The sequence below is a fragment of the Anolis sagrei genome, chromosome 4 (genome assembly GCF_037176765.1).
Source record: "Anolis sagrei isolate rAnoSag1 chromosome 4, rAnoSag1.mat, whole genome shotgun sequence".
In the NCBI taxonomy this organism is placed as follows: Eukaryota; Metazoa; Chordata; class Lepidosauria; order Squamata; family Dactyloidae; genus Anolis; species Anolis sagrei.
The window spans coordinates 177,337,006-177,481,184 of NC_090024.1; the positions used below are offsets into that span (position 1 = coordinate 177,337,006).

At 40.1% G+C, this 144,179-nt stretch overlaps 4 protein-coding genes across 4 annotated transcripts in view; 3 read left to right on the forward strand and 1 right to left on the reverse strand.

Moving 5' to 3' along the window:
• Positions 1-9,779: 9,779 nt before the first annotated feature.
• On the reverse strand, positions 9,780-24,253 carry CMPK1 (cytidine/uridine monophosphate kinase 1). The gene is made up of 6 exons (XM_060773463.2): positions 23,899-24,253; positions 16,823-16,969; positions 15,792-15,944; positions 14,443-14,519; positions 14,257-14,353; positions 9,780-13,408 (listed from the first exon to the last, which is right to left on the reverse strand). The coding sequence occupies exons 1-6, from the start codon at positions 24,058-24,060 to the stop codon at positions 13,367-13,369; spliced, it is 678 nt and encodes a 225-aa protein (XP_060629446.2). The 5' UTR covers positions 24,061-24,253; the 3' UTR covers positions 9,780-13,366.
• A 367-nt stretch (positions 24,254-24,620) lies between these two features.
• STIL (STIL centriolar assembly protein) lies at positions 24,621-49,834 on the forward strand. The gene is made up of 17 exons (XM_060773461.2): positions 24,621-25,712; positions 28,070-28,137; positions 29,499-29,606; positions 30,226-30,341; positions 31,599-31,783; positions 31,970-32,217; positions 33,055-33,138; positions 33,356-33,442; positions 34,470-34,617; positions 35,658-35,767; positions 37,079-37,190; positions 37,931-38,983; positions 39,497-39,659; positions 40,340-40,562; positions 42,447-42,636; positions 43,341-43,588; positions 46,859-49,834. The coding sequence occupies exons 2-17, from the start codon at positions 28,103-28,105 to the stop codon at positions 47,688-47,690; spliced, it is 3,942 nt and encodes a 1,313-aa protein (XP_060629444.2). The 5' UTR covers positions 24,621-25,712; positions 28,070-28,102; the 3' UTR covers positions 47,691-49,834.
• Positions 49,835-69,197: 19,363 nt separating this feature from the next.
• TAL1 (TAL bHLH transcription factor 1, erythroid differentiation factor) lies at positions 69,198-92,573 on the forward strand. The gene is made up of 3 exons (XM_060772644.2): positions 69,198-70,020; positions 73,145-73,233; positions 86,346-92,573. Exons 1-3 carry the CDS (start codon positions 69,350-69,352, stop codon positions 86,762-86,764), a joined length of 1,179 nt encoding a protein of 392 aa, XP_060628627.2. The 5' UTR covers positions 69,198-69,349; the 3' UTR covers positions 86,765-92,573.
• Positions 92,574-130,073: 37,500 nt separating this feature from the next.
• Positions 130,074-144,179, forward strand: part of PDZK1IP1 (PDZK1 interacting protein 1) — a 15,198-nt gene continuing 1,092 nt past the window's right edge. The window contains exons 1-4 of the mRNA XM_060771557.2: positions 130,074-130,329; positions 138,547-138,655; positions 142,726-142,824; positions 143,814-144,179. The exon at positions 143,814-144,179 is cut by the window's right edge and continues 1,092 nt beyond it. Of these exons, the coding sequence (XP_060627540.2) occupies positions 130,263-130,329; positions 138,547-138,655; positions 142,726-142,824; positions 143,814-143,922 (384 nt within the window). The 5' untranslated portion in view covers positions 130,074-130,262 and the 3' untranslated portion in view covers positions 143,923-144,179. The remainder of the gene's footprint in view (positions 130,330-138,546; positions 138,656-142,725; positions 142,825-143,813) is intronic.

The window sequence follows — 144,179 nt, forward strand, 5'->3', positions numbered from 1 at the left end:
CATTCCAAATGCATTTCCTCCTCCATTTCAGAGTACTGAATAATGCAACCTGGGGGTGTCATGTTGAACTACACTAAACATTTACATGTTAACACAAGGGACTGAGAGCCATTTCCATATTATATAAATAACCTCATCCAATCTCCTTATATTCTCAGGATGGCTGAGTTTTCTCTTTCACAGAAAGGAAGAGAGTTATAGCCCAAGACTGATTAAAATGGTAATAAGAAGAAAAAAGACTTGAGTCTTCAAGTCTATCACTAATATAGCTGGGTAGCATATACGTAAATTATGTAGTCATATGGTAAGATACATTGGCCAAGATCATATAGAGGTGTAGGAATCTGACCAAAGTCCAGACACCAGTTTTCTACTTTGGGACCTTGCAGGGGCCATGCAGTTCATCAAAAATGCCAAAATCTAAAAAAAAGAAAAAAAGAAAAAGAAAAAGCATTCAGAAGTCCACTTCTGGTTTTACAAAACAGGGTAAGTGTAAATGTGGAAATAACATATATTATAAAACTTGTTCAAGGGGCAGCTGCCATTTCTTTATAAGGGAAATTGCTACTTCTAGAAGCTTTCAGGTTCAAGGACTCTTCTCCTCCTCTTCTTCTTCCTCTTCTTCTTCCTCCGCCACCAGAATGCAAAATACAGCAATTACAAGAAGAAAGACTGAAACAACCAGCCCAGCCACAGCAGAAAGACCCACCTCCATGGCAGAGCTTCACTCAAATACTGTCTGCCAGCTATTGAACTGCCCATCAAATGTCACATGTAAGGAGCGTTTGGATGCCTCCCAATACAATGTTGTAAAAGGTAAATCTAATTTGTCTAATGCCAGTGTGAAGAAGATTCTAGCTAATTTTTCAATTATAATAATTCTAAATTGGCACATGTAAATTAATTTAGGCAGATTTTCTTCAAATCTACATGATCTTTTGCTCCTGTTTTTGGGAACATGGTTCTTCTTTTTGAGGACCTGTAAGTTGCCACCCAGCATAACATACCTAAGCTCCTCCATTTCCTTTCTCTCACCTCTGCTCCCCTAACAAGCAGCCACAGTTAACCTGACATTGTTCAGGGCATAGCTTACTCTCAGAAGACGAAAGATATCTATCTATCTATCTATCTGTCTATCCGTCTATCCGTCTATCCGTCTATCCGTCTATCCGTCTATCCGTCTATCCGTCTATCCGTCTATCCGTCTATCCATCTATCCATCTATCCATCTATCCATCTATCCATCTATCCATCTATCCATCTATCCATCTATCCATCTATCCATCTATCCATCTATCCATCTATCTATCTATCTATCTATCTATCTCCCCCCATCTCCTGAGAGGACTCAGGGCGGTTATAACAAAGAGGAGTAGGTAGCATTACAATATAGTGTTACTTCTACCTTCTTTTGTAAACAGCATATATATATAGAGAGAGAGAGAGAGAGATGCATGGTATTTGGTGTCATAATGTAAATGTGAATGCAAAGCTGGGATGCTAAGAGACCAGGGGTCAAATCCCCACTCAACCATGGAAACCCAGTGGGTGGTCTTGGGCAAGTCACACTCTCTCAGCCTCAAAGAAGGGCAATGCCAAACTCTTCTTTGAAGAAATCCTGCAAATAAAATCATTCATTGGTGTCATCATAATTGACTTAAATTGATATAATACAACAAATGGTATTTGGGCACCACTTCTATATACTTATTTTTTTTAACGATTCAGCTTAAATTAACACAGTAACATCAAATCCATTTTAAAAATAAAAAAAACAAAAAACAAATCATAGGAAAGTAAAAGAAACAAGCAAACAAAACAGCATGGCAGCAAAAATTATCTAAAGGCAGTGTCCCTTTTAAGGATAGAGAGAAAAGGATACTTCAGTGCCTTATCCAGCAACCGTATATTGCCACATGTTGGGATTAACTTTTCTGTTTTATTCTGTTCCTGTCCAAATAAGCTTCTCATCAGAAACGTTGTTTGACAGAATCACTATAAGTAGAAGTTCAGGGGAGAGAGTAAAACTGCCTGCCATAAAAGAGAAGGATGACCTAATACACAACATCTCTCCCTCCCACCTCCCTCTTTATTAAGCAAGAGAGACGACAAGTATTGAGGCAGACTTAAAAGATTCTAGGATGTGATGACAGGTCTTATTCTGGAAAAGAAAAGACTGAGGTGATGGGATTTGGTCCCAGACTAAATCTTTATGGCAGGTAAGTCTTCAATATGTAAAGGTCAGAAGTATAGAGCAGTTCATTTTAGAATAATAAAAAGCTTTCAACTTTATTAGGCTTTTACGGCCTCTTTCTTCTTCCCAGAGACACAACTAGAGGGCTTTGATTTCTTTCTTTTCAATTTTAATGGAATTTGGCTTGCAGAAACTTGCGGTCCCATAGTTGAGATGAACCCGTTTTGCACTAGGGCCAGGCTTTCAGTTCTGGGGCAGATATTTGGCCTCATCTGAAATGTACACACGTGCTTTAAAAGACGGAGATCCACACAATGCAGTAGTCTCAGAGGTGCTGTTGGGGCTTTTATACCAAAGCAACTTTCATATAAGTATTTTATACAGTATTTATTTCCATCAAAAAGAAAACTAGGGGTCAAACCACATGCCAAATACAAAGTTCTTTAGTTTTAAAATCAATTGGCACTGCAGAAGTCACATTTTGGATCAGGGTCATTACTGTTACACACACACACACACACACATACATACACACACACCCAATTTGAACTCTCCTTCCAGAAGTTGTGATTTGTTCAACATAAGAACCTAAATATGGGTATGTGCTTTCATTATTAATTCTTTTTTTAAAAATAAATAAAGTAGGACATAACCAAGGAATTTTATCCACTATGATACTAATACTAATGTTACAGCTGAAATACAAGAAACAGAAGCCCAAACAAAACTTGGCATGTATCACCATTAAATCCTCTAGCCACTGAAGCTTCAGTTTCTATGCTTTTCATAAAGCACTTTATATGTAATGCTTTACAGTAATCTGGATGTTACTAATATAGCAATGGACAATTTATGGCTGTTCCAGAATTGCTACAATAGATGCCAATAACAATATTTATCATCATCATCATTGTCTTTATTTGTACCCCACCACCATCTTCCCAAATGGACTCAGGGTGGCTCACAGAAGCACTCCAAGTGCCACAAGCTGACAACAATACATAAGTATAAATACAATGACATAAGTATAATCAACAGCATATAAAAATCTCATTAATAAAATTATAAAAAATTGAAAATTATAAAATTTCTAAAATGCAGAGGAACCTGCCAGCCGGCTATCTGTCATAAATCAATAAGTGCTGGCCAGTACTATCAATGATCCATCACATTGGCCATGGATTACTTAGGATTAAAGACCTGTCTGAAGAGCCATGTTTTTAGACTCAGACAGAAGGTCTGAAGAGAGAGGGCTAATCTAATTTCTTTAGGGAAGGTATATCCAGAGCCTGAGAGCCACCACTGAGAAGGCCCTCTCTCTCATTCCTCTCATCCCGGTAGTGGAACCGAAAGGGCCTCCCCAGCAGATCTTAATGCCCATACCGGTTTGTAGGAGTTGCAGTCTCAAAGATAGGTTGGACCCGAAGCATATAGGGCTTTATAGGTAATCACCTGCACTTTGAATTGGGCCTGGAAACTTCTTGGGAGCCAGTGGAGCTGCTTTTAAAAGGGGGGGGGGGTTGGTATGTTCCCTAAAGCTCGTCCCAGTTGATAATCTGACTGCCGCTCTTTGCACTAGCTGCAGTTTTTTATTTACAGCCCCACGTAGAATGCATTACAATTTTGGATGTAACTAAGGCATGATAACTAATATTATCTACAAGCAAGGATAATTACATTTTTAATAAACAGATTTAATATATAAGAAGGTACAACCCATCCAGAATATAGTATGATCCCTTTATATTTGGGGGATACATTTCCAGACTTTACATGGATGTTTGAAACTGCAGGTAATAGGGAACCCCGTTGTAATAAAGCTCTTCCAGTCCAAGAATATAGTAAGTCGCTCTGAAGGACTTAGATAATGCCTAGGGAGTGCACCATTTGTCAGCCATGAATAAATGAAATGAGAGATATCAGTTCTATGAATATGGTGGCCATACTGTAGTAGGCTAAACTGTATTTCCATGGTTAACTATATTACCTACTACCACTACCCTAGGTGTGCTGAAATTAGGGTTTATTTTCTTAGTCCCCATTCAGTCTATTCCTAGATCCAGCTATTTTTTTCATTCAACCCAGATAACATTATATCTGGGTTACATGAAAAAGAGAAATGGGTGTTATTAATATCTGAATACCTTCCTCCCCAGACAACAACATCCTTGAGTTTCATGTAAAACAGTACTCTTTTTCAAATTATCTATTACGGGACATGTAGCCTTATTACATATGACAACAGCAGACTTATCAGTTTTTTCTAAAAGTTAAGATATACTGTTAAGCAGGCCCGTAGCCAGGATTTTGATTCAGGGGGAGCAGAGTTTGATTAAGGGGGGAGGGAGGGGACTGAGTCTGTGTAAAAGAGGGTCTACCCTGGCAAACCTTTTGTATCGTTACCCCAATACCCCCATGCATATGGGATATATTGAGCATGATGATCAGATCATGATATGAATAAACATAACAGTTTAAATAATGTACCAGTAAGGCCTTCTCGCGGACCACCATGCCTGCTGTTAAGTTATTCCAGTAAGATTAACTGGGGGTGAAATTCTAAAATGTCTCCACTCCGTATGTAAAGTTATCCATTTGATGTTGAAAGCTGGTCACTGTCTCCAACTGAATATTGTGTTACTGTACTTGGAATTTAGGTGTAGTTTTATGCATTCAAGTGCTATAATATACCTAAAGAATGGCTAGATTTCCTACATAAATGATTTTTCATATAGGCTCAATAACTTGTATATAAAACCATAAGATGCAGCTTCCAGAAAATGCAATCTTACAGTTGCAGTGAGTGTGTCTTAAAAGTATAAGTTTTGTCATTACATAAGTTATAAAACCAATCTTGTGATAATTTTGAGTTCCCTATTATTACAGAAAAGGTACCAGCCAAGATTTATTAAACACACAAATGGTATGATAACTGCTCCTGTTAATAGTCTCTTTGGCACCTGTGGTTAAAGACATAATTATTACCAGAGAAGAAAATTTAACCTAGCATGAAAACTAAAGGTCTGAAATTTACACATACTAAATATTGTGTTTAAAGATCTCTGAAAGAAGGTCAAATACTCCCCTGCAGTGAGTCATTTCAATCACATATTGAAGACACAGCACAAGTGACCTTAATAAAATGTGCGAGGTCACCTGGGTTGTGCCACTTTAATTAAGGATGCCCTTTCACTACCTTTTAACAAGCATGCCATCCAAACTGCAAATCATCAGACCATTTATTTCCATGCAAAACTGAGTAAAGTTCTGTGCTAGCAAATGTCTTTTCCACCAGCACCCCCAGTGCAAGGCCTTTCTCCAGAAAGAAATAGAGATGTGCCACCAGTAACAAAGGTGTTATTGTCTTTACAGTGACACTGACAGTTCAAGTACAGAAAAAGAGAAATCTATTCTCAAAAAGGAATACTTGCTATTATTATGCTATGGTGGTATGAGTATAGTTGTACAAGTGGTTGAGCGTAAATTGTTTTTTCCACAAACACAAAGACAAACCCCTCTCACTTTTGACAGAGTGAGTTGTGGGTTCGTAACAGACTATTGCTCAACAGAGGAATAGAAGGCCATTGCATGGTTTGGGAACATAGCTGTAAGATTCACTGTAACCATAATGGTTTACATTTATGCTATGCTACAACTTTATTGGATAATTGTTGGAGAAACAAAACAAGTCTTGGGTTATTGTAGGTTTTTCGGGCTGTCAAAATAAGTCTTCCTGCAAATTTGTAACAGTTAATATGGCTAGTGTCTGTCTTCTTTTGTTATGCTGCTTGCTAATGACCTTAAATGAGAGTTGCTGTTTCATGAAGTGGCAGCTACTTCAAAGTTCTGCTACTCTATCAGATTTCTAATAAGGGGGTGGCTGATTATCTGATATTCTTGTTCTATTTTTCCTTCTAACTTCTACGCAGTTAGGAATTGGCACAACTCTTCTAAAACATATTAATTTTAAAATATTAATGTACATTAGATTTGGATAAAGCCAAACTGGGTCTCTTTGAATGCGTTCAGTATATAAACTGCTTTCTCCCACTCCAAAACAAAACTAAACAAAACACAAGGTGAAGGGAGGGGATGTGAATTGCCACACTACAACTGAGGATCCTAGTTCCCTCCTGCATAAAGTAACGCAGTACAAGAAGTAAATATGGAATATGTGCAATCGACATTTGGAATGGCCATGTCTACATGTTTGGATCATGTAATTTTAATGTTTTTATTAGGGGTTTTCATTCTTATATTCATGTTTCAAATGTCATTTTATCTTATCTTATGGTGTATTGTCCTGTTGATTTTATGCTTAGTTATATGGTGTTGATTTGTGATTTTGTTTACGTGTGTACGGCATTGAATTTTGCCATTATTTCTGTGTCAATCGCTTTGAGTCCTCCCAGGAGTGAGAAAAGCGGTATATGAATACTGTAAATAATTAATCAATAATAGTTCTATTCATCCTCCTTACACTTGCAGGTTTCTTCATTTGAGCCCTCTCTATGCTATATATTATATTTAGAACAAGGATCCAAAAGGAACATAAAGAGATAGGCATGTCCTGTTTTGGATAGCCTAACACTCATAACCCTAACACATATATAAACACATACAATCCTTCTGCTACTGAAATACTTTAACCTTGACTTGATCATAACTGACAAGTATAGCCTTACTCATTTCTTCCAATCTTGCACAGAAAATTTAAGTTACTGTTTCACTTTTGCATATTTAAACTTCCATATAAAACTCAAGTAGTACAAAGTTGCCTACATGTTTAGAATCTGATGACTGTGATATCCTTGCAGTGGGGATTTGAACCCTGGACTGCTAGTATCCTAGGGCCCTTCCACACAACCAGAATATCATGGCAGAAAATCCCACAATATCAGCTTTGAACTGGGTCCACCCTGCCATGATATTCCAGTTCAAAGCACAAAATGTGAGATTTTATTCAGCTATGTGGAATGGTCCCTAGTTCAACCCTCAAAGCAGTACACCAAACCAGCTCTCTTTCATATAATTACCAAATCTTATTTAATGTACTCCATATAATTATTCCATGAACAATAACCTGGAAATGGGTTCTGTAATGTCAAAGAAAGAAACAAGGGGAGGGGTGTATTGATATCACCTTCCATAGTCATTGAAGAATAAATAAATCATTACTTTCATTTTCTAAGCAAGTGCAAATACATTACTCTTACTTAAAATTATGTGTATCTACCATTGCAACAGTTTATATTTGATTATGTTGCCAAAGTTTGTATTTTACTAAGCATTTTAAAGATGAGGATATCCTCATATTCTAAGGGTGATATATTCCTTCCACCTTCCAACCTGCAAGCACAGGATTCCACTCTGGGTTAACTTTTCCTTTTGAATATTAATTAAATTAATTCGTGGCCAGTCTCTAGACACATCTCATATCGATTATTAGCCTATCAAGACAACCCAAGGACTAGTTAACCCAAGCCACACTCCTTAAGATTCTTCCAGTTTGGAAATGTAGGTCAGCGGTTCAAATCTGGGGAGCGGGGTGAGCTCCAGTTTCCCTTGCGGGGACATGGGAGAAGCCTCCCACAGGATGGTAAAATGTCCAGGCATCCCCTGGGCAACATCATTGAAGATGGCCAATTCTCCTGCACCAGAAATGACTTGCAGTTTCTCAAGTACCTCCTGACAAGAAAAAAAACCTTCAAAATAATCACATAATTTGGAAATGCAATCCTGGCTCTGGGAAGGCACTAATTTTAAATATATTAGTTCAGAAAGGCTAAACTCCAGTAATTCTATACAAAGCAAGCACTCCTCCTTGTGGCAAGGTGAAGAAGCACCGAAAGAGAGTGCAACCACTTTTAGAGCATCACACTTCAGAAGAACCATCTTTGAAAATGCAAAGATCAAGCACTCTTCTTATATCTATAGTCAATTGCAAAGATTCTCTAGTTCTTTAAAAAAAAAAGAACACAATTTTTTTCATGATGAAAAGGCTAAAAGAAATGCTCAATGACAGTGTCATTACAGTATAAAGAAAATGCTAAAGAAAAAGGAACGGGAACCAGACTGCTTGCTAACACTCTAGCTTTAGCATTTCATTAGTCCTGGGGGAAGAATGGTGAATTGTCAGCACTGAAAATCTTCTTCAAATTCTTTTTACGGAGAAAAGGAAGGGAGATACAGCACTCTTTCACACTACATAACTATAGTACTATAATGTTACTTTAATTGCCACTATTAGAGCAAAGGGAAAATTGTAATTTTTAGTTTGTTGAGATGCCAGAGGTCTCTAGCTGAGAATATTAACAACTGTGCTCTAAAAGACAAATCCCAGGATTCCTCTTCAGAATGTGCTTTATACCGACATGAAAACCATGGCAGTTTAATGGAATTATACTAGTATATAGTATAGCTGTATAGTGTGAAAAAGCCCTTTCCTTCTACAGCCTTTTTATCTAACTTTATTCTATTGGCGTCCTATAGATCCTAAACATGTTCCTATCCAGTTTAATAGTTCCTTATGCTTATTTGAATGAGTTTGTATGACTGTTTCAGTGCTTTTGTTCAGCAGAATTTTTTGTTAACAGTGCACTTCCTTTTTCTTTCATTCTTTTTTTAAACTTTTGGTTTATGTCTTTGTTTCTTTGCACATGAGTAATAGAAAATATACGAAATGCAAATTTAAACTGTGGATCCTTACCCTTTAGCTCAATGTTGGGGTTGTGAAAAATTTGGCAACAGTAAAAGGTTTCTGATGGCCAAGTAGTGATTGTTTTAGATATTTATGTGAACCTGTTAGCAACAAATTCCACTGCTTACAGTGTACTCTGCAGAAAATGCTTTAGTTATACTCCACAAAAAGAAAAATCAGTCTGTTTAACAAGCCTTGCAAATGAATTCATCTATGCCAAAAGGAAGCTTTGAAACTTTAAACTCTGGTACTAGGGGTCTGCAATATGGCAGGATTTATCTGATTGTCAAACTCTCACATTTATGTATAGGATATGGCTAGTCAATGTCTCAACAGAAGACATTGGGATTTTGATTAGGTCTTGATGATTTCCAAAACATTCCAAACTGGGAATGGGGGTTGCACAACCATATTGTATACTGAATATTAAAAATGAATTATGTTGTCCTTCACTTCATACTAAAGACTTCAGGGTGAAATGCAACTAATACATATTCATCAGTGGAAAGCTTCTGTCGGAAGAATGAAGATGAGCAGCTTTCAGCTCTATCATACACTTCTGTGGAAACCTCATGAGGAAATGCTATAATTGATGATGGACACACTAGATGGATTCCATCCAAATTTTGATTGGCGAGTCTTTGATGCTAGATGGTTAATATTCCATTGTCTTAACTGTGGACCCCTTGTACCTCTCCAGCTCCTTCAGGCTTCAGATGAACACCCCCCCCCCCACACACACACACAATTTGGTTTTAGGTGGGCAAAACCAAGATCCCTATCTATGTCTAGTACTCTATGATTCACATCAAAATTGTGATTCCAAACTAAGTGTGGTAACACATGAACCCTTGCAGCTATAAAAAAGAAATGAATCCAAGACAGTAAAATTAAGTAAGTTTATTAAAGCAGAGATAAAACTGGGTAAGCAAAGAAAGCAAGTATACACAACAAAACATGACAAATCCTGTACTAGCAACACCAATCTGCTTAAACTCTACACCAAGTAATCTAGGAGAACATTTAAGCCCCTTGCTAGCATTCCGCAGACCATCTCATCTAGACCAAAAGGAACAAACCCAAAAAGGCATTTACAAGGTTTTATACTTGATATGAGCAGCACCAAAACTGATGACAGGCTACGTTGCAGAAAATGCCTCAAAGAAAAGCAAGCAGCTCCAGCCATTACCCTGATTCACATATGCAATGGGCAGATAGATTGGAAAATACAGCATGGTTTACATCAAATTGAGGCCATATTACCAGTCTCTTCATGTTATGGTCCACTTTTTAGAGGACCATAACACCCACCCATTGGCACTTAACTGCATGCTGGCAAAAATAATATACCAGTTAGGACTACTAGACTTGTATGTTCATAGCCATGATCCTCCTAACTTCATTATATCTGGTGGAAACTGCATGGCAGTGATTCACGAGGAAGTTAGTTTGGAACTAAACATATTCGCAAATATGTCAGAAGGCTTTATTTAAAAATAGTTTTCTGCTCTGTGGAATACATTAGTGTATCCATTATCAAAAATGAAGAAATAAGAGACTGACAGAATTAATCCACTCCAATCAGACAGTATTGCTAACCTAAAATTCAATATTAATAACATTTTAAATTGAATGGTTCCTTCCATTTCTAAAACAGAGAGGCAACTAAATGGCAAGAGAAGGTGTACATATATTTCTGTTAATATTCTTAAAACCTAAACACTGCTATACTAATACATCAATACAAAAAAAAACTTTTTTGCTAATGTCTATCATTATGAAAGATTACATTGGTGATGCTTTCAGTCAGTACTATACTGACACATTGAGCAATAGCGAGATAGGCTGAGTAATGCTCACAGCATGTTTTAATTGAGGTTTCATGCATAGAGAAGTAGCCTGATGTGCAGTAAAAGCCAGAATACAAGAAAGGGATCATGTGTGGTGTTCATTGCATAAACGGGAGAATTGTCAGGCTTTGTCACCATGCATTTGCAGAAATACTTGTTTGTACATGTCTTCAAGTCCTTCTGATTTAGGCCTGAATTTTGTTTCCGTTAAATTAATTTTCTTTTTCTTGCTGTAATAGACATCTGCTTCAACTGGATTACACCTCCTTCTTGGAAGACACAGGCTCAAATCAGATTTCATGAAATTTTGGCCCCACATTTCTTTTGGCCCCACTAGGCTAAAATAAATGTTATACACAAAGGTATGCAATTAAAGCCTAATAGATGGTCTGTAAAATATAAGAAAAAATATACTCTGTAGTGGGAAATCCAAAGTAGAAGAGGCAAAGGCCTATATCAAGCATTGCACTGGTGCTTGATTGCTAGTTAGCATGACAGGGCCTTCTTCCATTCTCCCATATAACCCTCTGCACCATGAAAACCCTGCTCTGATAGGTTTCACAGACCACTCAAAGTTCTACTGACTGATGAAATTGTCACAGAATCAGCCAACTGGATACACAGAGAGAAAAGGGGGTGTTTGGTGCTTTCTAGTTCCTACCCTTTTCAGTCACATCCATGAAATTTGTTCTTGGTATGGCATCATAGATATTTGCCCTTGAAAAGGCAAATACATTTTGGAAGATCACCAAAGGGAAAAATCACACAACACAAAGACCCAGTTTTTCAAAGTCAATTGAAGTGCCTTAGTTACGTTTTATTAGAAGACAAAATAATATAACTAAATGGTATTTCTGTGTGTGAGATATACATAAAACAGGAAGAATTATTCATAATTGTTAATACAGTCAGTTCAAATGGCCGTTTGATATGCACAAAGAAAAATGTTACTGAACAATCTTAAGATGTTAAGTGAAAAAGAATGATGTTTTGGGTCTAAATCATATTGCTAGTCCCAGGCATAGAAGAATCACTTAATATGGGATGAATTCGTTAAGTAATACTTCTATAACTTCAATTGATTCTATATGCCTACTTTCGATAAGGCTAACAATTTGATTTAGGCTTTAGATTTTGAAGATCTGAACAAATTAAGAGCAAAAAAAGTTATAATTATGAATAGATCCTAAGTGACCAACCCTTCTGGTTTTTCCTTGTATAGTTTTAAAACTTAAACATGCCATCAGAACAGCTGTGCAAACATTCTAGCAGGGTTTTGCTAATTATTAATTTCACTAAACTAAGTCTTCCACCAGCACTGCACTAAATCCAAACCATAAAGATCTAATATTTTTACTTTAAAAATTAAAAAAATGATTTCTTTTACATTCGTCAAAGTATACAAAAAGTATGACTGCATGAAAATGTTGCTCAAATTACACAATTTTTCCTGGGGGGAAATAATCATAAAAATATTATCTTCCACCATATCTCAAACAAATACACTTCAAGTCAATGAATAAATAAGCAATTTTGTTACAAAGCTTTTCATAAAAGAATTGTATCACGCAGCTAGAGATATGTGACAAAGGAAAGTCGATGTAATAGCTGCTCTCAAACATGTGATTTCTCAAACTATCTGAACCATTTGAGCATCACACATATCCAATGCCCTGGTTACTTGTAAATATACAAAAAAGTAAGAACAAATGATGCCCACATAACCTGAAAATAAATCCTAAATACACTGATTTGAGTCCAACCTATAGCATTTAGATCCTAATAAAATGAATGGGAGTTTAGTAATAATTAACTTTTTACATTGATTTCAATGAGATGCATGTCCACTGGGCCTTACATTGGACCTAATTCCCAGTCATAAATCATAATCCCTGTAATCCTCAGATACTGCAGTATTTTCTTTAAAAAATGAACCACCCACTCCCCTAATGGGGTTTTCCCATTTTGTATGCTGAATCTTTTCCTTCTCTGAGACTTCAAGTGTACACAAAATAGGGATGGTTGCAAAATGTGGAAAAATGGGTTACTTTCAGGCAGCTTCACTAATACCAGCATGCCTCATAAGTGACCGCTTTAACAGCAACCAGATAAGTAATAAATCCAGGATCAAAAAGGTATATATTGTATTCAGCTGCAAATGCTTGTCATTCAATACAGAAAATGCCACAAGATTTTTTAAAGTAAAAAAATCCACACAATTTGTTATTTTTGGTCCAAAATGGGGGAAGAAAGAAAAACCAATGGGCCCTTTCACATATACTTACAATCTCAATGTGTAGGGTCCCAAAAGTCAAAAAAGAAAAAGAAAACTACTGGTTATGATAATAAGGGGGAAGGGCGGAAGAGAGTAGAGCCAGAGCTCTCTGGAAAAAGCTATGTTAAGCACTTGATTACTAGCTTTGCTTTGCAGTTCTCACTAACTTCAAGTCAGTTGCAATGTCATACCGTATTTCCAAATAATTAACAATTTAACAATTTAAAAACTGTTTTTAACACATAAGTATTTAAAAAGGCATTTATGTCACCATTATAAAATGGTCTACAGTAGCAGCTCTTAAAGCAAGATTCAAGCATGTTTGGAAACAGCATCCACGTAGCAAACTAGCCTTCTTTATCAAAGATGTTCACAACTTTGTCAAAAACCTGAAAGAGAAGAGACATTATAGAAAAGCTTTTTTACATGGATTCAATAATATAAAAAGCCCTGAGAGAATGAGAAGAAAATTAGAGGCACGACTGCTTCTTTCCTCTACTTGCTATGTCCACGAGGCCCAGTCTGGGAACAGATTTTCTTAAGAATCTGACTGTGATTTGCAATACCAAATCAGAATCTATAAAAGGGTGGGTAATTTTGCTAGAACAGAATCTCTTGAAACTCTTAGGCTGAAACACTGCTGCCAAATTTGCTGCTGTTGATGCAGCAACTCTGGTGGCTTTCTATGAGTTGCTAGAAAGTTCTCCTGAACTATGGAGCTCTACAAAGCTAGAATATTTCTCACCTTGCCCTCTCCTAATTTTTAATAAGGATTTAAAACAGATCCCAGTCTTAGAAGTCACGTTTGTACATGGGCTTTATCCTGTACTACGGGATAAATTGCAAGTAGACGTTTCTGCCACATCAACTCCTACATCATTTCTATACACACCTGCATGGCACACTCTACATCTCCATTTTACTCTGGCAGAGTAGACACAATTATCTCTCACAGGGGAGATAATGGGTCATTTGGGATTGGTATTAGAAGCTTCAATTATCAACTTTTATGTTGAGCAGAACAGCCGAATTGAATTGCTTCATATCAATGGCTTGATAACAATATTAACTGCACCATTGTCAAATTATTTCTGTTTAATCATGGAGAAAGAATAAAGTGTACCCCTCTTTATACTCAGTTTCAATCCCAAAAGCCTTCAGAGTTCTTGAAGCTCATTTGTGTTTAATGGATCTTGACAAAAAATGTAAAACCAAACTTGCCTCCTTTTCAACTTACTTCATCAACAGATTTGGAAGCATCCACTTTCCTAACTTTGCCCATTTTCTCATAGAGGTCTATTATGGGCTTCGTAGATTCAAGATATGTGTGAATTCTAGAGGAAGGAGAAAATAAAAGAATGAATTACACACATTTGAAAAGCACCAGAAAGCCAAATAGTGAAAGCCTGTATATGCAGAGTACCTCTTCTCCAAGCTCTCTCTGTTGTCATCAGTTCTGCCACTGCTCTTCCCTCTTTCAAGGCAGCGGTTAATACAGATCTTCAAACAAAGATGGAAAAGGTTAGCAAAACATAAAATCACAAGCAGTAACAGAGGGAGGGAGACAGAGGAGAAATTATGTAAACACGTGTTACTAAGGTAAATGTTTTGAATGTTTGTATAATTTTGTGTAGCACCATTCACAATAATTTAGAAAATAAAAAGTCAAAAAAGGATAAATAAACAGCAAGCAACTGAAAGCAAAAAAAGCATTAACAGATCTTGTTGTTTTACCATACATCAGAAACCATTGTAGCCTGCATTGTATTTGTAGACTGGTTATTTTAGCCCCTCATAATATAATCCCCCGAAAGTAACAAATTTTGGCAACCAAGTGCTAACTGCAAACTTCTATTGATTTTTTTGTGGAAATATTTTATTAGCACATATTACCATAGCTAGGATTTTTATTGCAAACTTTCCCAGGGATTTTCTTCTAGGATTTTCTTCCTACAACGTCATTTGCTTCCTCGGCAACTGCCTTACTAGTGGCCTCCAGATCTCTGTGGTCTTGGAACACAGACTCTTCCAAAGACCACAGATTTGTGTTATTGCTGGCATTGGATATATTTCTGCTGTGACTGCCCCTGTTTCTACCACAGTAATACTAGCTTTTTATCCATTTCATTCACTTTCAATTATTATTCTAATTTGTTTCCAATCTACTGTAAGCACCCCAGAATTCCTAGGATTCTAATTCAGTATAGTGTGATATAAGAAATTATCACTGTACCAGCCAGACATAACTCATACACAGAACAATATCAAAACTGTATCAAATAGGAGAATGTGAACATGAACTTACAAGGTATACTTTACAATTTCTTTCTAATTAAAAAGACAAAATGCTTTCTTAAATGATAGAAGTAGAGTGCAGAATAAAATACTGTAGGAGATTGCTAAGATCATTAATGTCACTTACACATCACCAAATGAGAAATTTTGCATGGACTTCTTGGCTACAGCTCAATGCAACAACAAAATAATATACAGATTACCTCCTAGCTTTTACAACTCTTTGTTTTCTGGTAACCAGCACTTAATGGGAAAAATTAAGAGGGGTATTTTTGTTCTTATTTGTAAGATAGCTGTAAATAGCAAATGTATCAGATACAAAACAGACCAGCTCCCTATGTAAGAGAAATATTTGATGAACTTGATTATCATTTAAATGATATCCAATATGCAGTAAAGAAGAGAGAAAGTCAGCAATGAAACATTGTTCATTGTCACTTTTCACAATACTCAGAAAGTTGTAAATATTCTAATTACCTCATTCTCACAATCAAAAAACAGAACAAAAGACACATCTGCTTTTCCATCCATTGTTTTGTTCCAACCTTGAAGATTGTCTTCATTTCTGGGAAATCCATCTATTAAGAATTTATTTTTCCGTGCATTGGCAGCCATAGTTTCATCCATAGCCTGGTGGGAAATGGACAACACAGATTAAAACTCAATTGTTTGTAATTACAAGTACACACTCCGTGTAAAGAGATGAAAACAACCAATCCACCAATAAATACAGTCTAGAGCAGTAGTTCTCAACCTGTGGGTCCCCAGGTGTTTTGCCCCACAACTCCCAGAAATCCCAGCCAGTTTACCAGCTTTTAGGATTTCTGGGAGTTGAAGGTCAAAACATCTGGGGACCTACAGGTTGAGAACCACTGGTCTAGAGGGTCCTCATGTAAGACATTTTATGACAGATACAGATGTTAGATAAGCTATAATGAATGATTAATCTGTGTTGAAAGGTTGTTTGTTTTTTGTGGTCTTCTCCTAAATTCTGCTGTGCCCAAAGTCACAGAAACTGTCAAGATGACTGCACAGCTTCCAAATATTGTTGCGATGTTCCTCCCAAAGCACTGTTAACTGAACAATTTTCCTCAGGCAGGAAATTGAACTGTTTCTATTTAACTCACTGTTTTCTTTTGGTGGCATTTTCCTTAAACAGAGAGCATATGGGAGGTACTAAAATTTACCAACTGGGAAAATAGGTTACTGGGCCTAAGGTTTGCTTGCTTTCATTTGAATCAGAATTGCCTTGGTTCAGGAGATATGAATATCTCTGTAGTTGGTCTTATAAGCCTTGTTTAGAATGCATACACACATACCCCTTTGAAAAAAATGATCCTCACATTGGGGTTGACTCTCCTGGATTGGGACAATCATAAAGAAAAGGTAATATTTCATAAAAAAATGAAACCCTTTCATTGTGTAGTAACTAATAAACGGGAAATGAAATTTAATCAAGCTATTGCAGTCTTTTGCTTTAGCTTTACAAGGAAAATTGAACATCTCACCCTCTTTAACAAGCTGATTGTTATCTCAACAGGAACAATCTTGCCATCTTTAATATAATTTTCAATAAGCTCTCCATATTGTGACCCTGGTCTCTTTCTCTCATCTCGAAGAAGGTCTCCTGCAGAGAGGTGGGTGTAACCATATTTCTGGAGAAAAATAGACACATTTGGCATATTTAATTACATTTGGTCAACACTGTTTATGAAATTGATATGTATTAACACATGCCAAAAACATATTGTAAAGCACACAAAACATCCACCATAGTAAAAACACTTGAAATAAAAAAAGTTTTGTCTGGGTGTCAAGGCAGATTTGAAGGTGTATAATTTTGTTTCTGGCACATTACTTCTGTCAAAATCTTTTGTTGGGACAAGAAAAACTGGCATGAGTTACATAAGTATGAAAAAACATTCACAAACAGCACAAAAACCATAAAGAGCAAGTACGATAGATTCAAGCTGTTATGTAAATGATACACTATAGAACACCACATAATATCCCTAAACTTTAGAAGAAATAAACTTTGTTTTTTTTAAACTAACCTTTCCAGGATGCAGCAATATCGACAAAACAAAATAGCATTTTGATGCACATATATAAATTCCACTAAGTTCAATAAAATGGCATAGGATTAAAACAGTATTATTCTAGTTATTGCATAATTATCCTCCTCTGCTATCTCTCCCCCCCCCCCCTCTAAATTTAGTGCTTTAGTATTTTAAGGGCATAAGTAGCTATTACATTAACAGAGACAAAAATGTGAACTATAGTAATTTCTATTTCTGTCCCATCCTATTATATTTATTAATGTGAGAGCAATCTTTCATGTTATTTTAATTCCTTGTCTTATTCTTTGAGGGGGGAAATGTACAGTATGTGGAATAATGTTTCCAAACTATACTTTCTTTTTGATGTAGAAGGAAATGACACAAATATTTATATATTTTGGCATTTTGTATCTGTAAAGCCACACAAACAGAACCTGTAGTACACCAGAATTGGTGGGATAAACACACCTCCAGATTTTGGGTCACAGTTCCTATCCGTTCTAACCAGCATAGTCAATGAAAAGATATTGTGGAAATTGCAGACCAACAAAATCTCTAAAGCCACATACTCCCTATCATTATTATACATTACATGTTTTTATTATTAGCACGATAGTTGTACGAGTTTCTAAAGATTGTGGGGAAAAGTATCTGGTAAATCCTGACTGAGCAAATGTACAAAATATTTGCAACCATAGAGCATTATGTAACTCATCAAATAGATTTGTTTGGTGCTGATAGAGATATTTGTTGTTGTTTATTTGTTCAGTCACTTCCAAATCTTCATGACCTCATGGACCAGCCCACACCAGAGCTCCCTGTCGGCCATGGCCACCCCCCCACCCCCCTTCAAAGCTCCTTCAAAGTCAAGCCAGTCACCTCAAGGATACCATCGATCCATCTTGCCCTTGGTCCACCCTCTTCCTTTTTCCTTCCATTTTCCCCAGCATATTTGTTTTCTCCAAGCTTTCCTGACTTCTCATTATGTGGCAAAGTACTTCATCTTTGCCTCTAATATCCTTCCCTCCAGTGAGCAGTTGGGCTTCATTTCCTGGAGGATGGACTGGTTTGATCTTCTTGCGGTCCAAGGCACTCTCAGAATTTTCCTCCAGCACCATAGTTCAAAAGCGTCTATCTTCCTTCGCTCAGCCTTCCTTATGGTCCAGCTCTCGCATCCATAGGTTACTACGGGGAATACCATTGCTTTAACTATGCGAATCTTCATTGCCAGTATGATATCTCTACTCTTCACTATTCTATCGAGATTGACCATTGCTCTCCTCCCAAGAAGTAAACGTCTTCTGATTTCTTGGCTGCAGTCTGCGTCTGCAGTAATCTTTGTGCCTAAAATTACAAACTCTATCACAGCCTCCACATTTTTCCCTCTATTTGCCAGTTATCAATCGGTCTGGTTGCCATAATCTTGGGGTTTTTTAATGTTTAATTGCAATCCAGCTTTTGCATTTTCTTCTTTCACCTTGGTTATAAGGCTCCTCAGATCCTCCACCCTTTCAGCCATCAAAGTGGTATCATCTGTAAATCTCAGATTGTTAATGTTTCTTCCAGCAATTTTAACTCCAGCTTTGGATTTGTCAAGTCCTGCATGTTGCATGATGTGTTCTGCATACAAGTTAAATAGGTCGGGTGAGAGTATACAGCCTTGCCGTACACCTTTCCCGATCTTGAACCAGTCTGTTATTTCATGGTCTGTTCTTACTGTTGCTACTTGGTCATTATACAGATTCCTCAGGAGATGGACAAGGTGGCTTGGTATGCTAGAGATATAGTTTACAGAAATGTTGAGACCATGACTCCTCCATAACAATTTTCTGGAAAAATGCAAAAGGTTACTTCACTAGTTTAGGAACATAAAACACATTGGTTGAGATTCTGAATCATCAGATATAATTATAATAACTACACCAGTAGAGTTATATCAATTTGATTTTGTAGTTTGGGGGCGGGGGGGGGGACCTCAACTTGTTAACAAAGCGAAAACAAAATCTTAGAACTAAGATTAGTCAGAAAAAATCCTTGCAATGTGCACAAAAGCTTAAAATGTTTTGAATGAATGTTGCTTTTAGATAAATGTATCGTTCTAAAAAAAATCCTACCAAGTTACAATTTAAATCAGTGCTTTTCATAAGAAGCTTTACCCATGCAATATTTCTGTCTGCAACGGGAAGATTATGTTGGTATGTAGAACAAACCAAGGGAAAAAGCAACAACAAATCTCTCTAAGACTTAGGCTGGATATACATTGTCATATAAAATCCAGATTATCTGTTTTGAATTGGATTATCCGACAGTATAGACACATATAATCCAGTTCAAATAAAATAATGTGGATTATTTGCTTTGATAATCTGGATTATATAACAGTGCAGATCCAGCCATATCTGGCACTCTTTTACAGAACATAATGACTACAAATGGAGTGCCTGACCCACAGCAGGATATTATACCTTTAAATGCATTTAAGGTGCAAATTTGTGCACATTTGCTTGAACCAGTTGTTCTATAAGTGATGAGCTTTCACCACCTTTATAACTGATTTTATTCAGAGAAGGAAAGACAGAGATATTGATAACAAAGATTGGCAAATGTATGGCTATTTCCACAGGGAAACTGACTTCCACGCCTGCTAAAAGCTTCTAGCACGATCTTCCTTGCACATTATTTGTTATCAGTTGGATATGGCACTCCAAGTGGCCAGCTTCTGGTCAAAGAACATTTAGCATAATGCCAAGTTTTTTAAAAACTTTGTCTGTGTTTTTACATGCATGTTATCTGTACCCCCAACTTGCTTCTGACACGATATATAAATAAATAGTTGGATGACAGGAGCAAATACACAAGTTCAAGGTCCATTACTATTACAAAAGCTATTAAGACTGCTAAATTTCATTCCAGATATAAATGTTTGAGTGCCATGTGAAAAAGAAAGAGGGAATTTAATGTAAAGCAAGACTCCCATTATATGTTATCATCAAACAGAGTGGCTCTTGATGAGATTAAATGAGACAAACTTCTGGATAACGATCAAGAGAGAGCTATATGTGTAGCTAGAACTATGATATGAAACATGACAAAGTGACACAAACAGTACCTTGATATCCTTGCCTCATTTATTTCAAAATATATGAAAATCAATTAATTTTCCTGCCAAAGCAGGGAACAAATTTGGCATTAATATTCCTGAGTTGAGGCTCCTTCCACACAGCTTGTCAAAATCCCTATTAAACTGGATTATATGGCAGTGTGGAGTCAGATAACCCAGTTCAAAGCAGATATTGTGGATTATCTGGCTTGATATTCTCGGTTAAATGGCTGTGTGGAAGGGCCCCGAGTATAAATGAATGCTCCACCATTTGTACTGGATGGCTAATCTTTCCTCCACATGCAGACATGAACACCTTGCTCCTCATAGCATTTGGTCAGTACAAACAATGCATTCTAGTGAATATGTATTATAAAGCTTAAAGTCACGCCAATACTGTACAGTGAATAACAAAGGCCATCTGAGTCATCCTTTATTCTCTACCTAGAGATTCTAAGTAAATACAGGTTTTTTAAAAAGACATTTTAAAAGTTATCTTATGTTAATACCTATTTTTAAAAAGGTAATCTTGCAAAATGATCCCTTCCTGTCTGAAACAACAGGCTTGACTAGATTGCTCTCCAGTAAGGTTTCTATGATAAAAGCAATAGCTATCCTTCCTCCAATACCTTTCAACATGCATTTGTACTTTGACAGTTGGCAATGCTAATGCTGCTTATATAAAAGCCTGGAGCAGGAGTGGCACCAGACTACAATCCCTAGCATTGCTCACTACTGACTGCCTGGCTAATTTGCTTGGTGTATGTAACCCAAAAATATCTGAAAGACCACAATATTCTATCCCTAATGTAGAGAAAAAAGTATTACAACATATTGAAACAAGTTCAAAACTAACAGCTATAGGAGCTACTGAAGTACGGAAGCATGTAACTAGTTTTACACAAATGCTAAAAATTATTTTTCAATTGTTTTCACAACTTTCATAGCATTACAGATCATGACGTTTGTAGCTGGGGAGTTGTAACATTGAACAGACATAAAACCATCCAGATGTAGCATAATCATAACTCTAATTAATTCATTACAATGTAGTGATTTGAACTGCCCCTTGAAGGCAAGCCTAAGGCTGGTGGGACCCTTGGTGAAAAGGAGTTGGACTCATGGCCCTTCTACACTGCCAGATAATCCCGTTCAAAGCAGATAATCTGGATTTTATACAGCTGTGTAGAAGGGGTATTAGAGGATTTCACTCCTATAACCTGATGCATTTTGTGGAACATCTCAGCAAGTGAGAGTCCAAAAGTGGCAGGCTAAACCCCGTAACCTCAATCAATGGCTGATAACAGATGAGAGACTCCCCCCTGAGCAAACAGAAGACTTGGAAGGCGCTGAACAGACTGTGCTCTGGCACCATGAGATGCAAAGCTAACTTTAAGAAATGGGGCTACAAAGTGGAGTCCATGACATGTGAGTGTGGAGAAGAGCAAACCACAGACTATTTACTGCAATGCAGCCTGAGCCCTGCCACATGCACAATGGAGGACCTTAACACCAGAGGCACTCCAAGTGGCCAGCTTCTGGTCAAAGGATTTTTAGTATAATGCCAAACTTTTAACTTTGTTTGTGGTTTTTTATACATTATAACTGTATTCTCAATTTCCTTTTGATACGATAAATATGCATTTTGTAATTTTCCCAACTTATGGTCCTCTAGATGCTTTGGACTTCAACTCCCTGAATTTCTGATGGTTGGCTAATCTGGCTGGGGCTTCTAGGAGCTGAAGTACAAAAGCTCCAGAGTTGGGAACCATTTTCCTAGACCCAAAAGCCTTGCTTCTCATAAAACTCATTCAGTTATAAACATATCAATCAAAGGTTTTATTGTAAAGGACACCGCTCATCAAGCCTTCTCTAGCAATCCGTTTGTCTATGATCTTGTTGCTTACTGTTTCCTATATGTATGTTCAGGTGTGCAGCTTCCTTTACTCTGTGGTTTCTGAGAAGTTATAAAAGGGGCTGCAGACCTCTCTCTCTCTCCTTTTGACTATGTGACCTGTTGATAGCTGTTTTGTTACAAGAGAGATGTCCATGCTGGCTGGCACAGGGTCATTCCACACAGCCCTATATCCCAGAATATCAAGGCAGAAAATCCCACAATATCTGCTTTGAACTGGGTTACCTGTGTCAACACTGCCATATATTCCAGTTCAAAGCGGAAAATGTGAGATTTTATTCAGCTGTGTGGAAGGGGCCACTGAGAACCACCTCAAAGATATTTGAAACTGGACTAATAAGATTTTGCACCTGTGTATGCTGAACAAGTGAAAGTTGTGAGTAAACGAAATAAATATTTCCATCAAAGTCTACTCCATCTTTGTCTCTTGAGTGCATGATATGAAACAAGTTGTTTTAGGGGAGATACTCCAGGAGATAATGCCAGATTTTTACAATGCCAACACTGGCAACAAAGATCCACATAGTTAAAGCAATGGTATTCCTTGTAGTAACCTATGTATGTGAGAGCTGGGCCATAAGGAAGGCTGAGCAAAGGAAGATGGATGCTTTTGAATTGTGGTGTTGGAGGAAAGTTCTGAGAGTGCCTTGGACCGCAAGAAGATCCCACCAGTCCATACTTCAGGAAACAAAGCCTGACTGCTCATTGGAGGGAAGGATAGTAGAGGCCAAGATGAAGTACTTTGGCCACATCATGAGAAGAAAGGAAAGCTTAGAGAAGACAATGATGCTGGGGGAAATGGAAGAAAGAGGGGCTGACCAAGGACAAGATGGATGGATGATATCCTTGAAGTGACTGGCCTGACCTTGAAGGTGCTGGGGTTGGCAAAGGCCAACAGGGAGCTCTGGCTGGGCTGGTCCATGAGGTCACAGAGTCACAACAATTTTTTGGGCAAAAAAAAAAAAACACTTCTAAAGCTCTGCTGTTTTATGCACTAGCAAATATGTTTTCTGACAGATCGGCGATTGCAGGTTATTCAGTCTAACAACGGAACCCATTGCCTAGCATAATTATATGTGGTTGTCTACTACAAGAGGAGATTCCGCTCTAAAGAGTTTTTTTGGCTCTCTAATAGCCTTTGCTACAGGGACCCTGATCTCTAAGGTGAAGCCTCAGTTCATGCGGGGCGATGCCGATGGGATGCATACTTTTCCCTGAGACATCGGCATTCCCCTTAAGAGCATGCTGTGCGACGATTCGCTACCACTTTTGGTATATAGACCTCCTCCTAGTGTTTGAAAGCGAAAGCCTCTTCGACCCCAGCACCACCAATCTCAAGTTGACGTCCCCTCCCCCCCGCTCCCCTCGGGTCACGCCAAGTTGAACTGATCAAGCGCGACAGATCCCGCCGCCGGCCGAGCAGGTTCTCTGCGCGGCGGCGCCCGTTGGGAATGAATGGGAGGCCATGATCCGGAGGGGCTTCGCAGGAAGGCTCCTTGGGCGCCTTACCTCCACGACGCGGGCGCACTGCGTCCCCTTCCCGGCCCCAGGTCCGCCGAGCACGAAGACGACCACGGGCTTCATGAGGAGGAGCCGCAGGCGAGAAGGGGAAGAAGACGCGGAGAGCGGAGCGCCGAACCGAAGAGCCGAGAGGAAGCAGCGACAGAACATGCGCCGGAGGCCGAGGAGGAAGGGCCCGCCCTCGCCGCCGCCGCCACGGAGGCCACCTCACTGCTTGGGCCGGCTGAGCTGGCGGCTGGAACGTCACCAGGAAGGGAAAGCGCTTCCGGGTGCCCTGCCCCCCCTTCTCTTCCTTCTCCTCCCCCCGGATTGGAGGAAGAAAGAGCGAGATGGCGCGCGAGGCCCGGTGCCGAAGGGGCGTGGCCAGAAGGAAAAGGGCGGGGCACGTACACAAAAGATATGGATGTTCATGTGGGCCGTCCAACCACTTCTGACTTCTGGCAACCCTATGGAAAACCCATCACAGGTAAAATCTCTTTGCCTTCCTCTGATGCTGAGAGAGTATAACTTGACCAAGTTCATTACATGGCCAAGAAGAAATTCAAACTGTAATTCCTGTTGTGAACTACAGACAAACATCTTGACAGTCTCTGTAGACATATTCCCAAAGAAAATCCCAAAATGGACAGATTTTGAAGTGACTGGACTGACCTTGAAGGAGCTGGGGGTGGTGACGGCCGACAGGGAGCTCTGGCGTGGGCTGGTCCATGAGGTCACGAAGAGTCGGAGACGACTGAACAAATGAACAACAACAACAAATTGTCTGTGGTTATTTTGTTTTCATAACAGTCAACTGCAGATCTCCTCTCCCACTTTCCTACTTGACATTTTTCAGCAATTGTTCCTCACCATTGCTATTTTCTGCTAGTGTCATTTGTGTATCTTAAATGGTTGACGTCCCTTCAAGTGCCATACTGACCTCTGAATCTAATCCTGCTTTCTGCTTGATATTTTTTGACATACAAGTTAAACAGATCCACTTCAGGTGTTTCTTATTATTCAGGTGGCTGAGACAATTGGAAATCATTTTGTTTATTCTATCCTAACAATAGCTTCTTCTCTTAAGTATCAGAACAATCAAATGTTGTGGCATACCTGTTTCTGTTAAAATAATCCATAGTGATTTCCTATGAATGAGATACTGATTTTCTTGTGATATTTTTGGATGCGTACTTACCTGAGAGTGGAGCTTTTAACTGAGTAGAGTTGTGTCACAGATGCCAGGCCCATCTCCTGGCCTTTAGTGGCATTTGTGAGCAAATATGCGTAGGCTTGGCCTGTGATTTACAGTCCTGTCTCAAACGTACTATTTACTGTACAGTAGGACGCGTTTCTGACATGTCACCATAGCAACGAAACAAAACAAACCACGCCTCTTCGGTTCTTTCCTTCAGCTTGCCGGCCTCTGCGCATGCGCAATAGCACCGCAACCGTTTGAAACGAGGCCGCGTTTTTAAATATCCCTCCCACGAGCTGGCCGCGCGCAGGTTTTCTCCAGGAGGCCACACGATTGGATATAGAGACACACGTCACTCTTGAGTCACCAGAGGCGACGTGATTGGTTACAAGGACATAGATTGACGCGACGCGAACGAATTAAAGAGGGCGGCGGGCGGAGAGCAATGTTTAGGCCGAGCTTTGATTGGCTAGTTAGGCTTGAGGACTTAGAAGCGGCTGATTGGCTGGCCGTGCCGCCATTGAAGGCGCCACAAGAGGGCGGGGTGGAAAGGCAGTTACAATAGTTGGAAACAGCCGAACGCGAGAGCGTCCCTGAGGTGGATGGCAAAGGAGAGAGTCGGGAGGTGAGCCAGGCTCCACTATTTTCGTCCCGTTTATTTTAGATTTGTGTCATTACAAGAGGTGTTCTGTTCCCTTGGGGGGAAGGGGCGATGGCGGGGCTTCATTTTCTCTCTGTGCCATTGACGCTCTCTTGTGTCGCTTGTGTGGAGTGACTGTAAAGCGGAGTTTGAGTGTGAAGTTACACTATAGAATTAAGACACCTTGACACCGCTTTAACTGCCATTGCTCAGTGGTAGGGAATTCCTGGAGTTGTAGTTCTACAATTTATTTATTTACGACATTTATATGTCGCCCTTCTCACCCCGAAGGGGACTCAGAGCGGCTTACAAGATATATATACATACAATATATTATATTATTAGCATAGTACAATATCAGCATTATATATTACTACTAGCTGTCCCCTGCTACGCCTTGCTGTGGCCCAGTCTGTTGATCTGCAAAATAAAGTAATGAGAAAGTGTTGGTTTCTAATATATGTAATTTTGTTCTGCTTGTGGATAAACAGTATTTCTTGCTGTTTCTTTGTCTGTGTTGATGTGGAGAGTGTCTGGTTTGCCCACCCTGGAACATGCAACATGTCATTGTCCTTCTTTAGGGGTCCCTTTCAAATCTATGATACTATATCTCTGTTTGTGTGAATCATATCTGTCTGTATCTATCTATCTATCTTTCCCACGTTTGTGAATGCCTATGTTGATGTCAAGTGGAAAGTGAACCACAGAAAGTGACATGACTTCATATTTCATGTTTGAAGCTGTTATATTAAAGATGTTAAAAGTGCGGTTGATCATGAATGCTGAGTTTCCCCTCCTTTGCAAAGACCTCAGAGAAAAGACATACATTTGTGTATGTTTCTTATGTGGTCAGAGGTTGTCTTTTTTGCAGTGTCTTGAAGCACTTGGGGCACTCCTTCCCACACTCTGTCATGATGGAGTGCTTGAAAGGAAGCCTGAACAAAATAGTAGTAAGGAGCACTGGCAGAAAGACCAAAAGTAGCAAATGCAGGACTACTTTGGCTGCCTGGCCCCATTGTATGTGGCTCTACAGCAGTGGTTCTCAACCTGTGGGTCCCCATATGTATTGGCCTAGAACTCCCAGAAATCCCGGCCAATTATCAGCTGTTAGGATTTCTAGGAGTTGAAGGCCAAAACATCTGGGGACCCACAGGTTGAGAATCATTGCTCTACAGTCAGTTCTCCACATTTGCTGCACTTAGGGGCATGGGACCCACACAAACTTGGAAAAATTGTGAATTGGGGAAAAATAACCCAAGAGCATGTCTCTTAAGTCCTTCATTGCATTTCTACAGTTAGCTTCTAATGGAGGACCTTGAGAGACCATAGTAATCAAATCCACAAATTATCCCACCCACAAAAGTTAACTCACAAATGGGGGGCTGGGGTTCTGTATTTGGCTGTATATGATGAATGAAGCAAGCTCATCCCGTCCAAAGCATACTAGGGAGCAGAGAAATAGGAAACAATGGCACCAGGTATTTGACCAGGGATGATTTTGCCAGAATGTAGATACTGGTCAGTTCTAAAAGTTTTTGGCAGTTGCTTTATTAAGTTGTCTTTCCACCTTTTAAAGCATAGCTATAGGCCAGGATATCACTCTCATATGAACCTATTTCACCACTGATGCAAAAATGAAATGCTATTTTGTGCATCTGTGAAAGGGTAGGACACATTAGCATTAATTTAATGTGGGATTGGAAATGTTCTCTTTCTTCCATTAATGCTTTATGGTGAACAGAATGCCCCTGCCAAAAAGTATTACTATTCCTTACTCAAGGATAGATGGGTTTTAATGATTTCTAGGGATTTATATTTGTTAAACTAATATTTTTGAGTCCAGGTGCAGGTCTTAGCTTGGGTGTGACAGACTTGGCAAATTCAAACCTCAGGTGTTTACAAAGTGAATGTAATCAGCCTTCCACATTGACTGCAGTAAGGGATCTCTATAAAAGTGAAAAACCACAAATAAAGAAATAGTTGGCTTCTTTACTTGAGAAAACATCACTGTAAGAGGTTCTAGTCTTCCAGCACTGTATGATCATCTTCTGGATGCTGAACATAGAACCACACTGGGGGACCTACAGATGCCTAGAGAGGTGTTTCCACTATAATTATCATGGTCCCCCAGTGTGACCAGAGGAAGATCACCATAGAGTCACATTGGTTTGTTTTAAAGAATCCTTGAGGGATCATTTTTAATTAAATCTGCAGAAGTCAAAACTTCAAATGTTGTGGACAACTGTAATTAGCAGTTTCTTTACTGTATTACTATGCTAAAATTTTAATAGTTGGCATATGTTAATCATATTTATCTGATTCTATTCTTTTCCTTTTTTTAGGGTGAAGTGTTCAAATTTGATACCTTCAGCATTATGGATTTAATTTCTCCTGTACCTCAGAATCAAAGGTGGTATTGTGATAGGCTTGTTCACTATAAATACTAAAATTAACAGTCAATTATATTAGACCTGGTATTTATATTCTACTGAAATTAATAAGTTTAGGCATTCATGCATATGCTTTACATGTCATACTTTACCAAGTTTAACATTTTGTTACAGCGTATTAAACTTATTATTCAGTTAGTCATGAACTTAGCAGGATGTTTGTACTGAGGGTCTTTAACACTTGATGTTCCTTTTAAAATGTTGATGTAGTGATAGGGAAGATCTGTAGCCATAAGGTGTTTAAATTTGGAAGACATTTTGTTTCTAATCAATGCAGTCCTAAATAAATTACTGAAACAATGTTCTATTGATTACTGAAAATTTCAAGTATGTGTAACTATGGGAGTGATAGTAAAACATATGAATGAGAGGTTGGTGTGTTCAGGACAGAATAGTAGATTTTACATAATGGTAGACTCCACACACATTTAAGAGGCAGAAAAGTTTACTTTAATGGAGTCTTTGAACATGATCATAATGGAACTTGAAGTTCAAAAACAAATATTAAGAAAATCGTTTGCTCTGTCCACTATGTTTTTGAGGTAATAAGGAAGAGAGATGCATTGCCAGGCTTCTATAAACTGGCATACCAGTGCCCTTAGATTTTTAAAAACGTCCCCTATTTATCGCATCAGGAGAAATACACGTTCTCCTTCCCCAATTCTAGAGAGAGGAGAAATTGGTTCTTATATCACTTTGATATGCATAAACAAATTTTGGTGAATGAAAAATCTGTGATGACAACAAATTTGCAACTACTTTGTAAGCCAAGCCATGATTTGTGGCATCATTTATATGGAGCCTCTCCTTTCAGATTGAAGTACTGAATTAAACTCCTGCTCTAGGACCTGTTGCTAGTGCCTGAAACATAGTAATTGATGCCTGAATCAAGGGCTTTCAAACAATATTTAGTAATTGTGTAGAATAAAGATCTGCATTCAAACATCATAGGCATAGTTTTTTTAAAACAAGAGAGTATGTTTCATATATGGTATATTTTGTTATACAGTATGTGCATATGTGTGTATATATATTCTGTGTGTGTGTGTTTATATACACACAGAGAAGGAATATATAGTGCTGTCTATTCTGTTCATTTGTTACTGTCTAGAAATTGAATGGAAATAGTTCCAAAATGTCAAAACAACTAATTCTTTAGCAGTCATACATTCAAAGGTGATGAGAAGAGACTGCCAGTTTCAGGTAAAATCGGAGAGTAAGCATGACTCATTCCTTTTTCACGTTAATAGAACATTTCTCTGTTGCTATTTTAAAATATATTGTCTTCTAGACTCCAACTAACTTCTCTTACTTTTTTCAGAGGAGTTCTTGCAAAAATGGTGCCCTTTAGTTTTCCTCCATCAAAATATGCACTTTGGGATCCATCTCCAACTGGAGAAAGTTCAGTCTCTCACCTGACTTACTATAGGTATGACTTCAGGTTTAAAAGCACTACATTTTTTCTGTCCTCTCCTCCCCACTTATTTGCAAATACATTTTTCTGCTGGTCTTCCAGTCATTGATTTAACAATGAAATCATACATTGTCTTAAAAGGATATTATGGAATAAAATGTATTCATGAGGACTGGAATGAAGAAAATATGTTATTAAAATTGTTGTGTCCAAGATGGTAACTTTTTCTTTCTGCAGTGTAGTATAGTTACAAGTACCAGATTTACTGTCTGACATTGGGCAAGGTGCATTCATGGAAGTATTGTGGGTCTTTCCTCACTTAATGATTTGAAGAACTAGCTCACCTTTTTCTGTTACGGCTTTAAAAAGATGGCTAGAAATGATTTCAAGTCATTATGATTAATGTTGTATAAAATACATATAAATGAATAATTTCAAATCCAAAAAACATTTCCTAAGTTCATCGCTCATTTTTTCCATTTCTATGTGGAACTTTTTCAATTCACATGTTGTTTTCTGTTGTGTGTTTTGTTCAATAATGGGGGGGGGGGGGGGGTTTCTAGAAGACACTTGAAGGTCCTAAGATAATTCATTTAAGACATAGCTAATTCTGCTATTGAAATTGTCTCTTCAGAAACCTTAAGTTAAACATGACTGAGAAAACACTGCGACTTGCCCATCGCCATGCAAAACAAAGTCGAAGAAACCCCTTCACCTGTTTTCTAGTTGGAACTCTTGAGGTAGATGAAGGTAATTCAATTGCTAAAGGCCACTTGAAAGCCATTGTATTTCTGATTGAATCAGTAAACATTACATCTTTATTATAAGATATTCTTTATTTTTATCTTTCAGCTTCTACCAAAAATGAAACTGCCTTATTGTTTCTAATCCCAGAGTAGTCAGCTGTAACCCTTTGTTCTTTGACTACAGCTCCTATGATCTTTATAATAGACTGTGCTACGTAGCTAGTGTTTATAGAAGTTGCAGTCAAATAGCATCTGGAGAATCATGCTGCCAACTCCTGATTTGTCCAGTTTTCTGCTGGATTCTGTGTTTGAATCGGGAAACTGGTGTGTTCAAATAATGTTTTATACTGCTAAATGGACTGCTGTATCATGACTGTGCACATATATAACTTCTATAGAAATCTAGAGTTTGTAGGTGAGGCTTGTGAATAAGGTTTCTATACAACGTAAAGCTATGCTTTATTTTGGACCTCCAAGATTCTTCAGTTGTTTTGATGAAAAGACTGATTGAAGATTTCTCACAGTTACAAATATCACGATATCAGCCTTTTCTAAGGTCTCTCAGCCTTATTGCTGAAATGGTATAAAAAAACAGCTTCTGGGAGCAGATATTGGAGGATAGCTTATGCATGGTTGCATAAAAGGAAGGGTATAGCACTGATTGAAATTACTTTAACCTCTTAAAGAAAGCATTGCTCAAGTAAATAATTATGCATTCAAATGCACAGCTGTACAAAGTATGTTCAGAACGAACTGAGTATTTAATATGAGTTGTCTGCATTTATGAGTGAGCAGGTAGAACTTTGCTCCCTACTTGCAGCACTAGTATAAACATCTAAATTGCTGGCCAGGTCTCAAATCCAGTAATGGTTGGTTAATTTGCTGCACTGCACGTAATAGTTTTGTATTATTTTGAGCACGTTTGAACCTGGCTTACAATATCACACCATTGATCCATGTAGTCAACTAGCAGTACTACTCATATTTTCAGATGGAATTTTTTTTCTATCCTGCTAACTAATATCCCTTTTAAATAGAGAAGTCAGCAACATGCTGCATAGAATGCACATGACTGTGTCAGTGAGCTGTGGCACTTCCCCAAATTACAGCCTTTTACTTTGGGTAATACTTGTCTGGATCTCAAAGCTGACACATGAAAAAATGGGGAACCATGGCCCTGGATGAAGAAAAGTGAATCTTTGAATTTTATGAACATAAAATTGGCATATTGTGTGTTTTGATTTAAATTCTTTTGACACAGATGGTGAAGGCGTATTGTTAACAGTAGACCGTTTTGATCCGGGTCGTCCAGTTAATGGTGGCTTGGAGAAAATACCGACAGCCCTTCTTCCTGGAGATTTTTTGATTCCATGTACAATTTATTTAGGATCATCTTTGGGTGATGTCCCAGTGCACAACTCTCAAGATTTCAACTTGACTTTTAAGGTACGAAACTTCAAAGCATGCTTCTCGGTTCTGTGCCTCTTCTGTACTGTAGTTCTGTTATCTTCCCTTGTTAACATCTAGCTGCTGTTTCAAAGTCTTTCCCAGAATAATAGTGCCTGAACAGCATCATAACCTCTTCCTCCAATGTCACACCCTGCTAATGACACATTTTTTTTTCTGCTGTAGGTAATTCATCAAAATCTAAGCAGTCAAGATGGTTTGGATCCTTCCAAATTGGTGACATTGAAAGTTCATATGTCGTCAATAGAGAATATGGACAACCTAAATTTTGAGTTTCATTGGGCAGCTGTAACAGTGGCTAATGCCTTGAAATGTACTCCGGTGAAGTCTGTTCCAATAATTCCAACAGCTCTTGCTAGAAATTTAAGCAGCCACATGAATATTGCACAAGTTCAGGGAACTTGCAAGTGTGGGTGAGTGATTCAATGAGGAAATTTAAATTATTCATGTGTAACTTTGGTTAATTTGGTTTAGGAATCACATAATTACTGTGCAGTCAGTTAAACTTTTACATACTGGAAGTCATCTCTCCTGCATGTTCCATGGCAATCTACTCACAACCAATTGAAATATTGTTATGGCTCTTCTCATCAATTTCAACTCAGTTGTTTTGGTACATTATATGCCTGTCCCCTTGGGTTGCTTTATTGATCATTTACAACTGCTAGCTTTTGCTTATGTAACTTTTATGTTCATGTTGCAACTGCAGGAAATAGTTCAATGCAATAGCCTGGAGTAAGATCTATAGCATGCAAAAGCTGCTCATTTCCCCTATGCTTGGAAGAATTTGCATATAAATATTACATACATACCATTCTGAAGAACTGTCACATCAGAATTGACTTATAAATAAATATTAACAGAAATTAATTTTTGACCCTGCATCACAGAGTACAGTACCTAATTTGATGATGATGTTATATTACTGACATTATCATGTTGCAACACTTGTTCTAAACTGCATGGTTTTATGTTGGTTTACAATTTGCCCTGAAAGATGCTAGCTTGCATTTGGGTTCCCAGTCTGTTATTGAAAATTGGTGTCTTCATTCCATGTCTGCAAAGTGTTTTACAGTGTTGTGTGCAATAAGGAATTTATTAAAATACTTCACATATTTCCTGTTCTGGATGTGGGTAGTTGAAATGTTATTCTCATTAAACATTTAAGATATTTAGTTTAGCTTACAGTTGATTTATATAAGTACTAATAGGTTTAAAATATCCTGAGAAAATTACTTTCTCTCTTCTAGGTATCTTACAATGGACCAGACAAGGAAATTACTTCTAGTTCTAGAATCTGACCCCAAAGCCTATACTTTGCCATTAGTAGGCATGTAAGTATTGAAATGTGATTTCTTTTTCCAGTATCATTTTTGGGAATGGTTTGGCATTACAAGTGAAAATGAGATATCGTGGCTAATGTATTTTCAAAACAAACTCAAATGAATGAAACATATTTCAATAAAATACCAGAGCTACAGGAGTGTGTAATTGCTGTGACATCATTGTCTAGTTGAGCACTCACTCATTTTATTTTTCTTTCCTTTTTAGTTGGTTGAGTGGAATATCTCATATCTATAGTCCACATGTCTGGGCCTTCTGTCTGCGCTATTTATTTAGCTCTTCAATTCAAGAGAGGTGACTATAGTTAAATATATTTTCTTAATAGACAATTTTGCCTGTTAGAGGAAAGCCTTCTATTTGTAAACATTCCGTTGTCAGCATTTTTGATTTATCAGAATGTATTCCATCTTTATGTTTTGGAATTAAAGCAACCACCAAAAACACAACAATTGCTGTTTTAATGTTTTATTGTAATATGAATTATGATGTTTTATTGACTGTATGTGATTTTATGGTTGGAAACCGGTCTGACTCCCTCAAGAGAGGTGAGAAGGTCGGTATACAAAACTTTTAAATAAATAAAATAAATAAACAAAACTGTAAAGCATGGGAGGTAACTGTCTTGAGACATAGCAGAAGGGATACAATATTATTAATCATCCAGGGCAAGAGGTTGATCTTCCAACTGTTTGGGACTTCAGTTCCAAGACCATTGATCATATTTTACGGTTTCAAAACTATGAAAAAATATCAAATCACTTTGGTACAGGGCTTTGAAAATTGTGTTTTATACCAAAAGAATGCATATCCTTGGCATGTTATTTTTAATTCCTGTAGAATTTGTTCAGATGGACCAGTACCTTTTGGAAACAAGCTCCACAGTTATTTGGTTTCTATTCTGTTAATGGGGGGTAGATAGTCTTTGGGCCCTTACACACAGTTATATAACCCAGAATATCAAGGCTGAAAACTTTTATATATGGCATGATTTGTGGATTTGATTACTTTGGTCTCTCAAGGTTCTCCATTGGAAGTTGACTGCAGAAATGCAACAAATGACTTAGAGACATACTCTCTCAGGACACTTCCACACAGCTGAATAAAATCCCACATTTTCTTCTTTGAACTGGAATATATGGCAGCGTATACTCAGATAACCCAGTTCAGAACGATGTTGTGGGATTTTCTGTCTTGATATTCTGGGATATAGGGCTGTGTAGAAGAGACTTTAGTCATGCTCACTAGATAACTGGTCTAGCAATGTGATGCCCTGATTATGGCCCATCTTTTGTTTCTATTATCTAATGAGTGTTCTCTTTAGGGTACCTTCAGAATCGGGCAGCTTTCTTGTTGTGCTTTATTCCCTGAAGTGTAATGGTCCAGAATTCTATGAATGCTTTCTTTGTGGTGGAAATACTGAACTAGATTTCCAGCTACTTACAAGTAAAGAAGCACTGCATTTGTTCAAAGTAAGTTATTTGAATGTTGGAAATACAAATGACCACAGCAGCAATCAATTCCTAGAAATGTTTAAGGGACAAGCATGCCTAAAAATAGGATTTTCTGAAATAATCCCTTTTGTGGTTCTGCATATGGAATAGTCTTGTAGTTGTGCTGTTGGTGGACTCTATTTACTTTTCTTCCAAAGCTAGTAGTTACTTTTAAAAATCTATATTCAAACATTCTATTTATTAGTAAATTTCACTGGACGACTTTTGGCTGATAATACTTTTGCATAAGGTTAAAGCAGGTATGGGCAGGAACTTACAGAACTGATTTTGATTTAAGTGGCTTTTCTGAAAGACTGTTTAAGTCACAGGTTAAATCACAAGTAAAAAAGAGCGTTTCTAAACCACTTTTTAAAATAAGGACATTATTTTTATAAAGCTATAGTGTATGTCAGTGATGCAGGTTTCATTAGAAGTTACATACACCAATAAATTCTGAACTGTTTTCAGATGAATTTCCAATACATCAAAAGTGGGTTCCCATACATTTATACTTAATTTTTTAATCCTAATTTACATTTTCAAGTCTATTTTTTGTTATTTTAAACCATAGTACTCTCCATCTTTTGATTATTATTGTTCCTGGAGAAAAAAGATTTGCTTTGTGTCATACTTGCTGTCAGCAAAAGGAATACAAACCCTTTGCATTTATACTGCTTGGAGAGCGACTAATCTGTGCCCCGCTTTGTAGGATAAAAATGGATCAAAAGAGATTTTCAGTTTCTCTGTAATTATGCCTCATTGAGCAGCATGCTCCTGTTACTCCTCTCCATATATGCCTTCATATTAGAGATTTGCAGTGCCTTTTGATTCCCCAGCCTTTATCTTGGCTAGTATGTGATCTTACCCATCATTACTCTTCCCGCGAAAGCATTCCTAGGAAGTAGAAGGTAGTCCTAATATTTTTGTTTGTTGAGAATTCTTAGATCTCAGGACGAATGTGGAGGCAATTTTATGATTGGTATTGAATGAACGTAGTTATTGCATTTGTTTCATTTCAGAATGTAGAACCTTCAGGGAAATGTCCTATCCAGTTTGAACTGAGCTCAAAGAATGAAAATGCAGAAATGGAATTCTTCAGCAAAATTTTGAAAACTGTTTCCATTAATGGGTGAGTTATTTTTCAGGTGTTTAGGCATACTGTACAAATACATTTTTCTACTAATATTCAGTTATGTACTTGAAGATTTTCTTCCCATGCAGTAAATATATTCTGAACAGAATAGTTAATAGTAGTTATGATACATTCAATCTGTTATGAATAGCATGTCTAATATGTTTCATATAGTCATACAAAATAGCCATAGGCAATCAAATAGAACCTACCAAGTTTTTTAGCTACAAAGTGAGTTGTTCCTGATGTGTGTGTGAGAGAGTTAATGTTATAGAACAGGGGTCCTCAAACTTTTTAAACAGAGGGCCAGGTCACAGTCCCTCAAACTGTTGGAGGGCCGGATTATAATTTGAAAAAAAAACATGAATGAATTCCTTTGCACACTGCACATATCTTATTTGTCATGTAAAAACACTTAAAAACAATACAATAATTAAAATGAAGAAAAAAATTAACAAATATAAACTTATTAGTATTTTAGTGGAAAGTGTGGGCCTGCTTTTGGCTGATGAGATAGGATTTTTGTAGTTGTTGTGTGCTTTTCAGACTTAGGTTGACCCTGAGCGAGGGCCAGGTAAATGACCTTGGAGGGCCGAGTCTGGCCCCCGGGCCTTAGTTTGAGGACCCCTGTTCTAGAAGCTTTTCTCAGATCATTTGTCTTCATAATTGCAAAACTTAGTTAATTGTTACTGATTTGCTAGATGAAAGACTGCAGACCCTTTCCCCTTTTGACTAGTGGAACTGCAACAATAGCCCAAAGGAATCCACAAATAAAATGGCTACTTAAAAGTTAATTCTGTTAGAAAGGTGATAAAGGATTTTATGTGGCATGTGTAGCTTCTCTGCCAGCAGCTTAGATTAGAATAGGGTTTATTAAACTTTTCCACTTGGGATCCCTCTTGGTTGAGAAATTTTTACATTATATGTAGCAAGCCTGGCAAATACTAATTTGTTATAAACATTTGATTTCTATATATATATATATAGAGAGAGAGAGAGAAATCAAATGTTTATTTATAACAAATTAGTATTTGCCAGGCTTGCTAAACAGGCTTGTTTTCCTTTTATGAAGTACAACTGAAGCAACTCCTGCAGAGTCCACTGTAAACATTGCATAACCAATTAATGTAAATGTCTGAAACAGCCACTTGGTGATACGTTTTTCAGGACCTCAACTTTTAGAAACCCTGCTTTAGAATACTGTCCTATGTCCTGTGTAGGCCACATTTCATTGGTCGGAGTATCAAACTGATATTTCAATCTTTGTAGTAAATTATGTTTTTACAACATAACCTTAACTCTTTTTAGCCTGTCTCAAAGTATGCCTTCCAACAAACTATCTGTTAGTGATCATGACTCTGGTGTGGAAGATGATACATCCCCAAGACTATTTCCTAGTCCTCATCCAGTGAGTCAACAGGTAATTTTTGGCTTTATTTGAAGTGTTCTACCAGCTTCCACTGGTATCCAATATCAGAATGGTGCAATGCCATCATTTTGCCACTAGGTTGTACTATAGTGCTATTAACCCTTTATTACTACAATATATCACCCAGATTAATTTAAGGAAAGATTTTACAAGAGGAGACATATTCTGCTGTATAAACATGCCAAGCATTAAACCAGCTCAACCATAGCCTAATTATTTGATTTAATTTAGTAGGGATGTTCTAGCAGCATATCAACACAAAAGAGAAGGAGCAGAAACAGTGGTTAAGCTATACAGATATGCTTATTAAGAACTTAAATGGCTGCTAATTGAGATGGTATTGATTATCCTATATTAAAAAACTGAATACAAAACTAAAGAGTCAGTGCTTGTTCCTTATGTAACGAAGTTGCTTGTATTTTGTATGCTGGTACACACTGGATACAGGTTTATTTTAAAGTAGAATATTCTGCCATACATGTGATAGTATTATAAGAATTTATGCTGAATCTCTTATTGTAGGACTTAAAACGATGTCATACTCAAGTCCTCCTGTTTCATTATGAATGTATTGTGATTTGCATGCTTTTTATTTGTATTGATTTTATATCTGTAATGTAGGATATATCCTGAAAAGAAAAGAAAAATACTCAGATTAAATTTGTAATATAAGTGCACAGATCAGTCACAATGGTCAAAATGTTTTTAAATATAAGTTACCTGGTTTCCAGATAACAGAGATCCAGCCTTCAGTACCAGAACTTTCACTTGTATTTGATGGCACTTCTGCAGAAACAGTTTCAACACCAAAACATGTCATGTTTGTGGATAAAAAAAACAAACCTCCATGTGAATATCAACCTGATAAGATGGCATGCCCAGAAAAGCACTCATCCTGCCATTATCAGAATTCTGATACTGGCAAACCAATACTTGGTGGTTTTACCAGAGAATCTCTTCCAAGACCAATAAAACAAAGAATTCCAATTTTAAAGCCTTGTAAAGGAATGCAACCTTCAGTACAAAAGCAGCTGGATACAGTTGGGTCTCAAGCAAAGAAGAGTTTTCAGTCTTCTTCACCCCCTTCTTCTTCAGAACTTTGTGGTGAACCGTCTCCCAACACATCTTCTCATCGACTTGGAAAACCTACTGAAACATACTTAGGAGATCAGGATATTACACAAAGAAATGGAGAACTTTCTGTTAATGGACCCTTTGAATCTAAATCTAAGCAGTCTCCTGTACATTCACAGCCTGTGTGTCATAGCTGTGGGCTGTCACCTCCACATTTGAAAAGCCCATTGGAGCTTCAGATTCCACTTCAGCATCCGCATTGCTGCCCTCCTTTTGTCTGCAGTTGTCAGTTACACAGCCATATGCAATACACTCCGACAAATGCATGGCAAGGGGTGTATAGAGTGACTTCTGATCACACACCTGAAATCCGGACAAGTAGCACCCAAGAGGCTACACAGTCAATCCTCCATCAAAACATGGAATGTACAGATCCTGGCTGCAATCTAGTATGTGCCACCAGTAGTCCTAGGAGCCTAGGCCATTATGGAGTAACAGGGCATTGTTCTCAGAATGATCATTTGGTAGCAACACTGAGTACTTCTTCTCCCAAAGATCCTTGCCATGCACAGCCTCATGCAGTATGTTCACTTTGTATGCACCCTCCTGCACCAAAAATGAGATCAGATAATGAAATGATGGGATTATCTTCAGATGTTTACAGAATTCTTACTGAACAAGACAAGCAGATCAAGCTGCTACAAGCTCAGGTTTGTTGGATTCCTTTTGTGATTTCTTAATATAATTAGAATGTATTTAATTACTGAAGCATAAGATTCCCACAATAGGTGCAATTTCAGACAAATATGCTTATATATTCTCCTTCTTTTATTCTATCTTCTAAGGTGAATATAAACTTTAGTATAATGGATTAGTGATACATTTAAACTATTTTATGTGTCATATGGTGACAAGGGTTATTCACGTTGGTAATTTTAAAGGCTAATTTTAAATCAACTTGCTTAGATTTAGGAATGATGCAGAGCAAAAGCCAGCTAGATTGTAATAATGAGACTTCCAATTTTGATGGTATTAATAATTGATCTACAAAATTCTGTATGCTAGATATACTTTCATTTGCTACCTTGCATACTTTGAGGAAACAGCAGTATTTTCTCCATAAAAGTCAAGTCATTGAAAGTGATATTTGTTACACTAATTGCTTTCCCCATTTTTATTATTATCTTGGCAGTTCAAATAACACTGATCTTACATGGTTACAGATCCAGCGGCTTTTAGAAGCACAGACTCTTCACTCTTGTTCCACTAAGACTATATCAAGCAGTAGTTTACAGTCGGAGAAGCAGCTAGAATTTGTTGCCATGGAAACCCAATCCTCCCCAGTGTTACACATGAAAAAAAGTGTCAGCATTGCAGTGAGCACAGGTAATGAATGGCTTGTACACTTTCATAGCATTGACATTAACAAGTCAGCAATGGGAAACAGGAGCCATTTTGATTTCGCTCTTTAGAACCTGTTATGCTATCTTCTAATTGTCCCAGTGGAACACTGCAACCAAATGTGGGTCCTCTAACCAAACTTGAACACTGTGTTGATTTCCCTTCAGTGCTACTATCTTACTGTTTACTGAGGGCTGAATTATCATCTTCATTGTGTATGAATTGGTTTGCTCAGGTGAATATGAAATACACTTTCAATATTAAGCAACGTTTTAGAGCTATATGACATCTCACCTTAGTGCGGTAACTCTCATCTTGCTAAGAAATGTCTAATAAGATCAGAGGTATCTCAAATCACATTTCAATAAGAGATTACTGGGGTTTTTTTTTGGGGGGGGGGGGTGGCTCCTTCAAGAACCTGAAATCACAAGATGCACTAACCATGATAGGAAACTGCCCCTGAATGGCATATTGTTTGCAATTTCTTCTTGATAAACTTTGTATGTACAACACTGACTAACTGGTAGTTGCATCATCTGGTACCAAGATTATCTGTTGAGCTTGAAAATGATGTACATATATTACTGAAGGGGCCCATGAATATAGGATGTTGTGCCCCTAATTTTGCTAAAGTCAACCAAATGTCCTTGTTTGGTTCTGTTTAGGTGCTAGTTTGTACTTGAATGCCCCTTTGGAGAGAAACAAAGATTCTGTGGCACAGGATGATGTTGAAATTTCCAATGAAGATCTCAACATTTCTATGAACTCTGAAAAAGACAGAAGTCAGACAAGCATTGCCTCTTCATTAAAAGTTGTTGATATACCCAGCTTTGTAGATAGTGTACATGTAGTCGAAGAAGGACCTGGTCAACATTCTGCTGGACTTGGGTAAAGTTTCTGTTTTAAGTGTCTTTCCGACTTGTTTTAATAGATTTTGCATACTTCTCTCACACAGGGGTGTTGGGTTTGTTTTTTTTTTTACATTCTTATTCAATTTAACTTTGTTGCAAAGGCAAATGCATTTTTTAAAAAATCTACAGCTATTTTTCTGCACTCAACTTCAGAATAAAATATTGTTAGAGACAGAAGGCATGTCAATATTTTTCATCTGTTGAAAAACTACTCTTTTAATTCTAGAAAAAAAAAGTACTTCATCTATTTTTTTTTCTTGAAAAGATATAAAAGCTGTGAATCCAGTTTACATTTTCATTTTAGGAACTCTAAAATAAAGGAGGAAGCAATATGCACAACAGTTTTTAGATCCCCAGGGGTCTTCCAACTCCTTTCCAAAACAGATATTTTAAAGCCTTTGTTTTTGCTCCTTCACCAGGCTATCTTAAGCGACCAGAGGCCATTTTCAACCATGAAGCAAACTATACATTGAATGAGAAAAAATGAAATTGAACAGGACTTTGATTAGGGAACAGAAAGTAAAGCAAGCATTGTTTTTCAACTAGAGAGTAAATTCATAGATCAGGTTGTGTGTGTTGATGGTAAGAGTACAGAAAATTTTAAAAAAATTAGAAGGTTAGGGGTGCATTGGAAGATCCTATGGACCTCATGTTTCACCATCCCAAACCCTGATAGTTACCTGCTCCTATTTATATTTAAAGGCAATTAAAGCTACATGGAAAGATGTAGCATCCAACAAAGTTAGAAGGCATAGCTTACCCTTAAAAAGTACAACAGAAGTCAGTTTTCTCTCATCGGTTGGCTAGTTGGTACAGACAGCTGATTATGGAAGTAGTTGAAGTCACTTGCCAATAGATTTTATGTACAAACATAACACAGATTCAACCCCAAATTTGTTTTGCATAACTATTTTCCCTTCTTGCAGCTGTAAGAAGCCTCGTGAATTGTGATTTGTGTCTCATTTCATTAATTTACATGCATGTTCACTACTGTTTGGAGCTCATATTCTAGAAACAGTTTGTGGGCTTGCATATCTTTAACTATTCAGGCAAGCATTTACATTATACTACCAAAGTTAGCAGTTGTCAAGGTGACTTTTTGAAATATTTAGCTTGCATAATCTTACTGAGGAGGATAAAAATATCACCTCTAGCAGCAATTGATAACCTGTATTGACTAACTGGCACAGTAGGTGATCTATATCTTATCTCTTTCAATGTATACAATTGATTGCTTTGAGCTCTGGCACTTTCTTTAGTACCTACATTGTTCTAGGGGTCAGTGTATGATCTAGGTGGCATTTATTATCCCAGTTTCAGTCCTGCTATTTAACAGTATGTTGTTGTTTTTTTTGGGGGGGGGGGTTGTCTGAAAATGTGTTACACATTTTATTTGATTAGGGAATTGTTTGCCCTAGGACTGGCCAAATACTGTACAATCCTCAAGGTGCAGAGATGGCAGTTCTCTGTGTTCTAGCAGGATGCAGGTTCCTCAACTCTCTAAAACTGAAAAGTGAATACGAAAGTCAGCTGGCAATGTAATATATCCTGCTTAAATTTTGTCAGCCTCTGCTGTAGAAACATATTTTGATTTTAAGTGAGAATGCCTGTCTTTCCTGTCAGTATTAACACAATACATGTGACACTTGTATTAAATGAGGCAAGAAGATGGAGCAAAAATATTTTTGATCTTTAAAATCTTCAGACTTGGAAGTGGCTGATCTATCTTACAAAACTAAGAGTTGCACAATATCTAACTTAAGATAGTTCTGTCTTTTCTGTTCCAAAGCTGGCCAGATACTGACCATTTCATTTACTCATTTGAATTAGCTCTTGAATTGTTTATGTCTGCTTCTTTCAGTGGGCCAGCTCCTTCAGGGATAGCCCAAACCTCTCTACTGAATGAAAGTGTTAGTATGTGCATGCAGCCCAGATCATCAGAGGGAACTGTCAATCATTTGGTAACAATTAATGAACAAAACACTGAAAAAGTTGTCACTCACCTGCCAACTGTCCCACCAGATGATCAAAAATTTTACCAGGATATCTTAGTAAGTTTTCATATCATATCCATTCATAGCCTTTCAGTTTAATGTTCTTACCTAACTGAAGTTTGCTAACAGCATTGTCACAGAAATTAGTTTTTAAAATGACAGTGGCTTTCTCAGCATCAAAAATGTACATTATTATTTGTGTCTTCACATTTCCTCTAAAATCTTGAATATTCCATGATAGATATTCTTTCCATGCATTCTTCTGATTATAGTATGTGACATAATAAGTAAAGGATTTGTATTTGTTCTAAAAAATGAAATTTGATTATTCTGATACGAAGAAATTATTGTATTTGATGGAAACATATAAAAATATAGATACAAAACGTTCTAGAGGGTTGGCTAATTTGATCACTTTTTGTAAAAGTTCAGGGAAAGCTGTGTTTGTTTATAGATGTTTCTCTTGAAAGTAAATAGTTGAAGGGACATTTGAAAGTAGTGCAGATGAAACTCCAGGGTAGGAAATCTTCATCTACAAACTAGTTAATTTATTTGTTAAACTGTAGTTGCTGTAATGAAGAGATGCTTATGTTCCTCAAACATTGTGTCATAATCACTTCATTATCAACTTTCTGTCATTTTCAGCTATATGAAAATAGCTGTAACCTTGACGATATTGACAGTAAACTATGAGCTATTCTGTTATGTGCTGTTTCTCTAATTATGGTAGCTTTTTAAAAAACTGTTATGTTTTTCTTTAGGGCCAAGTTAACCATTTCTTGAAGGCATCTTCTGAAGCAAACAGTTCCTCTGGAAAAGAAGATGTAATAAGCAATGAATGTAGCACTTCTTCAAAATCGAGTAAAGCGAAAAGAGATTCAGCACCTGAACCTGTCCCAAAAGATCAAGATAATGTTTTGAATGCAACCTTGAAGCAGTTAAAAAAACTTGGAGTGAATTTTGACTCTCCTCATAAGATGAACAGTGCTCACAAAGTTGAGAATGCCAGGTAACTAAGGGAAATGTGTTGCTCCAGTAGTTTTGGATGGTGGGTTTGCTGCTCTCCTGATATTGTCAGAGTACAAGTCCCAGGAGTCCTGGTTTTCATAGCCAATTGTGTGGGATAATATAAGTTTCAGTTCAATCCAAAATTGTTGTGCTGAAGGATTCCAATTATTTCAATCAATATTTATCACTAGTGAGAAAGATTTAATTATCTAATGACAGTATTAAGACTCATTTTTTGTTTCGTCGTGACATTTTGTAGATTTCAATCTATTTCCCCATAATAACCATAATACATACTGTGATGTCTCGGCCTAGTATTATTTCTTTGTTGCCTGTTGGATTGTTCCATTTTACCAAGTTTAGGGGAGAGCTTAGGTTCCCCCTAGAGGCCGAGTTCGGTTGGTGCAGCCCATTCTGACTCAGAGCCAGAATGGGCTGGTTATAGAACTTCGTTTCCCATTCTTTGTTGGTCATAGCTAATAGACAGTTGCCAGATAGTGTCTGGTCTGGCCTAGCAATTTGAACAGGCCATCCTAATCACGTACTTGCCCTATAGACAGAGAGTTCATAGATTGTTTGTATTTGCCTCATAGATAGTTTATAGATTTTATATATTTCATAGATAATACACATATGCCAAAGTTTAGATTACAGATAGATAGTTTATAGTTATACAAACCCAGAGTTCATAGTTGTACATGCTATAGTCTATAGTTATACATTCCCCTATAGTTAATAGTTTTATTTGCTTTATAGATTATAGATCAGAATATACTCGCCATAGTTATATTTACCTCACAGAAATAGTAATTTGTTACCTCAGAGTTATATTATTATAATCAATCTTCACCTTTGTACATTGTTGTAATTTACCTTGATTATTTAGTAAACTATTGGTTAACTTAATCTTGTCTATAGAGTTTTATTTTGGGGGAATTATAGTAATTAGGGCATACCGTTGGTCACTGGGGAAATAGCCAGACACATTTAGGTTTCTCATTAGATCTTCCTGGTGTGCCATCACACATACTTAGATATACTGTTTTCATTAGAAAAAGATACAGGCTTGGGAAATTTTGTGAATTGTGTTCAAATTATTTTTCAGTACATAAAAAATTGATTCTTTGCTTTTATATCCAAATATTCTCTCCTTGTTCAGACCTATTCTCTTTCTCAGGTTCTCTTTTCATTGACTTTGCCGTGAAAGAGTTTGTGTGTGCACAATATCCCATGGGATGTAATTAGAAGTTTCATAATTAGTTTTTTAAAATCTTTTTAAAAATCTTTGACCTGGTTTCTTTTAAATTAATTGTTTTAATAACATTTGCAAATCTTAATGGGACGCATGTCTTGCACCCTTCATCTAAAGAGAGAAAATCTGGACAAAGGGTCATAGAAAACTTGATTCTTCCAAAGGGGTAGGTTGTCACTTGTGAGCACTGTATGCTTCTGATTCTCCTCATTCTCATCCTGGAGCTGAAGATTTAAAGAGGTGTAACTAAATGAAACAGTTGGTTATGGTCTGTGGAGAGATGAGCGGGGAGGGATAAACAAAAGGAAAGTGTTAATAAAACAAAATAGCATGTGGTGTAGAGCTAATAGGGGTGGCTGGAGGGAAAGATCACTATTCCCCAACCAGTCTTTCAAATTCTGAAATTTTGTTTGAATTGCTAACTTAAGTATCTTAAATCCAAGATGCTTAGGTTAGCAATTCAAACAAAATTTCAGAATGCTTCCAGTTAACCCAGTTTTCAAAGTGCTGTCAGACTACATCAGTGTTGTCTGAATAGTGGAGCATACATAGTGGTAGCTGCTGTATCTGAATGACAGAACCTGAAGTTGAAGCCTTAACCAGATGTATACATCCTAAATATTATCCTGAGCCTCTTGGACAGTAAGAACACAAATGTTGCAAATATATTACCTATTGCTGCCTTCGATGTTTCCTTTCATGTAACACTAGCCATTATATTCAAATGGACTTTTTTTTAATCCAGATATAAATTCTCTTCTCCATCGAACCCTATTAAAAGGTTTGCTGTTGCAGAAAGCACTTAAGGTCAAGCCTCCAATTCCTTTTGCAAAATCTCATTCTTTACATAGCCCAATCAGATGTTGTTGCTTGTAATACTAGAGAATGCTAGTTGTCAAGCTTTGCTAAAGATAAATATCTACCCAATAGTTCATCCTTGCGAGACCAGTATCTTTAGAACTTAATATGTTGTAGAAGAATAGTAAAATGTCAATGATACATATGTTTTGTGTCCTCATCAGGAAAACCCTGTCTAATAATAAATGCCAGGCATCGAGAACCTGTAGCCTTCCATTTTTGGATTATAGCTATAGTCTATAACTATAGTCTAGCCCAGCATGCTCAGCAGCTCTTTAGATGTTGTGCTGCATATTCCTCATTTGTGATCTAATCGTTTTAGAAAATATGAACGACTATGTTTTTCTTCCCAAGTTTCAAAAATAATTCTTACTCTGCCTTGCAAGTTTCTCCAAGCACCATTTCTGGAATGCATCCTTTTAACTGCTTTGTAAACCTAGACATGAATTCGCATTTAGTGTTAAGAGGATGAGCATCATGCTATCACATTATCCTTCTTTCCATAGTTATAAAGACTTTAGAAGCTTTTTATTTACATTTTCTAATTGATGAATATTTTCATGTCACATTTCTGGTCTCACTGTCCATTTTGGGGAAAAGAGATGCCTTTAAAAAGCAGTAAGTGGTTAAGAAGTAATATCTGGTCACTTCCTATTGTTACAAAGCTCTCTCCCGAGCCAATGATGGCCTGGGAAACAAAAAGTTAGGAAAAATGCCCCTCAAACCCCCAGAGGGTATTTGGATGACATGTACAGCTCTTTTTGAAGTTGGAAGATGTGACCTCACAAAGTCTCCTTGGAGGGTGTGACATGGTCCCATGGCCTCGCCTGCGCTTTTCTGAAAGAAATGTGTTGAGTTAGAACAAAAATCACTGTAGTCTACAGTTTACAGAAGTCAGTTGGTGCATATATGTCACAATGTGTAAATGGATTATATTTTCTGTGAGATGCTATCCACAGGAAAGGTTGGATGGCACTGCAGGGGCACCAAAGCAGCTGGCAGCAACATGTCTCTTGCAGTATTTTAACAATTCATTGTAATTGGCTTAGCCTTCCTGATTATTGTGTTTTTGCGAGCTGGTATCTATAGAAAGGTGGAATAAGTTTTATATTTGTTTATATTTTAATTGATTTAGATTATCTTGTTTTCTTTCTCTTTTAGTATAATGGCCTGTATTCATCCTGAAGCTGTAATCCCAGGGCTAAATTACATCTCGTTTGCTAATGTTGGCATGAGTGGCTTAACTCCCAATGGTGTGGATCTGAGTATGGAGGCAAATGCTATTGCTCTCAAATACTTAAGTGAAAATCAACTGTCTCAACTTTCTCTGAGTCGCTCAAGTCAAAGAGATTCTATGGCTTCATCTTTACAGACTCTCCTGCACACCAATGCAGACAAGACCTTGGTGGGTTTTGGCCTAATTTCCCCAAGCAATATGTCTTTTGCAACCAGAAAGTACATGAGGAAGTATGGGCTCTTGCAAAGCTGTGATAGTAGTGATGATGATGATGGTGAACAAGTGACTAATGACTACAGAAGAGAAGAACATTCAAAACCTGTCCTACAGCTAGATTTCAACCCTGCTATAGACGGTTTAGCCAGCTCAAAGGACCCTTTTGAAAGAACTGGCAGTAAAGAAGTTCCTTTTAACCGCACACACTGTGGCACTGAACAGTCGAGTGATCATATATTAAACTCGGAAGGCCCCGTGATCAGAAATGTTACCAATGCAGTCTTCCCAGTCAGAATCCTGCATCCGTCAAATGGAGGTTCAGACACTTCCGTTTTAAGAGACTTAAAGCCAAAAAGCAAACGTCTACCTGGAAAAGCAGAGTTTACACAGCACCCTGACAAAGAGCATCTGAGTGCTCAAATGGTATCCGAAACTCCACAAACTCCTGTTGTCAGTCACTTAAACCATGCGGGCAACATGAACTCAGTGGGTACTTTTCTTGATGTACAGCAGCTCAGACAGTTGCCGAAATTATTGTGACCTTTGGTGTATTGCTGCATCTTTGCCGGACTTTTCAATATTGGCTTTATCATGGTTCAGCAGAATCCAAAAAAATCTGTTGGTTACAGATCTCTTTGAGAGATGCTTCCATTTCATTTTGGTCAATCTGATTGCCTTATGTTATTTGCTTAGCTGTTACATGAGAGGCGTGTTTACACATTTGTGACACATTTCCAAGTGCCTTTACGTATTGTGAGAGTGGATTACTGTGTTGTGTGATGTATGGCTTTTTAACAGAATTTGACTTGTGAGTTTACTAGAAGGGGACAAGGTGCAACAATTGGTGTTGGAGCAGACAGTGTGTTGTTACTCACTTGGTCTTTTTGGGTTCATCTAAGCATTAGAATACTGCATTTCATTTTATAGCATTAATTCTTTGAAATTTGAAATAAATGTGAAAGTGACTATATCAAATGGGATCATGAAGAAAACCAACTCAGTAACTGTTTCTCATATCTTGTGTTTTGTTTTTGTATCATAAATATAAGGGACAAATGTTTCATGAATTCCTGATTGGTTCAACTGGACTGTCCAAATAAAATGTACCATTTCTTTTAATTTATAAACTTGTTAAAATCCATGTTTTTTCTTTGCCTAAACCGGCAGAGATCAGTTATCAGAATAATTTTGAATCATCTGCAAAGATAACTCATTTGGGAGCCTCCAGTGTGTACCAGAGGTCTGGCCCAAAGGTCCATAAACAGTGTCACAACACTTGTATCCCCATTGGGGCTCTTCAGCTGCACTGTTGGTATACTTGAGCTTGGCTAGAGGAAGAAAGAACTGTGTGTCAGATGACTGAAATCTCTGTGTCTCGGGTGACTGGATATGCAAATGCATTTCTGTACAATTGAAACTTGAGCTTCCAGTCTCAGGGTTGAATCCAGGAGTACACCCAATCTACAAGCCTGCATTTCTTGGAAAGTGCCCTTATTCCCTGATCGGCTTTTGCTTAACTATAATGTACCAGCTAACTCAACTTCAGAAAAAGCACCTCTCTTGCTTAGTTATTCTTTAGTTTCCCATGCCTCCCTCATGCTCATTGTCAATGACAAAACAGCTCATTTGGATTTAGGTGGAAAAGAAGAAAAATGAAATGGGTATCACCATATACTACATCCTATAGGAATATAACTGTTCGGGGATTCAACTGAAGCATAACTAAACAAGAGGTGCTCTTTCTGAACTTGAGTTGGCTGGTACATAATAAGCAATAAAGAGCTGATCAAGTAAGAAGAAATGCAGGTTTGTCGCTTGGGTGTACTCATGGATTTAGCCCCGAGTCTGGAAGCCCAATTTTCATTGGTAACCAGTGCACATTTGCACATTTAAGCCTTGTGCTCCAACTATATCTATTTCTTGAGACCAGATCCATTAATGATGGTGTGCATTCGATACAACATATTGGAGCATCTTTAATGCTCACTATGTGAGACTGCCTTTGAAAAGTGCTCAGAGATGTCATCTGGTTCCAAGAGCTACAGCCGTGCTGTTGGGTGGGCTTATTACAAGATACATACAGCTCAGTTAGAATAATTCTGCAAGGCTCTTGCCTGGCGCAATTCTACTTCTGGCCTATAACACCCTCTCTAGCATGTGTGCGGATCATCTGAAGAACAGGTTCTTTTTGGTTCATCTACACTAAAATGAATGCAGTTTGGCACCAACTTAACTATCATGGCTCAATGCAATGAAAGCCTGGAAGTTGTAGTTTTACAAGATCTTTAGCCTTCTCTGAATGATTGCTGGTGCCTCATCAAATTCTAAATCTCAGTATTCCAAAGTATTGAATCACGGCAGTTAAGCTTTATTAATTCTGGAGTGCAATTGCAGCCCATGCATCAGTTTGCACAGGGAGGTCTTTCTCTCAGTCCTGCCACTCTGGTAGGAAAATCAGAGGGCCTTCTGAGTGGTTGTTCCTAGCACTGGAAGTCCAGACTGGGTCCCTCCTTCCTATCTTGTTAGCAAGTGAGGACTTCATTATTCTGACAGCCTTTGGGTAACTTCTTAAGAAAAATGTGGGGTTTTTTTCCTGGTATTATACTGTTTGTATTTGCCTTTTTGGTTATATATTTTAATTCTATAAATTAATTACATTTTAATAAAGCTTTTCTATATTTTTACCTGTGTGTTTGATCTGTATCTGTTTCAAATTTTTGAAAAGGCAGTTCTGAGGAAAAGACAGGAAAGATTGAGTAATGAGTAATGTCAATATCAAATATCAGGGTTTCTGAGATGTGTTTAGATAAGACTATGTTGCTAAAGTGCTTGATTGTGGTAGACAGTTCTAATTTGAGTATTAATTTGAAGGATTACTTCATTGCAATCCTATACTTATCAGCAAATAAACCATTGAAAGCAAAAGGATGTATTGTTGTGTATGTAGGTATGTGCAAGATCCCTCCATTTAGGTAATAGGGAGTAAGGCTTTATGAGAACAGATGCTGAACTCACATTTAATTCTTTTCTTTAAAGAAGCAGATGCACATAATGTGCAATGAAAGGTAGATAAGATAATCAGTAGTCCAATGTAAGATTCAGCTATTGATGTTGATGATACTAAGCTTGCATAGCTTTAGATCAGGGTGCATAAATACTACCACATCATTTGGAAGAGGGTGCAGTGGGTTAAATCCTTGTACCAGCAGGACTGAAGACCAACAGGTCAGGGGTTCGAATCCGGGAAGAGTGGGTTGAGCTCCCTCTGTCAGCTCCAGCTCCCCGTGTGGAGACTTGAGAGAAGCCTCCCACAAGGATGGTAAAACATCAAAACATCCGGGCGCCCCCTGGGCAATGTCCTTGCAGGCAGCCAATTCTCTCACACCAGAAGTGGCTTGCAGTTTCTCAAGTTGCTCCTGACATGAAAAAAATTTCATCAGTTTATCTTTTCCTGCTTCAGTCTGGTCTGTTCTGACACAATACAGTTATCCGTATACATTTGCTGGGGTTAGGCACAAGAATCCTAGGAAAGTGGGGGAGGGGAGGAACCCATAACACACTTTATTTGAGAAAACACCTCTAGGAATCTAGCCCCCCCCCCCCCCCCAGTACAATTCTTTGGACAAGTTCTGCCAGTTCTTAACCAGAAAATTGCACTGGAAAACCAACTAACACTTAGGTTCTGTAGGAATCTAGGTCCTCCAGTGCAACCCTTTGGTCAAGCTCCGGCAGAATTTGATCACAATTGAGAATCTAAAGATTCTTAGAACATACTAATCAAATCCATGACTAACCAACCCACAAAAGTGACATCTGCAAATGTGGACAGCTGACTTGCAATCTCAGCTTTTGTTGATTTCCAGACTTAATTGAATCACTTAATGCAAGGTTGAGAATCATAAATGTCCAAATGTCAGACTGGAGCTCATAGTAAATATCGCCACTGACTCTGCTGGCAAGGACTGCTGGAACTTGCAGTCCAGTACATGGAAAACCAAGCCAGTGGTGATCGGCACACTGGGAGCAGTGCCTAAAGACCTTGGCCTGCTGCACTTAAACAGAATCTACACTGAAAAAATTAGCTGCCAAAGGCCACCCTACTGGGATCTGCACGCATTATTCGCTAATACATCACACAGTTCTAGACACTGTGATGTATTGGGTTGTTGTAGGTTTTTTCGGACTGTATGGCCATGTTCTAGAGGCATTCTCTCCTGACGTTTCGCCTGCATCTATGGCAAGCATCCTCAGAGGTAGTGAGGTCTTGGAACTAGGAAAAAGGGTTTAATATCTGTGGAATGACCAGGGTGAGACAAAGGACTCTTGTCTGCTGGAGCTAGGTGTGACTGTTTCAACTAACCACCTTGATTAGCAATGTCCGACCTGTGATCCAATACAACAGCCTTGTTTGCTGTGTAATAACAACAATAACAACAATAATAATAATTCCAGTGTTAAACAAGAGTTGAGCCCCTAACTAGCCTGAACACAGTTCTGTTTAAATGAGCGTCCAGTTAAGGAGCAGGAAAGACCCCCTTCCTCCCCCTCCCCTCTGGCTCTGACTTTCCGGTTTGGCTTCTCTTCTGGCCAAGGGAAGTGGAGCTCGTGTTTCCTGAATACATAGGATATCATTGGAGGCCCGGCGGACAGTCGTGACTGACTTAGAGAAGCGACATTTCCAGCTTCGTGAGATGCTTCTTTGGGGGCAAAGCGCACCCACGCCTCCTTCCCCAGATCGTGATGCTACCAGCAGAAAGCAAGGAGACCAAGAAGCCACGTCTGTTTAAAACGGAAATGACCCAGAGAAGCTCTCAGTTTCATCAAAAGAGAAAAAGATTGTCTATCATCTGCTTATCTGGCCATAATTACCAACCCTCAGTTTTGGAACGAATCAGGAAACCACGAATATCTGTCTGGTGGTTCCTTTTCCCTTTTGGGGTGCTTTGAATGTGATTTTCCTGCTTCTTGGCAGAGGGTTGGACTGGATAGCTCATGAGGTCTTTCTCTTCTGAGTCTATGATTCTATGGTTCTATGTCGAATATTGCAGATTGATACACCTTGAACTGTTATGTCTCAAGGCAATGGAATAATGGGAGTTGTAATTTAGCCTTTTCTTCCATAGGACTGGTGCCTCACCAAACTACAAATCCCATGATTTCATAGGATTGAGCTAGGGCAGTTAAAGCTAATAGTAAATATAATGTAATGTAATGTAATATATTGTATATACATATAATGTAATATAATATAATACTACTAATAATATGACATTATAATTATATATTTTATATTACATGTAATATTACTAATAATATTACAATATAATGGTATAGTACAATTTAGTAATATATAATACTGATATTGTACTATGCCAAATATATAATATATTGTATGTATATATATCTTGTAAGCAGCTCTGAGTACCCTTCAGGGTGAGAAGGGCGGCATATAAATGTAGTAAAAAATATATATAAAAAATAAAGCTGTGTCAAGCTGCATTAATTCTACCATGGCCTGAATAACTATAATAATAGTCGTAGTACTAATAATAGGTTTCTTACCCGTCTCTCCTCAAGGCTCGAAGCATGGCCCAGCATAATTAAGATACACAGAGAACAAAGGATGCAGCCAAGCCTTGAAGCTGCAAGGCTATTCAATGCTAATCAAGGTGACCAGTTGCGACATTCACACTGGCCTCAAGCAGAGAAGAGTTCTTTCTCCCACCCTGGACATTCAACAGATATATAAACCTCATTTGCCTAGTTTCCAACAGACCTCACAACCTCCTCTGAGGATGCCTGCCATAAATGCAGGCGAAACGTCAGGAGAGAATGCTTCTGGAACATGGCCGTATAGGCCAGAAAACACACAACAACCCAGTGATTCCGGTCATGAAAGCCTTCGACAATACAATTAAATAATTCAAACCAGGAAATGCCTCTATCTTCATCAGCCCATGCTGAGACCTAAAGGTAGAGAGTTTCAAAATGAATTATTTAACAACGTAGATCCATCCCAAATTTCATAATGTGACCCCATGTTACGATTTGGAGTTTGATTCTTATTCTAATCCAAGAATCCAGGGGAAATGAAGCATGGTAGTTGGTAGGACAATATATATCATTATATATATTATATATCACATTATTGGGTTGTATGTTCCAGAAGCATGCTCTCCTGACGTTTCGCCCACATCTATGGCAGGCAGCCTCAGAGGTTTCCAACAGACCTCACGACCTCAGAGGATGCCTGCCATAGATGTGGGCGAAACGTCAGGAGAGAATGCTTCTGAACATGACCATACAGCCTGTTAGGAGTTGTTAGGAGTTGTTGATGGACGGATGGCATCCTTGAAGTGACTGGATTGACCTTGAAGGAGCTGGGGGTGGTGACGGCCGACAGGGAGCTCTGGCGTGGGCTGGTCCTTGAGGTCACGAAGAGTCGGAAACGACTGAACGAATGAACAACAAGGAGGAGTTGTTGCTATTATTATTATTATTATTATTATTATTATTATTAGATACACAACAAGATTAGTATACAGCAAACAAGATCACTATGCTGGCTTTCGTATTTGATCACATGTTGGACAGATCCGAGTAGGGTGGCCTTTTGCAGCTGACAGATGGTAATTTTGTCAGCGCAGATTGTTTTTAAGTGCAGGTCAAGGTCTTTAAGCACTGCACCCAGTGTGCCGATCACCACTGAGACCACCCTTACTGGCTAGTGCCAGAGTCTTTGCAGTTCGATCTTTAAATTCTCATGTCTGTCAGTTTTTCCAGCTGCTTCTCGTCAATTCTGCTGTCGCGGTTGTGAGGTCTGGAGTATTGAGCTCCAAATTATTGTTGTTATTGTTGTTATTATTATTATTATTATTATTATTATTATTATTACCTAATGAGTTTTCCCCTTCCTCCCCAAAACAGCCCTCTCTCCGCCCTCTTTTTCTTTCCATCAGAGACCAAAGGCAACCAACCCATCTCACTGGCTTTTGCCTAAGCACCCTTCCACAAAGCCCTTTATCCCAGAATATCAAGGCAGAAAATCCCACATTATCTAGATATTGTGGGATTTTATGCCTTGATATTCTGGGATATAGGGCTGTGTGGAAGGGCCCTGAATGTGGATTCAGTTAATGCAGATATTGTGGAATTGTATACTTGGATATTCTGGGATATAGGGCTGTGTGGAAGGGCTCTGAGTGTGGACACAGTTAATCCAGTTCAATGCAGATATTTTGGGATTTTACACTTCGATATTCTGGTTTATATGGCTGTGTGGAAGGGCTCTGAGTGTGGACACAGTTAATCCAGTTCAATGCAGATATTTTGGGATTTTATACTTGGATATTCTGGGATATAGGGCTGTGTGGAAGGGCTCTGAGTGTGGACACAGTTAATCCAGTTCAATGCAGATATTTTGGGATTTTATACTTGGATATTCTGGGATATAGGGCTGTGTGGAAGGGCTCTGAGTGTGGACACAGTTAATCCAGTTCAATGCAGATATTTTGGGATTTTACACTTCGATATTCTGGTTTATATGGCTGTGTGGAAGGGCTCTGAGTGTGGACACAGTTAATCCAGTTCAATGCAGATATTTTGGGATTTTATACTTGGATATTCTGGGATATAGGGCTGTGTGGAAGGGCTCTGAGTGTGGACACAGTTAATCCAGTTCAATGCAGATATTTTGGGATTTTACACTTCGATATTCTGGTTTATATGGCTGTGTGGAAGGGCTCTGAGTGTGGACACAGTTAATCCAGTTCAATGCAGATATTTTGGGATTTTATACTTGGATATTCTGGGATATAGGGCTGTGTGGAAGGGCTCTGAGTGTGGACACAGTTAATCCAGTTCAATGCAGATATTTTGGGATTTTATACTTGGATATTCTGGGATATAGGGCTGTGTGGAAGGGCTCTGAGTGTGGACACAGTTAATCCAGTTCAATGCAGATATTTTGGGATTTTACACTTCGATATTCTGGTTTATATGGCTGTGTGGAAGGGCTCTGAGTGTGGACACAGTTAATCCAGTTCAATGCAGATATTTTGGGATTTTATACTTGGATATTCTGGGATATAGGGCTGTGTGGAAGGGCTCTGAGTGTGGACACAGTTAATCCAGTTCAATGCAGATATTTTGGGATTTTACACTTCGATATTCTGGTTTATATGGCTGTGTGGAAGGGCTCTGAGTGTGGACACAGTTAATCCAGTTCAATGCAGATATTTTGGGATTTTATACTTGGATATTCTGGGATATAGGGCTGTGTGGAAGGGCTCTGAGTGTGGACACAGTTAATCTAGTTCAATGCAGATATTTTGGGATTTTATACTTGGATATTCTGGGATATAGGGCTGTGTGGAAGGGCTCTGAGTGTGGACACAGTTAATCCAGTTCAATGCAGATATTTTGGGATTTTACACTTCGATATTCTGGTTTATATGGCTGTGTGGAAGGGCTCTGAGTGTGGACACAGTTAATCCAGTTCAATGCAGATATTTTGGGATTTTATACTTGGATATTCTGGGATATAGGGCTGTGTGGAAGGGCTCTGAGTGTGGACACAGTTAATCCAGTTCAATGCAGATATTTTGGGATTTTATACTTGGATATTCTGGGATATAGGGCTGTGTGGAAGGGCTCTGAGTGTGGACACAGTTAATCCAGTTCAATGCAGATATTTTGGGATTTTACACTTCGATATTCTGGTTTATATGGCTGTGTGGAAGGGCTCTGAGTGTGGACACAGTTAATCCAGTTCAATGCAGATATTTTGGGATTTTATACTTGGATATTCTGGGATATAGGGCTGTGTGGAAGGGCTCTGAGTGTGGACACAGTTAATCCAGTTCAATGCAGATATTTTGGGATTTTATACTTGGATATTCTGGGATATAGGGCTGTGTGGAAGGGCTCTGAGTGTGGACACAGTTAATCCAGTTCAATGCAGATATTTTGGGATTTTACACTTCGATATTCTGGTTTATATGGCTGTGTGGAAGGGCTCTGAGTGTGGACACAGTTAATCCAGTTCAATGCAGATATTTTGGGATTTTATACTTGGATATTCTGGGATATAGGGCTGTGTGGAAGGGCTCTGAGTGCGGACTCGGATATCCAAGTTCAAAGCAGATATTGTGGGATTTTACGCCTTGATATTGTGGGTTATATGACTGTGTGGAAGGGTCCTGAGTGTGGACTCATATATCCCAGTTCAAAGCAGATATTGTGCGATTTCCTGCCTTGATATTCTGGGATATAGGGCTGTGTGGAAGAGCCCTAAGAGGAACAATGTTGTTTGGCTGGAGGAGCTTCTCCATATCCATTTCCTTTGTCTCCTAAACCGTACCAAACAGGCACCCCCCCCCCTTCTTGTCCCTGCTTCTCCACACATTTCCTTCTCCTCCTCCCCTTATCTGGTCCCATTTTATTTCGGCTCATTAAATTAAATTAAGAGCCAGGGCGGTATTCCAGATTTAATGGCGGGGGGAAGAGGGGTGGGGTTGGGATTGAGAGAGAGCCACGCGTCGGGGACGGATAATGACCTCCAAAGCAAGCCTCGGCGAGCCCAGTGTGGGCAGTCCTGGTGCCTCTCTTGGCTTCCTCCCTTTCTCTCTCCCTTTCTGACAAATGCGCCTCGGAGAGCGCAAACACACACTTGTCTTTAAAGCCCCCCCCCCTTCTGCCCGCCCACCCCCCGAGAAGGCGTGCATTCCGGAGCCCCCTTCTCTGCATATCCCTGCAATAATTTTCCGCTTCCCTTCGATAAAATTGCCCAATAATAATGAATCATTTCATAAATAATGGGTTTAGGGGCTTATCAGGGCAGGCGGGCCACGGCGAGCGCCTTATCTCGCTTGGCCACATTGCTCCAGCTTCCTCCTCTCCATACTAAATAGGAAACTGGACGTGACCGGGAAGGGAGCCTGCCTGGCACCGCCAAGAAAACCACCCAGCTCTCCCTCCCTCCCTCTCTTTATTTCTCTCTCTCCTCTTTACAGTAAGGAATGGGTGTTTTTTTAAAGCCAAACACACACCGATCCGCCACGAATAGGCCCCCAAATGGCTCCCGTCATTTCCACCCATGAAAAGCAAATGGTGAGTAAAAGAGAGAGGAGATTTTTTTCCCCTTTTCCCATATTCTTTTTTTCACACGATTCTCCCTCCCTCCTTCGCTTCCTCTGGGTTTTGCTTTGGATGGGAGAAATAACAACAATAAAGGAGAGCTTCCTCATACAATCTGCGTCTTCTCTTCCTCTTCAAATCAAATCTCCTTCTCCCTTCACCCCAATATAAGCGACTTCAGATCGAAATATTAAAGAGACGGGGAGACGTGCCCCCCAAATATCCGTATTTTAAAGATAATTGGCTTATTTGGTGCCAAGACACCCTGAACGATTTCCAACCGAAGGAGCGGAACAATAGCTCAAGAGGGAAGGAGGCTTTGAATCCACATTGGTGATTTTCTGAGGCCCTTTCCACACACAGCTGAAGAAAATCCCACATTATCTGCTTTGAACTGGGATATATGGCAGTGTGGACTCAGATAACCTAGGGCCCTTTCATACAGCCCTATATCCTAGAATATCAAGGCAGAAAATTCCACATTATCTGAATGTGGACTCAGATAACCCAGTTCAAAGCAGATATTGTGGGATTTTTTTTTGCCTTGATATTCTGGGATATAGGATTGTGTGGAAGGGCCCTAGGAAGAGGGAAGCTTTGTTTTTTCAGGCCTTTTAAATTCAGTCGAGCAGGAGCAACCGCAGAATCAAGTCTGGGGCTGGATCTACACTGCCATAGAATGTAGTTCATACTATAAGGTGGGGATCTTATAATACAGTTCAATGTAGTGTAGGCCCCGCTTTGGAAATGCGAATGGGGTGGGTTTCTAATACAGGTAGCCTCCAAGTTATGAACAAGATAGGTTCTGGGTTGCAGTGAGTTTTTCGGGCTGTATGGCCATGTTCCAGAAGCATTATCTCCTGACCTTTCGTCCACATCTATGGCAGGCATATCCTATCTCCCCAAATGAGCCTGTCCTTGTTTTGAGACCTTCCAGGGGAGGTCCTTCTCTCCTCCGCACATGGGTTTATCTGATGGGAACTGAAACAGGGCAGTTTCAGTTGCAATTGATCAACTTGATTAGTATCCAATAGCCTTGCAGCTTCAAAACTTAGTTGCTTCCTGCCTGGGGGAGTCCTTTGTTGTGAGGTCTGGTTCTGTAGGTTGGCTTTTGGGGTCCCTTCAATGCAGCCTTATATCCCAGAATATCATGGCAGAAAACCCCATAATATCTGCTTTGATCTGGGTTATCTGAGTCCACACTGCCATATCTTCCAGGTTAAAGCAGATAATGTGGGATTTTATTCAGCTGTGTGGAAAGGGTCTGAATTTGTTTGAAAGTCGCAACAGGTATATTTTAACAATTTTACACCAGCCATATATCTATTTATAATCTATATCTATATCTAGGAGTAGATTTCTCTCACTTCCTGTTGTCTCAGCCCCATTATTAACTAGGGTTCCTTCCAGGGCCCTTCCACACAGCCCTATATCCCAGAATATCAAGGCAGAAAACCCCACCATATCTGCTTTGAACTTGGGTTATCTGAGTCCACACTCTGATAATGTGGGATTTTCTGCCTTGATATTCTGGGATATAAGGCTGTGTGGAAGGGTCCTCTGATAACCCAGTTCAAAGCAGATATTTTGGGATGTTCTTCCTTGATATCCTGGGTTATAGGGCTGTGTGGAAGGGCCCTGGGAGTCGCTTGTGGATTACCTGTGAGGATATGCTTCCAGGATTCCCGAAGAGAGGTGTGAGGATATGTGAAAACAAAACATATCTCTTTGTAAAGGGAAAATACACAAAAGCCGAGCATCCTGTGGCGTGAATTGAAGACCTCCAGATTGCAAATCTCTCCAAGATCAGGCAATTTGCAGGGAAGGGGAATTAATGAGGGTTTCGAGGGGGAAATGCGAGCGGGAAGTGGAAACCCAAAGGGCAGGAATCGATGGACAAAAACAATAAGCGGGATTGGAAAACCTAACAGGCCCGCCTTCGGTTGAAACATAAATGGCCTGCATTTCCGAAGAATGTGAGTCGTGATATGCCTATATACACCCAGGAAGATGCAGATACCCACCGTCTGTGTCTGCGTGAATAGAGTTAGATAGCGAAAGAAAGCTATTTTTGTTCAAACTGAAGCAAAACAACTCTGATGCAGTGCAGCACACGCTTGCAGTTGAAGCTGCATTGATCTGCATTATATTATATTAATTAGATTACATTAATTATATTGATTATATTAATTATATTATAGTATATGATTACAATATGCAGAAGTTGGAGCTGCATTGATCTGCATTATATTATATTAATTATACATTATATTATATTATATTAATCTGTATTATATTATACTAGCCGTCCCCTGCCACGCGTTGCTGTGTATATGTGTTGTGTGTGTGTGTATGTGTGTATATATGTGTGTTTGTGTATATATGTGTGTATTTCTGTGTTTATATGTGTATATGCATATTGTGTATATGTGTGTGCTTGTGTATATGCATATATGTGTGTTTGTATGTGTAAATGTATATGTGTGTTGGCGTATAAGTATGTGTGTATACGTGTATATTTGTGTGTGCTTGCGTGTAGATATGTGTGTGTCTGTATGTATGTATGTATGTGTGCATGTGTATATGTATATGAATGTATGTGTATATATGATTTATTTGGGGGGGGGTTTAAAAGTTCGTTCTTCTGTTTGTGTGTGTGTGTGTTTTAGGGGTGATGGACACTCGTTGAACTATTACGTGTATTGTGTCAAAATTTCATGTCAATTCATCCAGTGGTTTCTGAGTTATGTTTCTCCCACAAACGAACATTACATTTTTATAGATATAGATATTATTATATTATTTATATTATATTATATTGATCTGCATTATATTATCTTGATCTGCATTATATTATATTATATGCATTATACTGACCGTTTTGGCAGTATAGATCAGGCAAGGGCAAACTTGGGCCCTCCAAGTATTTTGGACCTCAACTCCCACCATTCCTGGCCTCAGGCTCCTTCCTTTTCCTCCTCAGCCATTTAAGCATGGGCAAACTTGGGCCCTCCAGATGTTTTGGACTTCAACTCCCACCATTTCTGGCCTCAGGCTCCTTCCTTTCCGCTTAAGCGGCTAAGGGGGGAAAGGAAGGGGCTTGAGGCTGTTCGAAATGGTGTAAGTTGGAGTCCAAAACACCTGGAGGGAGGGCCAAAGTTTGCCCATGCCTGGTGTAGCTCCATCTTGGGCAAGTTGCTTTCAGAGCAGTACCAATCACCCATTTAAATCTGGTCTTTTCCTCCTAAATATAGCTTACCCACAATACAAGGCTGGGCTGGAGAAACGGGCCTCCTTGATGCCAAAATATTGGATATAATGTTTGGAGTGGAAATGCCTTCTCTTCCCCTTTTGTTCCACCCTTTGTCTTTTCAAGACTCCGATTCTGGATCCAATGGCTTTCCCTTTTCCCCTTTCTTTTCATGCTCATGCCTCCTTCTCCCTCCTCCACTCCTTCCTCCTCATTTCCGCAGAGGGATCGAGGAGCCCAGAATAGTCGAGGAAGCTTCTATTTACTCTTTACTTCCTGGTGGGATGAACTTACTTTCTAAAGACAGTTTCCTCTAGTCGGCATGTTGGATTTTTAATTTTGTGGGGAAAATGAAACGGATCAATCCCGTCTTCTGAGATAGATACAATCAGGAAGAGCTGAGCAATTGGTCCCGAATAAAGCGAATCTATTAAAGCACTGTAAACTCTATGAATATAGGGAAATCCACCGAATCAATTGTGATTAGGATTCAAACCTGCCAGTTATGTTCCTAAAGAGTAAGGATTCCGGTCTTTAAATATTGTGTATATAGGTGCATTCAAGTCTCAAATCCATGAATGTTATGGGGTTACCTTGGCCTGCGTAAATAGAAGTCTAGTGTCTAGATCAGTGTTTCTCAATCTTCCTAATACCCCTTAATACAATTCCTATTGTTGTGGTGATCCTCAACCATAACATTATTTTCGTTGCTACTTCATAATTTTGCTACTGTTATTAATCATAATTTAAATATCTCATATGCAGGAGCAGGATGTATTGTCATTCACGGGTCGAAATTTGGCGTGACTGGATACGCCCACATTTGAATATTGGTGGGATTGATTTTGTCATTTGGGAGTTGTAGTTGCTGGGATTTATAGTTTACCTACAATCAAAGAGCATTGTGAACTACACCAGCGATGGGATTGAACTACCATGACCAACAGAAAATACTGGAAGTTTGGTGGAAATCGACCTTGAGTTTTGGAGTTGTAGTTCACCTACACCCAGAGAGCACTGAGGACTTAAACAATGATGGATCTGGACCAAACTTGGCACGAATACTCAATATACCCAAATGTGAACACCCGTCGAGTTTGAGGAAAATAGACCTTGACATTTGGGAGCTGCAGTTGCTGGGATCTGTAGTTCACCTACAACCAAGGAGCATTCTGAACCCTACCAATGATAGAATTGGGCCAAACTTTCCGCACAGAACCCCCATATGACCAACATAAAATACTGTAGGTTCTTGTGGGTTTTTTCGGGCTATAGGGCCATGTTCTAGAGGCATTTCTCCTGACGTTTCGCCTGCATCTATGGCAAGCATCCTCAGAGGTAGTGAGGATACTGTGTTGTCTGATGGACTTCGGTGACCCCTCTGACATCCCTTCGTGACCCCCCAGGGATCCCGGCTCCCAGGTTGAGAAACACTGATCTAGATCCAGGGAAGTCATACTACCCGTCTATTCTGCCTTGGTCAGATCTCACCTGGAATTCTGTGTCCAATTCTGGGCACCGCAGTTTGAGGGAGATGTTAACAAGCTGGAATGTGTCCAGAGGAGGGCGGCTAAAATGATCAAGGGTCTGGAGAACAAGCCCCTTGAAGAGTGGCTTAAAGAGCTGGGCAAGTTTAGCCTGCAGAAGAGAAGGCTGAGAGGAGACATGATAACCATGTATAAAATATGGGAGGGGAAGTCATAGGGAGGAGGGAGCAAGCTTGTTCTCTGCTGCCCTGGAGACTAGGATGTAGAACAATGGCTTCAAACTGTAAGAAAGGAGATTCCACCTGAACATTAGGAAGAACTTTCTATCTGCGAGAGGTGTTCAGCAGTGGAACTCTCTGTCCCAGAGTGTGGCGGAGACTCTTTCTTTGGAGGCTTTTAAGCAGAGGCTGGATAGTCATCTCTCAGGGGTGTTTTGAATTCCTTTTTGGCAGGGGGTTGGACTGGATGGCCCATGAGGACTTTTCCAACTCTATGATTCTATCCACTTCATCACACTAGAGAAGAAATCTACTTAAAATCCGGTTTCTGCCTCCTGCAGAATTCTGGGGTTTGTAGTTTAATGAGGCTGTTAAAGGCTCCTCCCTAAACTACAAACCCCAGAATTCTGCAGGAGGAAAAAACTGGATTTTAAGTTGATTTTTTTCTGTAGCGTGATGAGGCTAATAATACCCAGAGGTGGTTTTGCTAGCACTATGTATCTGGAATAGACGATTCCAGGGATGAATAATACCCCCCTCTTTGCGATTGATGGCAAATCCTGTTGAAAAACTGGAGAGTCACCCCAAGCCCAACCTGTCGTTTCTGATTGGGTCCAAGAAGGTGTGTGATTGCGCGCGCATTAAAAATTAATCCTCTAATTGATGAATGTGCTGGAATTAATTTTCTAATTGATGAATGTGCTGACATTTCCAATTTAAATGGCGCTTTAGGAGAGAATGGTTGGATTCTATCTTCAGGAGAGCGATTCTAAGACGAGAAATAAAGCCAGACAGAGACATCAGGCGAGAGAGCGATGCTTATCTTGGCAGGCCGGGTAGGATTCCTACATCCCTTGTTAATACTGGGTTTGAATGTGGCTGCCTACCCCAGTGAACGTATTTACCTCGATTTTAGCCACCTTTTATCAGACTAGAGAAAAAAAATCCACTTATAATCCGGTTTCTGCCTCCTGCAGAATTCTGGGGTTTGTAGTTTAGGGAGGAGACTTTACCAGCCTCACTAAAGTACAAACCCCAGAATTCTGCAGGAGGCAGAAACCGGATTTTAAGTGGATTTTTTTCTCTAGTCACTCGGCTTCCGGAAGCCCCCAAACGCAGCCACGTTCCTCCAAAGCTTCCACTCAGGGTTTTGTTTGATGTGTGAATCGCCAACACACTTTGCAATACTCGCGCCCTAATCTCCAAAGATTGGAGATTTCTTGCTAAATTTAGGACCCTACACATCCCAGACTCCACCCATAAACCACAAAAAGGGAGCAACAGCAGAGGGGAAGGACAAAGAGACAAGGAGAAAGGCCGCAAAAATGGGTGTTTAGACAAAGAGGGGAATAGTGAAAAACTACTCTAACACCATTGGAAAAGACACATAACGATCCCCTCTTCTGCAGGACTTTTTCAGCTCCGACACCGAGATGCGAAGTTGGGATATTTGAGCGATACTGGACTCATTTGCCTTGTGGCCCCTTTGTAAATGGCCTCAGAGATCATATTTTCCCCATAAGGCCCTTGGGGACAAGGGGGCATCATCCAAACGACCTGCTTTACTTACAATTGACTGTTGGAAATGCTTTCCAGGATTGCAATGTTCAGGAACGGTAAACAAACAAGGCATTGGGTTGCTGTGAGCTTTCTGTGCTGTATGGCCATGTTCCAGAAGCATTCCCTCCTGACGTTTCACCCACATCTATGGCAGGCATCCTCAGAGGTTGTGAGGTCTGTTGGAAACTAGGCAAGTGGGGTTTATATATCTGGGGAATGTCCAGGGTGGGAGAAAGAACTCTTGTCTGCTTGAGACAAGTGTGAATGTTGCAATTGATCACCTTGATTTGTATTGAATAGCCTTGCAGTTTCAAAGCTTGGCTGCTTCCTATGATGTCAGACTATACAGAGAAGCCATTGAAATCCACAAGCACGTGGACAATTTCAACAGAAAGGAGGAAACCATGAAAATGAACAAGATCTGGCTACTAGTATTATAAAAACTCTGAAATCAGGACAGTAAATAAAAGAACAACACTGAGAAAACGGGGGAATTCCAGACAAGAAACAATCAGGGCCAGCTAATCACCTCCCAACAAAGGATTTCCCCCAGGCAGCAACCAGCCAAACTTTGAAGCTGCAAGGCTAATCAAGATGATCAATTGTAATTGAAAAGACCCTGTTCATTTCCCATTGAGATGTACCCATATGGGGAGGAGAGGCAGGGAATGACCTCCCCTAGAAAGTCTCAAAACAAGGACAGGCTCATTTGGAGAGATAGGATCTGTCAGATTATCATCACCTAAACCACATTGGGGTTTTTTTTTAAATAGGTGATAACAGCACTTTGAAATGTGGCCAAAAGCCTAGCCAACAAGTGGGATTGTTGCAACATGGTAAGGTTTAGGCAGGGCTTGCTGTAGCTGGGAAACCCCTGACTTTGAAGTGTGTTCTGGGTTTCGAATCAAGTATTTCAGGGATCAAAATCACATCCACATCTAGATTGTGGTAGACCAACCCACTGTTTTTATATTATCTCTAAGAGATAGAAATTTCCCCTTAAAAACAAAGAGCCTAAGCATGCTTTAAAACCTTTTAAATGGACACATTTTAACATTTTTTTTTATTGAAAATGAATGATAAGTGTGCATAAGATGGCAATCTTTGCACAATCCTTGAAGCTTGAGGGACTTCCACACAGCCCTATATCCTATAATATCAAGGCAAAAAAATCCCACTTTATCTGGGTGTGGACTCAGATAACCCAGTTCAGAGCACACGTTGTGGGATTTTCTGCTTTGATATTTTGGGATATAGGGCTGTGTAGAGGGGCCCTGAGATAGTCATTTTAACCTTTGAAGACTTGGCCACTCCTGGTTAGAGCAGACCTACTGGCTGAAGTGAGCCAGCATATGAATAAATCCCATTGATTCAGTAAGAGTAATTAGTTGAGCCAACCACAGAGAAAGGGTTTTTTTTTTTTTAACTTGAGTTGTCTGTCTCTGAGGGCCCTTTCTCGGAGAATGACCACGTGGCCAAGAAGCCAGGGCAATAAAATACCTTTAAAGAGGAAGTTACCTACTGATATAGATAGATAGATAGATAGATAGATAGTTGGTCCTCTGTATCCATGGATTCTCCCTACATGGATTTAATGGTACTTTGGAGGGAATTATAAGGCTGATATGGCCCTTGATGAAGATGAGTCTGACGCCCCTGTAGTAGAGGATTCTGTAGCTAAGAGTTGCAAATAGCCTTTCCCTAAATTGCAGTTTCCAGAACCATGGCAGCTCAAATGGAATCACAGTGCTCTGTCAGTGTCATGTGACTTGTGTGGTTCTCCCTGCTCCCAAGGTGTTCACTCTTGATGGGCATCTTTTTATGGAGCTTCCAAAGGTATCTGTCTTCTCTCAAATTCGTGCTTCTTTGCTGTAACATTATGAAACCCATTGGGTGACTTTGGGCAAGTCACACTCTCTGGTTCTCAGGGAAAAGCAATGGCAAGCCAATGTCTTCTGAACTAATCTTGCTAAGAAAACCCTGTGATATGTTTGCCTTCGGTCAGAAACGATTGCAAGGCGCACAAAAAACAACATTGTGTGATAGATGGGGCACCTTAGGCACTGACCTCTGTCTTTTTGAAGTCTCAAGTTTGCAGATGAATAGAAAAGACAGCAATGTTGTAGGAAGCCCAAAGTCAGGCCCATTCAGTTCAACAGAGCTTAGGCCCCTTCTACACTGCTATATAAAATCCAGATCATCTGCTTTGAACTGAATTATATGGAAGCGTAGACTCATATAATCCAGTTCAAAGCAGATAATGTGGATTTCTGCTTTGATAAGTAAATCTCATCTACATTGTAGAATGAATGCACTTGACCTGCCCTGGCTCAATGCTTTGGAACCCTGGGATTTATAGTTTGGGGATTTTGTGTGTGTGTCTGGAGCGACTTGAGAAACTGAAAGTCGCTTCTGGTGTGAGAGAATTGACCGTCTGCAAGGGCGCCTGGATGTTTTTGATGTTTTACCATCCTTGTGGGAGGGTTCTCTCATGTCCCCCCATGGGGAGCTGGAGCTGACAGAGAGAGCTCATCTGCACTCTCCCCAGATTCGAACCTGCGACCTGTCAGTCTTCAGTCCTGCCCGCACAAGGGTTTAACCCACTGCGCCACCGGGGACTCCAGAGCTCTCTGGCAGAGGTGAAAAGGCTAATGCCCTTGCAAAAGGACCATTCAAGTGATATCAAACTGCGTTTTTCTACAGTGTAGATGCAGATTGACTCTCAAGGAGTCGCCCCGGGTCATTTCGCTTCTTCCGGAAAGGCCCCAAGGCGATGGTCCCGGGATTTCTGAGTTCAGTCCTCCAGTATCTTTCTCCCTTTCTGTATTTTCTCTCTCTCTTCCCTTTTTCTCCACGGCGGAGCGAAGCGCTGTCTGGATTTAGAAGCGAGGCGTGAAATTAACAACCCGCAGCTCAGCGGAGAAAAACCCCACGGAAATAATTACGTTGCACTGAAGCGATTTGCAGTGAGGGTTTCTTTCGGCCTCTTCGCCAATCCGGCTCAGTGTAAATTGCTTCCAAAGGCGCCTCTTTCTGGAGGGTTTATATGGCAGGGTTTTAAAATGGGAACGTTTCTCCACAGGGCCGCCGAAAGCTGCAATCCGAAACACACTTGGAAGGGGAGACTCCATCTCTCATTGACCTGCCATGGGATGGGAGCAAACCAATTTCCTCCCGACGGGGTGGCGCATCCCAGGAGCAAAACCCTGAGCTAAACTGGCGAATTCCCATCGATTCCCTTCTTCCTCGAACACAATTCCTTGGAAGAAAAAAGGGAAAAGAGGGTGGGGGTGGATGGGGTAATCTTGGATCAAAAGGGAGCCACTGATTTCCGATTCGTCTGCGCGATTGATTCTCCTGTCATCTAGACCTCGAAACTCCAGATCGAGCCTAGAAAATGATGTCTTAACATTTCGAGATACTCTATGTGTGACGGCAGGAGTTGTGTACATTTAGAAAACGAATAGCTTAAGAATGGCGAGCTGGAGTGTTTGCGCTTCAACGCTTTTGGTTGTTCTGACTGCTATATTATTTCTCGCTCGAGAAAGCATTATCATTCTAGCTCAAGCCTGGGCCAACTTGGGCCCTCCCTCCAGGTGTTTTGGACTCCAACTCCCACTATTCCTAACAGCCTCAGGCCCCTTTAAGCGGCTGAGGGGGGAAAGGAAAGGGCCTGAGGCTGTTAATGGTGGGAGTTGGAATCCAAAACACCTGGGGGGAGGGCCCGAGTTGGCCCAGGCCTGCTATGGAGCCTGGAAGAAGGGGCTCCAATCCCTCCCTCGGAGTAAAAGCAGGCCAAGTTCGACTACCGAGACTCCTATGCATCTGCCCCTCTGATGATTGTGTGGTCATTCATTTGGTATTATATTCATAGCACCCCCATTGTTACCAACTTCGGTCAGATGAGAACACGATGATAGTTTTATACAATGTATTTGGAATTTTTTAAATTTTGTAATATATACATACACAAGAGGCTGCTAATGTCAAGAACTGGGAAGCTCTGGCCCTTAAGCGCTCCAGCTGGAGGTCAGGTGTGACCAGCAGTGCTGTAGAATTTGAAGAGGCACGAATGGAAGGCGAAAGAGAGACACTTGCCAAGACGGCCTTCCACCTGGAAGCCAATGCCCTCACTGTGGGAGAACATGCAGATCAAGAATAGGGCTCCACAGTCACCTACGGACCCACCACCAGTACACTGATCTTAGAAGACAATCCTACTCGGACAACGAGGGATCGCCTAAGTAAGTAATGTCAAGGCCTCTCCCACATCTTAAGGATAATTCCGAGCGTCCCTGGTGATCTCTAACACCGACGTTGGTTGGAAAGACTGTAGGAGTGGCAGCTGTCAATCTTCCTCCTCGTCCTCCTCTTTCCCCCCAAAGATGGACTCTGGGGATGCTTTATTTTCTTCTGCCGCCACAAAACACCCAGAGCCACATCAGCATCGCCCACCCGCTTCTGGCCCAGGAAAGATACAGAAATATTAGAAATGAATGAATGCCCCAATTAAATCAATAGGTTCATCCAATTTGGAAGGCTTGGGATGTACTCCAAAGAAAACCCAACCAGGCGGTGTGATGGCTGTCCATTCTTCCAGGCTGTAGTGGAGGATGTCTGAGGGCCCTTCTGCAGAGACCTATATCCCAAAATATCAAGGCAGGAAATCCCACAATATCTGCTTTGAAGTGGGTTATCTGAGGGCCCTTCCACACTGCTCTATATCCCAGAATATCAAGGCAGGAAAACCCACTTTATCGGATAGCCCAGTTCAAAGCAGTTATTGTGGGATTTTTAGCCTTGATATTCTGGGCTTTAGGGCTGTGTGGAAGGGCCCCGAGTGAAAGGAGTGCTAGGGGGGAGACGGAGGGGAAGAAGCCAAGGGCTCGTCCCTCCACGCAAACCCCAGGCCTCTTCTTTCACGCACAAGGCTTTCTTTCCGGGCCAGGCCGGGATGGCTTCCTCCCACTCGGCTCTCAGTCCGGCTGCCCTTCCTGCGCTCTCCGCCTCGAGGGCCTTCTCCTCCCCTCCCCGCCTTAAGCCCCCGGCCCAAAGAAGTGCATCCCTTTGGCTTTAACTTTGTCCCCGTCCCCTCTACACTGACCATTGACTGCAGTTTCAAACCGGCGTGGAAGAACGTGGTTTCGGTGTGCGGAAATCCTGAACCAGTTTGAGACCCGGATGACGATGGCACCAACCACGGAGCACGGAGGCGTCCTTTGTGGGAGATTCCCGTCCCTCCCAGTTTGAAGCGCTGACTGGTCTTGTGTTCCTCCTCCTCCTCCCCTGCTTCTTCTGCGCGTCTCCCCTTTGGCTTTAACTTTCCCTCTCCTCCTCTTGCGGCTGCTTCCTTCTCCCCCCTCCCTCCCTCCCGGCCCCCCTTCCTTCCTTCCTTCCTTCCTTCCGTGAGGTTTCCTCCTCCTGGCTCCTCTCCCTCTCCCTCCGCCTCTTTTCCATCCTCCCTTCTTCCTCCCTCCGTCTCCCTGCGCCTTCTTCCTCCTCTGCCGGCCTCCCGCTCTACTCTGCGCCTCTGTCTGTCTCCCCAGGATGCTGATGGAGAGGCCCCCCAGTGACCCGCCGCGGGATGCAGCGCCCCACGGAGCCGGCGCTGGAGCCGAGGGCCTGGGCGAGCCGGACGTGGGCTTGGGCTCCGGCAGCAGCAGCAGCGGCGGCGGCGGCGGCGGCGGCGGGGGCGGCGTGGGGGGCGTCAAGGGCGGGGGCGGGGGGATGTCCTCCCTCCTCCTCCTCCTCCCCCCCTCGGGGGAGCCGGCGCCGCTGAATGGGGTTGCCAAGGAGACGGGCCGGCCGCCCCCCTCCCCCGCCGCCGGCCCCCCCGCCGCCCCGGTGCCCGTGATCGAGCTGGTGCGCGGAGGGCGAGCCATAAAAGCCGCCCGGGGCCCGGCCGGAGGCGCCATTCTCGCCCGGACCGCAGCAGACCCGGACCGCCCCCACACCGCGCCCGCCTTGGCCCTCGCCCTCGGCAACGGGAACGGGACGCCCCCCGACGCAGCAGCAGCAGCAGCAGCAGCAGCAGGAGGAGGAGGAGGAGGGAACCTCGGCAGCAGCAGCAGCAGCGACGCCCGCATGGTGCAGCTCAGCCCCGCGCCCGCCCTCCCGCTCCAGCCGCCCCCGCGGACCATGCTTTACGGGCTCGGAGCCCCCCTCGGCCCCGCCGCCCCCGCCGCCAACGCCGCCAACGACAACGCCAACGCCAGCAGGTCCGTCCCCAAAGCCCTCCCAGCCGGGCAGCCCGATCCCCCGGCGGGCCCTCTTTGGGGAGGGAGGAGGAGGAGGAGGAGGAGGGGGAGCGGCCCAGCCTTTGCCCCTGCGCTTGGCCGTATGCTCGCTCGCTCTCCGACTGAGCCGCTGGGCTTTCCTTATGAGACCAGGACACCTTTTCCGTCGAGTCCTACCCCTTTTCTTTTCTCCAGTTTCGTTTTGTCTCTCTCATGTCTTCTGCCCCCTTTTCTCTTTCCTTTCCTCCCTTCTTTTTCCCATTTCGCAGTAGGAAAGGCTTCTTCCTTTCCTTTATTTTTCTTTCCAGTTTTGCTTAGTTACCCTACCTTTTGTCTTCCTTTCCTTTTTTCCCTTTTCAATTTAGCGCAGTTGTCCCACCTGTATTCTTCCTTTCCTTTCCTTTCCCTTCCTTTCTTTTGTATCCTTCCCTTTCCAATTTCATAGTCGTCCCACTTTCTGTCTTTTTCCTTTTCTGTATTTTTCTTTTCAGTTTGGCTTAGTTTTCCTACCTTTTGTCTTCCTTTCCTTTCCCCCTCCTCAATTTAGCGCATTTCTACCTGTATTCTTCCTTTCCTTTTCCTTTTCCTTTTCCATTTCCATTTCCTTTCCTTTCCCTGCTCTCAATTTCTTTCCCATTTTTGTTTAGTGGTCCCGTCTTATGTCATATCCATTTCTTTCCTCTATTTTTCTTTCCAATTTTCTTTAGTTCTTCCACCTCCCATCTTCTTCATTTCTCTTCTTGTCTTTTCCTCTCTTTGCCTTTCCAGTTTGGCTTAGTTGTCTTGCCTTCTCTCTTACCCGTTTCTTCCTTCTTCTTGACCTTTCTTCCTCTTCCTTTCCTTTTATTTTCCTTTCCATTGCTCTCGTATTTTTCTTGACAATTTTGCTTAGTTGTCTCATCTTTTATCCCCATTCCTTTCCCTTCCCAGTTTGCTTAGCCGGCCTCTCCTGTCTTAGGCATTTCCTTTTCTCTCTTGTCTTTTCCTTCTCAATTTTGCATAGTTGTCTTGTCTTTTGTCCGAACGATTTCTTCCTCTCCTTGCCTTTTTTTCCAATTTTGTCCTCTACCTTTCCTTTCCTTTCCTTTCTGTTCCCCTCCCCCTCCCCTTCCCCTTTTCCTTCTTCTTTCCTTTCCTTTATGATCCCTTTCCCTTTCCCTTTCCCTTTCCCTTTCCCTTTCCCTTTCCCTTTCCCTTTCCCTTTCCCTTTCCCTTCCCTTCCCTTCCCTTCCCTTCCCTTTCCAATGTTGTTTAGTTCTTCCATCTTTAGTCCTTTCCCTTTCCTTTGTAGCTTAATTCTCCTGCTTCTGTTCTCTCTCTCTTTTCCATTCTGATTCCTTTGGCCCTTTCTTTTTGTATCCTTTTTTCAGTACTACAAGTCTAAACCCAGTGCCTTCTTGTCTTGTCATTGCATGGTCTCAGTTACAACTTTTATTGTTGTGGTTGTGGTTGTGGTTGTTCTCCTTATGATGGCTGATATACAAGCACCGTTGGAATGAGCCCCAGGAACACTGTTGCATGAAAGGAAGAGCAGGCCTTCCCAGAAAAAAAAAAAACCCTTCTCCTCTTGGTAGCGAACTGCCAAAAGGGAATAGTTTTTTTTTTTTTTTGCAGAAAATAGGGCAAAGCCAGGTGAAGTGACAAAAGCTAAAAGCAGGCAGCTATCTATGTTGTCATCCTTTATAGCATAAAAAGAAAGAAAAGAAACCAAGCCACCTTCCCAGGCAGATCTTTAAAAACATAATAATAATAATAATAATAATAATAATAATAACGATTACAATAACAATATATGCATTAATTTTAATTCAATTGATTTTAAATTTACTGTTTGTATATGTTAAGACATTGAATAATTGCCATATGTAAGCTGCCTTGAGTCCCCCTTGGGGTAGAGAAAGGCAGGGTATAAATAAGGCAAATAATAAATAAATAAATAAATAAATAAATAAATAAATAAATAGTAACTTTATTTATAGACCACCCTCTCTCCGCAAGGGGACTCCTTTGTTGCTCATTTTGGAAATGTGTATCTTAGAAAAATGGTAAAGCATTTTTGTACCTTCAGATAATATGAATGATTTGTCCTGGTGTAGTAATAACAAATTGCTTGTAGTAACACAGATATTGCTTGTTCTCTCCCTCCCTCCCTCCCTCCCTTCGCACACAGAGATACACACATACACATTTACATACATACATATATACATACATACATTACTGGTGGAGTAGATCAGAATTAGGGAGAAAATAAATATTTCCAGAAACTACAGTGAGTGTTCACTCTGTTTTTTATGTGGGGTTTATAAATCTGTTCATATTCCACAGATGTATAAACCCCATTTGCCTAGTTTCCAACAGACCACACAACCTCTGAGAATGCCTGCCATAGATGTGTGTGAAACATCAGGAGATAATGCTTCTGGAACATGAGCAAAGAGCCCGGAAAACTCACAGCAACCCAAAGTTGTCATCATTGGTTAAATTATTGTTTAGGGTCTTCTTTTTTTTTTAAAAAAGTTTTCATTTATTTTGGATGGTAGCAGAAATGCCATGCCATTTTTTGGTACCAACAGGAATGTCATGTAGTTTTTATGGCTATTAACATTGACGTTGTGCCTGAAAGCTTTGCAAAGCCACGGCCTTGCCAACTTTGGCACGATTAGCCAATGCTTTGACACCAATGTCTTGGAATAAATGCTTTTAGCCAGGTAAACAACCCTGTGGTATTTTTTAAATTAAAAATGCTGCAATTTATGCCTTCATTCTTCCTTTAGGAATTCCTTAACAGCACTAAAGATATCTAAATCATAAAATCTTTGGGTTACAAGATGAATGGATTTCAATGAAATTGCACCTTCACAATTTAGTTTAGAATTGCAGTTCGGGTTCTTTGTGCCTCTCTGTGTGAGCATTTACATTGTGCGTGCACATATTGCAAATGCCTGCCTCATGCAGTCCACTCAGGCATGCCTTTTCCATATATGCGTTGTTTCTTGGAGGGACTAAATGAAGAACATCCCATAGACTTTTGTGTTGGTCTGTTGAGTTAGATCACCTGGGTTTCCTCACTCATTTTGTTGTTTTTATGCTTTTTCTTTGACAGTGTTTTTTTTGGAGAGCCAGACAACTACCTAATGTACAACAATCGAGTGAAAAGAAGACCTTCTCCCTATGAAGTGGAGATCTCTGATGGTGAGAAATTCTCCCCCCCCCCCTCCTATTGGGTTAGGATGGTTTTTGGATCATAACTGTACCTGCCAGTTCATTGCCCATTATTGCTAAATTATTGAAATAATTTAGGCAGTAGCCTACAAGTGGGACCTGCAGAAATTGTTGTAGCATGGAGCTTCTTGTTGTAGTCAGCCAGAATGTCCGCTTTTACCCTTCCTCCAGTTCTAAGCCTCTCCTCAGGTGATTCAAACTACTTGCATTTTGAGAATTCTCATTAAAATATCCATTTATTATTTAAAAATATAACTGACCAATTTTTGGAGTTACTCCAAACCCTCCTTGTTGTGTGGATGACTGTTGCCATTTTTCTTCAATATGCGGAGAATGATTGGCCATTTGTATGTACTAATTAGCTATTAGTGTGTCTTAAGATGGAAAGCAGAAGTGGAGACAAGGACGATTATGTATCGTATATACTCAAGATAAGCCAACCCAAATATAAGCAGAGGCACCTAAATTTACCACAAAAAAGGGAAAATACATTGACTTGAGTATAAGCTGAGGGTGGGAAATGCTGGTAAATTTCAAAATAAAAATAGATACCAATAAAATTACATTAATTGAGGCATCAATAGGTTAATTTTTTTGAATATTTACATAAAACTGCAATTTAAGATAAGGCTGCCCAACTCTGATTAAACCATAATTCTAACCTTTTTCAATGTAAATGAGCTTGATAGAGTCATATAATAAATGCAATAACAACAACAATAATAGAGTAAAATAATGGAAATGTAATAATTATAGTAATAAATAGAGTAAAATAATAAATGTAACAAACTATATAAATAAAAATGTAATGTTCGTTTGTGGGATTAACATAACTCAAAAACCACTGGACGAATTGACATCAAATATGGACACAATACAGCTATCAGGCCAAGCAGTGACTATCACTCATAAAAACACTGAAAATCACAGTGGAAGAGACTTAAAAAGCCAAAAAAAATACATTACAATGCATGCGCAAAGCCACATATAAACACATATTTACACACACAGAACACATATTCACAGACTGGGCCACAGCAACGTGTGGCAGGGGATGCCTAGTAACAATAATAAATAGAGTAAAATAATAAATGTAATAGCAACAACAATAAATTAAAAGAATAAATGTAATAATGTGGTGTTGGAGGAAAGTTCTGAGAGTGCCTTGGACTGCGAGAAGACCCAACCAGTCCATCCTCCAGGAAATAAAGCCTGACTGCTCATTGGAGGGAAGGATACTAGAGACAAAGTTGAAGTACTTTGGCCACATCATGAGGAGACAGCAAAGCCTAGAGAAGACAATTATGCTGGGGAAAGTGGAAGGCAAAAGGAAGAGGGGCCGACCAAGGGCAAGATGGATGGATGGCATCCTTGAAGTGATTGGACTGACCTTGAAGGAGCTGGGGGTGGTGACGGCCAACAGGGAGCTCTGGCGTGGGCTGGTCCATGAGGTCACGAAGAGTCGGAGACGACTGAATGAATGAACAACAACAACAACAACAACAACAATAATAGAGTGAAATAATAAATAACCTTGAGTCGAGTATAAGCCGAGGGGGACTTTTTCAGACTAAAAAAGTGCTGAAATTCTAGGCTTATACTCAAGTATATACAGTTCATGCTCAGGATTAAGTATGAAGATTGTGAAAACAGAGAGAAGACAATAGTCATCTAGTGCTTTGTGACTTTTGTAATGTTAGTCATGAAATTTCCTTTAATGGAGCTTTAAGTGAAGCACATATTGTAAGCAGATCAGAACATAACTGCGTTGCCTGTGGGTTGTTGGGGGCAGGGTTGGAGGTGCAAGAGGGTTTGCCAGATTGTGATGTAAAGATTTCAACCTTGCCATACTATTTTGTGCCAAACTGGGAGGAGGTGGCTTTGGTTTCTCCTGTAATTCATCTCTTTCATTTCCTTGTTGCAATGGGAGATCTCTACACGCTACACAATTGTATTGTTGAGATTTCACTGTAATGATCCTGGCAACATCCCGTAAAATCCTGGGATTTATAGTTTAAGGAAAATATTTACTATTCTCAGCCAGAGAGCTCTAGTGACTCAACCAAATTATACAGATCCAGGATTCCATTGGATGGGGCCATGCCCGTTAAAAAGAAATCATGCCAATATAATCATCTAGTGTGAAAAGACTCACAAATGGAGTAGAGGGGTGATTGCAAGAAAGAACAGTGGATGCTATTAGTACATAATTTCTGCAACTGAGGAGCTGCCCAGCAGTATTAAACTCTAGATAAGAAAATGACTAATGAGTCGCAGAGGAGAGGAAAATAGGACAAAGAAGCTGTGTCCAGCTCATCCCTTAACGATCTAGCAGATTGAGGTGAGAGCAACTTCCAGGTTATAGCCATCCAAGTGAAACAGCGACTGATAAACAATCCTTCTTTGAGAAAGATCCTCATTATGACATTCATTGGATATATATATTCTTTTTATTGTTTTTATCATAGTATTATTCCAATGGTGTAAGTTGCCAGGAGGTGTCATAAGGAACCATACTTAATCAATGGCTTTTCCACAGAGATAGAAATAGAAATAGAAGTGACACAAGATCTTTCTATAGAGGTTGCTATTTATAGATTAGGGTTGAATTAGGCCAAATTGGTAGAGGTTCTAATTAAGTTTTGATTTCAAGACTTTCAGTTTTAGGATTCGTCTGCTTTTTCTGCCCTCACCCAACTCTCTAAATTATTAGGATGGAAAGGATGAAATAATTGAAAATGAGTCATTTTCAATTAAGTAAGGTGGTGGGGCAACTTATAGGAGGATTGTGCAGGAGACTAGGACGTGGAATAGTTGCTTCAAACTACAAGAAAGGAGAGTCCATGTGAACATTAGGAAGAACTTCCTGACTGTGAGAGCCATTCAGCAGTGTGGTGGAAGCTCCTTCTTTAGAAGCTTTTAAACAGAGGCTGGATGGTCATCTGTCAGGGGTACTTTGAATGCAATTTTCCTGGTTCTTGGCAGGGGGTTGGACTGGATGCCCATGAGGTCTCTTCCAATTCTATGATTCTATGATTCTAGGAATAATAGAGGGTGTATTTCTGTGGAAGTTTAGACATTTTCCAGTAGATTCTGGCCAATTTTGGCAGATATAGATGAGGGCACATTGGCTAGAGGCATGGGGATCTACCTTGAAGTTTAGGTTTCTTTGGACATCCGATGGTCTGTGTTCAGCTTGGTTTTCATCTAAATGGGGATGTTAACATCCACCTCAAAATAGCAGCTTTCTGGACTTTATATAATACACTCCCGTGCTCCATCAAACTGAACACAGACTTTTTACAGCCCTTTCTGTTGTAGTCTCAACTAGGTAGCAAAACTGGGCTTTATGGAGGACAACTGGAAAACATTTGGCAAGCCACATACTATTTAGATCTGGACTCAAGAAAGTATAAGTGAGGATGATGATAAGGTTTCACTGATGTAGAACAATAACTTGAAATGGGACCCTCAATTGAAAACTTTGGGGCCCAATAGATCAGTGGTACCAAACCTGTGGCCCTCCAGGTGTTTTGGACTTCAGCTTCCAGAATTCTTGGCCATTGGACAAGCTGGTTAGGGCTTCTGGGAGTTGGGGGCCCAAACATCTGGAGGGCCACAAGTTTGACACCTCTGCAATAGATGACAGTGACACATATAACTACTTACACTTTATTTAAGACTTGATTGAAAATTGTTGTAGAAAAACTGTATTGTGATCATGATAACTTAATTATATTAGGATAATTAACTTGCTAAATGCCTTATAAAGATCCAGACCAATTCTCAGCGTGAGAACCTCAATTTAAGGAGATGGTTAGTATTTTTCAATAGCATGTTTTAAAGCTATAGATATTTGCTCATGCTTTTCCTTCTTTTTTTTGCATGTACTCATTTCTTTCTTTTTTTTTTGTTTTCCAACATCATTAAACTGAAAATCAAAGCCATCTCTGCTAGTCAAAAGTCCAAAATATCTGGCTTTTTCATGTTTTGAATTTTTAAAAGGAGGTTTTACATGTTCTGTCATCTTGTTCACATGTTTTGGCAAGGTTCTCTATCCCTAACCCCTATTTCTCTGTTGTTATTATGCTTTATATTATTTTGTTTACAAATGATATATGTGTTGACTATGTTGTTACACCATAGGCTGTATTAAAATGAATATTTTATCAAGTATGGCTTTTGGGAGAAACTGCTTTATTCAAAAATTGAAATCTCTGCAGTTTATATACAAATTAAATATCATTTGGGCTGTTTATTTAAAAAGCAAAGGCTCATAGCTAATCTGTATGATAAGACAAAGCAGCAGGACTGGATGTCAATGGAGGATATCTTCAATTGAAGATGACACTTGTATCTACATCTGTAATAGTTTACCTCTGAGCCTATGACTGTTCAATTGGTGTTACATCTTTGGTGGTGGGAGACATACTACATGGAAGGCAAATTCAAAGATTTCACAGTATTGCAGTAATTTGCTGAGTTTAACAAGCCATGTAGCTTAGAGAGACATACCTCTGCAAGCTCCTGGGGCTGTGGCCAAATTTATCTTTGCTTTCCCTCCTCATATGCTGCATGTTACAGCAGTAAAAACAAATAAGTGTGAGATTATCTATGGGATTGAGTCATGCTGTGAAATGGATTTAAAGAGCCAAATTAAGATCATGTTCATAAAGGCATTGCCTTCCAAATCAAAACCCCATGCAGTCTCTAGCAAGTGTACCTTCCTGTGGAAGTGGGTTTTTCCATTTATTTTAGTGATGAAGGAAACCTATATATCAATCCTTTTGCATTCTCCATCATTAAATTTAATAAGGAACAGTTACCCTAGAAGATGGACAAGACAGAATTTTTTTCCATTCCATAGGAGCTTTATTTTCCTCAGAATCTCAGTTTGCCTGAGGTACCTTTTCAACTCTGTAGAATGCTAGCTAGGGCTAGTAGACAGCAAAATTGAACAAAATGCAGTGGTTCCCAACCTGTGGTCTGTGGACCACCAGTGGTTCCCAAGAACTAAAATATGGTCCATGGCCAGACCGTAACTACTACGGATAATCACATAGTCAAACCCCAATTTTTAATTGATGCTTCATTTTTAGGCCTGTTCCTGGGGTTATTTGATGGTGCTGATTCAAAAAATTGCATTGGATAAACCATATCAGCTCTAGATTATTAAATATGGTTTTCTGTGGGTGAGCAGATGGCGACTACTGGATGGCATATGTTTTCTACTAGAGCTGATGTGGTCTATCCAATGCAGGTTTCTGAATCAGCACCTCAAATAACCAAACTGAATCTAAAGTTGACAAAAAACTGATTTGTAACCCTTTTGGTTAGTGGTCCCTGGTCAAAGTGGTCCCTGGTCAAGTGGTGCCTGGTCAGAGTGGTCCCTGGTCAAAAAAGATTGGGAACTACTGGATTAGAGCAAGAATATGAAAATAGCAGGAAGGGCCATTCACTTGCAAATCATAGAGGTTAGAGTGGCTAACTGGCTATTGTGAATGCTGGCTGGGGGATTCTGGGAGTTTCCAAGTTCTTATTCAGAGTGATATATAGTTGCATATATATTCATACTTGCTGTGTTTTTTATTTGGAGCGGAAGTGATGAATAGTTTTCACAGTCCTCCCAAACAAAAGTGTACTCCTAATTTCTCCCTTTCCCCTTGATTCTGTAACATAATGTTGCAGCTCTGTTGGAAGTACTTAAGAAAATGGCCAATTAAGTGTCTTAAGTGCCATCTGACAGCCTGGCTGAGCATTGCCAGGGCAGATAGTGACATTGAAGTATTGGGACTCCCACAAAACCTTTCTTGGTGAACATTGTTTTAGGCATTGCTTGAACTTAAATTTTTACTATGGCTTCAATTAAGCTCTGTGGCCTTGAGACAGTACAGAACGAGATAGTACAATTCTAAATATCAGAGCTACCTTGCCAAAATGACAGGCAGGTGCAGTTTCTACTTACATAACGGACAAAGATGAGATTCTGGGATTTATCTGTTGATATAAGGAGCCCCTGGTGGTGCAGTGGGTTAAATCACTCAGCTGCTGTACTTGCTGACTGAAAGGTTGGTGGTTCAAATCCAGAGAGCAGGGTGAGCTCCAGCTGTTAGCCCCAGCTTCTGCCAACCTAGCAGTTTGTAAACATGCAAATGTAAGTAGATCAGTAGGTACCACTTCAGTGAAAAGGTAACTGCTCCATGCAGTCATGCTGGCCACATGACCTTGGAGGTGTCTATGGACAACGCTGGCTCTTTGGCTTAAAAATTGAGATGAGCACAATTTTTAAGAACAATTATTTTTCAATTAAAACTTTATTTTCAGTTATTTTATTGCTAATGTAGAATTATATTGCTTGAGAAGCAAAACACTCCATTCACAATGCAGTCACATTCACATATCTCTCTCTTCTCCCAGTTCCCAATTCAGTCTCTGTTTAAGATTACAAATCAGTAAAATAATCTACTAACTTTATGATAGATTTTTTTGGGGCAAATGTTTTGCATAAGCAGGATGATTTTTATTTTGAATCACCTCTGTTTGAGATTTCTGTGCTTAGGGTATTTCAGTATCAAGCAAGTGAAGTAACTAGAACAACTAAAAGTGTGAAAAATAAAGAACAATTCAGTCGCTCAATCTAAACCCAAAACAATTCTAGCTTTGTGTGCTTTAATCTGTTCTGCCAAAGTTTTCCTTCATAGCTTCAAGGGCAAGGCATGGGAAATGTTACTTAAAGAAGCTACTAACTAACAACTGAAAGATGTTAGGTTAGCAAAGCATTCCTGTCACCCAACCTGCCCCCCTCCAGATGCCCTAACACCATGTTGGTAGAGAAAGAGGGGAGTTGAAGCTGAATGCATCTAACTGTATAGCCACCCACATTTTGTGGTCTTTGTCATGCAGTACTGATGATAATAATAAGGGTTCTTAACCAGAAGTCCAAAGAAAGGTTTGAAGGGGTTCTATGAGTTCAAACTTAAAAAAAAATCTTTATTTTCTCTGATGTCTAACTGAAATCTAGCATTTCCTTCACTTGTTGTATATCTTGAATAATTGCTTTCACTCATCCATACATTAAAGTCATATGTGATGCTAGATCACACATGATTACATTCCTGCTGTGTACAAACTATTATGTGACATGCTGATGTTGAGTGTCATAAAACTATCTGTCGCTACATTTTGAGAAGGGGTCCATGCTTTTTCACCTGGTTGTAAAAGGGGTTTGTGGAACAAAAAAGGTTAAGAATGCCTGATCTAGTACAACACATATGTTTGTGAAGCTGATTCAGAGGGTCTTTTGAACTCCACAACTGTAGCATTGTTTCAGGTTGTCTGTCAAGATATATTCTATGGAATCCTATTATCCACATTTTAGGGAGAAGACTTTACATCTTAGCCTGAGAGTTTTAGGGTCTTACCAAACTGCAAACTGTTAGTTTATAGAATGCAAACATGGCAGTGAAAATGGAATATAATTATGTATAGTCAATTTTCCCACCTCTATGGGTTGTGAATTTGATTATTCCTGAATTTGATTAATGTGATCTCTTCTGCCAGAGCTTAATCATAGAGTTGTGCTTGAGGATTTATAGAATCCTAGAGATAATACCTTTCTTAAAATCTCTAGGTTTTCCAGCATAGCTCTATGGTCAACATCTGTTAGAAATTGACCATAGTAAGATTCTTAAAGTGATATTTTCTCAAAAATTTTAAGTTTATAATTTTTCCATTTTCATGATAGTCCTATGAAAACCTAGCAACCAACCCCAGCAAATGTGGAGGGCTGTCACTACTGTGAAAAGGCTCTTGAATTTCAGTGAAATATTCCTCCAGCATTGGCAGTGGAACAGAAGCTTCAAGGATGAAGGTCAGGCTACGTGGACCACAAAGCTTTGCCATCAAAAACCTTGCAACTTTGCCTTGCATCTCCTTTCCCATACTTACAGGCACAGGCAGCCTTGGGAATAAATGGTCTTGCCATTTTACTAGGTTGAACAAAATCCTGTTTTGAAACTACTAACCCCATCACTTGCTTCTGTCTATGACCTCTTGAGACATACACACACACACACACACACACACATACATACATACACACCCACACACCCATATATGCACACACAGTTAAAGGGCTTTATAGTTTTAGGGTAAGATTAAGTATCAGATGTCATAGTAAGAGATGTAAATTGATGAATCAGTTTGGATTTGATTTTCTTTTTGTAGATGATTTGCTCTTATATTAATAATGTGCCTTCAAGGGTAATTTGTACGGTTAGATGATTTCAGTTTAATTTCCATATGTATGGGGAGTGAGACTATCCTTACAACTCTAGCATTTGAACAGAGAGAGGGAGAGAGATGTAATATAAATTTTCTTAGCTGTGCAGAAGATAAATCTTAATTTTCTGAGTTGCACACAAATGGCTCCAGAAGAAAGATACTAGCTTCAAGTGTTAATGCCTTTGTCATCAGCAGGCATTAAAAGGGCCAGACAGACAGAACTACTTGTGTTGGATATCCAGCAGTAAGGCACCTCTAATTCCTATGTACACAATTTCATAGAAATATCTGAAATTTCTTGTCCTAACCAATGTTGTAGTGGAGTCAAGGATCATATGGTCTAAGCATCAGGGCTATTAGTTTAGCAGGGATGAAAACATAAAAAACATCTCACTCAGGCTTCCCTGTTCTCTTTGAGATTTGTTGTACTGCTCACAATAGCTGGAAGATTATAATGTGGGAAGAAGGTTAAGAAAGGTGAGAAAAGAAGTATCCAGGTAGAGAAGAAGGATGGATTTTCTCAGTAGTAATATTTTGTGGTCAGTTAGCCCTGCTATAATGCAAAATTATCTGATGGTTTCATTTTGAACAGACGTTTAAATTCATTTGTTTTATGTAAGATGTATATCTAGCTGAGTTGTAAGGAAAATGTGTATGCTTCATGCCATAATCGATGCATGCACTCAGTGGGGGTTGATGGCTTCCATGTAGCAAATCAGTGAAAGTGAAGGAAACCTTAAGTCAGTGTTTCTCAACCTTGGAGCCAGGACCCCGGGGGGGGGGGGGAGTCACAAGGTGGTGTCAGAGGGGTTGCCAAAGACCATCTGAAAACACAGTATTTTCTGTTGGTCATGGGGGTTCTGTGTGGGAAGTTTGCCCCAATTCTATTGGTGGGGTTCAAAATGCTCTTTGATTGTAAGTGAACTATAAATTCTAGCAACTACAACTCCCAAAAGTCAAGGTCTATTTCCCCCAAACTCCACCAGTGTGCACATTTGGGCATATTGAGTGTTTATGCCAAGTTGGGTCCAGATCTATCATTTTTTTCAGTCCACAGTACTCTCTGGATGTAGGTGAACTACAACTCCAAAAAAACAAAGCCAATGCCCACCAAACCCTTCCAATATATTCTGTTTGTCATGGGAATTCTGTGTGCCAAGTTTAGTTCAGTTCCATCGTTGGTGGAGTTCAGAATGCTCTTTGATTGTAGTTTAAGTATAATTCCCACTAACTACAACTCCCAAATGACAAAATCAATCCCTTCACAACGCCAACAGTATTCAAATTTGGACCTATTGGGTATTTGTGCCAAATGTGGTCCAGTGAATGAAAATACATCCTACATATCAGATATTTACATGAAGATTCATAACAGTAGCAAAATTACAGTTATGAAGTAACAACATGTTATGGTTGGGGGTCATCACAACATGACAACTGTATTAAGGGGTCGTGGCGTCAGGAAAGTTGAGAAGCACTGCCTTAAGTGAAATTAAGTGATTGTGGTCTGACCTTCAAGAAACTATCCAAAGTGCTAGAACCATTTTGGTGAGAGGGTCCAGGATTTTGGATAGTTCTTTCAACATTTCAACTAAAATCCAGAGGGCATTTACCACTCCACATGGTGCATCACCTGCCACAGCTTGCAGTACAAAATGTATGCTATACCACAGTCCTCCAAAAAAAAAAAATATCATAAGATTTTCTAATGTGGGGTTTTGGGGGTATTTTTATTATGCTACTATTTTGTTTTAGTTTATTCTATTTTAAAGAAAAAATGAAATAAATAAATACATGCCTCACATTGTTTTAAAAATATATATAAAAAAGGAATTTCTATGTGCTCCAAAATTAAGGTTTCCTACACTTACCAATCAAAAAGTCTTCTGCATTATTACCATTGTTTCTTTTTAGGGCAGTGGTTCTCAACCTGTGAGTCCCCAGGTGTTTTGACCCACAACTCCCAGAAATCCCAGTCAGTTTACCAGCTGTTAGGATTTCTGGGAGTTGAAGGACAAAACATCTGGGGACCCACAGGCTGAGAACCTCTATTCTAGGGCAACAAAAAGGTAGGGAACAGGTTGGAAAAGAGAAGCTTTCAAGTGGTAAAAGACCAGCTTGATGGAAAGAGATTTAAGGATAAAAGCCATATCTGAAGAATGTGACAGTTCTTCAGATGCACACTCCCGTAAGCCAGTCTTGGCATAAGCTTCCTAGCATATGGTGATTTTATTAATTTTCTTATTAATGTTAATAGGTGCAGAAGTTAAGAAAGTCATTTCTTTGGAAGACATAACTCAGAATCCTCCAGATAGTCTGGAGAATTTAGGGAATTGCTGTTCAAAACTGAACTTCTACAGATGCATAAGAGGATCTGTTCTCTAACTGGAGAACAAAGGGTTCATGGGCACATTGGGAAGCTCAACATCAGCACCCAAAGCTTTTAGGCGGCTGGTCCAAAGAATTCCTCAAAGCATGCTCCATCCACTCATCTTAGTATGTCTTCACTATTGATGCAGATAAAGCATGCTGGTTTCATGCCCAGACAAATGATGGCAGTTAAGCTTCTCAATTTGCATAAAACATCATCCACACTGAATAGTGGTAAATGTTGTTTGCATAAAAGAAAGGGGGATGACATTTGCTGCTGCCTTTAACATATAGTGATTCTTGCTCTTATGCACAGGATTGAACTGGTCACCTGGGTTGGCATCGGGATGGAAATTTCCCTCACAGCACATTGGCAGACACCTTCCTCTGGAGCATTGGGCAGGATCATCTGTTAGGATCAGGTGGGCGTATCCCACACAATCAACATCCTGCTTTGATTTTAGGGGGGTCGAGAAGGTGGAACAGAGCAGAGCATCCTGGGTCTTAGTTCCCAAGTTTCATTAGCCTCATCTACCTGGTGACAGAACAGAATATAATGTAGAAGTATGTGATGTGTGTGCGAGAAGGGGAACTGGCAAAAATCAGATGCCCCACATTATGTGTGAAAGCATTTTCTAGTCGTATAGAAGCATCCATTGGATCCATTCCACAGGTTATGAATTTTCCAGCCCTGGGCCACATGTTCATTGATTATGTACATAATCAATGAACATGTACATATATTGCATCATAGTTCTTTTAAGGTTTCATTTCATATTGAGTAACACTAACTTAAACAAATAACCAATGAAATAATAGGTTTCAGGATACAGGATACTGTAAACATATTTATAACTTTTCTTCTATGACAACTAATTAACTGATTAAATTTAACTTTGAGAGAAGGGGATCTGTCTAGCTGGAATAGAATCTAATGTTTTAGATTGAGGGTGCGGATTGTGAAGTCATTTCAGATGTTCTTGGACTAAATCTCACATCAGCCCCACCTTTGCAAAACCGATGATGATGGATATTGTGGGCTGCGGTTTGCAATATGTTGAAGATTTCTCCCATAGTTTGAGCCCAGAAGACATAGAAGAAACAATTGTACAGTTGTTTCAATCTGGAGATGCATGAGCAGAAACTATTTCACATAGTAGAGGGTTGTTTTGGTACCTTCTCTCCACAGTCATCTTCTGTATCTTCTGTACAACTTGTACTTGGGGTTTAGGCCTAGAATGGCATAGAACAGGGTGCACTTAGAGGAGATTTGAGAGAAGCCATTTTGCATGAGTGAAAGTGCCTTTTTGACTGAAAGAAGCAATTATTCTGTGCAGAAAAGTTATCTTCTGCTCAGAAAACAAGTCTCCTTGCTTATTTTCTATGCTGAAAAAAACATTCCTGCACAATCTATGTAATTTGCCACATTAAGAAAAGCACGCACACACATAGATTTTTCACAGGGCCCTTCCACACAGCCCTATATTCCAGAATATCAAGGCAGAAAATCACACAATAACTGCTTTGAACTGGGTTATCTGAGTCCACACTCAGATAATGTGGGATTTTATGCCTTGATATTCTGGAATATAGGGCTGTGTGGAAGGGCCCTGTGAAAAATCTATGTGTGTGCGTGCTTTTCTTAATGTGGCAAATTACATAGATTGTGCAGGAATGTTTTTTTTCAGCATAGAAAATAAGCAAGGAGACTTGTTTTCTGAGCAGAAGATAACTTTTCTGCACAGAATAATTGCATCTTTCATAAAGAATGAATTCCGAACTACAAATTCTTATCCATCCAAGATTTTTTGGTAGAGTAGCCCCCATTTAATCTGGGGTTGAAATATTCATGACTCCTTATTCATAGTTTAAAATCGTGTGTAGATAAAGCTTTTTTTAAAAAAGGTATTTCCTTTTGTAATCTGATTAGAAATGAATCTGTATGTTTTAGCTAGGGTCAATAATCATATAAAATAAAGTAGACATTTATTTTCTTGCAGATGCTTTGATTATGGGCCATCCAAATATATTGTAGAAAGTTCTGATGTTTCATCATAAGTGATGCAATAGGATATAACAAGTCCTTAAGGCAGTACTTGGAAAAGTCACAATTTGGACTAAATTATGCAGAAAACTACTAACAGCTCTCAAATTCTTGGAGCAGCATTAAAAAAAAAACACTTCCCAATTTCTGCCCATAAAGCAGATTGTAGTTTGATCTGTGTTTTATGGGAGGAATGAAATGGACATATAATGTTTATCTTCTATTTCAATGGTGGAATAGCAATATCATCTTTGAATGCCACATCTTCTAGATCTTCTGAATCTTTATTTATTACTTATGGAAGACACAATTTTTTCACATGGAGCACTTAATACAATGTTTTTTATAGATTCAAGTGCTAACTTTATATTCCTTGTCATTTTAGGTCCTCATACGAAGGTGGTCCGTCGAATATTTACAAATAGCCGTGAGAGGTGGAGGCAGCAGAATGTCAATGGGGCTTTTGCTGAGCTCCGCAAGCTGATTCCGACTCATCCACCTGACAAAAAGCTCAGCAAAAATGAAATATTACGTCTGGCTATGAAGTACATTAATTTCTTAGCCAAGCTGCTGAATGACCAGGAGGAAGAAGGGAACCAAAGAGGCAAAATGAACAAAGACACTGGCATAGTGCAAGAGGATCTCCTTCAGGACATGTTGTCCCCAAACTCAAGCTGTGGAAGTTCATTAGATGGAGGTGGAAGCCCAGATAGTTTCACTGAAGAGCATGAGACAATAGAGCCTAAGCACACAAGAGCTCTTCACCATTCCCTTCTTCCCATTGAAAGCAACACACAGCGATGATGAACCTACAAAGAGGCACAGGCAAGCCCCTGAATACCCGATATTTGGAATTTATGCATGCCCTTTCCCCTTCCTCCTCCTCCTCCTCATCTAAAGATTGAAATGGGTACTTCTCAAGATTTCCATTCAGCCTCAACAATCCGAGAAAGGAAAGAGCAACATGATGAGAGAGTAACTTGTTAAATCCAGTCCCTTCTTTTTTGCTTCATATCCAGATGCAGCTTCAACCTTCAAAAGTTGTTTTCATACTGGCGTGCTTTTTGAAAGATTTAACATTGTGGGGGTTGAAACAGGCAGGTGGCTCGTCGTGTTTTTGTGCCAGGTTTACAACAGATTTGACTGCTGTTTGGTCCTTGTTCATATTACCTCTGCTTCTGCATTGCGTTGCCCCACCTGTCTTTCAGCTGGCCAGACCATGCATCTTCCTTCCTGTGAATACATCCTTGGACATGGAAACCTTCAAAAATAATTCACTGTGTGTGGTGGTATTTTTCCCCAGCTCACTTGGTGGAAATTTATGCAATCTGTCTTTGTCCTTCAGACAAGAGCTTTGCCTTTTCAAAGGAAGAAAGGAAATACTCGCTGTGAAGGAACAGTTGACTTTGTATTGTGGCTTTGCTTTTTGTTGGTTTTGTTTTCATTTTGTTTAATACAGCCCAGGTTTGGATTGTTTGAGGTCTTGTATTTATCATGTGAAAGTCTTTTGTTTAATGCCAACATGCAGTATCTGCTGAAGGTTTTTGTTTTTTTAAAAAATGAAGGTACACCAGTGTGGGATCTTGTTTTCCAGCTTCTAACAATTCATCACAGTGCATTCTTCTGACATGGATGAGGAATAGTATCTCTTTAAACATGTTGTTTTGAGGGTCCCCTTGTTTTTTTTTTTCCTGTAGCAAGAGTGATGAGAAATGTATGTGTGTGTGAATGTGTGCATATACATATATATCGAGAGAGAGAGAGAGAGAGAGAGAAACCAAGATTTCAGAAATGCATTTTTGACTTGTTTGGGTTTACTTAGATCACAATCATCAAGCACAATCCGCCAGAAAAGAACGGGAGGTGCAAAATGAGAGATCCATATTGCTGATGCAATCATTGGTTAGCAAAGTTGAGCAGATGTCCAACTGTGTTGTACCATGGACTCACTAGGAAATCTGCAAGAGAAGCCTTGAACTACTTCTCATTAGAAACTCTTTTCTAATGTGGACTGAGAGCTCCTTTACATTCTATTGTGCAATTTAGATTTGGGGTTGTATGTTTTCTACATACAGTAGAGTCTCTCTTATCCAACCTTTGCTCATCCAACATTCTGTATTATCCAATGCAGTCTGCCTCCTGCATGGATCCACAGCTGTCTTAATACATTGCAATATTTTGGTGCTAAATTCGGAAATACTGTAATTAATACAGAACATCATCGTGTATTGAACAGCATTTCTGTCGATTTGTTGTAAAATAGGATGTTTTGGTGCTTAATTTGTAAAATCATAAAGTAATTTGATGTTTAATTGGCTTTCCTTAATCCTTCCTTATTCTCCAACATTTTTGCTTATCTAATGTTATCGGCCCGTTTATGTTGGATAAGCAAGACTCTACTGTATTTTACAAATGCCAGTATGGCTGTTTCAGCTCAATCACTTGACCCAACTGATTGACCATTTTTTGTTTACTGTTGATTAGTCATTTTATTTTAAGAAAGAATAATTACTAGGACATCTGAACAACTCCGTAGAAGAATGATTTACAATATGCTGAATGATTTCTGGCTTTGAGGAAAAGTTGGATTTTGTAAAATAGTTTCACTTTGGGCAAAAAAAATCGGGGGGGGGGGGAGAGAAAGAACTGTGTTTATTTGTGAGGAGAAAAAGCAATGTAGAGAAAGAAAATGGAAGAAAAAAAAAGGGAGAGATTGTTTATCCTATTGGACCATAGACCCATAAATACCTAATAATAATAGAAGAGTTTGCTGTGGAATAATAGCATTATTGCTGCCATTTTAAAATGTCTCCTTCAAATACATTTTATTAACTGGAAGTAACCAGAAAACAGAATCTATAGACTGGAAGAGAAATGTGGAAGTCAGATTAAATGACTTGTAAAGCACTAAATTCTAATTCTTAGGCTGCAGGTATAAAGATAAAATACCAATTAGGGAATAGGCTTTACAGAACAGAAAAGTTCACATTTGAGTAAATGTCCGAGGAGTGTGCTGTCTGTGTGTTTCACTCAATCCTTGACTTGTACGTCCATCGTCATTAGGCCATGTTTGGGGTATTTTTCTTCCAGACTTAGTTGTTCTTTTTCACTGTTTACAAAGACGCTTTTCCTAGATAAGTATCTAAATGGGAAATTGGATACAGCTTCATCTGGCTATTTAGCCAAAGAAAGCTCTGGCAGAAAGGCTTCCCATCCCATCGTAAAAAGAGATTTGGAATTTATCAAACTGCTAGGCTAACACTATGTAAGGTAGCAGGAGAAATACATTATGGTACTTTAAAAGGTCTACTGTGGCTTGAGAATGACAGTATTTATGTGTATGTCTTCCTCACGCCATGGGAATACAATGACAAATGCAGACCTCTCAGCCTGTAGAGGAATGCTCTTCTCCATAGTTTAACTTAAGCAGCCCTACTGATAATAATACTTATGAATTGGTCTAGCAGGATTTTCTGTTTCCCAATGATTTCACAGCACCTGTCACAAAATGCCATCTTCCCTAAGTCAAGCTGCTAAGATTCCAGTTTATACTCAATGTAAATCTGTGTTTTTATGACAGGGAAGAAAATATGCGCCCCCCCTCCCCAAATGTTGTTAGACTAATTCCATCGGGCCTTCAAACTTGGCTATGCTTACCAGGGATGACAAATATTGAATCCAAAAGTATACAGAGAACTACTTGGTCTCAATCTTGAATGTTTATGCGGACCATCTGACTTTATAGTTCATGGACATCATAATAGGCTACTGGTACTCCACGAGGTACCATTTCTACCCAACTGCGGTTGATAAACTTATGGGGAAAAACAAACTAGCTCCCATAAGTTTGAAGCTTGCTTAAGATATTATCATTTTTTTTTTGCTTTTTAATGGTATGTTCCCGATTTTTTTTCTAACTCTTCCACAAGAAAGCCATAAAAACTATCTTCTTCACTGATATGGTAATTAATGCAATAGTTTCTGGCAATGTCTCTGTCTCTCTTGAAAATGTTCTACTTTTGTAAAAACCATTTTATCTGCACAAATGTAGAAACTTGAATTCTCTCATCTGATTTGGCAGTTTCACACTTCTTACACAGCCCAACCAATCAATCTATCTATCTATCTATCTATCTATCTATCTATCCATCCATCCATCTATCTATTTGGTACTGTGGTTTTTAAGACTGATCCTGGGGTTATTTGGGGTGCTGATTCAGAAAATTGCATTGGACGGACTGCAATCGGACACACTGGAGCCCCCCGTGGCGCAATGGGTTAAACCCGTGTGCCGGTAGGACTGAAGACCGATAGGTTGGAGGTTCAAATCAAGGGAAAGCGTGGATGAGCTCCCTCTGTCAGCTCCAGCTCCCCATGCTGGGACATGAGAGAAGCCTCCCACAAGGATGGTAAAACATCTGAACATCCAGGTGTCCCCTGGGCAACGTCCTTGCACATGGCCAATTCTCTCACACCAGAAGCAACTTGCAGTTTCTCAAGTCGCTCCTGACACAGAAAAAAAAATTGAACAGACTGCATCAGCTCTACTTTCTTATATATGGTTATCATGATTTTCTATGGGTGAGCAGATGAAAACTGGTATATGGCACATGTCCTATATCTCAAAAACTAGAGGGAAAACTGGTGCAATTTTTGGAATCAGCAGGTCAAATGTACCTAGAAACAGAGCTAACATTTGAGGCATCAAAATGTATGTTCACCAGTGTTATCAATTTAGTTGTACAACAAAGTGTGGATATCTTATTTATAGTTTTACTTTATATCCCAGCTGAACTTTAACTTGGTACCCTTCAGAAATGTTGAAATACACACTCCATCACTCACAGGCAGCATGGGCAATAGGGAGATGGGAGTTACATTCTAAAATATGACAGGAACTAAATTAGAGAACATGCACATTAACCATGTTAGTTAACATAATCACTCTATAATTTTTTTCTTAAAAGTAAAAGAGCCACAATATAGGACAAGATGGAATGTGCCCAGAGAAGGATGACTAAAAAAATCAAAGATCTGGAAACCATGACCTGTGAGGAGTGGCTAAAAGAGCTGGGTATGTTTAGCCTGCAGAAGAGAAGGTTGAGAGGAAACATGATAGTCATGTTTAAATATTTGAAAGGATGTCACAAGGAAGAGGGAGCAGGCTTGGTTTTTTTTTTTTTTTTTTGCTGCTCTAGAGACTAGGACTTTGAGTGATGGGTTCGAGGAATGTAAATTCCACTTGAATATTAGGAAGAACTTCCTACCAATAAGAGCTGTTCAACAGTGGAACTCACTGCCTTGGAGTGGGATGAAGGCTTTTAAACAGAGTTTGGATGGTATCTGTTGGGGTGCTTTGGTTGCGCTTTTCCTGCATGACAGGGAGTTGGACTGGATTGTCCATGTGATCTCTTCCAACTCGATGGTACTCTGATTCTATTTTTAAAACATAAAGGGAAAATGTATAGGTCAAATGGCTGCCCTAATTGAAAAAACTTTACTAAGTTTTCTGAAAAATGCCATTTTACAGCACAGCCCAAGCCACATTGACTCACAAGGAAGTTCCAGTGTGTTTCAAAATAAGCATGTTTACAATAACAACTATAGAAACAATCCTATACTTGTTTATTTAGAAGCAAGTCAATTGAATTTCATGGGGTTCACTTCACTTCTGGGAAAATATGTACAGGATTGCTGCCATATTTAATTAACATCTCAAAATATCAGCAGTATTATAGTGAGGAAGGAAGACATTTTGTCACCAATATCTTTAGAGTGGTAAAACAAAAGAAACAACCAAAAGGTAATGGTAAGGACTGATGTGTTAACCAGTGTTTTCCTTGGTCCACATTCCACTGCATCAAGCTAGGTAACAACCTCCTCCAAAGTAAAAACCCAAAGTACAACACAGAGTTTTCCATGTGTGTGTGTGTTTTTGGTACTTGTTCAAGGTAGTTTTTCTGGAAAAATGTGAAACTATTCTGCAAATCTGTGCAAGGAGTTTGTATTAAAGCGTTTCAGCTGTGCAAATAGGTAATTTTTAGGTTTTAAACTTAATCATCTTATGATAGTAGTGATGGGTGACTTTTCCTTCTGGTCATAAGTGTTATTTAACTTAAATCAGAGGTTGGAACACTCTCTCTATCTCTCACTCACACTCACTCACACTCTCACACTCTTAATCCATGTGAGAGAATGGTACAACCCATGTTGTTTTTTCAGAAATGCAGTCTCTTTGTAGTCTCCCAGCATCCGTGTGCCTGGGATCTGTTGATGTGTACTTTAAATTGTGGTTTGGATGGTACACCTCTGCTTTCCCCCACCTCCTTTCTTGCCTGCTCTGTGTCTTGTTGTATATAACACCTTCCAACTGTTCAGTTCTGAGGAAGCAGCACTTTTGGTCAGTGTTGTCCTGTGGGATGGATTTCTTTCTTTGCCTCTGTTTTTCTGCCCTTTATAGCAGAAGTTAAGTAACCAGAACTGGTACCTTTTTATTCTTATTAACTTTGTAAAGCCCGCAAGGTGATGTGCTATTTAGAAAACACATTTGTTGTAATGTGTATGTATATATAAATAAATAAATATATAATGACTATATTGAGGATATTTCTAAATAAAGGTTTACAAATCAACTCAGTCTCTATTACGTATTCTTTTGCCAATGAAGAGTTGAGATAATACATCTGCCTAGGAGGGATTAGACCTTGCCACCCATCTCCCATTCATTAAACCTCTTTTTCATGCATTTTTCATTCATTAGCTGGCCAGTAGAGATGGCACAGGAACATAAGCTATGTCCTTATAACTGGAAGATCCAAATCATTCCCCAGGACATCTGGGGCATCCCTGGGAGATCCTCGAAAATGGCCTCATCATTGTGCGACTAGCTGTAGCAGGAGGGGCCGCTCTGGGGACACATTTATCATTCTGGGCTCTCAAAATACTGCATGGATAATTGAACACAACTATTTATTTATTTATTTATTATATTTCTATACTGCGTTTCTCAGCCCGAAGGTGACTCAAGGCGGCTTACAAATTGGCAGCGATTCAATGCCATAGCAGTAATAAAATACAATTAAAAATATTTAGAACAATATTATAAAAATTCATTTAAAACCATTTAAAACATATAATCACCAATGTCTTCCTGTTACTCTCATTTTCCAGCAGCAACAACAACAAAAACCAAAGAGTCCAGAAGGTCACTTTTGGTTTTTAAAAACTGTTTTTTTAAAATGTCACAGGGAGCCCTTGAAAACTATTTTAAACATAGAAAGTTCCAGGATCATTTATTTACCTTTTGTGGATTGTGGAGATGTTGAGGACCACAAAAATATCCCAGGGAGCTACATAAACATTGGGGATATTTTTTTCTCCACAGCCTGGTGGTGCAGCAGGTTAAACTGCTAAGCTGCTGAACTTGCTGACCGAAAGGTCGGCAGTTTGAATCCGGGGAGCAGGGTGAGCTCCTCTTATTAGCCCCAGCTTCTGCCAACCTAGCAGTTCAAAAACATGCAAATGTGAGTAGATCAATAGGTACCGCTCCAGCGGGAAGGTAACAGTGCTCCATGCAGTTATGCTGACCACATGACCTAGGAGGTGTCTATGGACAATGCTGGTTCTTTAGCTTAGAAATGGAGATGAGCGCCACTCATCCAGAGTCAGAGTTGATTAGACTTAATGCTAAGGGGAAATCTTTACCTTTTAAAATAGGCATTGAATGACATGTACCTTCTCCACTTTCAACTTCTTTACAGATAAATAAATGATGGAGTCCCAGTATGAAAAATGAAATATATGGATTTAAAGAAGTATTGAGCTACTGCTCCTGTAAACTGCACAATGTGGCTCTGGTTTCCAGGAGTGCAGCAAGGCATAGCATTTTACTGAACAGCTTCCTTCCATAAGTGGTGGGCAATGCATTATGAGATTGAAGTGGAGATACAATGACCTTCAGCATCATACCTAGCAGATGGCTGTAGATGGCATGCCCTGTAGGACTTCTGATTAGGGAATGTCATGCACCCTGTTGAATGGTTTTTTTTTGGTCATGTCAGGAGCGACTTGAGAAACTGCAAGTCGCTTCTGGTGTGAGAGAATTGGCCGTCTGCAAGGACGTTGCCCAGGGGACGCCCGGATGATTTGATGTTTTTATCATCCTTGTGGGAGGCTTCTCTTATGTCCCCGGATGAGGAGCTGGAGTTGACAGAGGGAGCTCATCCGCCTCTCCCCAGATTCGAACCTGCGACCTGTCGGTCTTCAGTCCTGCCGTCACAGGGGTTTAACCCACTGCGCCACCGGGAGCTCCTGCTGAATGGTCAACCACAGGTAGTCCTCAGTTTGAAGGTGCACTGGAGGACAATGAATGTAATTAAATCCTGTTCAGTGCCAGCAGAGTATAAAATTCCATTAGTATACTTATGTTCATGGGGGTAGAAGAGGAGGGCAATGTGGCTTACAGATTCCTAACTGCTCTGATAGAAATGATAGAAATTTCCTGGATGTTCAGGAAGGTGGAACTTGGCCTGCGAAATGGAAGAATTGTGAGCATTGGATATCTCTGTATACAAGCATTGGAATAGTACAGCCATCCACAGGCAGGATTGGGATGCCATAGTGCCCCAGAAGGATTCTTACTGGTATCTGATTTAAAAACAAAGAATTGTAAGAATGGAGAGTATGAATCCTGGAATGATCCATGATGTTATCACCTAGGCTGCAGATCAAGCAGATACATAGGTCACCTGGTCACCAGCTTCCCCATGTTTATGAGACATGCATGTTTTGTTTTGTGCATATTTGTGTTATCTTTTATTCCATATTTCTGCTTCACATTGAAAGGGTACTATTTCTTTTTTTAAAAATATATATTTTATTAAAGTTTTTCTTACATACATTAAAAAGGGGGAGAAAGAGGGGAAAAGAGGAAAGTAGAGGAAGAGAGAGAAAGGAAAGAAAAAACTGCGGGGTTGGGTGGGGTGGGGTGGGGTGGCAAAGTGAAGGGAAGTGGTCAAAGGAGAGGTAGGTGGGGAACGGGGATAGGAGAAGAAAGAGGGAAAGAGAAGGAGGCCGAAAAGAGGGGGAGAGTACGAGAGAAACAAAAAGGAAAAAGAGGATTATTATATACAGGAAAAATATGTTGACTCCCACCATCGTCTTCGAGAGGGTACTATTTGGTGAAGGGTGGACAGGCACACATTATGCAATCCATATGTAGTTCCTATTAATTATTATTTATTTACAGTATTTATATTCCGCCCTTCTCACCCCAAAGGGGACTCAGGGCGGATTACAATGCACACGTACATGGCAAACATTCAGTGCTGTTTTTGACATACAAGACATACAGACAGAGGTCATTCAGCAGTTTTTCCACTTCCACTTTGGAGCCTGGAGGTTGCTCGATTCCAGCCACAGGGGGAGCTGTCGCTTCATCCACTATGATGCTGAGCCTTTTGATTGTAGTATTTCCTCCTTGCTCTCCGGCATTTTTTATGGTGTCATAAATTAACCTCCCCGCTTTAAGCAGTACCTAATTTCTGTACTCACAGCACAACTGTTTTTGAACTACTTAGGTGAACAGTAAGCTGGGCTATTTAACAACCGGGAGCTCAACCCTAACTCGAGCTTCGAACTTGCCACCTTTTGGTCAGCAGTGATTTATTGCTGCTAGTGATGAACCAGCTGTGCTACCAGCCCGGCCGTAATGAAGGCCTGCCCTCTCCCCCCCACTTCAAAAAAACACTGCTGAGCCTTCTGTGGAAATTCTGATAAAAGTTTCCAACAGGAGTTTTGAAGTGAGACGTCATCACTAACCAGGCCTTCTTTTAAAGTCTATGCACTGCTTTTTTTGACCAGAATAAAAAAGGCTGCAGTTTTATTATTTGCTTTTTAGAAATCTATATAAATAAAAATGTAATTTTCATTTGTGGGATTAACATAACTCAAAAATCACAGGACAGACTGACACCAAATTTGAACACAAGACACCTATCAGGCCAATGAGTGATCATCGCTCATTGAAATACTGAAAAACACAGTGGAAGAGACTTAAAAAGCCATATATATATATATATATATATATATATATATATATATATAACAACACATGTGCATAACAACACACACACACACATATACACACAAACATACATATATACACATATACACAAATATATATACACACACAAAACACATATACACAAACTGGGCCACAGCAACACGTGGCAGGGGACAGCTAGTGCTTTATGAGATTGAGATAGAGCTATAATATTGTGTGTCCAAAAAGAGAAATTCAAATAAGTTTTTTTTTTTGAGGATTACAAATCCTGGAATCAACTAGCTATCACAGCCTATAGGTCTGCCAACTGGGGGTTTCTTTTAACTGTGTTTTTTAAAGTAACTTTTTGAAATAAAGCTTTGGACACAGAAGTGAGGAATACAAATAATTCTTAAAATACAAAAAAGTGCATTTTCCTTTCTCCCCCCTCCCACACTTCTTTTTCTCTTTTCCCTCCCTTCCTCCCTTTTCCCCCTAGAAATAACAAATAGGTTAAGGATAGTCTTAGTAGTATCGGCTTTCCTTATCTATTTCATTAATGGACTCTCTCTAGTCAACCATTCAATTAGGAACCTCAGTTCCAGTCATTCCCCACCATCATGATGGAAAGCCCTTCATGTCCTCATTAGTATACAGGAACTGCAATGGGAACTTGCAGCTTACTGCTTTACAAATCTGCTGAGTACATCCCTCTTGCCATATGCTAGTCAGAAACCTGCCAGTTGTCTCTTTCTGCTTTGCTTTTTTCTCATGACAGGACAATAGCTGCAGTGAACTGTTGGGCTCTGGGGAGAAAAGGCAATGCTGAGCCTAAAATATGAAAGAATCAGCATCTAAGGTGCTGCATCTGGGTTCTGCCTGCTGTTAGTAGAAGGGCTGAACTCCCAGGAGATCCCTCAGCTCATTTCGAAGGGATTCTCCTTGTACACTACAGTATTAGTAACCTTGCAAGTCCACTCAGCATCTATGTTGTATTTTTTAGAGAGCTGGAGAGACTGTCAGCTGTCTACACCTAAATTTGTCTGTCTAATAAAGAGAGGACAATGTTTCATGGCATTCTGTTTTGTTTTTGTGATTGTTTTATTCTCGAAAATTATTTTGCAGAATATATGAAGCAATAAAATTTTAGCAACGTGAGAGGATTGACATGTGTTCGAATTTTTCAGAATTTATGAAATTAAGTTGGGTAAAGGATGATACCCACAGATAGGCCAAGCTCTTGCCGAGAGTCCAAATAGATATCCAGGTTGTGGTGGAATTTCCATACAGCCCAGGAATCTGAAAGAGAAACTACAGGTGTCACTGTAGATACTAGATATTTCTTGGAGCACATCCTCTGAACTTCCCCAGATAAGCAATCAGGTGTATGCAGCTAATTCAGATATCTATATGGAGTCTCAGCAAGAGCTTGGCTGGTTTGTGAGTATCATCCTTTACCCAACTTAAATTGGAGTCCCTGATGGTGCAGCAGGTTAAACTTCTGAGTTGCTGAACTTGCTGACCAAAAGGTCAGCAGTTTGAATCTGGAGAGTAGGGTGAACGCATGCTGTTAGCCCCAACTTCTGCCAACCTAACAGTTTGAAAACATGCAAAAGTGAGTAGATCAATAGGTACCACTCCTGTGGGAAGGTAACGGCACTCTATGCAGTCATGCTGGCCACATGACCTTGGAGGCGTTTACGAACAACACTGGATCTTCGGCTTAGAAATGGAAATGAACACCACCCTCCAGAGTTGGACATGACTAGACTTAAGGTCAAGGGTAAACCTTTACCTTTTACAGTTAATTATCAGCTTCCAATCAATTCATCTTATTGAACTTTCAATGGCACAATCTGACATATTTGTTGTGAGCCAAAGGTTCCTCTGTACCTCTAACTCCATGTGATAGTGCCAGCTGCAAGAATGCTTTCCTTGTATTCTGGGGGGTAACATCATCATCCCTCTTTCTAACTTATATAGGAATACATATGGATATCTGCTCATTAAAGTCCAGTTCAGCATGTTTGCTGAGATGTCCAGTGCAAGAGAGAGAAAGAAAACAACTTTCTGACAAGACAAAAGAACCACAGAAAGTCTAATTCCCAGTTTAGTATATTAAAGAACCAAGTAGAAAGAACTTGAGAAATAGCAGTTCATTTAAAAATTAGGTGAATGATCTGAATGAACAAGGACAATTCACTAACAGCATGACTGAGTGGAGGTTTATCTCCTGTACTCTAGAGAAAGCAATCCATACGTAGGCCAGCCCTATTGTGAGAAATTATTTAAGAACAGGTGACACACTGACTTGCCCCAGTTAAGCTACTTAGAAAATGCATGGTTGTTTTTACAATTGAAGTTAGCAAATGTATTCATAAGAAGCAAATTACAGTAGTTCAGCTTCCCCCAATTTGGCACCTTCCAGTCATGTTGAACTACAGCTCCCACCCTGCTCAATTAGTAAGGCCCTCTAGATATCCTGAAGCAGTGTCCTCCAACCTACCCAACACCTTTACCTGTGGCAATCTAATATCTAAATCCTTACCCATGGGCATGTGCTTTCTAGAACATAATTATAGCACAACAAACTACACATTCCAGGATTTTAAAGACTGGGATCATAGCAGTTAGTGGCATTAAACTGTCAAAACTGTGTAGTGTCCATAACATATCTGTAATGGCAATGCAACATAGGAGCCTCTCTTTTTCAAATGACAGAGAGGATCTGTATACACATTGAACAGAATCCTGTTTCTCTTTTACGTGGCACAACCTCTTCAGTAATGGCAGAATGGCACACAAGTGGGATTTGCATACCTGGATCTGCACTCTTTACTGATGCATAACCACTTGGCCCTGCTGAAATGCAGTCCTGTTTCTTCAGGTGGACATCTAATCGTGTGTTGTAGTTGTATATTCTGCTGCCCAAGATTACCATTCAGCACAAGAAGTGTGTAGATCAGCCAATGTACTAACTGTGTGCAAAGTTATGTTTTGCTGCTCTAGTAAAGGATCTTGGCCAAGATTTTGTTTGTTTAACACGATCACACATACCACCTGGTTGCTCTACAAGTATTCCAGTGTTAGACCCTTAAAAAGCTATTATAAAATGAACAGTCTTATGGAGATGTTTGAGGAAGTGGATCTGGTACAAGATCCATGGTATCTGCTATGTATTACAGACACATCTTATGGGTAAATTCAAATTGCTATCACTGTGCAGTGTAAAAACATCCACAGAAACTCCGTTTTTCAAAATGTCATATCCCAGTTGTGTGAAAAATAAAATATGCTGCATGGTGATTTGTGAAGATTCCAGTTGATCATCTCCTGAACCAAACCCAGAATTCCTTGAGAAGCTGGAGACAACTTTTTTCATGCTCTCTGAGAAAATACAGTTATTTTCCTGCAACAACCAATATCACAAATCCAAAGCCTTGCAAAATAGTCGTACACTTTGCTATTATATACATTCACAACATGTATGTTACCGAAAATTAAACCCATTTTTCATTCAGTCTGTGTATAGAAGGCATTGGTGGTGTGTCCCTTGTCTTATATTTGTGCTTATGATAAGTATATACATGCTCATAATGCAAAATTTTAAAAGTACATACAGTATATTAAAAGGCTAGTTTCCACAATTCAACAACTTCCACTTTTTGACAGTACTTTGATCCTTAATCCATTGAATAAGCAGGGGATATAACATACAACCAACCACAGAACATCAGTGGTAATTTCGTGAGTTTATGTATAGATTCCTGTTAATTCTCTGGAAAAACACAACCAAATACAAGTCGCAGTATCTTTATTTGGTTGTTGTTAATGGCTTTTACTGTCTATATCTTCAGTCCCTTATGGGCAGGAAGAAATGTTAACCTTGCCTGCATCAATTCTTCCTTGAGACTACTTTCAACATCTGGAAGAAGATGCAGACCAGTTTTGGCCACAACACAGTGACTTTCTTTCATTTGCCTGATTTTCAACATCCGTTCCTGTTCAAAAAGCTTGTGAGCTTTGAAAGCTAACGTAATGTATTTTGCACCTTTAGGTGGGCATAGAAAAGGCACCACCATGATATGTATTTTGACTTTTGTTGTATTTTGCTGCATGGTCACCATGGCAACCCCAGGACACATTTCTTGGGAAAATGCTTTTCTTTATTTCCTTCGTGTTTGAAGTCATGTTTTTTTAAAAAAGGGTTTAATTATATGAAAAATGAGTTTTCTTTATTTCTTTCTGTTACATCTCAGCCCAAATCATTAACGTGCACTTACACCATAGTTACCATTGAAAAATTGTCTATCCAGGCTTAAAGCAGTTTACTGCATTCCCCTGAAAGCCTAAGCTGTGAACTCCCCTGGAATGGAAGACAAAACCGAGATCCCTTTCACACAGCTGAATGAAATCCCAGATTATCTGCTTTGAACTGGAATATAAGACAGTGTGGACTCAGATATCCCAGTTCAAAGCAGATATAGTGGAATTTTCTGCCTTGATATTTTGGGTTTTATGGCAGTGTGGAAGGGCCCTGATTTTTATAACTTGTATGTGTGTGTGAAGGGGGAAGAGATATTTATCTATTTATCACATTTTTACTCTGCCCTTCTCACCCTGAAGGGGACCTAGACCGCCTCACATATATAGGTACAATTCAATGCCACACAAACATACATCCAACAAAATGAACATATACATCAAAACATTTTATTTGTTTCCATGCTATATGACACCCATGAATTTATCTTCTATTGGATTGAATCATGGGAAGGGGTGCCCCTATACCAAAGTGTCCCATATAGTTAGTGATAGGAAATTTAATTGTTTGGGCAGAATTACTTTTAGGGCTTAGTTTGACCAGTGACATCCACAGGATTGTAGACCCTGCAGAGAAAGAACTGTAATGCTTCTGCTGTGTATCATCTGCTGCGGCATTTGCCACTAATAAAGGTTATGCTATAGCAATAACATGTGTCTTTGTTCTTCACCTTGGAGAAGTCTGAAATTACAACCTGTTCCAAAAGAGGACACCGAATCTAATAAATTCCATATGACTTTGAGCCAAATAGGTGTCTGGGTTGCATTGTGCTGCTCTTTTATTTTGGCATATAGTCAGTAGCTGGCGGGATCGTGGAAGAATTGACATTTCCACAGCTCCCCAGGGGCATCTCTACCATTTGTCACATGAGCTTCAATTATCAGCTTGTTAAATATGCCCTGAGAATGTTTATATGGGGACAGACACACTATCCCTCAAAGGAAAAGGGAACTGGTGGCTAGCTTATTATTTTCTAATTAGCAGGTCTCTTTGGTCCTGGAGGCTTGCCCTTCTCCACACTCCCAGGCAACACCAACATACCTGTTCCCATGCCCTATCTATCTAGCCATTTTCCCCCAACTACTATTGTCCTTTGTTGCCTCCCTTGCTCTTGAGATGGACCATACATCTGCTTCCAGATCAACACACAATGAATCAACCTTTTTGTTTCACACATAAGTAAAAGCAGAACATGAGAAAGTTGTTTTTTTCAAAATCCCAGAATCCTCTATTCAGCAAGACTCGGATGGGGGATTCAGTGAGCTGCAGACCCCACCACTCCCAAACTATGCCAAGCTATTTCCTTTTATAGTGTTGTGAAATTAAAAATGATCTTAATACTCAACACTGATTCAACACCGAGCTCAGCGACACTTCCTTCTTTCTCCAACACATCTCCTTCTGTGCAATTTTTCTCCTTATCTATAGCTGCTCACTTGGGCATTAGCCAGCAGCAGAGGAGCTAAAGCCTTTCTCTAATTTGTGTCTGATTTCTTCTTCCCTTCCTACTTTGCCCTTCTTCTCAAAATCACACAGAGCCAATCAGTTCAGTTATGTGGTGCTTTCGCCTGAGTTGGCAGGCCAAATCCCACCCCAGTGTTATTATGGTAATGCAAAGGGGCCGGTTGCCATTGCTAAACAGATGCAGGTTGGTAAATAAAGAGCTTGTTTAACAGTCACCAAAGAGGCGAGTAAACCCTTTTGTTAGGCACTTGTTGGGGTTTTGAGTGCACTTGTAAGGAAACAAAAGTGTGTAACTGGAGCTTGTTGAATGGGAAGTGGAGGTGATTAGATGCATTTCACTTGCTTCTGATGGGGTTCACCCTCCCCCTTCTTTCCTCCCTCAGATTAATTATAGAAGTCATTTGGATGTAATACTTCAACAATCAGTTCTCTAGTCTTAAAAGAAGAAGAAGAAGAAGAAGAAGAAGAAGAAGAAGAAGAAGAAGAAGAAGAAGAAAGGAAAGGAAAACAACAATATGGCTTCTTTTCAGACATCAAGTTGAATTGCTGCTGGGAAAATAAATAACTGTAGATCCATAAATGCTGTCAGCTTTGCTGGGATTGGTAGAGTGAATAAATCTTGAAATCTTCACGGCAGTAATCCAAAAGGATCTTTTCAAAAACAAGGGACTAATTCACATGATTGTGTGAACAAAAAGGGTTGAAATCATACAAAACCTTTTCTGCTTCATGATCACAACCAGATACAGTGAAGACAACTACCCTTACGCTTTGCGACTCTGCTGCTGAGTACGCATGTCCAGTGTGGAACACATGTCACCGTGTCAAAACAGTGAATGTGGCTCTTAATGAGACATTCCACATTATCACAGGATGTCTGCACCCTACACCACTGGAGAAATTGCACTGTTTAGCCAGTATTGCACCACCTGACGTCTGCCGGAAAGTAGCAGCCAGCAATGAAAGGACCAAGGTAGTGACATCTCTGTCCCACCCCCTGTTCAGATATCAGCCAGCATGCCAACGCCTCAAATCAAGAAATAGTTTTCTGAGATACTCGCAGGAACACCTCAGCAAGTGAGAGTCCAAAAGTGGCAGGCTAAAACCCGGAATCTCAACCCATGGCTGATACCAAATAAGAGACTCCGTCCTGGGCACACAGAAGACTAGGCAACTTGGAAGGTGCTGAACATACTGCACTCTGGCACCATGAGATGCAGAGCCAACCTTAAGAAATGGGGCCACAAAGTGGAGTCCACAACATGCGAGTGTGGAGAAAAATAAACCACACACCACCTGCTACAATGCAGTCTGAGCTCTGCCACATGCACAATGGAGGACCTTCTTCTAGCAACACCAGAGGCACTCCAAGTGACCAGCTACTGGTCAAAGGACACTTAATATAATGCAAAGTTTTTAAACTTTGTTTTTAAAAGGTTTTGAAAAATATATTACAGCTGTACCCTTGGTTCACTCCTGATATGATAAATAAATAAAACCTTCCACATTTTGCAGTGGGATGGAAGACCTCTGGCATTCCAGGTGAGGGGCCATTCCAATCCTTGGCTTAAGAACTTAACTTTGTTCCCATGAACCAGTCTTTGATTGCATCTTCCCATTGGCAAAAAATATACGTATATTAAAAAATAATAAAATAAACATGAACTAAGGAAAGAGGATCAACAGAGAATAGAATGGACCTGATGTGGTTTTGCTAGCAGTATGCATAGGAGATCCAGTTAATGTTTAATTTCTTTTTGTTTTTGCCTCTTCTCTTCTCCACCACAGGGTGGTACCATTGAACACCATAATTAAACATTTGGCTTTTGTTCTGAGACAGATAATTCAACAAGCATGTATATGTGTGTGTTTAGAGTAGGAATAGAATATGAATTATAACAGATAAGTATTTAATACTGATGAACAGTTATGGGATGAGATAACACTTATGTTTAAAACAGTAGGAAAGACAACCCAAGTACATGATTCTTTTTTTAAAATATAATTTTTATTGAAATTTTAACATAATTGGTTAAAAGAAGGAGGGGAGAGAAGGGGTAGGGGTAAAAGGTATGGGCAAGGGCTCAGGGTCTGGGGCCTAAGTACATGATTCAAACAGATTTATGCAGAGTCATAGTTTGTTAGTCCAATGCTTTCACACTGCAGTAGGCCCTTAACTTTTGTGGGGATTAGAGGTGCAAGAGTAGAAAAATCGTGAATTTCTGCTAAAAGTTGATCATGGAACTATGCTAGATAACCTACAGATGCCCAGAGAAGTGTTTTGACAATGGTCAACTTTTTCTGCTTGAGTCATAGTGGAAGACCTAGAGATTCCTAGAGGGAAGAACATACAGTAGAGTCTCACTTATCCAACATAAACAGGCTGGCAGAACGTTTGAGAAGCATGTCCAAATGTTGGATAATAAGGAAGGATTAAGGAAAATATGATTATACAAATTAAGCACCAGAACACCATGTTTTACAACAAATTGACAGAAAAAGCAGTTCAATTAATGGTAATATTATGTTGTAATTTCTATATTTATGAATTGAGCACCAAAACATTGCAATGTATTGAAACAGCTATGGATCTGGGTGGGAGGCAGATTGCATTGGATAATACAGAGCGTTGGATGAGTGAAGGTTGGATAAGCAAGACACTACTGTATTAACCAAATCCATGAATGTTAAACTTGCACATATAGAGAGCCAACTGAACACCACACCTACATCCTGTGGAATACTGTGATCTCTCAAATCTCTGGCAGAGAATGTTAAATATCTCATGCAAATTGCAATCCCAGGATTTCATAAAATTGAGTAATGGCTGTTAAAGTATTATCAAATGGCATTGACTATACATGTGCAATTTGTAAGTGATCCAAGAAGCTGAGAGTCCGCATATGCAAAGAGTGATGTTGACTCTGGCAACTTTATGCTACACCTTCTGATTGATCCCACTAAATAAATATTAAAGTAGAAGCAGAAAAAGACTTGCAGTTTAACAACTGATGATGAGATCTGGGTTGTCATCTGCACTGGATGCAGCTGAGTGATTAGAATCAAGGGGCAAGTGACCATGTGCTCCTGCAATTTGAGGTACAAAGGAAGGCCGAAACTAAGACAAGTCAAACCCGCATTTTGGACTTTAGGAGAGCTGATTTCCAAAAAATGAAGGAAACGCTGAGCAGCATTCCGTGGACACAGATACTAAAAGACAAGGGAGTTACGGATGGATGGGAATTTCTCAAGAGTGAAATACTCAAGGCGCAATTGCAAACCGTGCCAACAAAGAGAAAAAATAGGACAAGTGCAAAGAAGCCAGAATGGATGTCCAAAGAACTTCTAACTGTGCTAAGACACAAAAGAGACATGCACAAGAAGTGGAAAAAGGGAGAAATCACCAAAGAAGAATTCAAACAAATAGCCAACACCTGTAGGGAAAAGGTCCGCAAGGCTAAAGCAAAAAACGAGCTCAGACTTGCCAGGGACATTAAAAACAATAAAAAGGGCTTCTATTCTTATGTCAGTAGAAAAAGGAAAAACAAGGAGGCGATAGGACCTCTTCGAGGAGAAGATGGGGCAATGCTGACAGGGGATAGGGAAAAGGCAGAACTACTTAATGCCTTCTTTGCCTCGGTCTTCTCACAAAAAGAGAGTCTTCAACCTCAGCAAGATGGAGTGGATGAGGGATTGGAGGACATCCAACCCCAAATTGGGAAAGAAGTCATCCAGGAATACCTGGCCGCTCTTAATGAGTTCAAGTCCCCAGGGCCAGATCAACTACACCCCAGAGTATTGAAGGAACTAGCGGAAGTCATTTCGGAACCATTGGCAACCATCTTTGAGAGTTCTTGGAGAACGGGAGAAGTTCCAGCAGATTGGAGGAGGGCCAATGTGGTCCCAATCTTTAAGAAGGGAAAAAAGGATGACCCAAACAACTACCGTCCGGTCAGCCTCACGTCGATACCGGGCAAGATTCTGGAAAAGATTGTTAAGGAAGCGGTCTGCAAACACTTAGAAACAAATGCAGTCATCGCTAATAGTCAACATGGAATTATCAAAAACAAGTCATGCCAGACTAATCTGATCTCTTTCTTCGATAGAGCTACAAGCTGGGTAGATGCGGGGAATGCCGTGGATGTAGCGTACCTGGATTTCAGTAAGGCCTTCGACAAGGTCCCCCATGACCTTCTGGCAAGGAAACTAGTCCAATGTGGGCTAGGCAAAACTACGGTGAGGTGGATCTGTAATTGGTTAAGTGGACGAACACAGAGAGTGCTCACTAATGCTTCCTCTTCATCTTGGAAAGAAGTGACAAGTGGAGTGCCGCAGGGTTCTGTCCTGGGCCCGGTCCTGTTCAACATCTTTATTAATGACTTAGATGAAGGGTTAGAAGGCATGATCATCAAGTTTGCAGACGACACCAAATTGGGAGGGATAGCAAATAGTCCAGAGGACAGGAGCAGAATTCAAAACGATCTTGACAGATTAGAGAGATGGGCCAAAACTAACAAAATGAAGTTCAACAGTGACAAATGCAAGATACTCCACTTTGGCAGAAAAAATGAAATGCAAAGATACAGAATGGGTGATGCCTGGCTCGAGAGCAGTACGTGTGAAAAAGATCTTGGAGTCCTCGTGGACAACAAGTTAAACATGAGCCAACAATGTGATGTGGCGGCAAAAAAAGCCAATGGGATTTTGGCCTGCATCAATAGGAGCATAGTGTCTAGATCTAAGGAAGTAATGCTACCCCTCTATTCTGCTTTGGTTAGACCACATCTGGAATATTGTGTCCAATTCTGGGCACCACAATTCAAGAGAGATATTGACAAGCTGGAATGTGTCCAGAGGAGGGCGACTAAAATGATCAAGGGTCTGGAGAACAAGCCCTATGAGGAGCGGCTTAGGGAACTGGGCATGTTTAGCCTGAAGAAGAGAAGGCTGAGAGGAGATATGATAGCCATGTATAAATATGTGAGAGGAAGCCACAGGGAGGAGGGAGCAAGCTTGTTTTCTGCTTCCTTGGAGACTAGGAAGCGGAACAATGGCTTCAAACTACAAGAGTGGAGATTCCATCTGAACATTAGAAAGAACTTCCTGACTGTGAGAGCCGTTCAGCAGTGGAACTCTCTGCCCCGGAGTGTGGTGGAGGCTCCTTTTTTGGAAGCTTTTAAGCAGAGGCTGGATGGCCATTTGTCAGGGGTGATTTGAATGCAATATTCCTGCTTCTTGGCAGGGGGTTGGACTGGATGGCCCATGAGGTCTCTTCCAACTCTTTGATTCTATGATTCTATGATTCTATGATGGCCAAGGCCATCCTCATGCAGACAAAATATCTCTAGATATGACCTTCAGTATCAGGCAGTATGTCTCTGCAGATTTTATCCTTTTTTGAAGAATGAAGAGGGAGGGTGAACCCAAGCCTGAACTGTTGTTTTCTCATAGATAATCTAGTTGGCCACTGTGTGAACAGAATGCTGGCCTAGAAGGGTCTTAGATCATATGGCTGTGTGACTTAAAGATCAATCAAGTTAATGGTGGATCGATCTCGAAGGGATGCAGAGGAATGGTATAGAAGCTCCAGGCTATGTCACTTTGACTGATTGCTTGATCTTATACCCGGCTCTCTCTCTCTGTCCCTGCAATCTGCATATTATCCCTGGTGGGCACCAGCAACCTCTGTTAATTCTCCCAAATTGCTAATAATTATAACTGGTCAGTCAGCACTGATCACCTCCAAAGGAAGCATCAACAAAGCCATAATTTCCTGCTGTTTCGCATGGCTGTGTTAAATCTCCTTAATTATTTTCTATCCTCAATTCAAATAAATAAAAAGCAAGTCTTATTTGTTTGAAACAGAAAGAGAATAAATCATAATGGGATTTCACACAGGCATATCGGCAAAGAATACAGTTTCACCCAAGAGATGTGAGTAGTGTTTTAATGGCGGTAATATGGGTTCTAAATGTAATATAGGAAAAAAAGTCAGCAGCCATTAATTTTGTCACTTTCTGAGAAGGGAATAAGAGATGAGGTAAAAGTGCAAGTCAACTGAACATTCAGATGGCATCTGCTGGCAAACTGTCTGTGTTGGCTATGCCACTAGTCCATCTGCAACCCTTTTCTATTTTAGAGTAAATAGCTCTTCAGGTGGCCAAATTCAACCTAAGGTCTGTCATCGGTGGAGAATAACTTTATTACATTTTAAACTGTGGCTTTTAACCTGCATTTTATTGACATTGGAATTGGTATTTGTTGTCTGTATTTTGATATCTGCATTTTAATGCTAGTGTATTTCTCTGCCCTCTGGTGGCACAGTGGGTTAAACCTCTGAGTTGCTGAACTTGCTGACCGAAAGATTGGTGGTTTGAACCCGGGAGCAGTGTGAGCTCACGCTGTTAGGCCCAGCTTCTGCCAAGCTAGCAGTTCAAAAACATGCAAGTGTGAGTAGATCAATAGGTACTGCTTCAAAGAATTAACCTACATAGTCTCCAGACTAAATGTACATAAAATGAATATATGCTCATAAAGCTATAAAAGTGGGTTCTGGTACCTTAAACCCATGAGAAAATATAGCTGGGGGAGCTCAGTGCAGACTAGAAGAGCTGTCATGCTCTTCCATGAGAATGAACATCTCTAAGCCATCATTGGCTTAGGGATGTTCATTGTTGTTGTTCTAGGGTTCCAACTGAAAAATGATTCTATGAGTTGCTCTAAGGGACTTGCTTTAGATATAAAATATGCCTATCAGCTATACATTCTGCCTGCCAGTTAATAAATCTGCCAGTTAATAAATCTGTCAGACCTTTCATCCACTGGCTTTCTCCTTGTTTCCAAATTCAAAGGAACTTGGGAAAACAGGAACTGGATATGTTCAGCTTGCAGAAAAGAAGATTCCAAGGGGATCCGATCACATCTGGAGGTTTTAGTGTGGAAGAGGGCAAAGACTTTTCTATTTTCATGTCAAAGGAGCTCTCCAAGGTTCTGAATCAATTTTCAAGATCGGGTTTCACACCTTTATCTAGCTAAGATTGACTTGGGAATCATAAGCCAACAAAGAGGCAGTGGGAGGGGGGTGTTACTTTCTCTGGTGGTCATCAAACAGAGCCCATTGGAGGACATTCTAGCTCTGAATTTCCAGCATCAACCAGAAGGTGAAACTAGAGACTGAGACTACAATGCCCATACTTGTCCCCACCCCCTTTCTATTATTCTATGAAAATGAAAAAGACTGAACAAAGATTTCCTAGATTAATGACATCATGAAGACAATGGCAAGACAGAAAAGGTTGAAAGGACTCCCTTTGGATTTAAAAGCTTTTTTATTGTCTTGGAAGGAACCTGCTTGGTTTTGGTCAGAGCCAAAAGTAAGTGAGTCCACCCCATTTCTATTTTTCTGCAACCCCTTTCTCTTTCCATTTCCAAATTCTCCTCCTGTCATTCAAACTTTTGGAGAAAAGGAAGACAATTCTGGAAAAGGCCTGAAGTGGTCACTTGCAAAGAGATTTAGTACTTCAATTAAAAGCTAATTTGGTTCTTGGCTTCTTCCATATTTCCCTTTCATGTCTTCACATAGCTCCTTCTTTTTAGGTAGAGACCTTGAAGTCTTTGCACAGGCAAGACTCTGTTTAGATACTAAATAAAATATCTCAAAGAAGTCTCTTCTACAAGGCATTAACTGAGCTAAGCCTTTGCTTATCTCTTAGTATTTATTTACAACATTTCTACCTTGCCTTTCTCACCCCAGAGGGGACTCAAGGTGGCTTTACATACAGGCAAGGATTTGATGCCGTAAAACACAATGTACACTTAAATAAATATTAAAATAGAACTAAAAAGTACATTTAAAACAATTAAAACATTTTAAAACAATACATTCAAAGTTAAACATGTAATCCACGAGCGTAATCTGAGCCGTTCCAATGATCATTGCACATTGTTCCAAGTCTATCTATTGCACAAGTTCTCTAAAGGCTTAGTTACAAAGTCACATTTTCACTCTCTTGTGGAAAGTCTAATACCCCTGGGGAGGGAGTTCCACAGCCTGGAACTGAGTAGACACCTCACCCACCAGGCCAACCCTACCATATGCAGATATTACAGGACAATACTGAGGCCCCCACTTTCTGATATTTCTTATCATGTATTTCCTTTTGTTGTGGGACAGAACTAGATGTGCTACATCATCTTTTCTGGTCTTCAACTAGCCTGTTCCCTCTTGCATTGTGAAGGGCATCATCCCATCACAAATGAAAGAGAGGGAAAGCATCTTGTTCTTTGTCTCAGACAGCAAAATAGCTCAGGCTGGCCAGCTTTCCTTCCCCTTTGGCCACTGCTCTGTAACAGCAGCTAGACACCTTGATTAGAGAGAAAAATCCAGAAGAGGTGTTTAGCAAATCAACCTCTTTTCCACCCAACTCATGTCCAAGTAAGTTTTCTAAGGGGGCAATGATCCTACTAGTTTTCAGTCTTGTTGCTGTGGACCACTACAGGATTAAATACAGCAACCTAATCTACAAGCACATTAGAATGTGCAAAAACAATAATCCTGCAAAGGAAACACATTATCTGGCCTTGTTACTTCACAAAGTAATTTGAATTAATTTTCCCTAGAGTGGTTAAGGACCATTGCTGCCTGCCCTTGCCTTTTCTCTTTGGCTAATGAAGCTTTACCAGTGACTGTTAGTGAATTTCTATTAAGACCTCATTTTAGAGGTTATTACGGGGCAAAACAATTCCTGCTCCTGGGAAAGACGCCTATGAATTTGTAATTGTAAGTCCATGTCTGGGAGGGATTAGCATTTGAAAGGAAAGAAATGTGTGTGTGAACCCAGCTAGGGTAAAAGAAGATCATTTCTGTTAGCAGAAGAAAAGCAATGTAATATTTGATTGTAGTTTACACATTTAAATTTCCCCTGCTCATACCTCTTCTGGATAATTATTTTCACAAAATACTGTTTTCTCTTCTCCAATAACTCCAATGACATGTGCATTAAAGGGTGCAATGAAATAGCAGGCTTTTGACCTCTATTTTATCCTTCCAAATTACATTCACATTCAAAATATTCAGTGTGTTTTGGGGATGGGGAGAGAAGGAGATGGATGGAGAGAAAGAGAAAAGGGAGAACATGGACTAGCTCAAGATAACTTGTTGTGTAAGGGAAAGGACAAAGAGAAATCTCCTTTTTCCATTCTGCATATAGAAATAAATTGGACTGGCAGTATAATAGTAATTCAATATTGGTATTCAATACTGGTATTACCAATGAAGATTTAAGGAAAGCAGACAAGTTTAAATCACACACACACCTGTCCTCCACCTATCCTTGAAAGCCTAGTTTTGCCATCTTGTGCATGTTGCACCTGTGACTAGACATTAGCACACACATGGTGGATAACTCGCCCTTTAAGATTCCAATTTAAGAACTTGTATTTTTGGAAAAGGTGATTTTAAAAAGTCTTTCCTTCATTGCATTTTCTCAAAGACATCCCAATGTGTAGGTTTGGAAATGGATAATGGCAGGTGGCCACCTCTGCTACCCATTCTGACCTCAACCAAAATGAAGAATTGACTGTTTCATTGTTCCTAATCTTCACCCAGCATCAAATCGGCGGTGAGATGGGAGCATATTTCTGACTGCAAGCTGCACTTGCTGATAAGTCATGGAGGCCGATAGCACCGAAAGTCACATGAAAGTGATAATCTGTCATGGGAGCCTAGCCACAGGAACATTTTCTGCCCTTCTTTCGCTATCTAGGGTGACCCCAGATGGGATGGGTGATCTCCCTTTAATTGTAATGAGATGCTTCATAAGGCCTCCCTCTCCCCATCGCTCCTGTGGCATTTCAGCCCACAAAAAAAAAAAAAACTGTTTGTGGATTTTCTGAGAAATAGCTAAACCCAATTTCATAGAGAAAAGGGTTGAACCACAGGTCATCCTGTGGTGTGACTTCAATTTGATTCCTACTAAGCTGTCTGAATGATTTTGAAGGCAAAAGTATAATCTGAACCTTCAAACCAATTCCTAGGAAGCAGGTGATGAGAATGCAGCATGAATGCCCACTGGCAACATACCACATTAATATCTTGAGTGGTGATATGCTTGTATATATCTATGTTTCTGGAGAATTACATTTAAATGCACAATCACTATTTTATATATTAACAGAAACCTAGAGTTGTAGAGGTACTTTGGAGGTCGTCTAAATCAACCCATTGCTCAGGGGAGAATCTATGTTGTAAGAGTTAGGTATTTCAAGCAAGAGTGAGCACACCATCTCTGGAACCAATTTGTCTTGATGATTAATTCAAAGCCCTAGGAAGTTTTTCTAAATGTTTACCAAAATTCTGGTTCCTTGCTTTGCTATCATAGAATCAAAGAGTTGGAAGAGACCTCGTGGGCCATCCAGTCCAACCCTGCCAAGAAGCAGGCATATTGCATTCAAATCACCCCTGACAGGTGGCCATCTGGCCTCTGTTTAAAAGCTTCCAAAGAAGGAGCCTCCACCACACTCCGGGGCAGAGAGTTCCACTGCTGAACGGCTCTCACAGTCAGGAAGTTCTTCCTCATGTTCAGGTGGAATCTCCTCTCTTGTAGTTTGAAGCCATTGTTCCGCGTCAATATCCCTGATTGACATTGTCCTTTTAAAGAGCTCTGCTGTGCGGAATACAGGAAATTCTTTACTTTCTGTGTTTCTTTCCTCAGTAGTGCTAATGACAGATTCATAGGGATGGGGAATGTTTGGGAATACAAAATGATAAAGGAATGAAATAATTTATCAGTCTCAGAACCACTCTTCAGGTCAAAATAGAGTCACCTGCAAAATTCTTTTGGAGAGCAAATCTGTTTATGAATTTGTGATGACACTTCTTTTTTTAGGTATCAAAGGAGGAAAAACTGGTAAATGCTGCATTGATGCTTGACCTCATCACAGAGGGCTACTTTTAGCAGCATACACCGCTTAAGTCCTAGGTCATCCACGGAGCCTGCCGGATCCCATCAAATGATGCCAGCGGGGCTCCATGGGTGATGTAGGGTGGAGCTAGTGCACGATGCTGCGGCAACACAGAAGGCTTCCAATGTTGCCATAAGAAGCAATGGTGGGGAAACCACACAGTCGATGCTTCCCCCTGTGGGATCACTTAAATCAGGAGCTGGGCTATGCAGGGCATGGGGCATCAGGTTCCCCACACTCTCTGACACATGGCTGTGTGACAAGGTCATTAGATATTCCAAGGTTGAAGTTGCCAGGGAAAACAAGGTTCTATGGCCTTGACAGCCCTTTCATCCTACATAACTACAGCATTGTGATTCAGTTTTTACAGTCATGGCAACAGTTTATGGGATTTGGAATTTAGAGACTTTTTCGCAGGAGAGTTCTAGGATTTTCCCATGTGCCCATATGCTAACTCAGTAACTGTTATTGATGCTAGAATTGGAAGGCTACCAACGGTGACAGTTGCCAATCAACTGATCTAATGGCCAACTCCAAGACACCTAATCTCCCTTTTCAAAAATTGTTCTTTCTCTTTAAACCAGATTGGGACTAGATTACCCTTCAAACAGATGATCATACCAGTAAAGTAGGACATACAGGCTCTCTATATAGTGCCATATAATTGCATTCAACTTGCATTATATGGCAGTGTAGATGAGGTCATGACCAACCCACATTAAAAAGAACACCAACATTCATTCATGTCTATCCCATACCTTTAAAAACCAGAATAGTAAGATGAGTAAGAAGCTGTTTTATATTTCAAAACAGACATTATTGTGGAAAGAATTGTGAAATCATAAATCAGACAAAAAAGTGAAATTTAATCTTAGAAGAGAACATTTCCTGCTATTATAGCCACTTACCACTTCCTTTCCTAATAGCTTGAGCAATTATACATTTTACTGGGTTTATACATTTATACATAATCTATACATTGAAAAGTAGCATTAGATCCTTACATTTATATCCCACTGTTATTCTAATGAGCTCATGCCAGTATTATTATTATTATTATTATTATTATTATTATTATTATTTACAGTATCTATATGCCACTTTTCCCACCCCTGGGGACGGGGGGACGGGGACTCAAAGCAGTTACAAAAAATAATGGCAAAATTCAATGCCTTACATACATAAATCAAATCATAAATCAAACAGCATATGACTAAGTATAAAATACAACAGGTCAAATTAATGATAAGTTAATAGGGCATTTAAACATGAAGTGTAACAATTAAAAACACCTAATAAAACATTTAAATCACATGGTTTACATGGTCACCCCACTCCTCTCTCCATTTTATGTTTTCCACAACCATGTAGGTAGGTGAGAGCACGAATTGGGCCCTGATTCACAATCATTCTATGAGTCTCAGAGTTAAATTGAAATGTGAAACTCCATGTCCCAGTCCAAAAGTCAAAGCTCCATGACATTACTGTAAATGTCACAATTACAGAATTCTTACTTTAGTTTAGTTTTCTGTGATTCTGTAATAAAATGATTTTTATAAGCAAAAATGTTCTGCCCAGAGGAATGTGGGTCAATAATTGCATCTCATCTACTTTTCATTTAACAATTTTGCCATTCTCCTCAATATGCCCCAAATTTCTGACATTTGACTTTTAATTGTGGTCAGTTGAAAAGAAAAGATGAAACAGTATGGTTTCCAGCTGTTGCAGAAAAAAATAGTATTCACTTTGAGATGTATTAAAATATAATAACATTCACAGAGAAGTGATACTTGTTATCCAAATTAGTGTTTGCATTTGAATTAGAGGCAACCACCAAGAACCAAAGTTCAACGTGTCTTGCTTGATAGATAATTTCTGTATGGAATAGAAGGAAACAAGACAATAAATCACCATCTGTTGCCAAACAAGGAAGCAATTACATGCCATTAGTATAGCGAGCCTGTGAAAAAGAAGAAAATGCTATCAATGAGATAAAAGTGAGGATTCATTTGTTAGCCACAAGCTCTAATAAAGCAAGACGCAGAGCCATCCTTAAGAAATGGGGCCACAAAGTGGAATCCACGACATGCGAGTGTGGAGAAGAGCAAACCACGGACCACCTACTGCAATGCAACCTGAGCCCTGCCACATGCACAATGGAGGACCTTCTTATAGCAACACCAGAGGCACTCCAAGTGGCCAGCTACTGGTCAAAGGACATGTAATAGAATACCAAGCCTGCAAACTTTGTGTTTTGTTTGTTTGTTTTCTTGCTTTTCATGCAATACAACTGTTTTGGTACTCTCCTGACACAATAAATAAATATAAATGGCAAAAATTCAATGCCATCATATAGTAACACAAAGAAATCATAATAATTAATTACTAAATATAACTTTGACTTAAGTTAAATGGTTTAAAATAATTTAAACTATTAAACATAAGACATAAACAAAATTTAAACATTCAGACAAAGTATTAAAATCATCCTAGTATAAATATTAAAATCACATAATCCAAAAAAAAAAGTACACCATAGCTATTCCAATTGTTATTGCACATGTTCCTTAATTATTCTTTGTACTGGCTATTTTATTAGTGATTCCACAACCACATGTTTTTCTAAAGGTCAGGAAGGAGGGTGCTGATCTAATCTAGCTGGGGTGGGACTTCCAGAGCCAAGGAGCCACCACTGAGAAGGCCCTGTCTCTTGTTCCTGCCAACTGCACTTGCGACGGAGACGGGATCAAGAGCAGAGCCTTCTTAGAAGATCTTAACCTCCATGATGGTTTATAGAGGGAGATACATTCGAACAAGTAAGCTGGACTGGAACTATTTGGGACTTTATAGGCTAAAGCCAACACTTTGAAGTCAGCAATACCACATTAGAGGTGATTGGTAAATAACAGATTGGTGTGTTCTTCCTTATTTTACAATATTCTGTGATTTTCTGGCTCATAGCAGACATTGAAATTACTGCAAATCTTTGCTGGCACTTTGGGAAACTGGGAATGTCAATCACAATTGCTCCCCAACCACCGAAATAACAAGACCACACAACAATATGGGATAAATATGGGAAACGTTTATTAATGTTCCCTATTTAACTTCTTAAGGGGTATTAACTTGGTGTGGAATAAGCTGAAGTAGTGGCCATCCAAGAACTACTCCTCAGCTATTTGGGTGAAACACCCAGATTCCTGGATGTAATCAACTGTTCTGTTGCCAGGGTGACTGCTCAGGGAAACGGAGTGGAGAATTCTGACCCAAGTCCAGAGGATTTACTGGGGTCAGAACTCCAGCCACTCCAAGGCCATTTCAGTTCGCTCTCACCTTGGTTGTTTAAATCACAGGTGAGAGTTTCTCTTCCTGGTCTACACCTCAAAAGGGGTACCTAAGGTGTACACCGAGATGTGAACCCATCCCTGATTTCTGCTTCAGATTAGGGACAAGTGTCAACTTTGTCCCTATACCACAACAAGCTTGTGAAAAACCGCCCCGATACCCTCTTGCAGGTCAGAAAGAAACTGCTGGTTCCCTACATCTGTGGGATGGATACAATCAACCCAGAAGTCCTTTCTGTGATACATTATCTCTTAGGTGATGTTGCAATGTGTGTGCAAGGTCATGCCTTCTTAATTTTGAACAATGTGTGTGAGAGCCCATGCCTCCATAGTTTTGAAACAATGTGTTTGTGAGGCCATGCCTTCTTAACTTTATACATATCCGCCCATGTTTGCAGGAATAATACCTGCCTTTACAAGCAATTGCCAATAAGGTGGATTACCAATATGGTGGGAGGGGGCCCCTCTCCCTGCACTAAGCCATAGAGGGCATAGCCCATATCAGCAGAGGCCTCTTTACCACCTCCAATCAAACCTGGAGCTCTGCAAAATAGTATAGCAGGCCCAAGTCATCACTACTGAGGTGGATTGGCAAAACATCAAATCAAACCACAGAGGGCATAACCAGCAGAGGCCTCTTCACTCATTCCAATGGCCAGAACTCATACAGGCTTGCCGCTCTGTCCATGGATGCAGCTGTGACCACAAAGCAGCACTGATCATCTGAACACTAGCCACCCAGTATCTGAAACAACAAGAATATTAATGAGAAGAAACTGGTCAGACATCAGAATGATATGTCCCATATGTTCATCTGCCCAGTAACTGAATACTGGTGGAATCATAGCCCAAGGCTGCCCGTAGAGACAGGCCCCAATGTGGAAGGAGTGTGTTGTAAATCTCAGGCCATATATGTCCAAGGCCTTCAATGTCCTGGGCGTAACAGCCAAAATTGCCATTCAGTGAACTGAGAATTGTCATGGTCCTTAAGTTAAATAACAGAGGGTCTCACCCATCCCAGCAGAGGCCCCTTCTCCCCTTCACATTAACTCTGATGCTCTGCCCATTAGCAGGCCAAGTCACCACCACTGATGTGGATCATCAGCATGTCAACAGGGGATCCTTCCTCTGAATCAAACAACAGTGAGCATAACCTGTCACAGTGGAGGCTTCTTTGCTCTCTCCAATTAATAGTGGTCATTGAGGCTAAGCCCAAGTGTTGGCCAAATGACTCCTATGGGATGTGCTGCTCTGCCCAATGATATAACTGTGACCCACATCGGCCCCATCCTCTGAATGCCAACCACCCAACATTTGAAATTACATGGCAATAATTATTGTGAGGAAACTAATCAAATACATGAACAATATTCTCCAGACCTCCATCTTCCAGATGATTGAATCTTGGTGGACTCATAGACTAAGGCTGCCACTATAGAGGCAGCCCCAATATGGAAGCAATGGGTCCCAAATATCTGACCCTGCATGCCCAAGGCCATCAGTGCCTTGGAAATGAAAGACAAAATTAATATTTAAAGAGAACTGTTGTGGCAGCAGCACCTGGGGTCATCTGAGGCACCCCAATTAATTAAAGCAACATTGTTTGAACCAGACATATGTCCACATCACTACAATTTGTGACCTTATGGAAAACTCTTTGTCCTTTTGATCCATCTTGGATCTTTTAATGAACACTTGTGACCTTTGTGGGGCTAACTGTAAGTTCACAAAATCAAGGCCTTCTGTGATTGATCAGTTTGGAGTTGACCATGACCCTCAGTGTGCCAAAAAAGGCATAAAGGCTGTTACATGGAAAAAGCTCTTCATAGTGGGAAGAACAAACATGGGACTAGGCTTGCTAAGGCCTTTCAGATTCTCGGTAAAAGGTGGGCTGTCAGCTGTCAGGGGGCTTTCTCTAATCACTTGTCCGGGCTTCCAACCGTTTACGGACATGGAAGTCTGTAGTACATTTAGAAAGCCCTGGGCCTTAAACCAAAAGGTAAGTGTGGATACTTTAGCTCAGAGGACTGTGAGGCTAAACCTTTCCTCTGGGAATATTAGCAAACTGTAAGACATGTTCAACAGAGACTGGAAAAATGTCACCTTCTTGTAAATTTGTCTGAATTCTGTGAAGTCCTGAACAGCTTGATGTAAGATTTCCTGGAACTCGGCACCCCAATCCCTTTGAATTCCTGGGTCCAATTTCATATAGATGGTCAGGCCTGATCTCCAAACAAGCTTGATTTTGCCATTTTATATAAGGGTCCCAATTTTATTACACAAATTTACTAGCTACCAGTTCTGATACGCATGGGTTAGATAAGATTGAGGGAACCAAACTCTAGTAGAAAGCAAGGTACTAGATGGGAAAAATCCTTTTTCCTTTTGGATTGATTTACCATGTGATTCCCAACTCTAATTATCAATATTGCATACGTATGTTCCTGACTGGAAGGATGTTTATATATAGGATATCGAGACCATCCAAGGTACACATAACTCAAGATTAGTTATGTGTTTGCAATTTTCAAACCCACGTAGGAAAGTCTTTGGGTTTTTGATTACTTATATTGCAATTCATAGAAGTCCTAACCAGCATGCAATGGTAATGGTCTGAAAAATTTGAAGCTTGAAGTATCAATTTTTTTGCAGGATTTAAATATTACTTATTATCCCTTGATGAGTGGCAAAGAATATGTATAAAATATAAATTTTGGGTTATCCTTCGGATCTTATAATGATTTAGTATGCCAGATCAACCAAAATTACTCAATGCTGATCCAATACCTCATACCCTAAGGTAAAGTTTTTCCCTTGACATTAAGTCTAGTCATGTCCAACTGGGAGGTGTTGCTCATCTCCATTTCTAAGCTGAAGTTGTCCGTAGATGCCTCCAAGGTCATGTGGCCAGCATGACTGCATGGAGCACCATTACCTTCCTGCCTAAGCATTACCTATTGATCTATTCACATTTGCATCTTTTTGAATTGCTAGGGTGGCAGAAGCTGGGGCTAACAGCAGGAGCTCACCCCGCTCCCTGTATTTGAACCACTGGCCTTTCAGTCAGCAAGTTCAGCAGTTCAGTGATTTAACCTGCTGCACCACCGGGGGGCTCCCGTCCCTAAGGTAGTTGTTCTTGTATAGTACATATTTCAAGATATAGCAAAAATACTTGTGCATACTCAGTGCTGGAATGGAAGGTTAGTATCAATTAGCTAGATGTCATCAATCACTGCTAGATGTTTACATTCCTGTTGGCATTCATTTAACATTTACTACTTTTAAAATTTTAGATAAAAAAAGCTGAATTATACGTGCACATATACAGTATAAATAGTAGAGAAAGCTCAGATGTGCTATTTGCCTGAAGGGCCTGCAATCCGGGTTTGGATGCACTCCAAATTACTCCTAGCATGTGTCTTCCTTTACAAAATTGGCTAAGCAAGAGCAGCTCTGGGTTAGCCACTTGGATGGGAGACCACCAATGAATACCAGCAGGTACTACAAGCTATATTTCAAAGAGCAGAACTGGCAGGATCATTGCTGAGCATTCTTTGCCTAGGAAAACCTTATGAAATCCATGAGGTTGTCATAAGGTAATAAGCTTGAAGGTACATATACACACTGCAAATTTAACTTGAATTCATCCAATAAGCCGATATGACCAAACTGAAGCCATCATATTCTGGTCATATCATGAGATAGTGAAACTCATTAGAAAAGGTAATACAATTTGCTAAAGTTAGAAACATCAGAAAAATTGGAAGGCTGTCATTTTAGGTCGGCAGACTTAGCTGAGAAATCCACAGCCTTGGGTTTACAGAACTTAGGCAGAGCTGTTGATGACAGGGTGTTTTGGAAGTCTTTCATTCATAAATGGAAGCTGATTTGGAAGCAGTTAATAGCAATGTATTTCTTTGATAGATAAGTGAAGTCAACAATCCAAATTGGTGTGCTTGTGTTCTTCCTTATTTTACACCAGTCTGTGATTTTCTGGCCCATAGCAGACACTGAGATGCAAATCTTTGCTGGCATTTTGGGAAACCGGGAATGTCAATCACAATTAGTTTTCAGATGAGAGAATGAAGATGAGAGACGTTACCCAGCTAAACAGGGCTTTGAAGCCAGGTCTCTCATCTCCAGGACCAGGCAAGATATTTTAGTCTATTAACTGCATTTCAAAGTCACTGCCTAATCCCTTTATCTTGCTAAACAAATATTTAAAAGTCTGATGGAAGCTTAAGGTTATACTAGATCCCACAGCTCTGACGAAGTAGAGTGCCATCCATGAAAACTTCGGTGGTGAAAAATGCATTAGTCTGAAGTCCAAAGAAGTCATTTCCCAAGCTCTGACATTATTACGAAGGACTAAACCTTACCTAGAGAGCCCATAAGGCAATGTGTTGCACTTATTTATTTATTTACAGTATTTATATACTGCCTTTCTCACATCTGGGGGGACATAAATAATGGCAAGATTCAATGCCTTACGTTGGGCACCGATACTTCTTTTTCTCCTTGCCATTAGAACCACAAATCTGCACTAATAAGGACTGGGAATCTTATAGGCCCAGGATCTGGTTGGACAGTAAGCACCACCATACACCCAGACACTGAAGAGACTATTCTGACGGTGACCTCCTTACAGAAGGAGCCCCCAGTGGCACAATGGGTTAAACCTCTACTTCATCACACTACAGAATGAATCCACTTTAAATCCAGTTTCTGACTCCTGCAGAAGTCCGTGGCTTGTAGTTTAGGGAGGAGCCTTTAACAGCCTCACTAAACTACAAAACCCAGAATTCTGCAGGAGGCAGAAACCAGATTTAAAGTGGATTCATTCTCTACTGTGATTTATCAGTGTTTCTCAAACTCTGCTCCCCCGGGTGTTTTGGACTTCAGCTCCCAGAAATCCCAGCCAGTTTAACAGCTGTTAGGAATTGTGGGAGTTGAAGTCCAAAACATCTGGAGGAGCACCGTTTGAGAAATTCTGCTTTAGATGTTTTTGGCCAAGAAGTATAGCTCACTGTTGACTATGCTGGCTAGAGCTAATAAGAAGAGTTGTAGTTCAACAACAATTAGAGGGCCTGTTCTTGTTTTAAATGGTGCATGTAAAAATAACCTGAGAAAAATTTCAGAGTTACTTGTCTGACTTTGCCACGGTAGTCCACGCTCTTGTCACATCCTGCCTAGACTACTGCAACGCTCTCTACGTGGGGCTGCCCCTGAAGACGGCCCAGAAGCTGCAATTAGTCCAACGCGCGGCAGCCATGATCCTAACAGGAGCGGAGCGCAGGGAGCACACAACCCCCCTGTTGCACCAGCTCCACTGGCTGCTGATTTGCTACCGGGCCCAATTCAAGGTGTTGGTATTGGCCTATAAAGCCCTAAACGGTTCCGGCCCAAGATACCTATCTGACCACATCTCAGCCTATGAACCCACCCGGACTTTGAGATCTTCCGGGGAGGCCCTGCTCTCGACCCCGCCGGCCTCCCAAGCACGGCTGGCGGGGATGAGAGATAGGGTCTTCCCGGTGGTGGCTCCTCGGCTGTGGAACGCCCTTCCTATAGACATTAGGCTGGCACCATCTCTCATGGCATTCCGTAGAAAGTTGAAGACCTGGATATTTGTGCAGGCGTTTGAGTAATTCAGTGCAATCTGGTAATTGAACATAGGAACGGAACAATGGACGACGAATTTGGATCATGCATGGATGATGAGTCGATCGGGGATGGGGTTTGAAATAATTGTGTATTGGTACTGCTTATTAGTTATTAATGGAAATGTGTAAATTAATTGTCATTGTCTATTGAACTATTGCTGTTTTTATTGTCTTTGCTGTTTGTAAACTGCTGTGAGTCGCCCTCGGGCTTGAGATACAGCGGTATATAAGCATAGTAAATAAATAAATAAATAAATAAATAAATAAATAAATAAATTATTCATGTGTATATCCTCTCACAGTTCAGGTAGTTTTCTTAATATTTTACAGAACTTAAACCTACCTTCCTTTGACTTAAGCCTTTTAAGCTGATCATCTCCCCTTCCATCTTGCAGAGAGAGTAGTGATGTTTGTCATCATTAGGCAGTCTCTTAAATATTTGAAGAATCTTATCAAATCTCTCTTTTTATCTTTCTCTTTTTGCCACCCTTCACAAACCACAACCAGTCCAGTTGTGCTTTAACTTTTTCTTTATTGATTTATGAAGGGTTATATCTTCACATTGGCCCCCCACAAAGAAATTCAAAAGTTCAAAAACCACAAAAGGGCAGTGTGTTCATCAGGACTAAGCAAAATGGCACAAAATAGGGGACACAATGTTACATCCACCGGAATATTTATTCAGATTGTGGTGGAAGAGAGAACAAATATTTCTGACCACAGCAAAAGTAAAACTTCAGCTTGTCATTTTGATTAATGACATGGATGAGATTTAAAGTGCAATTAAAGTGCTACTCTATGGCTTGAATCATTATTATTATTATTATTATTATTAGATGCACTTATTGACCGCCATTCTCAGCCCTTACGGGCGACTCATGGCGGTGTACAGTACACATAAAAAGACATAAAAAGACAGTTACAGAGGCCAGTATCAACAACATATGACTATACAACAAATACAAACTACATAAAAATCCGCTTCGTCTCTTAGTAGAATCATAGCCAGTCTCATTTTCCTTATACCATTCCAGTTCTCATTACCGTAATGTTGTTGCTTAGCACTTAATTAAATGCCCTCTCGAACAGCCAGGTCTTAAGGCTTTTTCGAAAGGACATGAGGGAGGGCGCCTGTCTGATGTGTGCCGGGAGAGTGTTCCACAGCCGGGGGGCCACCACCGAGAAGGCCCTCTCCCTCGTCCCCGCCAGCCGTGCCTGTGATGCAGGCGGGATCGAGAGAAGGGCCTCCCCAGACGATCTCAAGGTCCTCGTGGGCTCGTAGGCCAAGATGCGGTCAGAAAGGTATTTTGGGCCGGAACCGTTTAGGGCTTTGTAGGCCAAGACCAGCACCTTGAATTGGGTCCGGTAGCAAATCGGCAGCCAGTGGAGCTGGGACAACAAGGGCGTTGTGTGCTCCCTGCTACCCGCTCCAGTTAGTAACATGGCTGCCGCACGCTGGACCAGCTGAAGCTTCCGGGCCGTCTTCAAGGGCAGCCCCACGTAGAGAGCATTGCAGTAATCCAGGCGGGATGTGACAAGAGCGTGTACCACCGTGGCCAAGTCAGACTTCCCGAGATACGGGTGCAGCTGGCGCACGAGCCTAAGCTGTGCAAATGCTCCCCTGGTCACCGCTGAAACCTGGGGATCCAGGCTCAACGATGAGTCCAGGGTCACACCCAGACTGCGAACCTGCGCCTTCAAGGGGAGTGCGACCCCGTCCAGCACAGGCTGTAACCCTATAACCCGTTCGGCCTTGCGACTGACCAGGAGTACCTCTGTCTTGTCTGGATTTAGTTTCAGTTTGTTCGCCCTCATCCAGACCGTTACAGCGGCCAGGCACCGGTTCAGGACCTCGACAGCCTCCTTAGTAGCAGGTGGGAAGGAGTGACAGAGTTGGACATCATCTGCGTACAGATGACACCGCACCCCGAAACTCCGGATGATCTCACCCAGCGGCTTCATGTAGATGTTAAACAGCATGGGGGACAGTATGGAACCCTGTGGCACCCCACAAGTCAAAGGTTGTGGTGCGGAACAGGAGTCCCCCAATGACACCTTCTGGGTGCGACCCTCCAGAAATGACCGGAGCCACCGCAAAGCAATGCCTCCAAGACCCATTTCTGCAAGGCGCCCCAGAAGGATACCGTGGTCGACGGTATCGAAGGCCGCTGAGAGGTCCAGGAGCACCAACAGGGACACACTCCCCCTGTCTAGCTCCCGGCGCAGATCATCCACTAAGGCGACCAAGACCGTCTCGGTACCATGCCCCGGTCTGAAGCCAGACTGTGCCGGATCCAGATAATCCGTGTCTCTCAAGAATACCTGGAGTTGTGAGGCCACCACGCTTTCCATGACTTTGCCCAAAAAGGGGAGATTGGAAACAGGCCGAAAGTTGTCCAATTTAGTGGGGTCCAGTGATGGCTTCTTCAACAGCGGCTTTATAATAGCCTGTTTTAGGCTCGCTGGAATCTTGCCTTCCCGAAGGGAGGCATTCACCACCACTGTTACCCACTCGGCCAATCCCCCTCTGGCCTCTCTCAGAAGCCAGGATGGGCAGGGGTCTAGGATGGACGTGGTGGGCCTCATTCCTCCAAGTATCTTGTCCACATCCTCGGGTTTCACAAACTGAAAAGAATCCAACAAAATAGGACAAGCAGGTGCTCTCGTTACATCCACAGAGTCTGCATCTAACGCGGCGTCCAGCCCAGAACGGATCAAGGCGACTTTGTCTGCGAAGAACCGAGCAAATGCTTCACAGCGCGCGACCGAATTGTCAGGGCTCCCACCTGCAGAGGCGGGAGTTAAAAGACCTCTGACAATCCGAAATAGCTCCGCCGGATGGTTCTTTGCAGACGCAATAGTGGCCGCAAAGAAAGTTTTCTTTGCGGTCTTTATTGCCGCGGCATATGCCCTAAGAAAGGACACAAACCGTGCTCGGTTTGACTCGCTCGGTTCCGAACGCCACACGCTCTCTAGTTCCCTCTTCCTTCGCTTCATAGCTGCCAGCTCCTCAGTAAACCAAGGGGCTGGTTTAGCTCGGCTACTTGAGAGGGGACGTTCCGGAGCAATCATGTCAATAGCCCTGGTCATCTCCCCATTCCAGAGAGCCACCAAGGCTTCGACATGGTCACCTACCGAGGTGGCGGGAAAATCCCCAAGAGCCGTCAGGAAGCCATTCGGATCCATCAGTCTCCTGGGGCGGACCATCTTAATGGGTCCTCCAACTTTGCAGAGGTTAGGGGGCGCAGTGAGCCTAAATCTGATCAGGAAGTGGTCGGTCCATGGCAACGGAGAGATGGACAACTCCTCCACACCGCCACCCTGTTCCCATCCCTGACAGAAAACCAAATCCAATGTGTGTCCAGCACAGTGGGTGGGGCCAGATATTTGTTGGGACAGCCCCATGGTTGCCATGGCAGACATGAAGTCCTGAGCCGCGCCTGTGAGGGTCGTCTCGGCATGGACGTTGAAGTCTCCCAGCACAAGCAGCCGTTGAGACTTCAATGCCAGGCTCGAGACCACCCCCGCTAGCTCAGGTAGGGAGACTGTAGTGCAGCGAGGTGGACGGTACACTACTAGAATCCCTATACTGTCCCGGTCACCCACCCTCAGGTAGACGCTTTCGAAATTTGCGGTCTGCGGGATGGGGCACCTGGTCAGATGGATGGAGTCCCTATAGACCACTGCGACCCCGCCTCCCCGCCCTCCGGATCTAGGTTGGTGCTGCATGGAGAAACCCGGAGGACAAAGCTGGGTCAGATTTACTCCTCCAGCTTCATCCAACCAGGTCTCCGTGATGCACGCCAGATCTGCCCGTTCGTCCAGGATTAAGTCCTGGATCCAGGTCGTTTTTCCGTTGACAGATCTGGCGTTCAACAGCACCACCTTCAGACCGGAGGGTCCGCTCACCTGGTTACACCAATTTACCTTAGGAGACCGATTTGGAATTTTGATTATAGATAAGTGGTCCAAATTTGGCCGAATTTGAGGTCTCCTTTTCCCGCATCTCCTCCTTCCCACCACGACCTCTATGGGGGCCCCTCGGCTAGTGGAACACCTCCCCTCCTCCATGCCGCTATTTCTGGCTAGGGTCTTAATCACACTTTCACCAGCTGTTTGGGATGTTGGCGTTTTATCTTGCCAATTGTGCTGGCCTTCTTCATTCCCCCTCCTCCCCTCATTGTTTCCCACAGGTTCCAGCCCACTACCTCCCCTGCCCCTTCCACCAGATAATAGTGACAGAGACAGTAAGCATAGGAGGGTGGGGGACCACATGGATGGAAATGGACACTTCGGTAGATGAAGGGTACCGGAGGCAAGCGTTAGCCGCGAAATAGGATGGTCCTTGAATACTAGAGTCTTAAAGTGCAAAGTGCAAGGTAAATTCCGCGGCTACTGAGTAATTCTTAAGGTGCAAGGTTTTTAAAGTGCAACAGGATATTAAAGTGCAACAGCCTCAACAGAAAATATTTGGCCCTCTATACTACTAAAGTGCGGCAGGAGGAGTTGGGGGGGGGGTAAAGTGCCACAGTTGGTAAAGTGCAAACAGTTGGCTACGGAACAGGCGCCACTAAGCGCTATATTATGGTCTTATTACCACATTAGCAGCAGAGGTAGGACGGATTATACCGTGCAATGTTCGCAAAATATACACAGTGGTCAGGAGACTGGCAGTTAGTAAAGTGCTATGATTCAGATGTAAATAGCTGACGTTTGATGTAAATTAGCGGATGGACCTCCGGAGGTGGTCGACACGGTGGCGGTCAGCTCAGATGGGGGGGGGCGCCGCTTGGCCGGTGGTGAGGGCCAGATGGAAGGCAGTAGGGCCCGGGCAGAATAGGCAAAGGTGGAAAGCCTAGTTGGCCCAGCAGCCGAGGGAGACAAACAAGTCCAGATGGTTAGGCCGCAGGCCGAAGCCACCCGGCAAGGGACCGTCTCTCTTCGGCTCGATTTGGCCAGTTGGCCCGCGGCCCAGCAGCTTGCTCCGGCCCCTGGAGGAATCCTCACCGGCAACTGGTGGTATCTTCGCCGGGGAAGGATGACAATAAAGATGATATCTCGAGGAGGTGGCTGATGGAAACTCTGTAACAGCAGCTATGTCCGAAAAGGATTCGAGCCGACCAGCGATGGACTTACAGTCTCAATATGGTGGTATCCTTTAGCTATGAATCGCTCAGCCAATGGAAAAGCTTCTCTTCCTCCCCCAGGGAGGCAGGAGGGAAGGGGCAGCACGGAGGAGCCTTGCAGCTTGGTGGACGCCGCTGCTGGGTCTCGTTCCCTTCTCTTCCTCCCCCAGAGAGGCAAGAGGGAGGGGCAGCACGGAGGAGCCCCGCAGCTCGGTGGACGCCGCTGCTGGGTCTCGTTCCCTTCTCTTCCTCCCCCAGAGAGGCAAGAGGGAGGGGCAGCACAGAGGAGCCCCGCAGCTCGGTGGAATCATATTTGGAGTTGCCAGATCTCAGGCTTGACCCTTGGAGGGAATTCCACAGACAGGGGGGCGTTGTTTAGAAGGCCCTGTCTCTTTTCTCCACCATTGTGTTTGTGACAGCAGTGGGATCGAGAGAAGGATCTCTCCAGATGATCTTAAACTTTGTGATGATTTGTAGCAGGAGATATGTTCAGACATATAGTCTGGGCCAAAACCATTTAAAGCTCTAAAGGTTAAAACCAGCACTATGAATTGTGCTGGTAGCAGATTGGCAGCCACTGAAGCTGGCAAAACAGAGGGGTTGTATGCTCCCTGTACATCGCTCCAGTGAGCAACCTGGCTGCTGACCATTGGACTAACTGAAGCTTCTGAGCAGTCTTCAAAGGCAGCCCCATGTAGCTAAAAGGTATAAGCTGAGTGTCCCTTATTTGGAATTCTGAAAACTAAAATCCACATGGGTGGTTGCAATGGTAACAACTTTGCTTTCTGATGGTACATAAACTTTGTTTAATGCACAAAATCATTTTAAAATATTGTGTAGAAAATTATCTTCAGACTATGTATACCAGGTATATATGAACCATAAATGAATTTCATGTTTAGACTAGGGTCCCTTCTCCAAAATATCTCATTATGTATATTCAGGTGTCCCAAAATCAAAAAACAAACAAACAAACAAAGATTTTTTAAAAAAATCTGAAATATGTAATACTTCTGATCCTTTACATTTTGGGCAAGGGATGATCAACTTTTTAAAATAATCAGGGCCCTTTTCCTGTGGTATAACATCATTCCTACGTCTCAGGACTTGGGATAGTCTTGATCAAACAACTCTCTCTAATTAGCCTCAACTAAAGAACCCCAACCCCCCCCCCCCAACTTGAATCAATTGTTAAATGATGATTCTACACAGAGGTAGAGAGTCTCTTAGAGCAACAGTAAGATTTACCTGGACATAAGCCCTCCTGTCTCCAGTGAGCTTTCTTCCTCACTAAAGCTAAATCTGTTGATAGAATCTTGATATTGGGTTTCTCTGACAGACTGCCATTGGCAAGATTGGAAACAAGGATTGTAATTCAACTATCCTGCCTCTCAGGGGTGTTGTGAAGATAAAATGGCAGAGTTTATGTCACCATGATTTTTTTTTGAGGAAAGGAATATAATTTGTAATTTCAATATAATATAAAGTAATAATGTAATATAAAAGTAGCACAGTTAGTAATGTATTTTTTTAAAAAGAAAAATAATCTTTTTTTTAGACATTTGTAATGCTTTGTATGTGGGCATGTGTAATGCTGGGTGGCACAGTGGGTTAAACTGCTGAGCTGCTGAATTTGCTGACTGAAGGGTCAGCGCTTCAAATCTGGGGAGTGGGGTGAGCTCCTGTTGTTAACCCCAGCTTCTGCCAACCCAGCAATTTGAAAAAAAAATGCAAATGTGAGTAGATCAATAGGTATTGTGGGAAGGTAACAGTGTTCCATGCAATCATGCTGGCCGCATGACTTTGGAGATATCTACGGACAACGGCGGCTCTTTGGCTTAGAAATTGAGATGGACACCAACCCCCAGAGTCAGATACGACTGGACTTAATGTCAGGGGAAAACCTCTACCTATTATTATTATTATTATTATTATTATTATTATTATTATTATTATTATTATTATTGGTTTATAGATCAAGTCTCAGGGTTGTTGTTTTTGTCCAGGAATAGTTATGCTGCTTGACAGATGTTGCAGTCCAATAGCACCTTTCACTGCATAATTATAGCACTGTGATTCCACTTTAACTGTCATGGCTCCATCCAATGGAGTCCCGGTACCTGCTGTTTCATGAAGCCTTACAGCTCCCAGGCTGATCAATTTTACACATGCCACCCTAAACTACAAATCTCTGTATCTGGATGTTGCCATGGTCGTAAAAAGCAAATCCTTTTGCTACCTTTCTGTAATGGGCCCTGTATTTTCCATACCTGTTTTAAGTGATGTCATGTTCAATTCCAAGTAATTACAATCCCGTCTAGAGTATTATGTCATCTCCAAATTCACTTCTACATTCGATAAAACCCACAACAAAAATCCATGTAGAACAGGACTTCTCCTTAGCACTGTCTGCCATTGAAGAGTATAAATGCTACACACTGGAGTCTCACTTATCCAACCTTTGCTCATCCAATGTTCTGTATTATCCAATGGAGTCTGCGTCCCACTTGGATCCACAGCTGTTTCAATACATTGCGATGTTTGGTGCTAAATGTGTAAATACAGTAATTACTACATAATGTTACCATGCATTGAACTGCTTTTTGTTGATTTTTTGTAAAACATGATGTTTTGGTGTTTAATTTATAAAATCATAATGTAATTTGACATTTAATAGGCTTTTCCTCAATCCCTCCTTATTATCCAACATTTTTGCTTATTCAACATTGGATCACCGAAACTCTACTGTAATGAATTCTTCTATTCACTACATTTCCCCCTTTTCCTTTATCCTTTGGAAAACCTATGGAGAATGTTTTCTGTGTTCTAAATTTAGTGGTGAGAATTGTAGTTGAACAATGTTAGTTGGACATCATCAAAGGATTTGTTTTTCTAATGTTTCCATTCTGAGAACTTTCATAGATTTATTTCAGTCTGTTCTTTCTTCTTCATTGTGTACTCAAGCCCTTGAGGCAGTACAAAAGGTTCAGTTCTTCATCTTTCCTTTGTCAAATCATTAAACTCCTCTCCTTTTTTCTCTATGAAGCCAAAACCACAGTACTGCAAAACACCATGCAAAAAGGTTAATGCCTGGGCAAAGAGGAAGCAGGTAAAATAATGCTATTTCTACTTGAGTTGCTAAAGTGGCTTGATTTGCATAGCCTCTTGCAAATGGCAGGCCTCCAATTAGTGGGTTTGATCATCTACCATGCTCACTCCCAAGCAGGGAGGAGTGCCGAAACACACCTTGCGTCTTCAGCTTCCACAATTTGCCTTCTTGCATTCCTCAGGGAGGACGAAATACACCCTTTTGTTTGCAGCAAACAGCTCAGGGTGCTGCAGATCAACAAATCCCACCAATATCCCACACTGCCAACATGAAATCGCTTTCGATCGTTACCTTTTGCTTCTTGGTTATTTTGGAACCGGCTAACTGTCAAATAGGTAATAGATTTCTTTTTACTTGCCTACTTAGCTTAATTCTTGATATATTTTGTAATCCATGTCTTTTCCGTGGTTTGCTTGAGCATTTCCTTTGATGCTGATTCTTAATCTAGAGAAAAGTTGGGATATAAATAAATGCAATAACAATAATGACAGCAACTATGTAGTAAATAATTATATTCTCTCCTGCTTTGTATCCTAGCTTGTTTAGTTTTCTGAAATCAAAAAAGTCAAATTTCATAAAAAAAAATAATCTTACCAAAATGTCTCTTGATGCTTTGTTGTGTGCCTTCAAGTCATTTCTGACTTATGATGACCCTAAGGGGAAACTTATCATGGTGTTTTCTTGGCAAGATTTGTCCAAAAGAGGTTGGTTGCCTTTGTCTTCCTCTGAAGCTGAGAGAATGTGACTTGGAAACGCTTTTGCCTGGCAAGCCATAATTTTCAGGCAGGCATGAGGGGTCTCTATCAGCAGACCCCCAAAGTGGTTCTGATCAGACCTCACAACATCTGAGGATGCCTGAAATAGATGCAGGAGAAACGTCAAGTGAGAATGCTTTGAGAACATGGCCATATAGCTCGAAAAACCTACAACTACCAAGTGGTTCTGATCTACTATGACCTTAGGAAGGGATCCTTAAACATTAGGGCATGGGTGAAAGTGCATGGTATGGCTGCTTCCTGAGGTTAAGCAATGTTGGGCCTCATTATTCCCGAACAGGAGATATCCAAGTACCAAGGATTTGATTCAGACTCTGATTTGGGGATTTTGAAGATCAGCTTAGTTTTCACTTGAAGGGTTGCTGTTTCAGTCAGGACCCTTAAAAAACATCATTGTATCTCTCACTAACATTAATTGGAGATCAAGAAATTGTCTTATAATAACCGTATTTCATTGCACAATAGTCGCCACTGCATAACAGCCGTATCCACTTTTGGGCAAGACAAAATGGGACTTTTTTTCACTGTGTAATAGTAGACAACACACAATAGTTGCACCCCTCTCCCTCCCCCCCAAATGGGGGGGGGGTGGATGGTGTTTTTGAGTATTATGCAATGAAATATGGTAATTTCAGTTCCCAAATTCTTAGTATTATAGAGAGTGAAATACTGAAAATTGTTCACACCAAGAACTCTTATATTTCCTGTGTTTACATTCCCTTGGTTACTTTGCCATCCACTTTTCTTTGATACTTCAATTGTATTTCAAAATCTTCAAGTGGAATTTCAAGCTACTGCAGTAATATTGGGCAATATCAGCTTTAATTAGGTTATTTCCTTTTTTTTTAAAAAAATGGTATTTGCAAGAAAGAAAATTAAAACAACTACCATCTTTGTACTAATAGTATGTTACTGAGTCCAGATATCTCTCTAATTGAAAACACTCATAACAACTAATATTAAAGTCTCTAAATCTAAACTTTATAGTTACATGGTATCAACACACAACAAAAGACATGACTGTGTTATGTGTCATATGGTACATTATGACCAATTTTCAAAATTCCTGAGCAATATTTTAAAAGCTGTTTCTTATAGTTCTGCATGATGGTTTTCTGAAAACATCATGTTTCACTTAGGTAATAGGGGCTGTTCCAGAGAAGGTAATATCTCTAAACATTAACTTCAGATGTCTAAAGAGGGACTAAACAGCTAGGAAGAAATCACGTAGCCAAAAGCAGTCTGTGGACATGGTCACAATCCCTGCAATAGGCGTTTCCAAAGAGGACATTCCCATGTTGTTAGATGTAAGATTTAGCACCGAACTGGAAATGCAGGAAGTTTTATCACTGCACAGAGTTACAAGATGGCACAGGTTTTCTTTCAATAATCTGTGGTTAGCCAGAGCTATGCCAACCACGCTGTCCTGGCAGGGTCCCAGTTTCCTCTTTGAGAAAGTTCAGAATAGATTCTGAAGTAACTATGTCTAGCACTGGAATGAATTCTACTATATGTGTCAGAGGATAATTGAAAAATGTGTACCAGTTATGGTTTAGTATCCTATTTAGGTCCTACTTATTAAGACAATCATGTTGCTACTTGTTTGATTTTTTAAAATTAAAATCATTAGGCCTTAACATGCTACACTGTTATAGTGCTGTTATTCCACATTAACTGCCATGGGAAACTACAAACACTAGAATTCCACAAAATGTTGTCACGGCAATTAAGCTGAAATGATAACGTTGTAAGAGTTTAGTGTGATAGGGTTGTCTGATGTGCTGTATTAAGCTACTAAATGTGATGCCCTATTTTATGTATCTTGCTAAAGACATGAAATATGATTGCATTAGATTAGTCTCCACTCTCCAAGAGTTTCAAACCAATTTGAAGACTTGGCTCTTCAAACAGGCCTTTGACCTTGTTTAGGAATCTTTACTGACTATATTTGAAGATTAGTGTTATTTCACCTCATACTTTATGGACTGATACTGATTGCAATTTGTTTAGATCTGCAGCTACAGTGCATTTTATTGATTTTTTAACTAGTGGGATTTCATTATTTTATGTGGTTGTTATTGTTATTGTGCATTTATTGTATTTTATGTGTTTGCACCTTGAGTGATTTTGGGAGTCACCACGAGTCCCTCCAGGGAGATGGTGGCCTGGTATAAATAAAGTATTATTATTATTATTATTATTATTGTTTTCTTTTCTTTCTTTTTTATTTTATTGTTTTACCCCACTCCCACCCTCCACCCTTTCCCCTTAAAACATACTCTTTTTACCATAAACAACAGAAATTACATTTGAAATATCAGTCTTAATCTCAGTTTTTCCTCTCCACATCTTAATACATGCTCTATGTAATTCCTAACTGGATTCCACATACTCCTAATTATTATAATATTTTCTATTTTCTATATTGTTCAATTTACAATTTGTTATTTCCACATTTAACATATTTAAAATTGGCATAATTATATAGTTAATATGTTAAATGTGGATTGTATTTTTTTTAAATCACTTTTTCCTCTGATTCCCTTTCCTCATTGTTATCAAGGAGTCAATCCCTGGAATATGTCATTATCTTAACTTTCTTTACTTATTGCAGCATTTACTCTTGTAGCTATGTTAATATATAACTCTTTCAGCATAGTTGAATGCAACATGTAACTTAGAACAGTAGAAAAATCTGAGTGGTCGCTCCCTATGAGTTTGTGACTGGAGAATAGTCTCATCCTTTCATGGAAATGTTTCCTAGAGATAGACACTAGATGTCTTACAAAATGCATGTCAACCCATCAGCATGCCTGATTTCCTTCATTCATTACGTCAGGGTAAAAGTGATGTATCCAGATGAGCTAATTTTCAAGTTAGACACTATTATCCTACAAGTGGCAACCCATAAATTTTATGTTGATGGGTTATTCACTTTTTGCACAATAGGTCTGTTGGCAGAAGATCAATGCCAGATTAAAGGTGATACATATGAACACTTTCAAAAAATTAGAAAAATAATGTAAATGCCAGCAAAAGGAGAAATCAACTTAATTTGGAGGGAGCATTGCTCCTTTTCCTCCTTTGTATTAGTTTCATTAAGCTTTTAATATCAAAGAACCAGTAGAAGTGGAAGTACATAATGAAACACTTCAAGTCCAATACAAGCTGATGATTCAATTTCCATGTTAGGTCATTCCCAGGTGGAATCAAAAGAATAGGTCATTTTGCACATTTTGGAAACAATTATCACCCTTCTGGTGGTGTAGATGGGTCACACTTATAGACATGTTGCTTAAATATGTTAATGCATTTGATGTGAGGTTTCTTCCTTTTAGTAATAGCAATGCTGGGAAAGCCCCATAAGGACTGGAGCTGTGTGGCAGGGCGTTTATTAAAACTCTTTGCATCATAAAAAAAAAACTTGACCATGTTTCTCCCTCTGAAGTTATTAAAGGGGGGCAGGTTCCAATACAAAAGGCAACTGGAAAAGAAGTTGGGGCTCCTCCTGTACTTTTAAGAGTTGTGTTCAAGGGAGAATTCCCTCTTGAGCGCAACTATTAAAGTGGCGGAAGTTCTGTTGTCTTTTATATTTGGCCAGCTTTGCTGGATCAAGAGTTTTCCTCTTCATCCCTTTCCATTATGCATGATAAGTTTGATTGTGCCAGAGGGCAAAGAATGTTCTGTAAACTGCTGAAGGAAGGCAAGATGGCAGGAGAGACCTTTGGACTGGTTTACACTTCGTCCAGCATTAACTAAAGCAGAAGAGTTGCAGTCACGTCCTCATTTTTAGAGCTTTGTACCTTTTTATAGCAAGAGTTTTCACGTATCACAAGATCTGGAAGAAACCTGGCAAGCAGGGGGCATAAGAATGCATTCAGTCACCAGCCTTTACCTACCTTTTCCTCAAAGACCATTCCCCTACAAAGAATGAAGGTTTACATTTATTTATTTATTTATAACCTGCTTTTCCCCATGTCTGGGGCTCAGATCACACCTGAATCATCATATAATATATCCCCCAATCTGTGGAGAATACATTCCTAGATTTTGCTTGGACATGTGAAATCACAGATAATAGTGGTTGACCCTATTAAAGTATAGGGCCCCTAGGCTGAGAATGCCATAGAATCATGCTGAGGACCTAGAAAATATGTAGAAATTACATGTTTCTTGATACTGATAAATTAAACCACGGATACTGGCAGTCATACTATATGTTCAACAAAAAATAAATAAATATAAAACTAAAGCAATGCAGGAAAGTTGCTTCCTTGGACTACAGCTCCCAGAAACCCACAGCTAGAATAGACTAGTAGAATTAGGACAGGAAACATCTGAGATCAAGACACATGGAGCTCTGAGGATTATTGTGTGAATTTGGGCCATTCGTTGTTTTTTGTCCAGTCTGGTTTCAGGTCTGTCTTCTATGTCAACCTCTTATGTTCTCCACCTCCCTGAACAATGTCCATTGGTGGTTGGGGTGGGATGGAACCACATACAAAGCGATTAGGTACTTCTGGACATTGGGGGATAAAATTATAATACACAATATGAATAAAACAGGAAGTGGAGAAAGGATATGCTTTTAATATGGATTTATGTGTATGTTAAATGAAAGCAATACTGCACGAAGTCTACTGCTACCCTGATTTTTGTTCCTGATGGAAAGGTTCCTGGCGTTTAACTTGAACACAAAGGTTGGGAAATTTTGGAGCATTTGCAGACAAATCCTTGTCTAAGCAATCAAAATTCAATAAGCTCAAACTTGTGTACTCAAGTTTTTTTTAAAAAAAATGCAGAGATTAGAATTTATTAGAGTCAATTTTTTCATGCATAGTATTTTGAACAACAGTTTTAAATACTGTATTTTAATAATTAAATATCAATGCTGTCCGAATAGCACAGTGTTTCTCAACATGGGAGGTCGGGACCCCTGGGGGGGGGGGGTTGCCGAAGACCATTAGAAAAAAACTGTATTTTCTGTTGGTCATGGTGGTTCTGTGTGGGAAGTTTGGCCCAATTCTATCATTGATGGAGTCCAGCATGTTCTTTGATTGTAGGTGAACTATAAATCCTAACAACTACAATTCCAAAATGTCAAAGTCTATTTTCCCCAAACTCCACCAGTGTTCACATTTGTGCATATTGAGTATTTGTGCCAAGTTTGGTTTATATCCATCATTGTTTGAGTCCACAGTGCTCTCTGGATGTAGGTGAACTATGACTCCCAAACTCAAGGTCAATGCCCACCAAACCCTTCCAATATTTTCTGTTGGTCATGGGAGTTCTGTGTACCAGGTTTCATAGAATCATAGAATCAAAGAGTTGGAAGAGACCTCATGGGCCATCCAGTCCAACCCCCTGCCAAGAAGCAGGAATATTGCTTGGTTCAATTCCATCATTGATGGACTTCAGAATGCTTTTTGATTGTATGTGAACTATAAATCCTAACAAACGACAACTCCCAAATGACAAGATCATCCCTCCCAACCCCACCAGTATTCAAATTTGGGCGTATCGGGTATTTGTGCCAAATTTGGTCCAGTGAATGAAAATATATCCTCCATATTGGATATTTACATTATGATTCATTAACAGTAGCAAAATGACAGTTATGAAGGAGCAACAAAAATTATGTTATGGTTGGGGGTCACCACAACATGAGGAACTGTATTAAGGGATTGTGGCTTTAGGAAGGTTGAGAAACACTGGAATAGCAGCTATTTTTCACATTTTTAAAAACCTTGTTACTATGGCAATTTAATTGTGAAGTGGGTTGGCCCCTTTTGACTATTTTTGAAGTGATTTTTGGCAAATTTTAATGCCAGTACTCATTTTAATTTATTTTTAATGTGGAAGTCACATATTCACAACATGTTACAGTATAAGTCATAACATGATTAATTTATGTAAAAATGTGTTTCACCTTTTGTATCAAGACAGAGTGTTGACTATAATGTATTTTTAAAACATTCTAATGTCATCTTGAATCCCACGCTGGCCGAAAGGTGGGATAGAAACTAATTTAACCATTTACAATGCGACAATTAGCAATAATGAGTGAATGTCAATACTAACTTTTTCAAGCTTTGGATACAAATTGGACATTTTTATTTCAGTAACAGACTGAAATAAAGCCTGAGGGAACAGTGTCTCTGCTTTTGACAGGCGTGTTGAGCTAATCCTCTTTGGAACATCCTAACAATTAGTGACAGTTTGCAGCATTGGGGAAACTCAGCTTTATTGTTTTTTCGGGTGAGGCAAATGCTGGGTGTTTTTGTTCCAGGAAAACAGCATCATAACCGAAGGGTTGCACCACAATGTAACTAGGCTGGTCAGAAACTCATGCAGGAATCAGCCAATCTCACAGAGAATAATACGTTTGTCAAAAAGGCTCCTCTTACCGTAATGTATAAGAGGAAGGAGTTGCATTTGTAGAGAGTGCATTATTTCCTCATTCTACCAGCTGATTTTGTTGTCTGGTAGCATTTCCACAGCTGGCACTGTATACCGAGACAGCCTAAATACATGCCATGCTTTAGACCAGTGCTTTCCAAAGTGGGTGGGATTGCACCTTGAGGGGCATTGGAATAATGTGTGTGTGTGTGTGGGTGGTGGTGGTGGTAGTAGCCTGGAATTTGGGGGTGTTGAATAAAAATAAGGGGGTGGTGGTAACATAAAGAAGAAAAAAATAAAAAATTGTCAGTACATGTTTCATCTATTGTGTAACAGAATTAAAGTTATAGTGATTGTTTTATTTTCCAAATGATCAAACAAAATGCAAGTTAATAACAAATGAATTATTAAATCCATGATCAGGTCTTCACAAGCAAGTGTTACCAGGGGAGCATGTTGTGCATTGTCAGGAAGCCCAGCATGCATTTGCAAGAATATATTGTTGACAATATGATATTATAAATAGGTGACATGTATGAAATCTAATTCTAATTCTGAAATGTATGACAAGCAGTTAATAATAACGCTATTGCAATACATATTAAAAAATTAATTCATGCTGCTGACAAAAATAGTTTTGGGAACCTCTGTTTCAGTTGACTTTCAACTGAGCTGTCTTTTTTTAAGATAATCAAACCAAACCTGTCTTTTTATTACAAAACTAGATTGATGGTCAAACTGGGTGTTAAGGGTAGTGTTTATTCCCTGTGATTAACATGCTCTTTCTCCATTTAGGGGATTTTTCTCAGAGATATGTGCCTCAGTAATCTGACTTGCAAATCGGGTCTGTGGTAACCAACCACAAAACATGTGCAGGTGAGGGAAAGGATGCACTATGACATGTGCAGCTGAGGAAAAGGATGCACTATGTATGACAAACAGTAGTAGTTCAAGCACTGCACTATGACTCCGGCAATCAGGGTTCAATAACCTCCTCAGCCATGGAAATCCTTGGGTGACGTTGGGTTAGTCACATACTCTCAGCCCCAGAAAACACCAAATATAGGGTCACCTTAGGATCACCATAGTGGAGACATTATTTGAAGGTACACAACAACAACATAATGAAGAGAATGTATATATGGTGATTGGAGTCAGATCTTACTCTTAAGACTACAAACTTTTCAGACACTGCTACTCCTATTTAGACATTCATTAAGCACCAAAACTAAAGTTAACAGTCAGAAATATATATCTCTCTAGAGGGATAATAATTGACTTGTTTTTGTGAATACTGTATTACAACCAGTAGAGAACCTGGCTATCCTATTTGTATTAGGATTCACAAAACTTTTGTTTTAACTTTTTTCTTGACAGCTACAGGACCGCTTCAGCCTTGGATGAGAGGGACCATAGCAGTTACTGTCTTCCTGATTTTGGCGTTCATTGCCTTTATCATGAATAGGATATGGTGCCAAAATAAACAGTAAGTGCTGACTTTCCTGACACTTCTCCATATAGATATAAAGGTATGATGGATGCGCTCATTTATAACATAGGCTGTTTCAGGTCCAAATTAGGTGTATGGTTAGAGTTTCTGCAGCTGAACTTTCATGGATTTTCAATATTGTTGTTGTTCATTCATTCAGTTGCTTCTGACTCTTCGTGACCTCATGGACCAGCCCACGCCAGAGCTCCCTGTCAGCTGTGGCCACCTCCAGCTCTTTCAAAATCAAGCCAGTCTCTTCAAGGATACCATCCATCCACCTTGCCCTTGATCGGCCCCTCTTCTTTTTTCTTCTTCCATTTTCCCCAGCATCATTGTCTTCTCCAAGCTTTCCTGTCTTCTCATTATGTGGCCAAAGTACTTCAACTTTGCCTCTAATATCCTTCTCTCCAGCGAGCAGTCAGGTTTTATTTCCTGGAGTATGGACTGGTTTGATCTGGATTTTCAGTGGATTTCATTATTTTAACATTTATAATCTATCTCATGTCTGAGGATCCTAGGGCATCACACTACACAATACATTTAGAACAGTTTGAACAAATAAGAATTGTTTTAAAAGGCTCAAAGCAAGACAATTTGCTGAAAGCAAGACAAAATGCTCAAAGGAAGACAACTTAAAATGAACTTAAAATTTAAAATAATGTAAACCATAGCAAACCACTACGATTTTCCACATGTAATTCACCTAAAACTCAATTTGCTGCAAGGGGGAGAAAATATTCTGCCCCACAACACAAAATAGCATACACACATCCATTTTATCTGTGTATGCTATGTATTTATTTATTTACTACATTTATATTCCACTTTTCTCTCAGTGAGGGAACTCATTGCGGTTTCCAACATAATAAAGGCAAAATTCAGTGCCATACATATTTGTGAAAATCAAAACATAATAGCTAGATAATAACATATACCTATAAATTAAAAACCTAACCATATTAAAACATAAAACATAAAATAAAATTTGGACATAAAACATAAAAATTAAAACATTGATAATACAATAACATTTATATTAAAACCCACTCATAAACAACATGATTTAAAAACAGTTATTAAAATCACACCATCCAAAATGTGTTTGGAATCAGCATTTTGACAAGATTTGATTTTCCATCCCCACAGTGGGATGGAAAACATAGAAAGTATGATCATACCTGGTTTGGCCTTCAGAATATAGCATTAGGGATTGAATCTATGCCATCTTCTCCTGTTGTATGTCAAGGTTGTGCTGAATTTGCTTTCTGTGTCAATTGATTTCTCTGTCAATATTACAGGCAACAGATTCATAAATGGGAAAAAATCCTAACTATTGTCATCAAATAGAAGAAACTGGGAACACATCTTTAGTCCACATGTCTCCAGCATTTTCTGTGAATTTCTTTGGACAGTCATGATGTTAACCTAGAAGATCATTGATTGACAAACTAGGCTATTTTGAATGCGGACTCCAGAGAACAAGAGACTATAAAGGATAGAGGAACAAGGTCTCACAGACTGTAGACAAATTATAAAAGATAGGGGATTATTTATTAGCAAATCCCACAAGCTGACACCACTTATAAAGTATTATTAACCAAAATCCCAACCGCTGTACACCAAATTACAATGGAATGTGGCTTAGGTAATTATAAAACCAAAGCTGAATAAGCTGGAATGATCTTCTGGCCAGATAACCTTTTAAAGTACACCAGCTACCACCACAATTAAAATAAATGTTTAGCCCTTGGCTTGACTTGAGATATCTTTAGGCTAGAATGTGCTGGATTCGCACTCAGGCTTTATACTCTGAGGTAACGATAAAGAGATTACTTTTAAAAATACACGCTGCCACCATTAGACTTTGATTTCTTCTATAAATTGCTTTATAACTTCTCACACAGAGGCACACGTGAGGCAGTTGTTGTGAACAAATAACAATGTTGTTTATTTGAGAAAACTTGAACAAAACAGGCATTAAGCTTAGCTGTTTCAATATTGAGTAAAGCGTATGGTTTCTTTAAACAGTTCAAAACTTAGTTGCAAATTACACTCCTCTCTCCCTCCAGAAACTACTGACAGGATTCCTCTCTGCCTAGTAACCCTAAACTCCACACAGACAGTCCTTACCTTCTGGGATCTGTCTCTCCACTCCCCCAGCTATCCTTCCCAATAGCTGTAATCTTCTCACTAACTAACTCTGCTGGCTAACTGACCAACTTCAGGCTTCACTAACTCTTCTCTTCTTCACACCAACCCCCTAACTCCTTCTTCTTTGACACACAGACCCTCACTGAGCTGTCATGTTTTTAAAAACACACCCTTAAAGTCATTTATTTTCTTTTCTCAAGTTAAGCTCCGCCCAATTTCTCATTCAATCACAAACTCCCCTCATTCCCCTCCAAGCTGTTCCTAAACACGCCCCCTCCAGGAAAAGAGATTCTAAGGTGGATGCCCGCAGGCACCCTTCTAAAATGGCTGCTGAACTTCCTGGGCCTACTTTTCTGAGCTTTTCCTGGCCTAACAGGTAGGAAATTCATCACAGAGACCTTATGAATAAATAGGTTGGATGTAAAAGTGCATTCTGCTGCTGGAATGGCTTTTGTTATTAGAACAAAATGAATTCACTCTTCTGGAACCTCTGACCCTTTAAATATCCAGAAGTGCTGGCCATGAAGTATGGAGTTGTAGTTACTAAAAAGTATATTTCCAAGTTTTCTCAAAATTTGCTCCAGATCTCTAGAAAGCTCAATAGTGGTGGACAAGCTTCTTTGCAAGGAGGAGTAACTGATGGACGTCTCATAAAAATTTCTTAGGAATTCTAGGGGTCCCTGGAACCCAGTTCAAAAATCTCTGATCTGTTTGTTCAGTCATTTCCTTCTGCCAATATTGGCCAGAATTGTTAATTACTATCTTTATGCTTAACTATGTAGCAAAGCTGCCAAAGAATTATTGAATTGTGAAGGTGCATAACCAGATCCTGGATTGAACTTTAGTGATGTGCATCAACACTACCCAGTGTTGAATTAGTTCCCTTGTACATTGGTTCTGATAGACAAAGATCACTTCGCTAGCTTCCCTAAATATTAACAGCTGCTTTTTGAGTACAGATATGAAACTGCTCAATTCTATTTCCCTCAAACTTAAGTCCTTAAGTGGATTCCAGCCATGGTATATCATAAGATGATTATTTTTCTTCTGAAGTTTACAACTACCAAAATTTATGAGAAATTGTGGGTATGTCTCATAATCATGCTATTGGATGAGCTCCCTCTATCAAATCCAGCTCCTCATGCGAGGATATGAGAGAAATCTCCCACAAGGATGATAAAAACATCAAAATCATCCGGGCATCCCCTGGGCAACGTCCTTGCAGACGGCCAATTCTCTCACACCAAAAGTGACTTGCAGTTTCTCAAGTCGCTCCTGACATGACAAAAAAATGTGTAAAATTACCTTCTTGAACATGTGAAACAAAGTCTTTCCTTTACCTATGCCCCACCAATTTGCCCTTATTTCAGACCTTTAACCAATTGCATCTGTTCTTGGGAGTCACATTGGAAATGACCTGGAACTTGGAAGGCAGACATTTTGATGGCTGTGGCTCCCTATATGTATAACGCTTTTTTCCAGGAAGGTGTGCCTAATACCATATTAATTGGCATTTCGCTGTCAAATACTTTTTTATGTTCCAGACTTTTAAATCTTACAAGCTGGAATATTGAGTTTTTGTATTGATTATCTTATACTCTACTTCCATTGCTTTCCCAAAAATTGTAGGCCCATTATTCTTTTTCCATTGTTCTTTAGTGTTCAGGAGAACGTAATCCCTGATTCAGTTCATAAACTGTCACTGCTGTTCATTTACAATATGTGATTTTGTTTATTACTGTTTTCTGTGAATATTTGTGGCTCTTGACATTGTAGTGTCCAAAAACTCAACAACACTCAGATCCTGCTGATACGTTTCAGATGTGTGCATTTCAGCTGTATGTGTGTATGTATACACACACATATACATACACACATATCCTGTTTGTCTCTTAATGCTTCTTCTGTTTTTTCAGTGATTCCTCAGAGAGGATAAACATGGGAGTCAACAAAGAAGAGGCAGTTATTTCCAATGGAACCGAAGGAAGGTATTCAGCAACTGCATCAAATTTTAGGTTTGTATTATTGAGTAAATGATAATAAAATACATGTCTTCCTATTGGTGGCTTCCACTGTGTTCAGTGAGGCTCACACCCAAGATTGCAGTCCAAGCCTATCCCTCACAGAAACCGCAAATAGAATCATAGAATCATAGAATCAAAGAGTTGGAAAAGACCTCATGGGCCATCCAGTCCAACCCCCTGCCAAGAAGCAGGAATATTGCATTCAAATCACCCCTGACAGATGGCCATCCAGCCTCTGTTTAAAAGCTTCCAAAGAAGGAGCCTCCACCACACTCCGGGGCAGAGAGTTCCACTGCTGAACGGCTCTCACAGTCAGGAAGTTCTTCCTAATGTTCAGATGGAATCTCCTCTCTTGTAGTTTGAAGCCATTGTTCCGCAAAGAGATAATGCAAAGAGATCTTGTAACAGCTATCAAACTATAAAGAAGTTGGTAGCTCAAGCTTCAGTAGCCTTAAGTCTACTTTGCGAAATGCATCTGATGAAGTGGAGCCCCCAATGGCACCATGGGTTAAACCCATGTGCTGACAGGAATGCTGACTGATAGGTCAGCAGTTCAAATCTGGGGAGAGTGGGTTGAGCTCTCTCTGTCAGCTCCAGCTCCCCCTGTGGGGACATGTGAGAAGTTTCCCACAGGATGATAAAAACATCAAACATCTGGGCATCTCTTGGGCAACAAACCAGATGGCCAATTCTCTCATACCAGAAGCAACTTGCAGTTTTTCAAGTCACTCCTGACATGAAAAAAAATCAGATGAAGTAGACCTAAGCCTACAAAGCTTATGCTCCCAAAATCTTTCTCCCAGTTCCTTTAGCCTCCCATTGCATATTGTATCAGATTAATATTGTTATGACTTTTTAAGTCCTGCAAATAATAATGTGTTTGATGGGAAGATTTGTAACTTGGGGACTTCCTGCATTTGTGCATTAGAGTGAAATACAATGTAATAAAACATTTGCTATTCTCTACTCCAATTTTTCAGGTGTGAAGAAGGCCCACATGTCTATGAAAATGAAGTTGAGCTTGAGTGTGAGAGCCCAGCTGCACATCATGGTGAAAAAAACCTTGAAGTTCTTACCACTTGCATGTAATTTCACCATCCCTGGGTATCACTCATCCCTCAATCTTTTTTTTTAAAAAATCATCATAGTATAGACTCCATGATGAGATTGACTTTGCATATAGATCGGATCATTCTCTTTGGCTGCTGAATAACTTCATTTAAAATCCATCCCTTACTATGATAAAAATGTTCACTGTGGAATTCCTTTTTGTTTTGAGCTGATTTCCAAGCACAGCTGCACAAAAATGTTGTTTTTTAAAAAATCACAAAAATTACTGACAGGCT

Bases quoted from the DNA above. Each gene is read 5' to 3' on its own strand.
- STIL (XM_060773461.2), top strand. From the start codon at position 28,103: ATGGATTTAATTTCTCCTGTACCTCAGAATCAAAG. The intron at 38,984-39,496 runs GTTTGTTGGATT...ACATGGTTACAG, and splicing joins TCAAGCTGCTACAAGCTCAG to ATCCAGCGGCTTTTAGAAGC. The intron at 40,563-42,446 runs GTAAAGTTTCTG...TGCTTCTTTCAG, and splicing joins CAACATTCTGCTGGACTTGG to TGGGCCAGCTCCTTCAGGGA.
- TAL1 (XM_060772644.2), top strand. From the start codon at position 69,350: ATGCTGATGGAGAGGCCCCCCAGTGACCCGCCGCGGGATGCAGCGCCC. The intron at 70,021-73,144 runs GTCCGTCCCCAA...TTTCTTTGACAG, and splicing joins GACAACGCCAACGCCAGCAG to TGTTTTTTTTGGAGAGCCAG. The intron at 73,234-86,345 runs GTGAGAAATTCT...TTGTCATTTTAG, and splicing joins TGAAGTGGAGATCTCTGATG to GTCCTCATACGAAGGTGGTC.
- CMPK1 (XM_060773463.2), bottom strand. From the start codon at position 24,060: ATGTTCTGTCGCTGCTTCCTCTCGGCTCTTCGGTTCGGCGCTCCGCTC. The intron at 15,945-16,822 runs GTGAGATGTTCA...ATTTCCCACCAG, and splicing joins CAATCAGCTTGTTAAAGAGG to GCTATGGATGAAACTATGGC. The intron at 14,354-14,442 runs GTACTCTGCATA...TCCTTCCTCTAG, and splicing joins AGAGAGAGCTTGGAGAAGAG to AATTCACACATATCTTGAAT.